Genomic DNA, 128,557 nt, shown 5'->3' on the forward strand with positions numbered 1-128,557 from the left:
CAAATCTTTTATTGTCTCAGTGACTCATTTGAGTTCTTTTTTAAATCTTTTGATAGCATTTTATTTTTCCAAATACATGTAAAGATAGTTTTCAACATTCATCTTTACAAAACCTTGTGTTCCAAAATGTTCTCCTTTTTTCCCTTCTTCTTCATTCCCCAAAGACAGGTTAAACACTCAGTTTTTTTAAAACAGATTTCCATATTCACCATGCTGTGCAAAATTTTTCTTGCAAAAGGGAAAAAAATATGAGGACAAAAAAACAAGCAAACAATCCCCCAAAAGGTGAAAATACTATGCTTTGATCTACAGTCAGTCTCCATAGTTCTCCCTGAATGTGCATAGCACATCACAAATCTATTGGAATTGCCTTAAATCATCTCATTGTTGAAAATAGCCACGTCCATCACAAATGACCATCAAATAGTCTTGCTATTATTGTGTACCATGTTTTCTTGGTCTGCTTAGTTCACTTAGCATCAGTTCAAGTAAGTCTCTCTAGACATTCTGAAATCATCCTCTGATCATTTTTTATAGAACAATAATATTCCATCACATTCATATACCATAACTTATCCAGCCTTTCCCCAATTGATGGGCATCCACTCAGTTTCCAGTTCCTTGCCACTACAAAAAGGGCTGCTACAAACATTTTTGTACATGTGAGTCCTTTCCCCTTTTTTATGGGGATACAGACTCAGTAGAGACACTGCTGGATCAAAAAGTATGCACAATTTGATAGCCCTTTGGGCATATTTCCATTTAGGATTTTTTTGGTAGTTTACCATTTTCTTCTCCAGCTCATTTTATAAATGAGGAAATTAAAGTAAGGGTTACATGACTTGCCCAGGGTCACATAGCTAGTAAATATCTGAGGCCAGATTTCTATTCAGGAAAATGAGTCTTCCTGAGTCCTGGCCTGGCACTCTATGCACTATGGTACCACCTTGCTGCCCCTCCTAACAAATAGAAGACCTAAATTCCAATCTGATCTCAGTCACTTTTAGCTTTGCCCACTCTGGGCAAGTCATTTAACCTCTGTCTTCCTCAATTTCTTTATTTGTAAAATGGGAATAAAAATAGCACCTTCCTCTCAGAGTTATTAGGATCAAATAAGATAATATTTGTAAAGTTCTTAGCACAGTGCCTGTCAAATAGTAAGCATTATAGAACACATGTTCTTCATCCATATGTGTAGGGAGGGGGAATTAGAAAGGATATAAAAAAGGAAACTCTATCTAAAAGGAACTACAGAAAGAAGAAATTGAAAAAATAATTATGAGAGATCTTTGGTTACTACTCCTCCCTGCCCCACCATGTACTATTTTGAATTCTTTGCTATCTACAGTGAGTATTCAACTTTACAACAAATAGAACAGAATCATTGATGCTCAGAGTTGGAAGAACCATAGAAGTATGAGATCATAGGTCCAGAGCTAGAAGGGAACTCAGAAGTGAACTAGCAAATCCCCTAACTTTTTAGATGAAGGAAGTGAGAATCAGGAAGTTTTTAATGACTTGCCCAAAGATATATAGTTAAAAAGTGACTGAGGACAAATTTGAACCTAGAGATATACTGAAAAAGTATAGGAAAAATATTTGGGTAAAATATTTGCTAAAATATTTTAAAATATTCCCTCTCACTTTCCCCAGAGTCCAAACTTCTGGGAATAGTTTTTCACTGGGCCATAAAATTCAAGAGTCCCAGAATCTCACTTCTTTCTGACAAGACGGATCTACTTCCTGAACTAATCACTGTCTTTCCATACCAGGACTTCCTTTGCTATTGCTCTGGTGGCTACTATTACCATCCCCAGTTACTGGTAAAATCATAGATATAACCTCTGCATTTCCCAGTTTCACAAAATTGATGCTTGGATTTGTCCACCCTGGAATTACTCATCCACCTAAGAATATATGCAAAAGAAACAGTCACCAAGTGCTCACACATACATGGCTATCAAATAGGGGAATGTAGTCAACTGACCCTGTTCCCCCTAGCAATTCATTAAGAAGTCTTTCCCAATACCTCTTAATACTAATGCCTTCACTCTGTTCATTATTTCCAAATTAGCTTGTGTCTATCTTGTTTGTATGTTGTCCCCTCCAATAAACTGTGAACTCTTTGAGAGCAGGGTTTATTCTTTGCTTTTCTTTGTATTCCCAGTACTTAGCACAGTATTTGGTACAGAGTAGGTACTTAATATATGTAGAGAGCCACAGATAGTGGGGGAACTCTGGGTAAGGTATAAGACCCTTCAGCCCAGAGGGAACCTGATAGCAATGTCTGGTTAGGCTTCCCATCTACCCTAAGGGCTCTTGGCCTTCCTGAGAAGTCAGGGGTGGTGACAACCTGTGTTGAGATTGAAGCGAAATGATAACAGATGGCAATTTACATACAATAGCAAGTTGTTTATGTTCACATGTGCTGTATATACATAGTGCATGCATATTGGGGTATAAAAAAGAGGAAGACTTTGGAATAAATGCACTCCATATTTTAACCATCCTTGGGAATCTTGCCTCATCACTCCTCCACTAAGACAGTATGTTTTTTCACCCTAGCATTTGGTCTGACTAAGGCAGAGTACAATGGAATGGTTTATCATCATCCTGGACAGGGAAACTATCCCTTTGTTAACTGCAGCCTAAGATTGCATTAATATTTTTGGCTTCCATATCAGATTTTTCATTTCGATTTAGTTTACAATCCATAAAAACCCTCAGATTCTTTTCAAATCAATATTTAGCCTCAATTGCTCTATTTTGAACTTGTGGAATTGATTTAAATTTTTTTTAATTTTATATTTAGTTTAAAGAATAAAATAAGCATTTCCATAATATACTATAATAAAAAATGATTGCACATAAAACTGAAAACTTAATATCTACTCCTTTTAAATATGTAAGTTACTATGTAAATTTCTTTGTAACAAATTTTTATTTTCCCCCAGTTACATGTAAAAACAATATTTTTTTGGTTATACATATGCATTCATTTAAAAATATATTTCATTATAAATCATGTTAGGAGAGAAAAATCACAATAAAAAGGGAAAACCGTGAGAGAAAAAAACAGAAGAAAGAAAAAATGAACATACCATGTGTTGATTTATATTCATTCTGTATAGTTCTCTCTTTTGATGCTGATGACATTTTCAGTTTTATTGGGATTGCCTTGGATCACTGAACTGCTAAGAACTTAGTCTATCATAATTGATCATTACACAAACTTGCTGTTACAGTGTATGTTTCCTAAGTAGAGACTTGTTACACTCAGTGGTCAGTTCATGTAAATCTTTCCAGATCTTTTTAAAATCAGCCTATTCATCATTTTTTATAGAACAATAATATTCCATAATTTTACATGCCATAACTCATTCAGCCATTTCCCAATTGATGGGTGCCTAATGATTTTCCAATTCTTTGCCATCACAAAAAGAACTGCTACAAACATATAGTGGCACTGCTGGATCAAAAGGCATGCATAGTTTGATAGCCTGTTAGACATAGTTCCAAATTGCTCTCTAGAATGATTGGTGTTCCAGTTCTCCCACATTTCCTCCAACATTTATCATTATTTTTTCTTGTCAGCCATTCCAAAAGGTGTGAGATAGTACCACAGAGTTGTTTTAATTTGCATTTCTCTAATCAGTAGTGATTTAGAGCATTTTTTAATATGAGTATACATAGCTTTAATCTCTTTATCTGAAAATTGTCTGTTCATATTCTTTGATCATTTGTCAATTGAGGAATGATTTTTGTTTTTATAAATTTGACTTAGTTCTTCATATATTTTAGAAATGAGGTCTTTATCAAAAACACTGAATATAAAATCTCCCCCTCCCCACTTTCAGCTTCTCTTCTATGATCTTGGCTGCATTAGTTTTGTTTGTGCAAAATCTTTTAAATTTAATGTAATCAAGGTGTTCATTTTGAATTTCATAATGTTCCCCAGTTCTTCTTTGGCCATAAATTCCTCCCTTCTCCAAAGATCTGATAGGTAAACTATCCTTTGCATTCCTAATATACTTAGAGTATCACCTAATTTTTTTTTCCTTCCTCCACCTCACCTTAGAGATGGCTAGCATTAGACACAAAGATGTATGTAAATGTAAAATCATCCTATACATATTTCTACTTATCAATTTTTTCTCTGGTTACAGAGAGCATCTTTCTTCATATGTCCTTTATAATAAATGTGAAGTTGATTTTTAAATACTCAAGTTTAAAACTTTATATTTCAGTCTATTGAATTTTATTTTATTAAATTCAGCCCCAAAATTCTAGCCAATATTGGATTCCAATTATGAAATCCAGTGTGTAATTATCTCCTCTAAGTTTTATTATTTATATATTTGATAAATATATTATCTTAAAGAAGGCAGTACAATCCAGTGAAAAGAGCACTGGCTCTGGAGGCAGAACAACTGAGTTCAGATCTAATCTTTGACATGTTTTTTGGGTTACCTTGGCTAAATCACTTAACTTGTCTGGGTCTTAGTATTTTCATCTGTCATGAGGAGGTTGGACTAGCTGGCCTCTTAAGTCCCAAACAGCTGAGATCTATGATCCTATGATCTATGCCTTTATTCAAGTAATCAATAAAAATACTATAACAACACATATCCGTAGAGTTCTCTAGTGAAGATTTTCAAATGAAGTAAAGTGGATTTCAAAGTGGAGGAGACTTTGAAAGCAATCTAATTCAATCATTAATTTTACAGAAAAAGCCCATACCACCTTTCCTAGCATTTCTCTCTTCATAAGCCTTTTACATACTCTCCCATTCCTAAATTCTTATAGGATAAAATCCAAACTGTACAGTTTAGCACTTCTATAGGCCTTCTATAATATAGATCCAAATTCATGTTGAACTATTTATCTAGAAAAACACTACTCATCAGTTGATGCTCCTTGATCTAACTTGCCCCTTCTGATCTTTATAATTTGGTCATGGAAGTCCTTCCATCATCCATAATTTATGTCCACCTATGAAAATCCTATTATTCCTTTTAAGTCTCAGTTCAAATGTCATTTCCTCCTTGACTATGTCTGGTAGAAGTAATCTCTCTCTAACTTCTAAATACATCTTGCTTATATCACTTATATAATGCTTTTACATCCTACCTTCCATTATTATTTGTGCACATATCTCTTCTACCAGATTATAAGCTCTTTGTGGGCCAAGGCACTTGTCTTACATATTTTGGACAACTGCCACATATAGAGCTAGCAAGTCAACTAAGCTGAACCAGCAAGGCACCCTGACAGACATGCAGGAAGCAATGTATGCCACGCAAATCAAACCACAACCATTATTTTGTCTCAGACCTTGAAAAAGATAAACCTAAGCCTAAAAGTCTTGGGAATGGTGATGCTCCTTCCCAGACCACCAGCCCAGTCTCCACACCTAGAAATCAATGGTAAAGAGGGGATTACTTTTCTTATCACCTCCAGTGACAACTGCTAACTGCTACCAATAGCCAGATAATCGTAGGAGTTTTGGGAGACACAACTCCCCCTGGGCCACACTATCTACTTCTAAGGCAGCCCTCACAACTATCAACAAGGGAATCAACTTGTATAGATAAAGTCCTAACTAAACCCATCAAATGCCAACCAACTGCCACCCACAGGACAGGCTGAAATAGCGAAGCACCCTCAGGAAAAAACAAGAGGTAGCCTGTACCAGGCAAATCAGACCACCACCACCACTACTTTTACCACCATCTCCTTTCAAATCCTGATGGAGATAGTCCACATCCTGACCCCAAGAACCTTGAAAATACCAATGTTTCCTGCTCGGTGCCCTCAGCCATCATCCAGGGAGGTAACTTCTGTGGAAGCCTGGAAAGTGCTCCTCAAGGTGCTATAATCACACTTACTGAAACTTTTCTGCAGACCCAAAAAAGAAAATTCTTGGTCCCAAAGTCCTTGTCACTATAAAGTGGTTCTTCATCAGAGAGTTTAACTTATATCAGATTGCTTGCTATCTTGGGGAAGGGGAAGAAGGGTAGAGAGGGAGAAAAATTTGAAACAAAATTTTGCAAAGGTGAATGTTGAAAACTATCTTTGCATGTATTTGGGAAAATAAAATATAATTAAAAGAAAAAACAAACAAAAAGAAATTAATATGATATTGACAGTGGAAATAATATTAAAGAAAAGGCATAAATAATTACTTGGCCACTATACCCTAAGGACCAATGGATTTTTCCATATGATTAGTAGTTGAAATTTTCCATATATGTTGTCTTCCTTATTAGAATATGAATTTCTTGAGAGTAAGAATACAGTCTTATTCTTCTATAGTTATTCTTAACCCTTAGCTTAGTGCTTTGAATGTAGTAACCACTTAATAAATGCTTTATTCATTCATTCAAACACTAATTTATCTTCATATCTCCCACTTCATCTAGTACATTGTCGATTCACAATCTAAGAATTAGAAGGGACTGTGGAGATCATTTAATACAATTTTCTCATTTTACAAATGAGAACATTGAGCAGATATTCAGAATCTGTTAATTGAATGAATCAATCCAATGATCCTATGATCCTGAATTCTTTAGGTTTAGATTTGAAACTTGGGAATTGAAGGCACATGGTATAATTGGAGAAGAAAATAGCAAACTACTATAGCATCTTTGCTAAGAAAGCCCCAAAGGGTCAAAGAAATTGGACATGACTGAAAAACGAATGAACAAACAATGGCAGCCATTCCAGTATTTTAATTACACCAATGGATTTTTAATCTCATTTTTTTGGGATGTTCCCTTCAATAATACAGATTATAAGCCATCCATGCCTATCAATCGCTTTGATTCCTTTTGTCTATGTCTTTCCACACAAGTTTATCCAACATGCTAGAGTTTGTTTTCTCTTAGCAAGAATACAAATAGAAGACAATTTTTTGTCTGTCATCCTTTATTCCTATCACATGTCCAATTCATCTTCATATATATGGTTCCCTAATTTTTTTCCTTTTATTTTTCAAAGTTCTTTATTTGTTATATGTTTCAGTCTCAACACACATTACACTTCTTTATTGCTTTTTTTTGTTTGTTTGTTTTGTTGTATCTAACTATTTTTGACCCTGTGGACTGTACTGTCTATGGGCTTTCTTGTCAAAGATATTAGAGGGCTTTACCATTTCCTTCTCTAATGGGTTATGGTAAAAACAGAGATTAAATGACTTATCCAGGATCACACAGATAGTAAATGTCTGAGACCAAATTTGAACTCAGATCTTCCTAATTCCAAGCTAAGTGTTTTATTTAATGAGATACCTAGCTGCCTTGTTGCTTCTCTATATGATATTAATTTTCAATTTTCAGAGCATGGCCATATGTTATGGTCTTATAATAGCACCATTAGAATATTAAAAATATGGATCTTTGCTTCTGGGAATAGTTTAGAGTTTTTGTAAGAACTTTGCAATATTCCTGAAGGCAATATAGTCTATTCTTCTCCAGTTTAATTTTGAGCCAAACGTCTACTTGTACTGTCTGTATGTCAGATATACATGCTGATTGGACATATTTTATAAGTTTTCCCTCCAAAAATCTGTATGTCATAATCTGAGCAAAAGCTATTCTTTATCTACTTTGTCTTCCTTGTGTGGATAATAAGACCAGATTCTTCTGCAATGTTTCAGAGCTGAATGAAACTAGCACAATATCATCTGCAAAGAGAAATATCTGAATGATTGTAATCCCCTCTGGCAAGCATGTATCTTCCCATTTTTTACCTTACCTGATGTATATGGATGACTGAATAAACTGATTTTCTATTGTTATGTCTTTCAAGGAGTCTTGAATGATTTTAAAATATGAATAGTAGACACCTTGTTGGAAGAGAGCTACACTTAATTCTATTAAATCAAATGCTTTTTCATAATCAACAAACCAGAAATATGACAGGATTTTATATTCTCACATTTATATTCATCTTTATATTCACACATTTATATATGTAATTCACTATGGAATACTACTTGCCAGAGCCTGCCTATTTCCCACTTATATTCTCATTCTGAAGAGATAATTCTCATAAAATTTTAATATAGATGGGTAAGTATGCATAATGGTCAGTAATTATGTTCTCTTGCCTTTTTTAATATTAATAAACTCTAATATTTGTTCATATATCTTTTCTATTTCCCCTCCTTGGAATGCCTAAACAACCTCACAATTGTGCTATCTCCAGCATAGATCTCTCTTATGTATAATTGGCTCAAGTGGGCTGCCTTCCCCTTTATTCTTTTTTTTATAGGAGGGAGGTGCTAGTCAAGGTGATGGTGGTTTGATTTTCCACCTACTCTTCAGGTATATCTGGGACTGTGATATTAGAGTCCAATTATGGAGCATCTAGTACTCCATGATGATGAATTCAATTTCTTATAAAAACCCTTGAAGCTTTTCCATTTTTATTCTATTTACTGTTCCTCAATCTCCTTCCCATTTTCATCCTTAAATATCTTTGGGATGATTTTAGTTAGTTGGGTCTCTTGGCAAGATCTTTTAAACCTGATTTTACCCTCTGCTACTTCTTTTATTTAATGAGACAACACTGTTCATGATCTTCCACAATTTTTTTTCTTTCTTTTTTTTTTTTTTGTTTGTTCTAGTTCAGTCATTTTCATGACCCCATTTGGGATTTTCTTTCTTTCTTTCTTTTATTATAGCTTTTTATTTACAAGTTATATGCATGGGTAATTTTACAGCATTAACAATTGCCAAACCTTTTGTTCCAATTTTTCCCTTCCTTCCCCCCATCCCCACCCCCAGATGCAGATTGACCAATACATGTTAAATATGTTAAAGTATAAATTGAATACAATAGAAGTATACATGTCCTAACAGTTATTTTGCTGTACAAAAAGAACCGGACTTTGAAATAGTGTACTATTAGCCTGTAAAGGAAATCAAAAATGCAGGCGGACAAAAATATAGGGATTGGGAATTCTATGTAGTGGTTCATAGTCGTCTCCCAGAGTTCTTTCGCTGGGTGTAGCTGGTTCAATTCATTACTGCTCTATTGGAATCCACCATTCTTTTTCATAAGATTTTGTGTCATTGCTATTGTTCAATTGTTTCATATTCTTTCTGAGCCCATTTGGAGTTTTCTTGGCAAAGATACTAGGGTGATTGGCATTTCCTTCTCTAGCTCATTTTATAGAAGAGGAACTGGGGCAAACAGAGTGAAATGACTTACTCAGAGTCAAAAGCTAATAAGTATTTGAGCCTGCATTTGAACTCATGAAGATGCCTCTTCCTGATTCCAAGGCTAGGGTTTGATCATAATTTTTTGTAGTCACACAAAATAATGGCCAGATGATAAGGTATAATCTTACTGTAAAGGGACAGCCATATCAGGTTATCCTCTTTAAAGTGTAAATATGTTTCGGTGTGATTAAAATGGAAGAGAATTCTGCCTAACTATGGGAGGGTATATTTGTCACAGCCCTTAAAAAGAAAAGTTTGTATTCTGCAGTCATTCTAAGGTAGAAGGACTACAGGGCAGGTAGGAAAAGTTTTGTGAAATGTGACCCTATACCTTCTGATGGACCTGGCCATCCTCAGCAACGAGATCAACCAAATCATTTCCAATGGAGCAGTAATGAACTGAACCAGCTACGCCCAGAGAAAGAACTCTGGGTGATGACTATTGTGAAATGTGACCCTATACCTTCTGATGGACCTGGCCATCCTCAGCAACGAGATCAACCAAATCATTTCCAATGGAGCAGTAATGAACTGAACCAGCTACGCCCAGAGAAAGAACTCTGGGTGATGACTAAAAACCATTACATTGAAATTTATATTTTAATATATTTAACATCTACTGGTCATCCTGCCATCTGGGGGAGAGGGTGGGGGGTAAGAGGTGAAAAATTGGAACAAGAGGTTTGGCAATTGTTAATGCTGTAAAGCTACCCATGCATATAACCTGTAAATAAAAGGCTATTAAATAAATAAAAAATAAATAAATAAAAAAGAAATGTGACCCTATACCTATATTGTTGTGATTTCTGCTGTTTGTCTCTCATTCTCAGAGAGAACCAATAATATGAAAGTGATGTATTAGTTTTTTCATGAATTGGATTTAAGTGAGATGGAGCTGAGAAAAGTCATCAGCCTCCGGTGATGAGATCAAAGTCAAGCCAACTGTCAAAGGCCCAGGATAAAGTGGATGATGGCCTTTTTAAATTAAAGTCTTTCCCAGGTCTTAGTTTGTTTGAGGCAAGGCCATTCAATGACTAAGGGTTAGTTGAGAACTGAGACAATAGGTGACACATACTAACGTGTATTGGTGAGCAGGGGCAGTATTTTTTTTCTCTTCTATTCCTTACCCATATTCCACAGGTGTTGGAATCCTTACGAAGTGGTAAGTCAGTTGCCTAATTTAGCATGATATTTAGTTCACTTGAACTCCAATGAGTACTTAAATACTTTAATGAGCTAGAAGATTTGCTAAGTACCATGTTAAATTAGACAACTGACTTACCACTTTGTAAGGATTCCAAAATACAGGCAGAAGGTGTTACTTCATGGATAACATTTTGTACCAAGAGAAGAGATATGTAGACACTTAAGTCTATTTGGCACTCAAAAAAGAGTCATGGAACCAGAGATAAGATGGCACAGACAATAAGCAGAGAAATAATCATAAGAATGGCAGAAGATAGAATTCAACTACACAATTTGGTGTAATTTTCAACACAAAGCCTAGCTTCTAACCAACATTACTTCCTTCACAAACTGAGATATCTGAGGACAAAAAGAGAAAGACAGAGAGATAGAGACAATGGGGCAAGATCTATGAAAGAATATATAAATTGGTTATAAGAGGAAGCTCAAACCCAGTACTTCAGCTTTAACTCCATGAGGAACACAGAGATATTAAAGGAAACAGGCCATGAATCAAAGGATAAAATTTCAGAATAAAGTTGCAAAGAAAGAAAACTAATGAAGAAAACAAAACAAAGAAAAACTACTTAAAAAAAACCACAAAAAAGTGGAAGACAGCTTGATTGATGGTACTTATACCATTGTTATACTGGATTTTAGGTACCAAAGGGATAATAAAGAAGAGATGTTCTGAAAATAGTTGGAGTTAAAATTTTTGAAAAGTTTTTTCCTCCAGGGTTCAGAAGCAAGCTGGGAGCAAGGACAAGGTGGTCAAAAATGAAGATGCTAATTTGTGAATCAGCTGAATCTCTACCACTGTCAATGATGTTGATATCATCATTCATACTGCTTTTGAGACCTCACTTATATTTGACTCTTTTTCACTTTTCATAACTAATTTTTAGTTTTTTAATGTTTTAAATTTTATTTGCTTATTTCTAACTTTTTGTTTGTTTATTTTTGAAGCTAATCAGGGTTAGTTGACCTGCCCAGGGTCATGCAGCCAGTAAGTGTCTGAGGCTGGGTTTGAACTTGGGTTCTTTTGATTCCAGGGTTGGTGCTCCATTCATTAAGCTACCTCCCTGTTCCTCTAACATTCATTTTTTAAAAAAAATTGAGTTCCAATTTATCTTCCTCTCTCCAGGCCCTTCTTACTCATTGAGAAGCCAAACAAGCACTGAAGCATACCCAATTTAGCCATCTTTTTTTGTGACATTCCTTTAGCCATCCTATATAATGGTATGTGAACTTTAGGTTTTAGTTTTCTCATCTGCAAAATGGAAAGAACGCCCTCAGCCAAATGCACTTTTTTGGAAGCAATCAGAGTTAACTGACTTGTCCAAATACACTATTTAAAAAAATTAGCTTTGTTAGGTATGTATTCTATCTCTAATATATAGTCCATCATCCTTATATTTTAAACCCCAAAGCAGCTGTTCACTCTCCAAATCTTTTTCCTCTTTTAAATCTTTTATCTTTGTCTATCAGCAATAATAACAACTCTGCCACAAAGGTAGCATCTTCCAGCACAAAAAAGATTTGGAATTAGAGGACCTGGGTTCAAAATCTGTTTCTACAATTGATTACCTATATACCATAGGAAAGTTATTCAATCTCCCTGAGTGTGTTTCCTTATTTCTAAGATAAGTTGTAATTGATGATCTCTAGGTCCATTTCAGTTCTAAATCGATGATCTTGTGAATGTTCACAGTACTTTGCACATACTGTGCACTTAATAAATGCATGTCAAGTAAATGAATGAAAATATTTATTAATCACTTACCATATGGCATTATGTTACACAGTGGGTACACAAATTTTAAAAATTAGATATTTTCTGTTTTCAGTGAGGTTTCTTTGTATTGGGGGAGACAATTTATACAGGAAAATAGTGAATGGGGAAGTCTAGGAAGTCACAAAGATGATCTACAGTACAATAAATTTCCAGTACCAATGGCAGTATTGATTTGGTTACTGTGCCCAGAGCAAGAAGAATCATAGGGACTCATCATGGCAAATGGCAAAGGGCCAGATGAGTTGTGAAACTTGGTCTAATAGAGCAGGATATAGTAGGCTAGTTAAAATTGCTGCTCAGGCAAGTGTTAAGACATTACAGTCCAGAGCAGGAGTTCCAAAGCTGGGTTGCTTATCATCTTGGGAGAGAAAGAAATGGTTGTTGTTTGTTTCTTTTCTTTAAGAAAACCAATGATATCATGAGGGTGATGTCTTGAATCCATTTAAGTAAGTTAGAGCTGTACAAAGTCATAAAGCTAATTTTCCTCCAGTGTGGCAAGACAAGAGTTAAGAGGACTAGAAATGGCTCTAGGAAGAAGTGGCAATATTGAGAGATAAGAGAAAAGGGAAAGGGGAAATAGGAGAGCAGGTAAGAATAAAAGATAGACCCTTTGGGCAACACTTACTGACTAGGTTTATTTCTTAAGGACCCAAACCATTCTGATTCTCATAGATTGGCCACCAATAGGTCCCAGGTCAAGCCTCATTTGGTCATTGTTTAGGTCCTGATTGATGCACATTGAATAGCAATCATTTCTGCTTTGGCCAGAAATCCTGAGGGTCTTTCCCTCACAGATTTAGACTTTATTTAAATGCTTTGTCTCAATTGCTACCTAGCTTTAATCATTTAATGGGTGCAGCTTCTGTCAAACTGAGCCCTGTTGAAGATCTCAACTTTAAAAGGCCAAGGTTTCCCTTTGCAGCAAGGGCCAGCTGATGGATCTATATCTGGCCACTGGACCCAGATGGCTCTTGTGAGAAATACTGAAAAGTTGGGTTTCCACAGAGTGTTACAAGCTGCGGTACTGTAGGATAGTGGGTATCACCAAGAGGTTTTCAGAATATGAGAAGTTAAGAGGAAGGTTAAGATTCTACAAAACAATTAATTTTCAATCTCTCAGAAGCCTTGAGCAAACAAGGAACTGGGGAATTAGGAAGACACAGGTGGATTCAGCCAATCAGAAAGAATCTTGAGATTCTGAGAAAACCAAAAATTAATAGCCAATCCAGCCCAAACTAGTTGGGATCAGTGTGACCTGACTTGACCAAATCAGTTTTGGACCTGCTTAATGGGCTAATTGAATATTAAACAACACACCTGTAGAAGGAGTTTTCTACCATTTTTGAAGATGGGATATATGATGAGGGAGGGCGGACATGCTTATACATATTTAGAGGGGAACATATTGTGGATGTATCCAAAAGATTGTAACCCAGAAGGGAACGGATCAATCCATTCTTTGAAGGGAGGGGCTGCACCGAGCTAACAAATATATTCTCCCACTTCTGCACTCAGGGTTCCCTCTTTCTGAAGAGGAACAGACCCCGCTTCTGGCCAGAAATGTTAAGATGATTCCTTAAGATTCTTCTTTAATAAAATTTCCTCAATATCCGATTTTCAGTGTCAGAAGTGTGTTTCTAACATTCTGGAGGGAAAAGTAAGGTAAGTGACTGTGGTGTTCTCTTCTTTTTTATAACATGACCGTTCTCTCTGGGAGCAGGTTTCTTGGGGAGGTTTCTGGAGTCAGCCTTAGTTTCAGTTCAAAGTAATAGTTGCTTCAAACTCAGCCAGGAGTTAAAATCCAGTCCTTTATTGTGTCCTTCAAAGTCTTGAGCTTCAGCCCCTAGCTCCCTCCAAATGTCTCCAAGGTGGAATATGGAATGAATCTGTTTCCGCCTCCGAGAGTGGGCTTCTGTCGCTGGCCCTGAGAGCTTCTTGCTTAAATGCTGTACACTGAGTACACACCAATTGTTATATCACTGGGAAATGATTATTTGTTGTAGGATTAAATCAATTCTAAACTAGATTTAAACATTGTCTCCTCAATTCCACTTAGTACCTTGTTTCTTCTGGCCCATAACATCTCCTTGTAGGATCAGATCAATCATACTGAACAATGCTAAATTAGATAATTATTGTCTCTATCAATTCCAAAGACTTAACACTTTGTAAGGATTCCAACAAGTGACCTTGCACAGCTTCTCTTACTTAAATCCAATTCACTTGCATGTCTTAGTATCACTTCCCTGATGTCATGGTCTTCTTTGAGAATGAAAGACAAACAATAACAACCTTCAGGAGTATGGAAGGCTGCAAGGAGATCCATCAAAGGAGGTAAAGCAAGAAAAGTGTAAAGAGGTAGAAAATTGGGGATGTAAGTGGAATTCTGAGGTCCAGAGTTAGAACACCATATCACCAATATACCCACCTATGATAAGCTTCATCTCTACCCGTCTTCCTGTCCTCCTCAGGCTTGCCTCTTGTAAGGAAAAGGGGCTGGACCTGCAGAATCATAATCAGGATTGTCTGGAGGAACTAGGTCAAGTTCTTGGGTGACCTTCACTTGTCCCTCCCCTCCTTTTTTTGGTGTTTTAAATTTCATCACATGAAAAATGCTTTCCCTCTCCGGAGAGAATATTGGTGAACTCTGAGGACAAATTGAAACTTTTTTTTTTCACTTTCTTTATTTTTGGCTGAACTTCTAGCATGGCTAACATGGAAATTTTTTTTTTTTGTGTGTGTGTGATTTTCAAATGTATAATGGATATCATATTGTTTGACTTCTCAGAGGGCATCTGGAGTGAGAAACTTTGAACTCAAAATTAATAAATGAATTTTAAAAATAAATCTCATCACACATATCTTGCCCTGGGTTTTTGTTTTAGGTTTTATCTCTCACACACACAGCCTTTGTCCTTGCTTTTGATGTTATAAATTTCATCACATGAAACTGTTCCCCACTTTCAGAAAGAGAACTGATTAAAAACTCTGAACTCTGCAGTTTGGAGCATATTTTCCCACCTTTTTTCCCTTTAGCATGGGGATATTTTGCTTCACTTGTGTCATGGGTATCCTATTGTTCACTTTCTCAATAAGTAGGGAAAGTCTGGAGGGAAGGAAAGACTTTTCAAAAATTTTAAATGAAATTAAATAAATAAATCTCTCTCTGTTTTTCTCCCTCTCTTGGTGATGAGCTACCAGAAGACATTCTAGCCGCCACAGCGGCATCCCGACGTTCCTGGTACTTTCCTCTCTAGCCCGCAGCGGCATCTCTATGGTGACGCCCCGGGCCCCGCCTCCCATGGGGCCCCCGCCCCATTTCCCACCTCAGCTCCGCCTCCTTCCCCCGAACCTTCCCTGGTCTCGGTCTCTTCCCCCCTCACTCTTCCCTCCGGGACCGAGAGTGACAGACCCGCGCGCTCCGGGAGGAGGCTGGGACTCTGCCGGGAGGAGCCAGTCCGCGGTTCGCTGCTACCTGGGCTTCATGACGCCCCCGAGGGCATCCCGGGGGGATCCCGACCCAGCCGCGAGGTGAGCCGCGACCTCCCCCGCCCCCGCTGCGAGCTCCGGGGGAACGCGGGGCACGGACGAGGGGCGGCTTAGGGCGGCGGGGTCTGGGCGGCTCGGGACGCGGGGGGCTCGGAGTGGGAAAGGGTCTGCTGAAACGGAGGGGACAGAAGCCCCAGAGAAAACAACCCCGGGAGCTGAGGCGGTCGCACAGTGTCCAGGACCTTCGTTTTGCCGGGAAGGAAACTGAGGCTTAGGGAGTTGGGGAACTTGACAGTAGCTGCCCCATTGAACTTTCAGCGCTAATTAAATCATTTCTTTTCATCTTCGAAACAACTCTGGGAGGGAGATGCTATTATTGCCCCCATTTTATGGATGGTGAAACTGACGCAAAGAGAGAGATTAAGTCCACACTGTTAGGAAGGGTTCAAGGCTGAGTTCGAATTCAGTATCCTTTGACTCCCAAGTCCAACGCTCTGCACCCCCTGCAATCACCCAATTACTCATATTTAGGAGTGGGAAAGGGTTTGCTAAAATGGAGGGGCGTAGAAGCCCCAGAGAAAACAAGTGCAGAGCTGACACTTGAACCCCAAGTCCAAGCAGTTTCTAACCTGCCGTTAACTTTCAGCAAAATGTGCTAGGCATAGTGTTTGGGATTAACTATTGCTCAGAAATCTTCTCTATCCTTGCTAGAAAACCTCTTTTTTTTTTTTTTTAATAGCCTTTTATTTACAGGATATATACATGGGTAACTTTACAGCATTAATAATTGCCAAACCTCTTGTTCCAATTTTTCACCTCTTACCCCCCCCACCCCCTCCCCTAAATGGCAGGATGACCAGTAGATGTTAAATATATTAAAATATAACTTAGATACACAATAAGTATACATGACCAAAACATTATTTTGCTGTACAAAAAGAATCAGACTCTGAATTATTGTACAATTAGCTTGTGAAGGAAATCAAAAATGCAGGTGTGCATAAATATAGGGATTGGGAATTCAATGTAATGGTTTTTAGTCATCTCCCAGAGTTCTTTTTCTGGGCATAGCTAGTTCAGTTCATTACTGCTCCATTAGAAATGATTTGGTTGATCTCGTTGCTGAGGATGGCCTGATCCATCAGAACTGGTCATCATCTAGTATTGTTGTTGAAGTATATAATGATCTCCTGGTCCTGCTCATTTCACTCAGCATCAGTTCGTGTAAGTCTCTCCAGGCCTTTCTGAAATCATCCTGTTGGTCATTTCTTACAGAACAGTAATATTCCATAATTTTCATATACCACAATTTATTCAGCCATTCTCCAACTGATGGACATCCATTCAGTTTCCAGTTTCTAGCCACTACAAAAAGGGCTGCCACAAACATTCGTGCACATACAGGTCCCTTTCCCTTCTTTATAATCTCTTTGGGATATAATCCCAGTAGTAACACTGCTGGATCAAAGGGTATGCACAGTTTGATAACTTTTTGAGCATAGTTCCAAACTACTCTCCAAAATGGTTGGATTCGTTCACAACTCCACCAACAATTAATCAATGTCCCAGTTTTCCCACATCCCCTCCAACAATCATCATTATTTTTTCCTGTCATCTTAGCCAATCTGACAGGTGTGTAGTGGTATCTTAGAGTTGTCTTAATTTGCATTTCTCTGATTAATAATGACTTGGAGCATCTTTGCTAGAAAACCTCTTAATTGCTTTAATGAGTTTATTAAAAGTTTTTAAATCCTTAAGTGCCCCAAAGTACCCTGAAGAATTTTGATCATTATAAGATCGTATAGATACGTAAAAAGGAGATTGGGCAGAGTCCCGACTTTGGGATATTCCTAAAATTATCATCACCATTCAAAAATAAATTCCGTGATATGTGATTGCTTTTTTGTGACTGGCATAAATAGCAGGATGCAGAGAAAAAAACTGGGTTAATTGAAGGGAAATCCTAGATATATTTATTAAACACCATTTGGGATATGCAAAAATATATAGTGCGAGTTTATTTGCTAATCATTCTTAGGGCACAAGAGATGCAAGTCAGCTCTTGCCTTCCAGGGGCTAACTTTTTAGTAAAAGAATAGGGCACATTTAGGGGAAGAGTGGAATTGTGATCTAGGTTGGTGATTCTAGACAGTTTTTGTGTCTTAGCACCCCTTGGGCAAGCTGGTGAAATATATTAGAGCTCTTTCTCAGAATAATTTTTTGGAGGAGGATGTTTGTTTTTGATTTTGGAGATACTGGGGTTAAATGACTTGCCCAGGATCACACAGGCTGAATTTGAACTCAGGACTTCCTGACTTCAGGTCTAGTTCTTTATCCACCTAGCTGCCCCAGAATGGTTTTTTTGTTTTTTTAATAGTAGCTCTTTATTTTCAAAATTTTTGCAAAGATAGTTTTCAGCATTCACTCTTGCAAAACTTTGTGTTCCAAATTTTTCTCCCTCCCTTTCCCTCGTCCTTCCCCTAGACAGCAAGTAATCCAACATATGTCAAACATGTGCAACAGAATAATGTTTTTAAATGCATAAATTCAAATGAAAAAATTATGTAGGAAATTTATTATATTGAAATACATTTATTAAAATATATATTTTTAAGTTCTCAGATCTGAGATCAAGAATTTCTGATACAGGCAGTCACTAGTCAGATCCTAGATCAGATGCTAGTCTGATCTAGGAACTGTGAATAAAGGTTTAGGGCAGCAGATTGTCTGACTCTTTTCAGTTATTATTATTCCTTATGCTAAAGCAAGAAGTGGAAAGGAAGGTACCCTAAAGAAGGCTAGGGCTGATATTGAAATGCCCCTACAATCCAGGGAGGGAGGATGAGATGTGTCAAGTCCTGCCATCAAATAGCTTACAATGTAGTTTCTTGGGAATGCAGGACATGCAAAAAAGATTTTAGGATAAGAAAGGTCACAGTCTGATACACATGAAAAGAACTCTAGACTTGGAGCTTTAAATGCATTACTTATTTGATCTGTGATACCATATAGTCACATAAATTATTATTATTATCATATGTACCACCAGTATAAAATATAAGCCATGACTTCATAGGAATAATCAGTATTTTATTATATCAAATATATATATATATATATATATATATCCATCCTACAGCAGATTTTTAAACCCTAAAATTCAATTGAGCCTACATATATTTTGGACCTACTGTGTACCTTCATGCACTGGATATTCAAAGCATAAACTGAGACAATTCCTGCCCTCAAGGAAGTTATATGATACTAGTGATGGGGAGGAAGGGAATAGGCCTTTACTTTTTTTAATAAAAAAAATTTTTAGGTTATACATATACATCCATTTTTTACATATTTCCATATGAGGCAAGTTGGGAGAGAAAAATCAGAACAAAGGGAAAAACCATGAAAAAGGGGGAAAAAAGGTGAAAATAGTGTGCATTGATCCATATTCATTCTCCATAGATCTCTTTTTTGGATGCAGATGGCATGGGATTGTCTTGCTGAGAAGAAACAAGTCTATTATATTTAATCACCACACAGTCTTGCAGTTGCTGTGTACTATGTTTTCCTGATTCTGCTTACTTCACTTAGCATTAATTCATGTAAGTCTTTCCAGGCCTTTCTAAAATTAGCCTGTTCATTATTTTTTATAGAACAATAATATTCCATTACTTTCATATAGCATAACTTTTTATTCAGCCACTCCCCAATTTATGCCATTTACTCATTTTCCAGGAATAAGTCTTTATTATATAATGACTATTATGTGATAGGCACTATAACAGTATGATCTCAATTGATCCCCACAACAATCCTGCAAAGTGCTATTATTATCGCCATTTTACAGTTAAGGAAACCATGGTAGAAAGCAGTGACTTTGCCCAGAGTTACAAAGCTACTAAGAGACTAGTAAGGCTGGATTTTAGTTCAGGTCTTTTTGAGTTGCTTTCTATAGGCCCAGTACTTATCCTCTGTACCACTAAGCTGCTCCTATATACAGAAATTCCTTTCATAGACCCCCAAAATAATATCCCTTTAGTGGATTTATGATAACATCTATCTATCTATCTATCTACTCCCTCCACTGATATAAATTACCTCCCATTTGTGCCTCTCGTGGACTTGGAATCAGGAAGATCTGTTTTCAAATCCTGCCTCCGACAGCAGCAATTGACTATGGGCAAAACAGGGAACTTTTTTGAATTTGTTTTTTCTTTTGTAAAATGGAGCTGATAATGCCTTTATCAGCTACCTCACAGGTGCACCATGAGGATCAAATAAGCAGAATGCTTTGCAAATTTTAAAAGTATATACAAATTTATACTTTAACATATTTAACATGTATTGGTCAACCTGCCACCTGGGGGGAGGGGATGGGGGGGAAGAAAGGGAAAAATTGGAACAAAAGGTTTGGCAAGTGTCAATGCTGTAAAATTATCCATGCATATAACTTGTAAATAAAAAGCTATAATAAAAAAAAGTATATACAAATACCAGCTGTTATTAACATAAGTATTCTGCTAATTCAGATTGATAATTTGTAGCAATTTATAATTTTTAATTTATAGTTTTAACTTCCTAGGATTCTGAATGATTAAATAAATTGCCTTGAGTTCCAGAACTAACAAGCATCAGAGATAGGACCATAAATCTAGAACGGAAAGGAGCCTCTGAGCATATCTAATCTGACCTGGATGTTCTTTATTCTGAGGTTGCTCTTTATCCACTTTATCTGCCTTTCCTTATTAATATTGTTCTTGTTATGATTCTTGTCCATATTTTCCCATTATTTTCTTATAAAGGATCAATCCATTTCATTGGATGCTCCTGGATACCACTGCAATTTATTGATCATGCCACAAATATTGCACATCCTTCATCACCCCGTAGAGCATAAAAAAATCTTACAAACATCACAGTGCTTTGCGGGAAGTAAGCATTTGACTGTTCATACTCTCTCTTCTCTCTTATCTCTCTCCCTCTTCCCCTTTCTCTCCCCCTTCCTTCTTTCCTTCTCCCTTTATTTCTTCCCTCCCTCCCTCTCTCTTCACTTCCTCCCTACCTCCTTTCCTTTCTCCCTCCTTCCCTCACTCCCTCTGTTCCTTCTTTCCCATCTTCCCTCAAAATACAGTAGACTACTTTGATGTAGATTTAGGCTGAGGTTGGTGACATTTAATTCCCAATTTGTGTGTTACCCAGTTACCTCAATACTTCTGCTTTTCTCTTAAGTCTTCTGGGCAATTTCAAAAAAAATGTTCAATAACTGATTCCTGGGAGCCTGAAGGAAAGCCAAAGTTAGAGAAATAACACTTTAATGAGGAAGAATTTTCCTCAAAGATAATCTTAGTCCAGTTCCTTCATTTTATGAGTGAAGAAATTGAGGCTGAGAGAGGAGTCATAATTTTGCCTATGGTCATGGAATTTTAAGGATTCCAGCCCTGGTTCTCTGCCACCAAATTTAACACTAACAATTTGCTGTGCACCAAGCTGGAGTCTTCAAACAAAGTTGGCAACTAATGTCTCTTAAAAAACAAGAGCAGCCCCTTCTTGCCTCCTGGGACTGACAAATGCAGTTTGGGACTTTGTCACATAACCTGTGCTGTCACCAGTATGTTTGAGAATGATGATTTTTCAGCCTACTTTCTGGAGGAAGTACTGATGCAAGGACTTGGCAGGTTGAAAGTGCTGATTAAAATGAATTATTTGGGGTTGTCTTTGTTAATCTTTACTCTGTCTTCCCCAAATCTAAACTAGAGAAATAAGTGTAAATATAGTATACAATATAGCATAATATAAACTAGAACAAATAAGGGAAAAATAGGAATGAACCAAGGCCAATTAGATAGTTAACAAAACAGAGGCCATTTGTTTGTTCACCACTACTTCCTAAGTCCTCAAATACTTCCACAGTGAAGGAGATTTTTGGAGCCATAGAATGGCAGTATACCCAATAATAATAGCTAACATTTCTATGTACCTACTATGTGCCAGGTGCAGTGCTAAATGCTCTGCAAATTTTTTTTCATTTGATATTCACATCAAATTTGGGAGGTGGGTACTATTATTATCCCCATTTTACAGAAGAAGAAATGAAGGCAAACATATTAAATGTCTTGTGCAGGGATACTCAGATGGTAAATTGTCTGAGGATAGATTTGAACTTCTTGTTTTCAAGCCTAGCTCTATGTCTACTTTGTCAGCAGTTGCATTGGGTTCTGATATTTCTAAGTGACTTCTACTTTTGAGATTTGGAGGAAGAAGGATAGTACCTACTCTGGTGGAAGGAAGAAATGTTTCAAAGAAAAAGGGAATAGATGGTAAAGATTCAGAGTTTCATATATATCCCTCTTTTTTTTTAAAAAAAATTGTTCTTTGTGTATCAAAATATTTACATTTATGTTTTTAAAAAAATTAAAAAAAAAAAAGACCAAGGGCAGGGGTCAACTGCAAACTTTGGTACTGACAGTCACGGATGCTGAATCAGCGGCGAATTGTTAACAGCAGCTGATGCTGAATCGGCAGAGAATTCAATCTAGCACTAGACTTGCTTCATACAATGATTTCATTAGTTTAGCAGACTCCCAGTTAGGAAGACTTCTTTTTCCAATGTTGATTGGCACCTCTTCTCTAAGAGGCATAGAGAGGATCATTGAGAAATTTAAGTAATTTGTACCTGCTCACCCAGCTAGTAAATGGAAAAAAAAAAAAGGGTTGGAGTGGAGTGAATGAGGAACATTTGGGAGTTAAGGAGGTTAGAAGACAATGATTGGCTTTGGAACATTGTAAGGGCATGTTTTGCTATTCGTCTCGAATTTGGGACTTCTTCAGATCTCCCTTCCTAGATTCTTTAGCTCTTTTCCTCTAAAAGCAGCTGTCCTGGCTTTTTTTTTTTTCTATGTGACCCAGGATGAAAAAAAAAAAAAAATTAGACGCATGGAAGATAGCCAGAGGCCAGATGATCAATTTCCACTGCTTTTATCAAGGTTTAAGATCAAAGGCTATCCTATCCTAGAGATCACTATGCAACATGGAGCTATTCTGTTTTCTGGATTTTAAAGAAACTGGGGGAGAAATATGTGAAATGAATGACAAAGAAAGGAATACAATTTCAGTATCAAGTTGAGTATAGGAAGGGCTTACAGTTCCTGTTCTTGTTCTCCTTTCTGATAAACACTGAAATTCATGGGATTCTAGGGCACAATCATTGATTTTAGAACTTGAAAGGGTTTCAGAGGACATCATTGTAAGAAGGTGAAAAGGAACTACGATTGTGGCACATAAATGTAATCTTTTTGTGCTGTAAAAAATGTGTCTGATGAACACAGAGAAAATTATGAACTGATCAGAGCAAAGTAAGCAGAGTCAAGAAAACAATATACACTGCAATTGTCTCAATGTAATTGGAAAGAACAACTTCACACCACAAAACCAAAAATAAATGTAACAAAATTACAAGGATCAGGCCTTGGAGTCAGGAGGACCTGAGTTAAAATGTAGCCTCAGACATTTGATACAAGTCATTTAACCCTGATTGCCATGCCAAAAAGAAAGAAAGAGAAAATGAGAGTGGGGGGAGAGGAAAAGAAGAAGAAAAAGAGAAAGAGAGAGAGAGAAGAAGAGAGAAAGGAGGAGAGGGAGGGAGGGAGGAAAAAAAGGAGGGAGAAAGTAAAAGGCAGAAAGAGAGAGAGAGATCAAGTGGGACTCTTGCAAGAGATAGGAGAGAACATTCATACTCACCCTTTTGTGGAGGTGGAAGATCCTCATGTTTTGCACATTGTTCATTTTTTGGATTTTTTCCTATATTTTTATTAGTTATACTGTTTTTTTTTCCTCTAAAAATTTTCTTTTTCAGTCATTTATAACTTTTTGTGACCCCACTGGGGTCTTTTCTTCAAAAAGATACTGGTTTGTTATTTCCTTCTCCAGCTCATTTTACAGTTGAGGAATCTGAAGCAAACAGGGTCACATAGTAAGTGTCTGAAGCCAAATTTGAGCTAAGGAAGATGAGTCTTGATTCCAACAGGCACTCCCTCCTCTGCATCATCTAGGGATTGCTCTTTGAGAGGAGGGAAGGGGTTACTAGGATAACTATGGTGATGTAAGAAACTGGTGATATCAAGAAAATATTATTTAAGAAAAAAAGAAAAGGAAATAAGAACAGGAAAATATAGTTTTTGTGACTTTAAACGCATTTAGGAGAAACAGCATTACAAAGTGGTTAAAGAACCAGACTCAATCAGGAAAACCTGGGCTCTGACATCTGCTGGCTGTGTGATTATGTGACCCTCTCTCAGCAATCCAGGTACCTCGCAGTCTCTTAAATTGTAGAATAGGTACCAGTTTGTCTTGAGAGAGGGCACAGATTTTGTAATATAAAATAAAAATATCATTTTTAGCTTGAAAAATGATAGAAGAGAATCTATAGATATAAATTTTTGTGTGGTTCTTACTTTGTAGTGTTTTATATATATATAACGCAGATCCTTGGGAGAAGCCTAGAGAGACACTGCTGACCTGAGCTTTCACAAGAAGAAAGATAGCTAGAAAACTCAGTGGAAAGAGTCAGAATAGATTAAGTTGTAATCCAGCCTCAAACATTTTCTGGCTGTGTAAATCAGGGCAAATCACCTAATCACTGCCTGCTTCAGTTTACTCATCTATAAAATAGGAATAATAACAGCACCTACCTTGAAGAGTCATTGTAAAGATCAAATGATAGAATAATTGTAAAGCACTTAGTAAAGTGTCTGGCACATAATAAGTACTATATAAATACTTATTCTGTCTTCTCCCTCTCTCTTTCATTCTAACCTGATCCACATTAGGTTGCATTGGGTCCTGAACATTACAATTTAGACATATTTGTCTGATTTCTCCCCTAGGATTTCCAACCTAAACTCATAAGACAATTTCCTTTGAGTGAGATCTCTAGCTTGCTAACATTTGTTCTGCATCTTCCTTCTTTTCAGACCCCGGGTAGATTTACATTTTCTCCGACGCTTCCTAAAGATACAGTCCATCTTATTTCCCAGTTTTTCCTCACAGAATGCTTTGATGTTCCTGACCCTTCTCTGTGTCACTCTGCTGGGTAAGTGAGTGTATATAGAGAACAGAGTATGTTTCTCTGAACTCTTTTGTCTTTATGAACTTCTTTCTTCCCCTGTTCAAATAATAATAATAATAATAATAATAATAATAATAATGTGATAATAACAACAATTAATATTTATAATGCTTTAAGGTTTGCATGACTCTACAAATTTTGTCATTTGATTCTTACAAAAACGCCAAGAGATAGGGGCTGCTATTATATTCATTTTACAAATGAAGAAACTGAAGCAAGGAGATAGACTTATCCAGGGTAACATGGTTAGGAAGTGTCTGAGTCCAGATTTGAACTCAGAAAGATGATCCTGATTCCAAGTATGACACTCTTATATACTCTTATTTACTGCAACACCTCTATAGAGGGTATCCAAAAAATATCTTTTGGGACTAAGACTTTTGGGACACACTTTGGCATTAAAGCTGACCATTTCTAATTTTCTACTCTTTTAACCTATTACTCTTCTTCGTGAACTCTATATCTATATTAGCCTATGTGTTCTTCACATAAAACTCCATTTCCCATCACATTGTTTTTGCTCTTTCATCTCCCCTTGCCCTTCTTCTTCCCTCCCTACTCCCCATAACCTGGAATGTTTTCTCTCTTCACATCAGAATCTTAAAACTTCCTGGCTTCCCATAAAGACTCAAGTAAAGGAGAAGGTCCTTAAAGTAGATTGTGCCTTCCCTCAAAGGCAAAACTGCTTGGTCATGTTCTTTTGACTATTTTGTGGAATGGCTTTTATTTTTATTAATTTGTCTCATTTCTCTATATATTTGAGAAATGAGGCCTTTATCAGAGAAACTTGCTGTAAAATTTCTTCCAGTTTCCTATTTTCTTTCTAATTTTGGCTGTGTTAGCTTTGTTTGTAAAAGCTTTTTAATTTCATGTAACCAAAATTATCTATTTTATTTCCTGCAATCCCTACAATCTCTTATTTAGTAATAAACTCTTCCCTGTACTATACTATATGCTATTCTATATACATAGATCTGACAGGTATATTTTTCAAAGCTCCCATAATCTTCTTGCCATGACATCATCATCATATCTAAGTAATTTATCTTGGCAAATGGTATGAGATGTTAGGTTTTTTTTGGTTGATTTATTAATTTTATTAATTTTTTTGGTTGATTCCTTTGATATTGTTAACTTTTTGTTCTTCTAGATGGATTTTATTATTTTTTTCTAGCTCTATAAAATAATTCTCTGGGAGTTTGATTAGTATGGCACTGAAAAAGTAAATTAATTTAGGTAGAATTATCATTTTTATTACAGTGGCTCAGCTTATTTATGAGGAAATAATATTTCTATAATTGTTTGGGATGGTTTTTATCTGCCTGAAAAGTGTTTTGTATCTGCAGTGTCTGCAGTTATTTTAAGTGGAATTTCTCTTTTGATCTCTTTCTGCTGAGTTTTGTTGGTAATATGTAGAAACAGTGATGATTTCTGTGGATTTATTTTGTATATTGCAATTTTGCTGAAGTTTTTAATTGTTTCATTTAGTTTTTTGTTGATTCTCTAAGGTTTTCTGATTATACTATTATATCATCTGCAACATCCTCATTGCCAATTTTTAGTCATCAATTTTTGTCCTTAACTTATTGCTATAGCTAGCATTTCTAGTACAATATTGAATAATAATGGTGAAGTGGATGGACATCATTGTTTCACTCCTGATCTTATTGGAAAAGCTTCATGCTTGCTCTTGGTTTTAGATAGTTGCTGTTTATTTTAAGAATGACCCAATTGATTCCTATTCTTTCTAGTGTTTTTAATAGGAATGAGTCCTGTATTTTGTCAAAGGCTTTCTTTGCCTCTATTAATATAATCATATGATTTTTGTTGTTCTTGTTGTTACTGATATAGCCAGTTATGCAACTAGTTTTCCTCCTTTTGAATCAGACCTGCATAATCTTAGTGTAATCTTTCTGTTATTACTACAATTTCCTTGCTAGTATTTGTGTCATAAAAAGAATTTGGTAGGCCTCTTTTACCTGTTTTTTCAATAATTTGTATAGTATTGGCATTGAGTATTCCTTAAATGTTTGGTAGAATTCACTTGAGAATCCATCTGGTTCTGAGGATTTATTCTGATTGGGGCCAGCTAATCAGTAGATAGAGCACTGGCCCTGAAGTCAGGGGAACCTGAGTTTAAATTCAGTTTCAGACATTTACTAGTTGTATGACCCTGGACAAGTTCTTAACTTCAATTTCCTCAAAAAAATAAACAAAAGATCTTTTAAAAATTATTCTGAGATGGGACTTCATAGACTTCTTCACTGGATTACCTAAGGGTCCATGATACACAAAAAATCATAAGAATCTTTGCTGTAAAAATATCTTCCATCTACTTTGTATTTATCTTTTGTGTATTAATTTATATATGTTGACTTTTCTACTAAAATGTATACTCTTTGAGGGCAGGGTTTGAGTTTGTTCTTTCTTTTTGTTTCCAGCACTTAGCTCAGTGTCTGGCATACTATTAGCACTTAATAAATAGTTTTTGCTTGATTGCTTGGTTAATGGGGGCGAAGAGGTCAAAGACTGGAAAGGGATCCTTACCAGTATTGTCTGTTATTTGCATTCCCCATGTGTTTCTCCTACAGAGCAGCTGGTCATCTACCAGGTGGGGCTAATACCCAGTCAGTACTATGGTGTCTTAGGAAACAAGGATCTGGATGGATTCAAGACCCTGACATGTTTAGCTCTTGTTCTCATCGTGGTCAACTCCACAGTAAGAGCTCCCTTGGCCCTGTTCCTCCCTTCTCTCTCTCCCATTTCTGCCCTTAGGGGGCTAAATTGCCTAAAGTGGGGGAAGGAGATAGGCTGTCCTTGCTCTTCCTTCTTTTGGGGAGAATGTAGGATACTGCTGTGCCCCAGGTCTGCTTCTGCCTGAAGAACTGGATATTAATTTCTCCTTTATTTAATTCACTTAACCAAAGCATAGAGTGGCCAGGTGGCCGTCAAGGTGCTTATGATCGTATGGGAACTTGTGGCTAAGCACACCTGGGTATGGGGTTGGAGCGATGGTCTGCAATCAAGAAGACCTCTGATTCAAATCTGACCTCAGACATTTTCTAACTCGGGCTAGTCTCTTCTCTTTGCCTCAATTCCCTTTTCTTTATGATGGGGATCTTAATAGCACTTACCTTCCAGGGTTTTTGTGAGGATCCAATGATATAATAAATGTAAGGGTGCTATATAAATATTAGTGATAGTGATGATAACAGCTTATTTCAATAACAGTTAAGAGTAAAGGCAGCTATAACATTTATCTCTCATTTTGGATTGCTCAGAGTACTTCAAGGTCACAGGCTTCCGTCCTTCCTCCTCACAATATCCCAGAATGCAGGGAAGGGCCAGGGCTGCTTCTCCCCATGCTATCAAAACTAAGGCAAAGTCATATATCCCATATTCTGCTCCTTCAACATTATGACTCATTGGCAAATAAACATTTTATTATGGACAACTTCTATTATACTAAACTAAGGGAAAGGGAGAGGTTAAAGGTGGGAAGAAGGGAGAACTCAAAAAGGAATTAGTTAGATAATGATCCCTGTCTTAAATGTATTTATGGACGCACATATAGTAAATTATTTTTGAATATTTCCAAAGCAAATTCTACCCCTCCCCCAATAATTAATATTGCATTTTTTAAAAAAATGCAATTTTCATATTCCATTGGTTTAAGAAAACACCTTTTCGCAACACAGCCCCAGTTGTGCAATTTATTGTCTTAGAGTGTTGTTTGGGGATGAGTGGTTAAGGGATTTGTTTTGGGTCAGATCTTCCTTACTCTGAGGCTAGCTCTTCAGGTCTATATTTTACATTCATATATCTGTATGTACTTGATTTTCTTTCCTATTAGAATGTAATTTCTTCAGGAAAAGAATTTTTTTCCTTTGTTATCTTGGTAGTCCCAGCCTATAGCATAACTTGATGATACTGGGGAAAATTCCCAGTAGACATAAAATAAAAAGTGATCCAAGTGGGCTGACATTAAAACAAGGGGGACTTCTTGCTGGAGCTGAGGTTTGCATTGCATCTTTCTTGGAAATACTTGCATTGCATATTTCAAGGAAATAATCTTTCTTGTAATACTAATTCAAAAAAGTATTTGTAGAAGTGCTTAGTATATATATATATATATATATATATATATATATATATATACATACTATATATATGTGTGTATATATAGAAATGAGAAATATATATAGAAAAAATAATATATATATAGCATAGTATCCAACAAATAATAGGCACTTAATTCATGCTTATTTCCCTTCTTATCTTCCCTTCATCTGCCCACAGCTGAAGAGCTTTGACCAGTTTATCTGTAACCTGTTGTATGTGAACTGGAGGAAGAATCTTACTGAGCACCTTCATTGTCTTTACTTCCGGGGCCGAATCTACTACACCCTCAACGTGATTCGTGATGACATTGATAATCCGTAGGCATCTCCTACTGTCTCCTACATGGGCTGGTCTCCCCTTTATCCATTGCCTTTCTGGGTATTTGGGTTTTTCTTAGTGGAGATAGGAGGAAGCCATGTGACTGTGAAGAGACTAGTTATGTTCAAGAAGATTTGCTATTTTCTAGTCAAGCATTTGGAGTTCAGATAGAAATTGCTACCCACTGCCAGATGGAACTCTGAGAGAGAGACTTTTAGGGTAAATGTCCAATCTCTCAATTTCTCTTTCTCAGTGTTCTTCCCTTTCCTCCTCTATTCCATGAATTAACCCAAATTATAAGTCCTGTAGTTATATGTGTACTTGTGAGGGACTGAGACATATGAGACATTTCTTCGTTGATTCAAAAAATCCAACAGCTTCTTGGTTGGTAGATATTGTTGCTTCCATGTCTTGTTTCTTAAATGTTATCAGGACAGACTGAGGCCCCTAAGGTGCAGCTGTCTAGAAATAGGACCTTATTTTAAACTCAATGAAAACTTCTCTGAGAATCCTGGGCATTGATGGCATGCCACTTTCAGAAACCAGCCTAAACTATAACTGGTTTCCAAAATCTGATCTTTAGTTCATTTGTACTAAAAGTCCAGGATGAATAGCTTTGGGTCAGGATGAGGGATGAGGATCTTTTGGTCCCTGTGATATCTTCTCACAACATTCCCAGGTTCACACTGCTCTGTCTTTTTTCATTGGATGCAGGGATCAGCGTATTAGTCAAGATGTAGAGAGGTTCTGTCGACAGCTCAGCACCATGGCCAGCAAGCTGATCATCTCCCCTTTCACCATCTCCTACTACACATATCAGTGCTTTCAAAGGTAGGGCCTCTGAAGAAGGCTGGCTCTAACTTGTCTCCCTAGATAATTCCCCATTTCCAGTGCTTTCCAGGATATCCTGTTCCTGAATGTTAAGGGTTCCAACTTTTGGTGTTTTTCAGTGCCAAGATCAAGGAATGCTTTTTTCTTGTGTTCTTTAAGACTACCCATCCTAGAGTGTTTTCTGACTTTCCTTATTTGGAATTCTAATTCTCCTTTTTGCCAGAAAATTTAAAATTTCTGAATTTTAGGATTCTAGTTCCCATAATCCAAGACTTCCACAGCCCTTGAAATTTAACTATGATTCTCCTTTTTGGTGCTGGGAAATGGGCAAAATTTCCTACTTGGGATCTGAGGAGCAAATCTGATTTATTTCTGGGCCTGGGATATAGAAACAGGGAACTGATGTGCCTGAAAGGGAGGGAATGACCTATGCTAATATTTTTTTCTTTTAATAGTTTACTTTAAAAAAATTTTTAATTGATATCTCTTGGTTTTTAAATCACCTTTCCCCCTCAAATATATCCTTCCATTTCTTATCCCCATGAAGCCCTTCCTTGTAAAAAATTTTTTTTAAGAGATTAAAAATAAAGTTAAGCAAAACCAATGAATGTTCACATCAACAAGTTTCACAGTTTTATGCAGCATTCCCAGCCAAAATCATTCAACTCTTTGACGAAGGAAGAGGGTCATTTTCTCAACTTTTTTCTAGAGCCAAGCTTCTTGACTAATACTATTAATTTTTTTTTTTCTCTTTCAGTACAAGCTGGCTTGGACCAGTGAGTATCTTTGGTTACTTTGTCCTGGGAACCATAGTGAACAAAGTCCTCATGAGCCCTATTGTTTCAAAGCTGGTTCAACAGGAAAAACTGGAAGGAGATTTCAGGTGGATGCTTTTTGGTATCTTTCCTCTCCTTTACCCTCAAAAAATATCTAACGTCTCACCCAACTCAGCCTAATGAAATCATTTTACCCACCCATTCCTATTTGCCCTAGTTTACATATTTTATTACCTATATCTCCTTTCTAGTATACCTTGTGGGAATTCATCACTGCTGGAATAAACAGTTCAGCAAAACTAACCAAAAAATTTTAAAAGTTTGAAATTATATGAAGCAGATAAATGATGGTTGTTGTTTGTTCTTCATTCTCCAAGAAGATCATGACATCAGGGAGATGATGTTGTGACATGCAAATAAATTGGATTAAATGAGGGAGGGCTCTGCAAGGGTCACCTGCCTCACTTTTCCCTTCAAAGCCATCTGGGTCCAGTGGCCAGATATACATCAGGACTAGTGGAGATGGCCCTCAGAGAGATGACATAGAAAATAGAGCACTGAAATGAAAATCAGGAAGACCTGAGTTCTTATGCAACTCTAGACATTTAGTAACTAGGCAAGTCACTTAATCTCTGCTTCTGTTTCCTCATCTGCTAAATAGGGATAATAATAGTACCTACTCTCAGTATTGTTTTGGGGATAAAATGAGATAATATTTGTAAAAGTGCTTTGCAAACCTAAAAGTGTTATGTGAATACTAGCTGTTAACCCTTATCCATATTCACACCCCAGTAAAGAAGGTGAGGGAGGTCACATAGACTCTTGTCTTGTCTTCCTCTGTGGCTCAGAAAGGAGAGAAAACAATTGGCCCAAAGAATAATGGCCCACGTGTTATCATGAGTCTTGTTCATTGACCTTTGTTGCCTTTGGTTCATCCAGGTTTAAGCATGTGCAGCTTCGGGTGAATGCTGAGCCAGCAGCTTTCTATAGGTAAGATAATGGATAAGTTTGTATTTGTTCCATATCTGTATTCTTTAGATGCTCAGGGAAATCATATATGACCATGACTTGTTAGCTGATCTGGGTACATTTTCTCATTGATTCCATCCTGCCAGAGTCTCCCTTTTCAGGGAACTAAAACAGCCTCATGAATTGTTATTCTATTTTACATGTGTGTTAATCCATAAAGATATGTGCCATTTGGTGCCACCGTTTTATATTGAGTGTGACTCTCTGCTAGTTTAGCTTCCAGTGCCTGGTGTCTGATGTTGGTATTTCCAGTAGCACTTTGGAAAAATAGTGTCATGAGGTATTCTTAATGTGATGGGAGCCACCTGGTGGCTTATATTGGGAGCATATAGCAGCTGCTGCAAAAAACTCATTTTCCTAAGCTACTTTTGTAGCACTCTGAGGAAAAAAGAGCAGAATCAACTATTAAATAATAACTTTCCACCTTACTATAGATGAAGCTTCATACGCCTTTAAAATTGTTATTTCTAAAAATATTTTTCTTATTATATTATATATTTAGAGCTAGAAGGGATCACAGAGATTATCTGGTCTAACCCTTTTATTTTACAAAAAGGAATTGTGGGAACCCGAAATATTAAGTAAGTAGCAGAGTTCAGATTTGAACCCAGATTTTCTAATTCCAAATTCAGAGGTCTTTCCACCGCCTTCTCTTTCATCTGACTGTACAAATCTCTACTCGTTGTGGCTCACAAAGTACTTAACTCTAGCTGTGAGTGGGGAAGAGCTCTGTCTTGTTAGAAGTGTTTTTGATGAAGAACTTAGAGGTGGTCAATGCAGTTTAGCGATTGGATTAAGCATTCTGGGGACTTTGACCCTAACTCCACCATTTTGTTGTTGCCCCAAAGTGTTACCTTATTGCTTCTGTTTTTTTCACCTCTTAAGTTGGAAAGAATAAATATTGATGTTATAATAACTAGCCAGTTGACTCCAAGTCTACAGCCAGCTACTTTTGCTATTTTAGAGTGTTATAAGCTGGGAACCCATTGTATTAGAGAACTGACTCCAACAAAAACTTCACAAGTTGAACAGCAAAGAGGGTGTGTGTGTGTGTGTGTGTTTGTAGCCCATACTTTCTGGGCACAACATCAAGAGGCAGTATGGTATGATGGATAGAATATCTAGAAGACTTGAGTTCTAATCCCATATTAGCTGAAGGACCCTCTCTGTCTCAATTTCTTCATCTGTAAATGAAGTTAATAATACCTTCAGTACTGACTTCACAGAGTTGTTGGGAGGATCATATGACTCAATGTAGACAAAGTTCTTTTCAAACCTTAAATCTTACATAAATGCTTGTTCCTCTTCTTAGGAAATTATATCCTTTAAGGTTCCTAAAGTTCCATCCTGCCTGTTTAAACTCCATATGGGTTTTGGGGTCTAGTCTTCAGATAGGGTTACATAAATAACAGAGGCTTATTTCCAAAGAAAAAGGGAGCTATTTTTCCTTATTCTTTGCCTTGTTTGGGCTATTATCTTTAAACTGTTTTCTGTCCCTTTAATATTCCTTGGGGCTAAAAAGCTTAGAAATCTGTTTGAACCATCCCCAGCCATACATGGTAGAATTGGCTTTAGTCCAGGCTTACATCCTTGTTGGTAGTTGGTGGAGAAATAACATTTCCAAATTCTTAGGAAAGATCATTTGATTTTTTCAGGCTCTCCTGGATCCCCCAGCTGCAGGAAGAGAGAAACTTCCTGTTATTTTCCTTGGATCACTTTTGATATGGCCTTTTGTTTCCACAGAATAACAGTAAAGCTCCACAGGGGAAGGGCCAAGCAATTAATAAATGTTAAGCACCTACTATGTGTTAAGTTCTGTACTGAGTCCCAAAGCCCTAGATGCTGAGTTCCCTCTGCTGAGCCTGGGCCCTGAAGGATGAGAAAAGATAGGGTAAAGGAGGGAGAAGGCACCCAGTTCGACTATAAGAGCTTCCTGGAGTCTTTGATAACTTGGGCAAGGCCTAACTGGGCCCTTGATGCATCATACCTTTGTTTTTCCAGAGCTGGGCATGTAGAACATGTGAGGACGAATTACAGGCTGCAGAAACTCTTGCAGACTCAGAAGGAACTCATGTCCAAGGAACTTTGGCTTTATAGTAAGTGAAGAAGGCCCCACTTTCTGGGCTATCATGGGTCCCAGAGTCCAGTCAGACTTGGTGGTAAAAGAGACACGATTTATCCTTGCACAGTTTTTCTGAATTGATGGAAGGAGATGGCCGTTTCCCAGGTGGACCGCCGGCTTCTTGCTTGGGCTTCAGGAGATTAGGAATCTGCTTCTTCCTCTGGGGGGCATGGAGTCATTCTCCCGCAGAACGGAGAGTGGTTGTAGTCTTTTTAACCCAGTCTATATTGTGCAGTTGGCATCAATACATTCGACTACTTGGGCAGCATCCTGAGCTATGTGGTTATTGCGATTCCTATCTTCAGCGGTGTCTACGGCGACTTGACCCCAGCAGAGCTAAGTGCCCTGGTTAGCAAGGTGAGCTCTTAGGCATGCGGTGCCAATGGTCCCATCCAGAACCTCTCTTTTCTTTTTTTCCTGTTTGGCTTTAGGTTATTGCAGGGCCTGTTGAAGGTTGTCTGTCTAGTGCTAGGAAGAAGAACCCCAAACGCAGGAAATATATGTGTGGAAGGGAGCTAAAATGAGGGTTAGGAACTGTGTAGAAGGAAGCAGTGGAGGAAGGAGTGGGCTTGGTGAAATCCCAAGTCACACCTGTGCAGGACTACCTGGCACATCACAAGACCTTCATGGGAGGAGTCCCTTAGTCACGGGACCACTCTGCTGATTCAGCACTCAGTTAACAAGCATTCATTAAGCACCTATTGTTTTCCAAGTATTGTGTTAAATTTGTCCCAGGACTGACCAGATTTTTCTCCATGTCCTCCCCCAGAACGCCTTTGTGTCCATTTATCTCATCAGTTGCTTCAGTCAACTCATTGACCTCTCAACAACCTTCTCTGATGTGGCTGGCTATACACATAGGTAAGGCTCCCTTTGACTTGTATCTTAAAGTAAATCGGAGAGCTTCAAGCCAGGGAAAATGTGTGTCTGGAAGGAAGCTGAAAGACTTGCTCTTTCTCGATGTAGATAACTCCCAGTGTTCTAGTCCCTCATCACCATGCAGTGGAGCATTTTATGTTGGATTTTCCATAGGCGTCTCAAGCTCAACATGTTCAAAATCTACTTCGGTCCAGTCACCTTGGTTCATAACTGCTATTGTCCTTACATACACTCCTCACTCTCACTCACCCCACATATCTAATATGTATTAAATCATCAAGCTTATGCCTCCATAACAATGCTCTTCTTCCCTCCATTCACACATCTACTACTCTAATTGTGGCCCTTTTCATTGGGCTTCTGGCTGCAAGTCTCTCTCTTCTCTAATCCACAGAGTTACCAAAATGATTGCCCAGAAGGAAAAGGTCTGACCATGCACTCTTGTTGTCCAGTCATTTTTTAGCCATGTCTGATTCTCTGTGACATTTGGGGTTTTCTTGGCAGAGATACTGGAGGAGTTTGCCATTTCCTTTACAATTTACAGATGAGAAAATTGAGGGAAACTATCCCCAGTCACACAGCTATGTGTATGTGTCTGTGTGTATGTCATACACACACACACACACACACACACACACATACACACACAAGTATATATACATATGCATATATATATTTCATGTTTGTTTCTATGTTTGAGTCAATGTAAATGTCTTCCCTGAGCACATGTATATATACATACATACACATATAAAGGTATATACACACATGCTTCATGTATATTTCTGTGTTTGAATCAATGTACGTGTCTTTCTTGAGAGAATATAAACTTCTTCAGGACAGCTGAGAGAACCTTTGTCTTTGTATGTCCGAGTGAAACAGGTCATTTATTATTAAGCACCTACTATAACCAGGTAGTGTTATGAGTATTGGCGATAAAAAGAAAGGCAGAAAACAGACCTGCTCTCAAGAAGCTCACAGTCTAATGTGGGGGAGCACTGTGCAAACAACTATCTACAAACAAGCGATGTACAGGATAAATTGGAAATAATCAATAGACAAGAGGTAGAATCAGTTTCTTAACAAAAGGAAGGTATGTTAAGTTAGACTTGAGAGAAGGTAGGAAATAGAGATGAACTAGGAGAGAATTCTAGGCATGGGGAACAAATAATGCAAATGCCCCCATTGAACAACATCAGGGAAGCCAGTATCACTGGACTGCAGAGAATGTGCAGAAGACTAAGGTCTAAGAAGCCTGGAAAGGTAAAAAAGGGCCAGGTAATAATCTGGATTTTAAAGGCCAAAAAAAGGGTTTTGTATTTGATCTTGGAAATAGTTACTGGAATTTATTGAATGAGGTAGAAGTGCCATGGTCAGACCTGAACTTTAGGAAGATGCTTTTGATAGCTATGTGGAGACTGTATTGGAAAGAGACTTGAGGAAGGAAGACCAACCAGCAGGCTATTTTAATAGTCTAGGTGTGAGGTGATGGGAAAATCAGGATAGTGGCAGTAGGGAGAGAAGGGGACATATAAAAGAAATGGAATCAACAGACTTTAGCAGCAGGGTAGATATGAGGGCAAGGGAATTGAGGAATCATGGATGGCATCCATATTGAGAGCCTGAGTGACTGGGGGGATAGATGTTCCCTATAATAATAGGGGAGTTAGGAAGAGGAAAGGATTTGGGGGAAAAGATAAAGAGTTCAATTTTGAGCATGTTGAGTTTGAAATGTCTTTGGAACATTCAAAGCCTTGATAAATAGATCTGAAAATTATCTACTTAGAAATGATAATTGCATCAAAGGAAGTGTATGAAATTGCCTAATGAAATAAAATAAAGGAGGAAGAAGAAGGCAGGATCCAAGCCAGCCTTGTCACACAAGAGAAAAGGGGCAAGGGGGAGGGTTGTAGTTAATTCGTGGCCTCTCTAAGCAAGAAGAACCCTAGGATTTTCTCTCTTTTCTAGAATTGGGGAATTGCAAGAGACCCTGTTGGATATGTCTTTAAAGCCTCGAGACTGTGATTCAGAAGATTTGGATGAATGGGATTTTGATGAGTAAGTAATGGCCTTGAGCTCTTGTCTTATATTCATAGGGATTTACTCACAAACATTTACAAATGGTGTATATGGCACTTTAGATTAGAGTGGCATCCAGGCCACAGATTCAGCTGTTATCTCGGGTTTGTTCTTGGTGAAGTTCTAGACCTCAGGGAGAATTGTCTTCCTCTCATTGAAGGTTCACTGCTATCATCAAGATTCTTCCAATGCTCAAAGAATTCTTGGGGGTTAATATGGTCCATTTCACTAGTTTCTGAGGGAACCTAACAATACCTTTCCAGTTCCAAAAGTGAGACTGGGAAACTCTGAAAAGAGTGACAATCTTCAAAACAATGTAAATTAAATATTAGTAAACTAGGGGCAGTCCCCACAAACCTGTGACTGCTCCATGAGAGGATGGTATCATTGATCAAATCATCTATTTGTACTTAACTCCAGGGCCTCAAGATCAAAGGTGACTGACACAGCCTTTCTCCTGGATCGGGTCTCCATTTCAGTCCCATCTTCTGACAAGCCTCTGATTAAGGATCTGAGCCTGACAGTTTCTGAGGGGCAGAGCCTGCTTATCACAGGGAACACGGGCACTGGCAAGAGCTCCTTGCTCAGGGTCCTGGCCGGCTTGTGGGAGAGCATGCATGGTAAGGGCTGAGCCTTTTTGTCACTTATAATTTCTGAGTTAAAGTTGGGAAGTCCCTAGATAACCCATCAGGTAATCCTGAGACTAGGGTCCCCAAACCCTTTAAATTAAGAGACTAGGGGGTAGGAGGACTGAAGAGTTGGGGGCAAAGGATTTTTGTCCCACTTAGAGCAAAGATCTCAGAAACTGTGATGCATCCTTCTACTAAATCAATGCACAGATTGAGGCCGATAACCCAGTCCTTCCTTTGGGTCTGAAAGTAGTACTCTTGCAGGTACTGTACAGATGCTGACAAGTTTTGGACCTCATGGAGTGTTGTTTCTGCCACAGAGACCTTTCTTCACAGATGGGACTTTGCGTGAGCAGGTCAGTCTTTTTTTTTTTTTTTAAATAACTTTTTATTGACAGAGAGTAGGTCAGTCTTGTTAACATTCTCCTATTCCCTATTCCTTCTCATACCTCATTGATTGGGGAAGTTGGTGGCCATATCAGTGGGGAGATGCCAATAATAGAAAGTTAGTTGATGGAGTGTTCCCATGGCTCTGCCTTTCAGGTCTCATGAGCTGAAGAAGTCCTGATTTCTTGGGAAATTTCATTCAGTTTTTATTTGACCCTCATTTATTAGGTATCTACTAAGCAGTATATCACTATGTTGGGTGCTGAATGGAATATAAAGTATGATGCATGGTGCCTGTCCTGAAAGGGCTTTCCATCTGTTCCCTTCTCCACTAGAGATAAGGAAAATAACAACAACAGTAATAATAATAACCAATAGTTAACATGAATATACTGTTTTAAAGTTTGAAAAGTGCTTCACCTATGTTATCTCATTTATGCCTCATAATAGCTCAAAGATGTCATTATCTCCATTTTTTATAAATGAGGATACAGATTCAGAGAAATTAAGTGATATGGTTGCAGGTAGCCAGGTACTGTTGGGTCTGTCTGACATAAAGGCCAGGACATTTTCCACAATGCATACACCTCTGTATTGATTTGCTCCTGCCCTAGTACATCTGACTATCTCAGTTTTTAAACTATTCATACAATGAAATAGTAAGTCTTGCTGTAAAATTTACCAACTCTTGGTGCTATCCAACAATAGAATGGGCTGCATTGGAAATACTGGGTCCCCCTTCACCTAGAGGTCTTTAATCAAAGGTTGGTGTCACCAATTATCTAATCCAACTGACTTATTTTATATATGAAGAAACTGTGGCCTAGAATGATTAAGGAACTTGCCCAATGTCATAGAGGTATTCTAACTTCAAATCCCAGTAGTTTTTTCCCCACTAACCTATGCTATTACAATAAAGATTTCTCTACATGAGCAGTCAGGTGGCACAGTGGATAGAATTCCAGACTTTGGAGTCAGGAAGACTTATCTTACTGAGGTCAAACCCAGCCTGAGATACTTATCAGCTGTGTGATCCTGGGCAAGTCATTTAACTCTGTTTATCTCAGTTTCCTCATTTGTAAAATGAGCTGGAGAAGGAGATGGCAAACTACTCCAGTGTCTTTGTGAAGAAAACCTTAAATGATGTCATGAAAAGCTGGACATGACTGAAAAATGACTAAACAAAAACAGAATAGTTTGGACTACATGATTTTAAAGGTCCCTTCCAACTTTTTGCAATTCTGTCCATTTCCCCTGGGAACCAAAACTCTCCTGTGTTTATAAAATATAGTTTTGCTTTTTCAGGTAATTTATCCTTTGAAAGAAATCTACCCAGTATCAGGTAAGTTAAAGGTGACCCATTACATCAGATCTCCATCTTTCTTCTCTCTCTATTCCTCTGTCTTTCCCATTCTGTCTTCTCCTGGTGTCCTATATTTGTCTTTTGCAATGGAGTCATCAGCCAGGGGTTTTAACTAAAACTCAGATTCCTGCCTGCTATTCCTTGCTTGGTGTGATAGGTTTCTTGGTCTCCCCCAGATCTGCTCTTCCCTTCTGGGTCAGAGGTTCCCTCTCACAAGACATGGAACAGTTCTCCTTCTCATGACTCTCTTGCCAATGATGATAACGATGATGATTAATAACAATACCTTGCATTTATATAGTGCTATAAGGTTTGCAAAGTGCTTTACATAGTTGCTATGTTCAATTTCTGCTTAACTCCGTCTTAAGTCCTAAAGTAGATCTTTCCTCCTCCAAATCCTGCTTTCTAATTCTGCCCAGCTATTCTAATAGCTAATAACAACAGCTAGCATTTATAAAATACTTTATAAGGTTCACAAGGTAATTTATGTATATTATTTCATTTGATCCTTATGACCTTGGGATATAGTTGCTCTCATTATCCCCATTCTGCAGATGAGGAAGGGCAGCCAGGTAGCACCTTAGTGCACAGAGCACCAGACCTGGAGTCAGGAAGATCTGAGTTCAAATGTAACCTCAGATTCTTAATAGCTGTATGACCCTGGGCAAGTCACCTAATTCTGTTTGCCTTGATTTCCTCACTTATAGAGAAGGAAATGCCAAACAACATATTAGCTGTGTGATTCTGGGCAAGTCATTTAATTCTGTTTGCCTCAGTTTCCTCATCTGTAAAAAGAACAGAAGAAAGAAATGGCAAAACACTGCAGTATCTTTGCCAAGAAAACTCCAAATAGGGTCATGGTGAACATGATGCAGCGGAATGACAACAACATGAAACTGAGGACTAATGAGTTTGAGCAATTTGTCCTGTATAACTCATGAGTGTCTACAGCTGGATTCAAACTTAGGACTTCTTGACTACAAATCTAGAACTCTATTCACTGTCACTTTTATTCAAGTCATTTTTCAGTCATGACTGACTCTTTGTAACCCTATTTGGGATTTTTTTGGCAATTTACCATCTCCTTTTCCAGCTTATTTTACAGATGAGGAAACTGAGGCAAACATGGTGAAGCTAGTAAGTTTCTGAAGCCAGATTTGAACTTGGGAAAATGAGCTTTCTGACTCCCTACCTGCCCTGCGCTCTGTGCACTGTGGAGCATCATTTAAACTCAGATCTTGAATCCAGATCCAGATCTGTCCACTAACACCTAATTGTTTCCCATTGAATAGTGTCTGCCTTGCCTGACCCTATACTTATAATCTGGGGGGTGGGGAATCTATTTTCTAGGTTCTGCTGATGATGAGAGGATCATGAGGTTCTTGGAATTAGCTGGCCTGGTGAGTCACTCCAGTAATTCTTATGAGAGTCAACTCCAGGTCATTTTGTCTTCCCTGAAAAGACCCAGAACAATAGTAATGATAATAATTGCTAGCGTTTACATAGGTTTTAAAAGTTTTGCAAGGTGCTTTACGCATGTTATTTTGTTTGATCTTCTGTGATGATTTTTCCCATTATGATGATAAGGAAAATGAGTCAGAGGGAAATTAAGTGACATGCTGCCCAAGGGCCACACAGCTAGCAAGTATCTTTCTGAGGCCGCATTTAAACTCGGATCTTTTTGAATCTAGGTCCAGATCTGTCCACTACCACCTGATTGTCTCCTATTGAATAGTGTCTGCCTTTCCTGATCCTATTTACTGCCTTTACAACCTGACAGGGAGCATACTGTGTGTCAGCTGTGAAAGACAGGGATCCAGGCAGCTGAGATTTCTAGGTACGCATCTATTTTTGGAGGGGAAATTAGAGTTGAGAATCCCAGTAGGATGGGTGATAGTAAATGGCAGGCTCATTTAGTCAGTCATCAGGAACTTATTAAGCATTTATTGCAGGCTAGGTGCTAAGCACTGTTATTATTGATGTCTTCCCATTTCTGTGTTTCAGTCAAGTCTGGTGGCAAGGACAGGGGGACTGGACCAACAGGTAGACTGGAACTGGTAAGGATAGATTTTTTTTTAAAAACCTACTTCCTTTACAGACATGAACCATTATCACAGATGCCAGCTCTTAGGAGTTTCTAGAGTCCAGGATAGATGGATTCTGCTAAATTAAGATGGGCAGTTACCTTCAGGCTGTTAACTCCTATATAGATCTACACAGCATATTTCCCCAATGTAATTTTGCAATAAAATTGTATGTATCTTCTAGTTACATATCACCTTAATATCATGAAATACCCCTCTTTCATCATTTGGCGAATTGACCATTTATAACATCATTCCCAAGAAAATAAGTACCCAGGTGTATCCCTAACTCATCCAACTTCAAGTTTTTGTAGAGCTAGTTTTTAATATTAGAACAAATGTGCCTAGAATTGCTGGGTCTATTTAACCTTCAGGTTTCATTCAGGGTGGGAAAATAGGCCCTTTTCCAAAAGTGAAATCATAGGGCAGTTTTTGAAGTCATTTCCAGATGACTATAATAAAGAGAACAAAGTATTTGATTTTTCCCCTTTAGCTCATCTTTCATCTTTCTGATCCCCAGGTATGATGTTTTGTCCCCAGGAGAGATGCAAAGACTTTCTTTTGCCCGGCTCTTCTATTTGCAACCTAAATATGCAGGTAAGAAGTAACCCACAGCAAAAGTTGAGTCATTGTGTGGCTGTGAGTATTTTTTGTGTGTCTTTTGAATATAAAATACTAGGAGATAGCATTTCGCCTCATTTTTTTCACCTCCAGAGGATCTTAACTAACACTTAATGCTTTTCATAGGCTTCAGCTCACATGGTAATATTTAGTTTTCTTTCTTTCTTTTTTCTTTTTTCTTTTTTTTGCTGAAGCAATTGGGGCTAAGTGACTTGCCCAGGGTCACACAGCCAGGAAATGTTAAGTATCTGAGGTCAAATTTGAACTCAGGTCCTCCTGACTTCAGGGCTGGTGCTCTGTCTCCTGCACCATCTGGCTGCCCCAATACTTATTTTCTTAGAGGAGCTCAGAATATTTTATAAACTCAGTCTTGTTATCTTTGTATTGTTTGTGACAGTGGAGCCAGGGGAGGTGGGAGGAGAGGAGAATGGGATGTCACAAAGTGGGCAAAGATTTTCATTCTATACTGCTACATCCAGAGAGGGCAGCTGGGCATTCCCCGTGGGACGATACAAAGGGTATAGGACAAATGGGGTATTGTAGCATCATAGAATTTTAAAACTGGGAGAGAAACCTCAGAAAAATCATGTGGTCAAACTCTTACATTTTACGGATGAGGAAGCTGTCAAGAGAGAGAAAAGGGCTTCTCCAAGGTCTAAGTGCCAGATGGTAACTTAATCAGAATCCTTTGGCATGGGGCAACTTCCCTGGAGGTAGAACCTATGACTGGATTGTGATCTTTCAGTGCTTGGACCTTGAGGCTTCCAAATTATAATATAGTCTTGTAACTGGCTAAAGAAGGCCTAGAAACAGCCTTGATTCCCAATCTTTTGTCACTGACTTCAGTCTGTAATAACATTTCTGTTTCTTTTTATCATCAAACACAATGTCCAGTATGTTTTTTTTTTTTGTTTACAGGTTGTTTTTATTTTAAAGCTATTTATTTATTGTTGTATTTGTAATTTCATTTTATTATTTAATGTTTATATTATAAAAGTACATGTAAACATATATTTATGACATTATTTAACTCTATAATATAATATATTATTGTTTATTAACTCTATAATATAATTTATTAACTCAAAATATTAATATTCATATTTATCTTTACCCTTTTCACAACGCCCTGCATCCTGGGATAGGTGATGCAGCAAGTGTGTTGATCTAGGAGTTGAGAGATTTTGAACTAAAGGTTTCATTAGCACTCTCTCTAGTGAAACAGGCTTATCAGCTTCCCTTATTCTAAATCTTTTCCTCCTGAAATTATTATCCTCCATTCTTACCAGAAATAGGAACTGGCTAAATAGTACTTAAGATCAGATGACATCAGTCAGTGATAAGAGAACAGGAAAGTAGGGGAGAAATTTTTAAAAAGAGTTGTATTCTTTATTAAAACATAGTGCAGATAATCTTAGTCTCTTCATGTACGAATCATTCTTATTTACCTCAGAGTTGTTTTGAGGAAAGTGAATTTTTTTAAAAGTGTATTGCTATCTTGCTTTTATATGTTATATATTAAATACATGGAATATATTTATATGTCCCATAGAAATATCTTGTGCCAATACATAATATATTGTTTATCTAATGTTTATTATATAGACATTTATAGATTTTGATTCTATATAGATAATTAGATAAATATGTCATATATGAAATATGCCTATGTTTCATATTAACATAAATATATTCCATTTAAGTATTTTATATGTATATAATACATGTTTATCTAGAAATGTTTATAAACATTTATAGATTTTTTAATCTGTGTAGATACTTTGATAAATATGTCATATATGAAATATGCCTATGTTCCAAATTAACATAAATATATTTTCCCACATATTTTATATCGACATATAATATATTTATCTAGAAATGTTTATACATATTTATAGATTTTGATGCTTTATAATTATTTAGATAATGTATATATATATTATATGCATATATTAAATATACTTAAATATTCCATATAAACATAATTGTGCTTATTCCATATAAATATATTTTATAAGTCATTCATTTACTATATTTGCTTTAAAATTTAAATATTTAAATATAAAAATATATTTCTCTTCCCCTTCCCTACCCAGTGAGCCAGCTCTTATACCATTAATAACAAAGAAAAGAAGACAGCAATTCAGCAGATCCAACCTTCAGCTGATTTGATGTTATATACAATGTTTGCATACCCATAATCCCCCACCTTAGCAAAGAAAGGAAAGAAAAACATTTATCTTTTCTTCTACTGAGCTAAGCTTGGTCATTATAATCAAACAGCATTCAGTTGCAAATTTGTTGTTGTTGTTCTTTCCATTTTTATTTTGTGGTCCAGGTTCTGCTTACAGTAACTATATAGTTCAGTGGAAAGAATGTTAGGTTTGAGTCAAGATAGACAGAGTTCAAATTCTGTTCAAACAGTGACTGTTAAGTTTCCCCACAGACAAAATGAAAATAACAAAAACACCTACTTTACAGAGGATCAAATGAGAAAACATATACAAAGAAATCACTTTGAAAATCTCAAAGCAGTCTATAAATGCTGGCTGTTACTGCTATTTCTTCAGGTTACATAAAAACTTTCTCATGCTTTTCTGAATGTTTGAGGAGAGTGCCATAAAAACTTCTAAGTACCATATATATATATATATTTTTTTAAATGCTTTTTTATTGCCATCTTTTGTTTTTATATCACCTTATATCCTTCTCCTTTCTTCTTTTGGAAAGTCATCTCTTATAACAAAAAAATTTAAAAAAAAAAAAGGAAGTAAGAGAAAAAGAATTCAGCCTTAGCAATCCAAAAATAAATCTGGTTTTATGTTGCAATGTGCCACATTCATGAAATCTCCCCAGCCCTTCATTTCTGCAGAAGAGCCAGGGGATAGATCTTCTGTATTTCTTCTTCAGAGCTGAGCTTATGCTTTTTAACTTCAGAATATTCAATCTTTTGTTTTGCAGTGGTTGGTTCTTTGTGTTTTCATTGTTGTAGTCATTTCATATATTGTTTTCCTGACTCTGTTTACTTTCTCTCCATTCATGTAAGAGTTCCTTTTAAAAAATATATGGTTTTTAATTTGATTATTTCCCAGTTACATTTTTTAAAATGAACATTCATTTTTTAATTCTAGATTCTCTTCCTCCTTCTTCCACCCCTTCAAAAGGGAAACAATATGATATTGATTATATATGTGAAGTCATATAAAGCATATTTCCACATTAGCCATATAGCAAAAGAAAACACACTTGGATAAATCTCTTAAGTCTCAGAGGGATGAAGTATTGTTACTTTAAGAAAATTGATCTGCCAGCAATGCAGTGATCCAAGACAATTCCAGAAAACTCATGATGGAAAATGCTTTCCACATGCAGAGAAAGAACCATGGGGTCTGAATACAGACCAAAACATACTGGTTTTAATTTTTTTATTTTTAATTTTTTCTTTCTCATGGTTTTTCCCTTTGGTTCTCATTCTTCTTTCACAACAAGACTAACATGGAAATATGTTTAATATGATTGTACATATGTAGCCTATATTGGATTGCTTGCTATCTTGGAGAGGGAGGGAGAATCTTACAGAAATGATTGTTGAATAGTATCTTTACATAGATTGACTAGGAGGAAAAATGCTATTAAGATTTCATTTGATCTTCACAACCCTCAGAGGTTGATGCTATTATTGTCCTTTCTGCAGACAGAGACTTGTCCAGGTTCACAAAGCTAATAAATGACTGAGTCTAGACTTGAACTCAGATCTTTTGACTCTAGGACCATGGCTGGATCCACTGTACCACTTAACTTTTGGTGTAAGAGAAGGGTTATAGTCTTGAATTCTTGGTTTCTTCCCATTAGTGTTGGATGAAGCCACAAGCGCTCTCACCGAAGAGGTGGAGAGTGAGCTGTACCGCATCTGCCAACAGTTGGGTATGACGCTCATCAGCGTGGGCCATCGACAAAGTCTAGAGAAGGTGAGGGGACTGGCTCCTCTGTCCCTGGGGCTTGTGCTGACCAGCTTCTGTGTCCACTGCTTGCCTATGGGAGGGAAGGGTGAAGGGCAGGCCCAAGAGCCATGGACTGGGAGGAAGGGCTGGCTGGACAGGACAGTGGACAGGACAGTGGACAGGATGGAGGCACTCCAAGATCTGGTCTCACTGTAGTGTCTGTTTTCTTGTAGTTCCATTCTTCAGTTCTGAAACTTTGTGGAGGAGGAAAATGGGAACTTATCATCAACAAAGAAGAATGAAACAGCTGAGGAACTAGGCAGCTTCTGAAAGGAGCCAAGCCCCATTTGGGCTGTTTATCCAGAAGAGACCAGAAAAGCTGATTAAGTAAGCTAGGACTAACTCCTTAAGTAGACTTCCTGTGGATTGAAAGTATCTGCTGCTGCTGCCTTAATTTGGGCAGAATGTTTAGTTGGTGCTCAGTCCCTACCTCCAGTGCCTTTTTGGGGGACATCCCCCCACCTCAGCCAGGACCCAGAATCCTTAAAATGCTTAGTAATTTAAGTACCTGAGTTATTTAAAGTTAATTAACTTGAGTTATTTAAGTACTTGAAAGGTATTTTTATGTACCTTTCTTGTGAAAAAAAGAATAAGAGCAAAAGGGAAAAACCATGAGAAAGAAAAAACAAAAAATAAAAAAAGTAACAAAGTACACATTTGCTAAAGAAACCATTATCAAGTTCTCAAACACAGGTGTTCTCAAAAAGCACTGAGTTGGGCATTTTCTTCTGTTTTGAATTTTGCCACCAAATAGGCCCTAGTTTGACTATGGGCCTCGGATTTTTCATCTATAAAATGAAAGAGCTGGATTAGATAGGGGGAAGGGAAGAGAAGGAAGGGAATAAACATTTAGATAGCACCTACTATATGCTAGGCACCCTGCTAGGTGCTTTTTACAAATATTTTTACATTTGATCCTTCTTGTGAGATAGAAGTGATCTTTTTTTTTTTTTTTTTTTTTTTTTTACAGTTAAGAAAACTGTGAAAAATGGAGGTTTAGGGACTTGCCCAGCATTATATAGCTGTTAAATATCAGAGGCTGTATCTGATTTCTAAGCCCTACAATATGTCTAAACTTCCTAGATTACTAAGGTCCCAAAATGGGAACTACCTAAATTAAGTGGTGACTTAATTAAAGGTTTAATTTTCGTCTTATGACCACTTAAATTTTTTTTTTAAGTTACACATATAATTGTTTTAAATTATAAAATTTTAAGCCTAAAAACTTTTCTAAGCTGTGGTACCTTTAGATTTTTAATGGCCTTTAATGAACAATAAGTGGGATTTTTTTTTTTTTGTGGGAGGAGAGTTGTGTCCTTTTATTGTTGGAAATAACAATCCTAAAATCCCTTAAGCTCTGGGTTAGAAATCACCCTCATTTTGTGGGGTCTGTGAGTGATAGTGCTCTGAGGAAGACACCTGCCTTCTAATAATTCATTTTTTCTGGTAGTCAACTAAGACCAAAACAAAGAAACTGAGTAGCACTGCAGTATTTGGTCATAAACCAGGTAATTTTCCATTTTAACTTAGACAATGTGTTTTGCACATGGTTTGAAGGATTAGAAATTTCATCTTTGCTCAACCAGACTCTTAACTTCTTCAGATTTTAATTGTCTTTTGCTGGGACAGTATTTTGTTTTGTTTTGTTTTTTATCATGGACCTATCAAATGCTATCATTAAAATGACATTGTATGTATGAAACTGTAAATCACCATTACATACATATGACTATTTCTTTTTAAAATATATATTAAATTTTACATGAATGTACCTTGCTTTTCTGTGTCCTTCTCCTGAATTTCCTGGTCTCTTCTGTGTATTTTTAAGTATTTCACTAACAATCTTTTCTTTTTGCATCTCTGTCCCTCTCTTCCCATACAACATACTCCCTTCCCCAAAATAAAAGCCTTATGTTATAACAATTAAGGATAAACAAACAAATTAAATCCATATTTGGTTGTGTTTGAAAATGTCTTATTCTAAAATCATAGTCCATTATCTCTCTGCCAAAAGGTAGGAGGTCATTGCATTGATCCAGATTCAATAGTCTTCCAAACATGGTTTTGCTTCCTTTACACTGCTCGAATTATTTTAATAGCCTCTTTTTTTTTTTTCCCAATTGTATATAAAGACAGTTTTCAACATTCTTTTTTTTTTTTTTTTTTTAGTATACAGGATTTTTTTCCTCAATAGTATCTTATTTTTTTAAATACACATAAAGATAAGTTTCCAACATTTATTTTTGTAAGATTTTCTATTCCAAATTTTTCTCTTTCTCTCTCTTCCCATCCTCTTCCCCAAGAAAGCAAGCAATCTGATATAGATTATACATGTGCAATCATGTTAAACATATTTCCACATTAGTCGTGTCACAAAAGAAGAAACAGAACAAAAGGAGGAAAAACAAAAAACAAAAGTGAAAATAGTATGCTTCAATGTGCATACTCCAATAGTTCTTTCTCTGGATGGGGATAGCATTTTCCGTCATTGCTCTTTTGGAATTGTCTTAGATCCTTGTAGTCCTGAGAAGAGCTAAATTGATCATGGTTGACCATTACACGGTGTTACTGTTACTATGTACAATGTTTTTCTGGTTCGGCTCAGTTCACATCTTTCTAGGTTTTTCTGAAATCTGCTTGCTTACCATTTCTTAAAGCATAATAGTATTCCCTTATATTCATATACCACAACTTGTTCAGTTATTCTCCAGTTAATGGGCATCCTCTCAATTTCCACCAAGAAAGAGCTAAATAGCCTCTTTTTTAAAATTAAAGTTCACACCACCTGTCAGATTGACTAAAATGACAGGGAAAGATAATGTGGAATGTTGGAGGGGATGTGGGAAAACAGGGACACTGATGCATTGTTGGTGGAGTTGTGAATACATCCAGCCATTCTGGAGAGTAGTTTGGAACTATGCTCAAAAAGTTATCAAACTGTGCATATCCTTTGATCCAGCAGTGTTTCTACTGGGCTTATATCTCAAAGAGATTATAAAGAAGGGAAAGGGACCTGTATGTGCACGAATGTTTGTGGCAGCCCTTTTTGTGGTGGCTTTTAACTGGAAAAAGAATGGGTGCCCATCAATTGGAGAATGACTGAATAAATTGTGGTATATGAATGTTATGGAATATTCTTGTTCTATAAGAAATGACCAGCAGGAGGATTTCAGAAAGGCCTGGAGAATCTTACGTGAACTGATGCTGAGTGAAATGAGCAGGATCAGGAGATCGTTGTATACTTCAACAATACTATTTGATGATCAATTCTGATGGACGTGGCCATCTCCAGCAATGAGATGAACCAAATCAGTTCCAATGGAGCAGTAATGAATTGAACCAGCTACATCCAGCGAAAGAACTCTGGGAGATGACTATGAACCACTACATAGAATTCCCAAATCCTATATTTTTGTCTGCCTGTATTTTTTATTTCCTTCACAGGTTAATTGTACACTATTTCAAAGTCTGATTCTTCTGGTGCAGCAAATTAACTGTATACAATGTATACATATATTATATTTAACATATACTTTAACATATTTAACATGTATTGGTCAACCTGCCATCTGGGGGAAGGGTTGGGGTGGAGGGGAAATTGGAACAAAAGGTTTGCAATTGTCAATGCTGAAAAATTACCCATGATATGTCTTGTCAATAAAAAGCTACAATAATAATAATTTTAAAAATTAAAATTAAAATTTTAGTGATATTTTTACATTTTTGTCACTTTTCAGTAATTCTGCTCTGTAAGAACCTTCTCTCATAATAAAACAATAAAATTAAGCCAGACAAACCAGCAGAATGCCCTTTTTCTGAGTGGAGCCATTCAGTTTCCTATATTAGTCTTCTAAAGGGTACATTATTCACCACATTGGCCACAGTTCTGGTGGCTTTCACTTGGACAGAGGTCTCTCCTGACTTTCTGTCCAGTATTCTTATCATCCATTCTGTCATCATGACACAAATAAAATGTTGATTCTTTGCTCAAAAATCTTTAGCAACTCCCCAGATAAAATTCAGAATCCCAAAGAGATGCTCAAAAATGTGTTAAGTGAATAGAATGCAAATATCTGACCAGTGGGCTTTGTACAAGGAAGTACATGCTAAACAAATATTTACAAGAGGCATTAATGAGTTTTAAAACTCATGTGTGTGTATATGTATATATATATATATGTATATATGTATATATATGTGTATATGTGTATGTGTATATAGGTGGTTGTATATATATATGTCTATATAGATATATATATATAAAACTATAACATAAGTATGTGATTTTTCAGTACTATATTTTCAATGTGACATGCAAATATATGGCATATATATGGAGAGAGAAATAAGCAGATATTTATTATAAAAGATAATTCATGATTTTGAAAATGTTAAATCATAAAATATTCCACAGAAGTCAATAACACTCAGAATTGTACATGTTCTTGATGTATTGAATAATTCTACTTTTGGAAACAGTTTAACACACCCTAAGCATCTACTTTCTTTTTTCCAACTTTATTCTGCATCTGTCCCACTTATGACTTATTATTGTAATCAGCTACTTATGTAGCCAAAGAAAACTATGATTTTTTCATAGTATATCAAAATATTAAAGACACTGACATTTTCTTTTACTATTAGAGTTGCTTTTATCTTTACTATCTTCTTACTAGGTCTTCCTGCTTTTGCTCTTAACTTCTCTATCCAACTTTCATACAGTTGCCTAGTTGATAATTTCTAATACATACATCTAATCTATAATATCAGATCTAATATACCAAGGAGTTCACCCCTGTATTCTGAAATCTTCATTGGCTCCCTATTGCCTCTGGAATAAAAGACAAAATCCTCAATCTGAGGATTAAAGTACACCTACCTTTCTGTTCTTATTTCATATTACCCTACTTCTCAATTATTTCTATTTTAGTTAGCTGTTTGCTAGATACAATGTTCTATATCCTGCCCCTTCTTGTGCTCCACGGCAGGATTGTATTTAATCTCTCAATCTGTTTTTTAGAATCCTTAGTTTCAAAGCACAGCTCAGCTGCTGCCTTCTACTTGAAACCCTTTTTGATAACCCAATTATCATTGCTCTTTTCCTCTAAATTACTTTATTACTTTAAATGTGCTCTATATCCCCTTATCTCTATATGTGTTGAAACGGTTCCTCATAGAGAGGGATTGTTTCAGTTTTGTCTTTGGATCTCCAGATATGTGCCTTGCACATAGTAGGTGCTTAATTAATGAATGGAGTTGAATTGACTGGAAGTTTCCAATTGAAACTTTCTCCCAAATTTTTCGTTGAAGTATTGAATTCATATATTCCATGAAATATGTAATTAAGTCAAGAATGTCTCAATATAGGCTTAATTACAATCAGTTAAATAAAAGATTTAGCTCTGATCTAAGGACAAAAGGCTTCTTAGAAAAGCCTCCATATTATTTCTCCAAATATGGAGAAACCACTGCCAAAAAACCATCTGTTCTTTACTGCTCTCCTTTCAAAATGAATAAGAGTAAAAGAAACATTTTATCCTCCAATTGTGGTCACAGGGCTCCCTGATTTTTCACTTTGTCTTTCTTCCATTGTATATTAAAACAGAATGCCATTCAGAAAGAACCACAAACTAGGCTCAATTCTGTCTCCCAATTGGTGTTACTTTCTCCTCCCCTTTGGAACCCACGCCTTCTCACTGAACTCTTGACCAAAAAGATCAAAGAACAAGCAAAGCTTCTCAGACACTCTAGCCAGTGTCTTTCTGGAGCTTCACCCTCCCCCTTTCATCTTTCTTTTAGGAAGCTAATGATTTAATCTGTCTTTGAGTTCTACAGTAAAATTAGGCAAAGATATAACTAAATAAAGTTCCTTGAAACTAGTCATATATACCATGTCTCTATTCTTTCCACCACCGAATGCCAACTCTCCCACTTTTTAATGAGTCATGACTAAGTACAGAGACTTAGATTTCAGTCTCACTCTACCTCTGTGACCCTATTTAGGTCCCTTACTCTCCTTTTGCCTGAAATCTCAGAATCATAGAATTTTAACATTTGAAACAAACCTTAATGTTTATAAATCTAAGCCATATTTGAAAAAGAATCCCTACTTATAATATACCCACAAGGTTATCATTCAAATTCTTGAAGACTTTCAACAAGAAGGGACTCCACCACCTTCCAAGGTAAGTCCATTCCACTTATGAATTGATCTAATTGATAATTTTCCCTTGTGTGTTAAACCTAATTCCTAGTTCTGTCTCTTGGGACTAAACAGAATAAATCTAATCATTTTTTTTTAGTGACAGCCCTTCAGTTCTTGGAGACAGCCCTCATAACATGTCCCCTTTATGACTTCTTCAAGGCTGAACATCTCTTTTTCCTAAGGCACATCTACCAAGTTAGGGAGCCAGCAAACTGTGTCCCAAATGACAAATGTGGCCTGCCAACTTTATTTTGAAATGTAAAACCATTAACTCACTTGCCATACAAAAGCAGATTTGACCCACAGATCATTGTTTGTCTCTGCCTATATTAAGTCACAGATATATTGGGATTTAATTGGTAGAAATTTTTCATTTTGATTTAATCATCTAAGCTTACTTCTTTGTGTAATAAATACCATTAGGGGAGGCAGTTAGTTGGTGCAGTGGATAGAGCACCAGCCCTGAATTCAGGGAAACGTGTTCAAATCTGATCTCAGAAACTTAACTCTTCCTAGCTGTGGGACCCTGGAAAAGTCACTTAATCCCAATTGCTACAGCAAAAAATAAATAAACAAACAGATAAATAAATATCATTAAGACTTACCTCATGTCAGTGCTAATTGATGTTAACAACAATGCTTGCTTTCTTATTGAGTGAACTTGTGAAAATATTTTACTATAGCATTCTTTTAATTTGTTTTCCTTCCTTATGATTGTTAAACTCAATCCCTCCCACTCCCCACATGGGGCAAAGAAATATCGACTTTTGGATTGCTTTCTAGGCCTTTCATGTAGGTTTGTTCTGGTGCATAGGTCATATTATCTGGTGTCATGTGGAAACACACCCATATTTGCTGTATATACTGACAAAGTCTCTGACTTTGCAGTAGTCAATAAGGCAGGCAGATATTTCTAAGAATACATCTGTGCAAGTAGTGTCATCATCATTGCTAAAATTTCTAGATCCCTGAAAAGAGGTAGGGAAATAGCCAGGTTTTTTCCCCCAACCTTGTCAGAGATTTCTTTATTCTTTTAAATTCAATTAGAGACAAAGAGAATGTCATTAGTAGATGTTCTCTTTTGAGAATGTCTTTAAACTTTGGTTTCTGAATAAACCATCTTTAGATCTGAAGTTTTATCTATAAATAGACAGCTTTCTATATGTTAACTCTAACAATACATTATTTTCAAGGGATCATACATTTAGAACTGCATGGAACCTTAGGATGAAGTCAGTGAGCACATTCTAAGCACCTACTATGTTCCAATCAGTGTGCCAAGTTTTGGAGGTCATTAAATCTACTTCTCTCAATTGTGTACTTTAAATCATTTTGCACCCAGAATTATCAGACATTCTGAGAATGGCCTCATTTTTAAACATACTCTTACCTAGTCCAGTATCTCCCCTTTTCACATAATTGCCAAAGTGATAAATCTAAAAACAGGTTTGATCATGTAACCACTTCCCTAATCAGTAACCTCTAGTGGTTCCCTTTTGCCCCTATGATCAAATATAAACTTCTTAGTCATTTAAAACCCTTCCCAACCTGACTTCATTCTATCTTTCTGATTTATTTTACATTTCTCCCCTTCCCTCATTTTGTGGTCCAGACAAACTGACCTATTTGCTATTATTCATGCATGACATTCTGTCTCTCATTTCTGAGTCTTGTACATCCTGGGCAAGTCACCTATACTCTCTAGGCTTCTGAACTGAAAATGAAAAGATTGGACTCAACAGGAAGGACTTTCCTAAATCTGTCATCCTATGAGGTAGTTCTGGTGAAGTCACATCTCTGGATAGCTTTCCACAGAATCTGCCTATATGTGTGGTGCTACTGGTGTGCTAAGGGGGACTCTAAAGGATCCCATGAACTGAGTACTTTTAATTGGAGAAAACTGATATTCTCATTATCATGCACATTGACCTGTCTCTGGATATTCAATATCTCTTTAGCATCCGTAGTCTTGCTCCCCTCTGATTGAAGGGCTGGAGACCAGAGTACTAAATGCCTCCCAAAGCCTCCTTTTATAGAGGGCTCAAAATTTTGCACAAAACTCTTCATTCTCCATCAGCAGTTCTGTTTCAATTGAATACTGGTGGCCACCTCTTTTTAGTTTCCTTTTGTGTATTGTCTTCCCTTATTATACTGTAAGCTCCATGAAGGCAGGGATGGGATCTTTCTTTTTCTAATCGGTATCCCTAGTGCTTAAGTATTTAATAATGTTTAATGACTGTTGATAAAATAATTGCTAAGGGGAACCTTAGAAGTCATTTAGTCCAGCCTATTGCAACATCTCCCCAAAGTAATCCTTCAGCTTCTTGATGGAATGCTTCCAAGAATGGGGAAGTCACAGCATGGCAAAATATCTGTCTCTGACAGAAAAGTTTTCACTTGGTTAGAACTCCCTAACCCGTATCTGCTTCCCAGTAACTATAGATTTTATGTATATAGATATATATAAAATGTAAAGGCCCATTCCCAGTGGGAGATCAATACCAGAGGACAAATGCATATTTTTCTGTTCTCTATATAAACAGGGCAAGCCAAACTACGCAAATATAAATTTACTTTCTACATTACACATAAAGACCTAAGTAGACACTGAAAAAAACAAACCCAAAACCAAAAAAAAAAATCCTTTGCTCTGTCATTGTTTTCTTGAACAGATCTTTTGCCAAGAAAATAACTGCCACCATCACTCCTGGAGATTTCTGAAGATTCAAGTCAGGACAAGAAAACAATCTTTAACCAAGCTAAAGCGATACCCAAAGATGATAAGAAATAATCCACCAAAAAAAAAAAAAAAAAAAAAAAAAAAGCAAAATAGGTCAAAGTTCCCTTCTACCCAATCAGATCCATAAGGCTGGACTGCCGCTCCTTTCTTGGTCTCTGAATTATGTGGATTGACCCAGTAGTAGAAAGATTTCAAGATAGAATTGTAAAACTTTATAGCAGGAAACAACCTCAGAGATCATCCAGGGGTTCTTAACCTTTTTCTGGTCATGGATCCCTTTGCCAATTGATAAAGTTTATTGAAATTTCTCAGATTAATGTTCTTAAATGCATAAAAATACATATAATGAAAAATCATCAAGCATTTATTAATGCCTACTAGAAAGGCAAAAAATAGTCCCTTTTCTCAAGAAGTCTAATAGGGGAGACAACATACAAACAGTAAAAACAAGATACATACAGGATAAACTGGGGTCTCAGGCAGTAAGATAAAGGAGGCCTAGGAAGGATTTAAAGTGAGACTTTAGTTGAGACTTGAAAGAAGCCAGGAGGCAGATATGAGGAAGGAGAGCATTCCAGATATAGGGGACAGTCAATGATAATGCTCAACTTGGGAGGTCATGTCTCGTTTGAGCAAGTGCAAGGATGGAAGGGTATGTAAGGTGAGAGAAGACTGGAATCTGGAGAGGCGGAGATAGATTAGAAAAGAGCTTTCAAAGCCAGAGGATTTTCTATTTCGTCCTGGAGATTATAAAGAGCCAAATTTCTTGATTTCTCAAAGAAATCAAGGGGAGGAAAAGAAGGAAACAAATTTGGAACTCAGAATTTTAAAAAAAAGTTTAAAATTTTGTTTACATGTAATTGAGAAATAATAACATGTAAATATATTAAATAAATGAAAGTAAAAGAAAAAATAGATCTAGAATAACTTCCTCATTTTACTGATCCTAGGAAAGAAACTCAGAGGAATTAAATTCATGGTTAGTTGCAAAGATTTGACTCTTGGTTCAGTGTTTAATCAGATTTTTTTTATTTGTTTGTTTTGTTTTATGTCTTATTGATATTCTTTTTATACTATTGTCACTATTAAAGGACTCTCCCCTCCTGCCCATTGAATTCCCCCTTGTAACAGTTATAGATCAGCAAAATAGAAGAAAACATTGACTATCTGATTACACATATCTTATTCTTGTACCTATAGGCAGGAATTATCTATACTGTATAAGACAGCAGATCTCAGACCTACTACTCACAGCATGACAGCCTCAAAAAGAAAAATAGATGACAAATGGGGACACAGATCTCCTAAGGAATGGTAGGGTAATAGGGCTCTACAGGATTATTCTAAGGAATATTTCCTTTGGTATTGTGAGCTTAAGTTACTATTAGTGTGAGGAAAAGAAACAGGATTATTAAGATTAAAGTACTAGAATCATAACAGAATCAGAAGGAATTTCATACTTCATTGGGTCAACCCCCTCTTTTTACAAATGACTGAACTGAACTCCATAGAGGCTTTAACATAGGAAGTGTCAGAGATAAGATTTAAATCTAAGTGGGTACTGGAGTCTTTTGAGTATTTCATAGTTTTAAGAAAGTAACCAACCCACACCCTTTAGGCAAGTTGGAAGTTTGTGCCCCTGAGGCTTTCAGAGGACAGGATTTCCAACAGATCTTAGTGAAACATTCTTCCAAATAAAATAAAGGACACACAATCCAGTCTTAGAAAAGTGCCAGCAAGGATTATTTAGGGCGTTTCAAGAAATCCATAAGGAAACACACACACACACACCACACACACACACACACACACACACACACACACGTTGGGTTCTAAATCAAACACTGCAGAGAGAGCTAGCAGCAAATCTCTTGATCCAGACTGAAGCTATTGGGGGCGATACTAAGATTTGGTTCAGTGAGATTCTCATTAATTGCAGCTGCTTTTCCTGAAGTAAGGTAGACCTAATAGACCTGTTTTTATCAGAATCTTTGCCCACAGTTCTTTCTTCACATGACATTCTATAGATAGCTTCACCTATATCAATTATATCCTTTACCTTACCTTTAAAGTCCTACCTCTTAGCACCTGAAATGAAGATAATTTCCCCAGCTCATCAATAAATCAATTAACAAGAATTCATTAATTGCCTTTTATGGATCAGATACAGAATGAAATAATCCTTCCTCTATAGATGATTCATACAGATATAAGTACACAGACTAACTAAATAAGAGGTAGTTTAGGGAGGATAGTAGCAGTTGAGGGAATCGGGAAGGACTTCATATAGAGATAGTGCTTGAATTGAGTCTTGAAGGAAGTAAGAAATTCAGTGTGGTGAAGATGTGAATGGACAGTATTTCAAGTAGGGGGTATGACCAACATAAAGATGGGACTGGAATGCTATCTATGAAAAACATGACAGTTAGTTTAGCTAAATGGTATTAGATTCTAAGAAGGGTGGTAATGTATAAAAAGGTAGGTTAACCCAGGCTTTAGAAATTAATCATTAAAATTTCTATATTTTATCCCAGAGGCCATACCAAATTCCAGTAGGAATTTATTAAGTTAAGGAGTGACATGCTTTAGACCTGTGCTTAAGGAATATTACATTGACAGGATTATGGATTAGAGTGGGGAGAGACTTGAACCAGGGAGAACAATTTGGAGGCCACTGAAGTAGTCCAGGCTAGAAGTAATGATTAAAAATAGTTTTATACTTGTATTGCAATATAATTTATTTTCTTCATATTTATTTTATGGTATTTAAAAATATTATTCTAATAGCCTCCACCAGACTGAAAAGGTGTCTATGATACCCCCCCAAAAAAAAAAATCAGAATCCCTGATCTAGATAAAGGGACCTCTCTGAGTGGAGGAAAGAGGCAAGGAAATGCTTCTTTTTCCATTACAAGGGACTTAATGAGCTTAGAAAACATAATCTACTAGTTAGTGTCCTTCCTGTCCTTATAGAGCCCTCTGGTGGTCCAAAGATAGGACTGTAGGTTCTGACTCTCACTAGAACTCTCAATTATGTTCTTAATCTCAATTGTGCTCAGCTAGTAGTTTCTCACATTAGTCCCATCTCAAACCTCCCAGGCTGCTGGTAATCACCCTCCTGGGAATGATGGGCAACACTTCCAGTGAAATAGAAATTCCCAATTCAAAGAAGCAGCAGAGCCAGAAAAATCTGCAGATCCCATCTACTTTCCCCCCTCCTCATAGCTGATAAACCATTATCTGACTTTATAATTTCTATTTAATTCCTTCATTAAGAAAGCAATTTCATAGCAAAAACTGTTTAGCTTTAAAGATTAAAAAAAGACAAGAAAGTCCTTCCATTAAGGAAATTACATTCTATTAGGAGAAATATTATGTACACAGATATAGCCTACAGTCCAGCTACAAACCCCTATTACAGCAATAAGTGAATACCAAGTATCTTCAGAGTAATTTTGGTCGGTCAGATTAGTGCCTGGGTACCAGGCCTCTTATTCTCTCTTTTTTAAAAAAACTATTAAACATATTTTTGTTATATTTTGAATTTTAAACTGTCTCCCTCCTTTCCCAATGCCTCATTAGAGAAGGCCAGCACTGGATCTAAATATATCTGTAGAACCATACAATATATACTTCCATATTCTTTCTCTGGAGGTGAATAGCATCCTCCTTCATAAGTCCTTCATAGCTGATTTGAATATTCATATAACTCAGAATAGCTTAGTCATTGAGAGTTATTCTTTAAACAATATTGTTTTTACTGAATCCAATGTTCTTTGATTCTGCTCATTTAATCTGCATTATTTCATGCAAGTCTTTCCATGTTTTTAAAATCAACCTGCTCATCATTTTTAAAATTTGATATTTTATTTTTTTCCAAATTACACAGAAAACAATTTTAACATTCTTTTCAAATATTAAGTTCCAAATTTTCTTCTCTTTCCTTTTGCCCTTCATTGAGAAGGCCAGAAAATTGACATAGGTTATAACTGTGTACTCATGCAAAACATTTCCATATAAGTCATACAGTGAAAGAAAACAATCAAAAGAAAAAGAAAGAAGGTAAAAAAAAGTATTCAGGTTCTTTCTCTGGAGATACACTTATGAAAGCATCATAAGTCCTTCAGAATTGTCTTGGATCATTATATTGCTGAAAATCCTCATCATCATTTCTTACAGAACAGTATTATTTCATCATCTTACATTTTTAGTATGGGTTGCCATCTCTTATCCCTGTTTCACTTTTCCTATGGTACCTATGGATCTATTATTACACATCTATCTCATAGCTCCATAACTCTCTGCCCTTTCATCCCTCAACCTTCTAAACCAATCTTTTATTTTTTTTTTTTTGGATGAAGGTCTCCATAAAGGAATTATGGTCATTTTAAATAGTCTGATCCCTCTCAAGTCAGATGCAGGAAAGTCACAGAGTTCTGAGTCTCATTATAAGCTAGGAGGTCATCCTGGACAATATTTACTTCTGTTTCCTCCTTAAGCTCAGGTTCTCCCAAGACCTGTGAATTTTACCATTGCTCAGATTTATCATAGGGACAACATTAGAGTATATGCCATTTCTTAATATCTATCAGAGGGGACTTAATGCTAATGAGGAAATTAACCAGAAGGTAGTTTACCTCAGGATATGATGGTCATGGAGCAAAACTGATACCAGCCATCTCTAGGACAATTGAGTAAGCATAGTCAATAAAGCTGCAGCACTCACAGAGATACAGATCTTCATGAAATCGTCCTCTTAGTTCATAAACATCAGCTTCCTCACCCTTATCACTAGAATTGAACTCTTAGAGAACAATTATTCATGGACTTGGTAACTTTGTATTTTAAAAATTTCACCAATACTAGTTGATAATCAATAAATATTTATTTAGTTTAATACCTCCTTGTGCCAGGCATTATGCTAATTGCATAATAAAAAAGGCAAAAGACTTCCTCAAGGAGTTTACAATCTAACTCAGAAACAACATGCAAACAAAAATAGACAAAACAAGTTATGTAGAAGATAAATAGGAAATAACTAGCAGAGCAAAGGCTCTGAAATTAAGAGGGGTTGGGGAAGGCCAGTTGTTAAATCTTCTCTTATTTTTGTTATTTTCTTATACATGGACCAAAGAGCCAAAGGTCATTCATTGGCTTCCTGCATGAAGGCTATTTCAATAGTCTGGGAGTAACTTCAGATGGAGTCAGGGGTTGTTCTTTGGACCATGCTTTGGTCAGAGTCCCTTTACCCCTAATCCAACTTTATCCTAATCCTATCTTTACTCACTAAAGCCTAGCCATTCAATTCTGGATTTCCTATGTGGGGATGTCCCTATTCTAAAGATGTCACCAATCCTTCACATATTGGCGAATTAGGAAGTAGAAAGGTGACTGAGACACATTTTAACATAATCTTGAGGTAGCAGCAAGATATACAGAGAAACAGTGTAGTTTACTGAGAGAAATTAGAACATCTTGGATGAAAGCCAAGTTCTAACACTTTACTTTATTACTTGCTGTTGCTTAAACTATGCTGAACTTCAGTTTCCTCATTTTTAAAATTGGAAATTAATATTTGGTGCTACCTAACTCATTGTGGGCTGATTTTGAGGAAAATCCTTTGTCAAACTTAAAGCATGTGGAAAGATACAAATTTGTATTATTTACATTTTGGGTCACCCCCAAAATTGTTAGAAGGTGATTCTTTGTCTTTTAAAAACTATATTAAGAAATTAAGAAAAGCATGATGTCAGAGAAAGCTGTTGAAGTCATAGAAACTGATGGAGAGTAAAGTGAACAGAACCAGGAGAATGATTTATATGGTATTAGCAGTACTGTAAAGACGAACAATTTTGAAAGACCTTGGAACTCTAATTAATGCAATGATCAAATATGATTTCAGAGTACCCATGGTGAAACATGTTGGGAGGTAATAGATTCAGAGCACAGATCTAGACCTATTTTGCGAGGAAAGAGGGATGTGGCCAGTTAAGGAATTTGTTTTGTGTGGCTATACATGCTTAGAACAATGGTTTTATTTTTCTTTCGTTCCCAGTGGGTAAGGGAGGGAGAAAATGGATTTTGTTAATTGAAAAAATTAATTTAAAAAATACAAATGTACAATAAACATGTCTCCAGAATAGAGGGACCTTCTCTTTTCATAGACACCCTGCAATTCAGGGTCTGCTTGAGAGCAGCTAAGTGACTCAGTAGGTTCAGCATTGTGTCTGGAGACCAGAAAATGTGAGTTCAAATTTGACTTCAGATACTTATTAGCTGTGTTGTCTGGACAAGTCACTTAACTTTTGTTTGTCTTGATTTCCTCATCTGTAAAATGGGGATAATAAAAGCATTTTATCTTCTAGAGTTGTTGAGAGGATCAAATGAGATAATTGTAAAGAACTTGGCATAGTATCTGACACATAAAAAGTATGATGTAACTGTTACCTATTATTATTAGCTATGTGATCCTGGTCAAGTCACTTAACTGAAGTTTGCTTCAGTTTCCTTATTTGTAAAATGGGGATAATAATAGCATTATCTCCCAAGGTTGTTGTGAGGATCAAAAATCAGAGGAGAAAATAATTATAAACTCCTAGCACAGTGCCTGGCACATAGTTAGGGTTATATAAATATTAGTTACTATTAGCTATACTTCTCCCCTCCAGGAAGGTCATGTTCTTTCCTCTCTATCTTCCCTGTTCCTTGATCCTCTTCTTACTGACGCTTCTCTGAGAAAGATGAGGACAAAGATCCAGGAAGCCCTGTTATTAAAGGGAATGTTCCGCTTTCTGTCACATGAGCTCGGGCAAGTCACTTAACCCTGTCGACCTCAGTTTCCTTGTCAATAAAATGATCTGGAGAAGGAAATGGCAAAGCACATCAGTGTCTTTCACAAAAACAAACACCAAAGGGGGGTGTGTGCCACAAAGAGTAGGACATGACTGAACAATGACAAAAGAAATGTGAAAATTCCTAATTTCTTAATTCTTAACTCAGAGAACATGATAACTGAGTATTTTAAGGGCTGTCATCTTAGAAGAAGGATTAGATTTATTTTGTTTGGTCCCACAGCCAGAAACAATGGGTGGAATCTTCCAAGAGGACAATTTAGTCTGGATGTCGAAACCAATTGTGGAAAGTATCCCAAAGTGGAAAGAACCCCCTCCAGAAGGGGTGGATTCATCCCCCTTGTGTGGAAATATTCAGGCAAAAGCTGAATGATCACCCATCAGACCTTGTGAAGGATTTCCTTTAGAAGATGAATTGGACTAGGTAGCTACTGAGATGCCTTCTGACTCAAATTTTGTTGTTCTATGGCTAATACATTTATTGTTAAACTCTGTTGAGGTGCTGGTTCCTTTGCCATCTCTTTTCTCTCAAATACACATTGTGCATAGTTTGGCACTTAAAACTTTTTATATTATGGCCTCTGCCCGTCTTACAGCCTTCATACACACACACACACGCTCTCTATGGTTCAGCCAGACTGACTTTGCTCTTCTTCATTCATTTATTGTGGCTTTGCATAAACTACAGTCTAATTTTAGAAAGCATTCACTGATTCCTTAGAACTTAATTGTCCTTGAGTTCAGCAAAAGGGTCATATGACTTTTTTTTTTTTTTTTTTTTTTGCTTCCCAGCTCTCAGATAAAACAATTACCTTATATTTACTTTGCAAATATCCAAAATATGTTTATATTGTGTCTGGAGACAAGAAAATGTGAGTTCAAATCTGACTTCAGATACTTATTATCTGTGTTATTTGGGCGAGTCACTTAACTTTTTTTTGTCTTGATTTCCTCATCTGTAAAATGGGGATAATAAAAACATTTTATCTTCTAAGGTTGTTGAGAGGATCAAATGAGGTAATAATTGTAAAGAACTTAGCATAGTGCCTGACATAAAAAGTGTGGTGTAACTGTTAGCTATTATTATTAGCTATGTGACCCTGATTGAATGGAAGTTCCTTGAAGGCAGGGATTTTTGAATTTTTCGCAGTTTTGATAGCTTCTAACACTAGGGTCTCTACCTAGAAGGTGCTTAATAAATGCTTATTGAAAGATTAGGTAAGAAAAGGATGGAGGGGAAGATGAATTTAGAAATGAAAGTGATAGAAACCCCAAAAATGTCCAGAAAGTTTCAAACTGAAGGTTTAGGAAAATGTCCAGGTTAGGGAAGGACAGGGAACTTGGTATTGAGGTAGGGGCATGGAGCCATCTGGTAATAACAATTGTTGTTTAGTCATTTTCAGCTGTGTCCAATTCTTCATGATTTCATTTGGAGTTTTCTTGGCAAGGATACTGGAATGGTTTGCCATTTCCTTCTCATTTCATTTGATAGATAAGGAAACTGAGGCAAAAATAATTAAGTGACTTGCCCAGGGTCATACAGTTAGGAAGTGTCTGAAGCCAAATTTAAACTCAGATCTTCCTAATTCCAGACCCAGTGTTCTACCCTTTGAGCCAGGTACCCGATGTCTAGGAGAGCAGATCCCTAGTACACAAAAGGAAAAATGACTGGGTCACTTTACGATGAGTGAGCTTGACTCTTTCCCTTTCTCTGTGTCCTTAACATGCCCACAAGAAAACATGAATTATTTATGAGTAACAAGATAGCAAATCTCAGAGCAGAGTTGATGAATCAGAGCTCCACCTGACTTGTACAGTAACAGGCAAGTGAGGAGCAAGACACCCCTGCATATTTCTCAAGTGATTCCTGGACTTTCTGTTATTAGGAACAGAAGCCACATCATGTCAAAATGTGCTTTGTAAGAGAAGAGGCCAGGTTTCTTAGGCAAGATTGCTAAGTAGGCAAGTTTATCTTTGGATTTGCTGTCTTCAGCTTGTTCCCTTCCTCCCTCCACCCTGACTGGGATTGCATCACAGTACAGACATTTGCCATCCCATGACTTGTCCAGAGTTATAGAACAGAACAAGGTTAGAGTATTTAGCCTAGAGTCTGCCAGGAAAGAATTAAATTCAAATCTGATCTCAGAAACTTACCTGTGTGACTGTGAGCAAGACATTAAAAGAAAAAAAAAAGAAAAAAAAAAAACAGCTTGCCTCAGTTTCCCCAACAGTAAAATGATGGTAATAATAATGCACCTACCTCCCAGGGTTGTTGTGAGGATCAAATGAGATAATATTTGTTAAAGCACTTAGCATGGTGCCTGGCACATAATAAGTGCTTACTAAGTATGTTTCCTTTTTTCACCCTTCCTCCCTTCCTTCCTCCCTCCCTCCCTTCCTTTCTCCCTTCCTCCTTCCCTCCCTCCCTCCTTCCTTCCTTCCTTCCTTCCTTCCTTCCTTCCTTCCTTCCTTCCTTCCTTCCTTCCTTCCTTCCTTCCTTTTTTCTTTTTCTTCCTTCCTTTCTTTTCTTCTCACAACAATCCCATGAGGTGGGTATTGTTATTATCCCCATTTTGTGATGAAAAAACAAGTTTGGCTCTGGTTGCTCTATCCTCTATCATCACTGGTGTTGGGCTTCTGTTTTCACAAATGGAAACAAAGGCAGGTGCCCATCAGTTGTGGAATGACTAAACAAATGTTCCGGAATGTTACTATACAGAAAAAAATAAAAATTAATTCAGAGAGGCATGGTCTTATCAAATTAGGCCTGATGGTCTTGAGACCACCATGACAGTCCCTTCTAAAGGGAAGCTAATAAATTTATAGAACAAACTCATGGAAAAATCCTGAAAATACCATTTTTTAAAAGTGAGTCCTGTAGTGTTCCTCAAATAATATTTTGTCTCCCACCAACTTGTTTTTCTCCCTGTTAACAAGCACTCCAAATAATATTTTGCCTACTACTAGCTTGTTTTTTTCTCCTATAGGGGAAAAGGGGAAGAAGGTAAATACCAGTTGTGAAATGGTGATAAAAGTCCACATAGTCACAAGCAGAGCTGAGAGAAGAATGGAGCATGTTTAGTTTGAATCCTTTCCCAAAATGTTTGCCGGAAAGAAACTTACCAATGGGAGAAACTTACCACAGGGCTGAGAAATGTCTCAAAATGAGAAGGTCTCAGGCCCCAAAGGAAGATTCAAGGTTTGAGGGAGATTCCAATCTTATTTGATGGCTTCAGATTTTGTAACCTCTGAAAAAGAAGGAGGAAATCCTTAAAATGCTGTATCCTTTTCAACAAGTACTCCAGAGTTTCTCTTCCCAGAATTACAATGCCGAAGGCCCACTGGTTCTTTCCTTCTTCACAGACAACTTACCCCTGTCCTATAGTCTCCCCTGACACTGCTATTTCATCCAATGTTTTATTTTCTTTGAAAAAAAAAATCTCTCTCATTCATTCCCTACTCCTCCTTCCTTCCCACATCTCCTTTGTAGCAATTAAATAAAATAAAAAACAAACAAGTCCCAAAACTCCAACAACCTAGTTATTTTTGAAACTATTGGTCTTGTTTTTCATCCCTAATTTATCACTTCTCTAAAAAACCTGAGACCTGCTTCCTTATCAGTCTTCCAAAGTCACTCCTCAAGCCATCTATACCCAGAGAGAGAACTGTGAGAATTGAATGTGAAACACAACATAGCATTTTCACTCATTTTGTTGTTGTTTGCTTGCATTTTGTTTTCTTTCTCATTTTTTCATTTTTGATCTGATTTTTCTTGTGCAGCAAGATTATTGTATAAATATGTATACATATATTGGATTTAACATATATTTTAACATATTTAACACATATATTGGATTATTTGCCATCCTGGGAAGGGGATGGGGGAAAAGAGGGCAAAATTTGGAACACAAAGTTTTATAAGGGTCAGTGTTGAAAAATTGTCGTGGCCTACGTTTTAAAAATAAAAAATTTTAATTAAAAAAAAAACAAAACAAAGTCACTCCTCGTTGCTTCCAATTTCTGACTATCCTTTGTCTGAGCTAGCTTGGCTTCTATATTTGTCATGGCAATCATTTCCTAGAATGACTTCCTCTAGCCTATCATACCCTTCTGCCTCAATTTCTCATATTCACTTGCTTCTGTGAGCACTTTCATGTTCATTAAATCTTCACCAATTTTTTTTTATTAAAAATACCAGTTCTAAATCAGTTAAAAGACACTTATTAAGCAAATCCATGGTAGGTAGTAGAATAAATAACCAAAAATGATCCAGCCTGTGGCCTTAGAAAGATTACAACAATCTACTTACTGTGTGCCAGACAGACAGCAGCTAGGTGGTTCAGTGGATAGAGCACAGGGCTTTGAGTCAGGAAGTCAAACTTAGCCTCGGACACTCAGTAGCTGCGTGATCCTGGTCACACACTTAAACTCTATTTGCCTCTGGAGAATGAAATGACAAACCACTCCAATATCCTTGCTAAGAAAACCAGTTTTGGATAGTATTAGTCTAATATGGTCCACAATACATGACTGAGCAACAACAAATGTTCCAAACATTGTGTTAAGCAAACATATTTGCTTTCATTTGATCCTCACAACAACATTGGGAGGTAAGTGCTATTATTATCTTCATTTTATTGTTGAGGAAACCGAGGCAGGAAGAGGTCATACAGCTAGTTAAGTGTCTCATGCTGAATTTGTACTCAGGTCCTCCCAATTCCCCAGATCCAGCTTTATCTCCTGCTGTCATCTAGCTGCCTCAGGGCAAGAGCCATCGGGATAATTCAACTTATTTCTACCTCTTCCCCTGAGTCCTTCTCCTGCCTAGAAGTCTCTTCCCAAGCCAAGAAAACTTGCTTCATTTTGCTACTGAATTCAGTACATATTCTTGACTGGAATATTTGAAGGAATGCTGGGTTTAGAGTCAGAATCCTCATTCTTCCCCTGTCACTTTGCTCTGTGCCATTAGGCAAATTACTGAACATCTCTAAGTCTTTGCTTTCCAGTCTGTAAATTTGGGACTAAGTGACTTTTAAGGTTGATTCTGACTTCTAATCTACGATTCCACTGGCCAATGTGCTAAAGACTATGGGTGATACAAAATAAATATAAAGCATTGTCTCCTGGAAACACTTTACAATGATCAAGTGTGAATGATTAGTTATTTCCAGCAATATAATGATCCAAGGCAACTACAAAGGACTCATGATGAAAAATGCAATTCACACCAAGAGAAAGAACTAATGTTAACTGAATGAAAATTAAAGCATACTGTTTTTTTTTAATCATTGTCCCTATCCTCTAAGAGCTTAGAAATTCTTCTTTCCTACTTCAGCAATCCTTTCTCCACTTGAAATTGTTTTCTTTGTATGCTGTCCATCCTCACAGTTAGCATACATTATCCTTGGATATAATGACATAAATATTGGGATTAGAATATCTCTGGGGAACCCATGAGAAGGTCAGGTCCAAGGGCTGAACAGAGTCAGGTTCTCTCCTGGATTTGTCATGCTCTTGGGCTTGTGGGAAAACTGTAAATATTGTGAATTTGCTACATTTATTTTTCATACTTTAGTATAATGTACCTCACTACTTGCCTCAGTTTCCTCAACAATAAAGTGAGGCTAATAATAGTTTATTTCTGAGATATAATGCTTGTGCTAAAAATTAACAATCTGATCCACAGCCAATAGGAGCTTGCTCTAGCATCAGCAAGTCCAGCCACTTCAATCCAACTCAAGAAGCAGTGAATATTATTTGCAAGGCCATGGTCTGAAGCAGTTCACAAGAGTTTCCCAGGTGTCTCTGGACTTTGTTTTATCATTTCTTGTGAAATGATAATATTTCTTTATTTTCCTTATTCAACCATTCCCCAATTTGGGGCACCCACTTTGTTTCCATTTCCATTACCTCTCAAAATTATAGTGAGTTTCAAATAAGAGCATTTGTTTGCTTAACAGTGCTCGGCACATTTGTTGTTGTTCAGTCATGTAGGATTCTCATGATCCTGTGGATTGTATTAAGCCAATACTTTCCATAGGGTTTTCTTAACAAGGACATTGCAATGGCTTGTTATTTTATTCTCCAAAGGCACACAGAGTTAGGGTCACACAGAGACCAGATTTAAATTCAGGTCTTCCTGATTTCAGTGTTCTATCCACCATGTCACCTCACTGGAACAAAATAGGTACTTAGGGCTTGTTTCCTTCTTTCTTTTACTCCATACCAAGACAAATGTCAGAAAATGTCTCATGAGTTTGGGCATATAGGTGAAGGGAGCCAGCACTGACTCAGATAGGGCCCAGCTGGTATAGAACTGGCACCATGACGGTCCTGGAGGCGCTTAGTTTTAGTATAGAAGACAAAGTCAATTAATAAACTGCCAGCCCAAATATTGATAGCTCCTCAGTCTGTCACAATAGCTTATATTTATGTACTACTTCAAGGTTTGCCAAGTACTTTACATATATTACAATCTCATCCTCAATATGGTTATGGGAGGATGCTTATTAATACTAACATTAGTTTTGACATTTAATATCTTATGGCTTTAGGTAGGCTTCTTTCTTGTTATAAGCAGAGGAATCCCTGCAAATTAATTCATTTCATATTAATTTTCTGACGATGTTTTGTTAACTATTCATCTGTCCATCTGACTAAAAATTCCTTCTGTGGATTCACACACTTGAACATAGAATCATAGAATTTTAGAGCAGAAGCAAGGGTGTGCTGGTAAATGTTTAACAATTAGCTCCCCAGAAAAAATGTACACAGAACATACTTTTAAGTTTAATCTGCATCATTAACATTTTCTCCATCACTTTCATAAGTCTAGACAATCAACAGAACAATAAATCAAGACCTCACTTGTAGCATTTGCTTATTTCCAAAATATAAATGCTAATGCTGAAAATTAACAATCTGATCCAAACCCAGAAGTAGCTTGCTCTAGCATCAAGTCCAGCCACCTCAATCCAATTCAATAAGCATTTATTAAGCGAATATTATTTGCGAGGCAACAGTCTAAATTAATTCATGGGACTTTCCCAGTTTCTCTGAATCCTCCATGGGCAAAAATATTCCTTTATTTTCCTTGACATAATTTATTCAGCCATTCCCCAATTTGGAGGGTACCCCTTTATTTCTATTTCCTTACTCAACAAAAAGTGCTACTATGAATATTTTTGTACAAATTACCCTTTCCTATTTTCTTTATTTCTTTGGAGTATATACCTGATAGTAGTATTGCAGGGCCAAAGTATATAGAAAGTTTAATAACTTTTTTGTATGATTCCTAATTGCTTTCTGGATGGTTAGACAATTTGATATAGATTATCTATGTACAATCATGTAAAACATATTCCTATATTAATCATGTTGTAAAAGAAGAAATGGTTTGCAAAAAAATTATAGTTTACAAAAGAAAAAAACCTTTGAAAAAATCAAATGAAAATAATATTCTTTGATCTACATTTAGACTCCACCAGTTCTTTCTCTGGAGATGGATAGCATTTTCTATCACAAGTCTTTTGATCATTGTAGAGTTAAGAAGAGCTAAGTCTTTTATAGTTGATCATCACATAATCTTGCTGTTACTGTGTACAACGTTCTTCTGGTTCTGTTCACTTCACTCAGCATCAGTTCATGTAAGTCTTTCCAGGCTTTTCTGAAATCAACCTGTTCATCATTCTTATAGCACAATAGTGTTCCTATTACATTCATACACTACAATTTATTCAGTCTTTCCCCAATTGAGGGACATTCCCTCAATTTTCAATTCTTTGTCACCACAAAAAAGAGCTGCTAGAAATATTTTTTTCCCTATTAGTTGTTTTCCCTATTTTAACCCCTTTGGGTAGCAAGTGGAATTACTCAGAATAATTTAGCCACTGAACATTTGGGGAAACTGGGGGGAAACTGATTGATAGAATCCATAACTTCTGAGCCACTTTGATTAAAATATAGAGTGTGTGTCAGATTGGCTAAGATGACAGGAAAAAATAATGATGATTGTTGGAGGGGATGCGGGAAAACTGGGACATTGATGCATTGTTGGTGGAGTTGTGAACGAATCCAACCATTTTGAAGAGTAGTTTGGAACTATGCTCAAAAAGTTATCAAACTGTGCATACCCTTTGATCCAGCAGTGTTACTACTGGGATTATATCCCAAAGAGATTATAAAGAAGGGAAAGGGACCTGTATGTGCACGAATGTTTGTGGCAGCCCTTTTTGTAGTGGCTAGAAACTGGAAACTGAATGGATGTCCATCAGTTGGAGAATGGCTGAATAAATTGTGGTATATGAAAATTATGGAATATTACTGTTCTGTAAGAAATGACCAACAGGATAATTTCAGAAAGGCCTGGAGAGACTTACACGAACTGATGCTGAGTGAAATGAGCAGGACCAGGAGATCATTATATACTTCAACAACAATACTATATGATGACCAGTTCTGATGGACCTGGCCATCCTCAGCAACGAGATCAACCAAATCATTTCTAATGGAGCAGTAATGAACTGAACTAGCTATACCCAGAAAAAGAACTCTGGGAGATGACTAAAAACCATTACATTGAATTCCCAATCCCTATATTTATGCACACCTGCATTTTTGATTTCCTTCACAAGCTAATTGTACAATATTTCAGAGTCTGATTCTTTTTGTACAGCAAAATAACGTTTTGGTCATGTATACTTATTGTGTATCTAATTTATATTTTAATATATTTAACATCTACTGGTCATCCTGCCATCTAGGGGAGTGGGTGGGGGGGGGTAAGAGGTGAAAAATTGGAACAAGAGGTTTGGCAATTGTTAATGCTGTAAAGTTACCCATGTATATATCCTGTAAATAAAAGGCTATTAAATAAAAAAAAAAATATAGAGTGTGTGAAAGAGTATGTCTGGAGATATAGAATATTTAGGTGAAATCTTGGATAGAGCCTTGGGCCTGGGGTGACAAAAAGTAGGGCACAACTGAAACAATTTAACAGGACAGAAGAAACAAACTATCCTTTATATAGCCTACAATTTTTTGTAATTCACTTAGTTTTTAGGACCACAAATATGAACTAGAAGGGACTTCAGAGATTTTACAGATGAGGAAACAGGATCAGATAAAGTGACCTGTCCAAGATCACAGAGGTAATCTCTGGGAAAGTCAGGATTTGAACCCTAATCTTCTCATGCCAGAGACAGTATTTTTTCCACTCAAACTGGCTTATCCACAGATTACTTAATATAAGACTTAAACCTCCTGATTATTTTATAAGGTCCTGGTTGGCAGAGACAGTGTTTTCTTAATCTTTTATATCTCCCAGCATTGGGCTGGATTCCTAGTACTCAATAATTCCTTGATCACTATGAAGATGATACATGATGTTATTGACTCCCATTACAGCATGAGTTTTGAATATCTTTCCAATAGTGGTCAAGGGCTGTCCTGAGTCATCTTCGATCCATCTACTCTTTCTCACTCAGTTCACTTGCAACCATAGACATATTTAGTGGCAAAAAAAAAATCCCCAAGGCTTACAGATGGGAAGGCAATGGGACCCTATGCAAGGCTGTTTTTATTCAAAGAAGCCCCTATCCCCATTCTCTCCCCACTGTTCTCCCCTCTGCCATGACAGCCTTCCAGGAATCTTGGGATATGTTTGAAGTACCTTGGGAGCCATGAGATGTAGATAAATTGAAGGGTGGGAGGGAATGTGGGAAGAGCAATGAGAATAATTAGGGAGGGGAGGGATTGATCTGTGATGAAAAATTAAGGAAGCAAAACACTCTGGGGCTGGCTCAGCTGTGACTAAACAGACATGATCACTTTCTGAAAAGGGAGAGGACCTAGCAGGGAGGGAGGAAGCAGGGTAATGATTGGAGAAATAGGAAGCAAATAAAGACAAAGAAATTGAGGTGTAATATCAAAAAAGACAATGAGTATTATTCCTCCACAAACCAGTTTCGATGAAGGGAGAAGAGAAGAATGCCAGCAGTTTCTTGGGACAATAGACTGGTCTGAACTAGGGAATCAAATGAGTGCTAGGAATGATTGTGTCCTAGTTCCTGGCATGTCAATCAAGTGATGTGGTGGAGCGGAGAGTCAGGAAGATCCGAATTCAAAACTTGCCTCAGCCATTTATCAACTTTGTAATCTCAACCATTCTTAGCTTCAGTTTCTTCATCTATAAAATGGGAATAATAATAGTCTCTACTTCACAGGGTTGTTTATAAAGCTTAAATGAAATAATATGCAGGCCATAAAATGCTATAAGAAATGTTAGTGATGATTATATGAATTAGAGAGGAGTTAAGTGGTCTTGTCCCTTACTCTAACCCAAAAGGGAAGATGTGAAGCTTCTTTATATCATAAAATCATTTGATTGTGGGATTTTGAACTGGAAGGAATCCTAGTCTAGTCCAACTTTCTCATGTTACAGATAGATCCACAGAAGGGACAAAACTGTCCCTTAAAAACTATCTTCTGAATCTAATTTTAGTCTTTTCTTCTCTATCAGAGACACTATTGCTCATTAATATATTAACCAATATTTATTTAATAGCTAGCCACCATTTGGAGCACATGCCCTTGAGAAAGGGAGGCTCAGGCCAGATAGCATCCATTGGGAAGGCTATAATTGGAGAATATTCTTTTCCACCCTGCAGTGGATAGTCCTAGACAGCTGGAATTAAGCATGAGGAAATATGGGTAGAGGAGAGAAGATGTACTCTGATAGTAAACTTTGCCTACTTATGTCTGAAGAGTAGAGACAAGAGGTGGAAAAGTAGGAAGGGGAGAAGAAAGAAACAAGGATCATATTACTCTGGCAGATGGAGCCAGTGGGAAAAAAAGGGAACCCATCTTCCCTATAAACATGGAGATCTTATAGATGACAGGTCTGTTATGGAGAGAGGAAGCAAACAGGAAAATGAACAGAAAGGGAGTAGAAGAGGGAGTGTGTGGTCCCTATAAATGATAGAATAGGAGCCAAAGATGAAGGGGGTATATAAAAGGGAAGGGGAATTAGTGGGTGACAGAAGAAATAGAAGATGGAGTATGTTAGGGAACTCACTGGGCTTAAACATTATATCAAGTAATATTCCCCCCTCCCCATTTACAGGTCCTTGGGATAGGTCTTTATAGTTTTTCTAGGTCAATGAATAAATGAACAGTCGCTAATTAGTCATCCAGATTCCACTGGAAGACTTCCACTTAATGAGAACTCAGTACTTTTTGAAGCAGCCTGTTCCACCTTGGAACAGCCCTAGTTGTTAATAATATTTTCCTAATACCAAACTGAGATCTGCCTCTCTGCAGTTCTACCCATTACTTACAGTCCTGTCATGTATATTGAGGCTGAGCAGAATGAATCAAATCTGCTTTCCATTCAATCAGTCAATAAATAAACATTTATTAGGCAGCTGACTCACGTCAGATACTCTGCTATGGTTAGGGAAGCAGTGAGATCCACTGGAAAGGGTGTTGGAATCAGAGGACCTGAGCTTAGATCCTCATTCAGTGATCCCTCTGTGACTCTCTGTGGACTTGGGAAAGTCATTTGTAAGATGGAGTTAGCCCAGTTGGCTTCTAGGTTCTCTTTCAGTTCTAAATCTCCAGGGTCCAGCATGATTATCAGCTTTTATCCTATTGCTGTGTCTAAGGCAGGTATTGTTTGTCCTTCTCACAATTATAAGGAGATTCCATTGGGTTAGTAATGGAATACATGAGTGCTGAGGGGACAAAGAACAGGAATGATCCAGGTGGGATGGCATTAATCAGATAGGACTTCTTGAAAGAAGTGAGCAATTTTGAAAGAAGAAAAAATGGAGACAGGATGTTAGTTACCCCATCCATGTTTTTTTGTTTTGTTTTTTGTTTTTTTACTGAGGCAATTGGGGTTAAGTGACTTGCCCAGGGTCACACAACCAGGAAGTGTTAAGTGTCTAAGACTAGATTTGAACTCAGGTCCTCCTGACTTCAGGGCTGGTGCTCTATCCACTGCACTAACTAGCTGTCCCTTTTACAGGTTGTTGTTGTTTTTTGGGTTTTTTTTTTAACCCCATCCATGGTTAATTTTATTCCCTGAAATTCAAGGGACCGTGGAAAACCATGGACAAAGCCTCCCTTGATGAGGGACCTTTAGGGTCTCCCTAGAGCCTGGCCTCGTGTCTGCCTAAGTATCTTCCTGGCTATAATTGTACTTTTGGCTTTGGTCCCTTACTCAAATCCAATTCACTTGCATGTCATGGCATCACCTCCATAAGGTCATGGTCCTCTTCTGACAATGAAGGACAAATAGCAATAGCTTTTCTGGGCCGCATGCCTTGGGATGGTGCAATGGAAACTCCTCTGTCTCTGTTTATATATACTTAACCTGATGTGAAAACCAAACAGGCTAAAGATTTAAGCCTGGGTTGGCTGAAAGAAGAAAGACTTTGCTGCAGGAGAATGAGGGCAAGAAATGAGAAAGGATAGTAGGGAGACAGGACCCAGCAGTGACCATGGCAGAGGTCTGGCACTATACACCCAAAATGGGTTCTCTGAACATGAAATTCCCCTTTATTCAGCCTCTTCAGTTCCCTACACAAGGAAGTCTATAGTGTCGTCTCACTCATCTGACCTGGCTTCTTTCAGGCTTGGGACCCTATCCATTCTCTCTATATACCTTTCCTTCATTCATCTCCCCTAGGCATATTCAGCAACTTTAAGCAGTCCTCATAAATCAGGCCTCCAGTTATTGTATCATTCTTCTCATTCTTCTTTCAGGAGCGAACAATCTGCTGCCTCTGGAGCTTACGCCCGACATAAAACCAGCCTTCTTGCTACCACATTGCCCCAATCGGCAAGGAGCGAGCTTCTACTATGGGATACTTCTGGGGGCACGGTCACCCTCCCTCACTGCCTGCTTCTTTGTCTGACTCAAGCCTCTTGCCAGATAACAACTGCCCTACTTTCTCCTGCTGCAGGTTTCCTTTGGTTCCTGTGACCTCCCAGAGCTCTCTTCTCATTGATTATCTGTGAACCTAATTATATATTTCTCTGCAGAGGGTGGCTTGTCTTTTCCTGGGTTGAAATCTTACTGGATTATTTTTCTCATCTCATTTCTAGTGGAGCCGGCTGGTAGATGGTTGAAACAGAGTCTTTCTTAGGTCCCTGAATATCTTTTTTTTTTCTCTGTCAACCTTTCCCGAGCTAGGGAAAAATCTCCAAAGTAAATGAGAATGTGGGAGCCCTTGCCCTAAATCTGAACTGTTTCCCTCACATAGATACACGCAAAATTCCATTTCTACCTTCACAATCTCTTGTAAGCTTCCATCTCTCCATTCACACATCTGGCTCCTAGGGCAGGCCTGATAACTTCTCACCAACTACACTGATAGCTTTCTAAAGAGACTCCTTACATCTAATCTGTCCCCACTCCAACTCACCTTTCATTCATCTGTCAAAGTAATGTTCCTAAAATGTACACCTAAACATCTGTTTTTCTGCATGTGTGTCTCGCTGTGTCTTTTTCTCTCTGTATCTCTCTCTGTGTGTCTTTGTCTCTGTATATCTCTTCTCTGTCTCTCTCTATCTCCATCTGTCTGTCTTTATCTATGTTGGTTGGTGTCTGTCTGTCTGTCTCTGCATCTTTCTGTTTCTCTGTCTCTCTCTTTGTGTCTCTGTGTCTCTTTGTCTCTGTTTGTCTGTCTGTCTCATGTATATATGTGTGTGTGTATCTATCTCTGTCTCTTACCTTTGTATGTGTGTTTGTCTCTGTGTGTGTCTCTCTCTTTTCTCTCTCTGCATTTGGAGTTTTCTTGGGAAATAGTGAGCACTTAGCAATGCTCATTATTTTCCATATCTTCCATTATCACATTTTATCCTTCTATCAAACTCATAAGAAAGTCGAAGCCATTACTGTTATCCCATTTTAGAGATGAGGAAAGAAAAGACCAGAGAAATTAAATAGCTTACACAGTCACATAAATTGTGAGTCGATATTCACATCTGTGTCTTCTGATCCCAGTCTCATGCTCTTTCCATCATGGCACATTGTCTTCTTTTTTAAAAAAAACAATTTTCAGTAGTTTTTTATTTCTCCAAATACATGTAAAGATAGTTTTCAAATTCATTTTGTAAGACTTTGTGTTCCAATTTTTTCCCCTCTCTTCCTTACTTCTTCCCTCCCCAAAACATCAAGTAATTTGATATAGGTTAAGTATGTACAATTCTTTTAAACATATTTCCAGATTTATCAGTACATTGTCTTCTTGAAGTATATTCAGTTTAAGGACAGCTGGCACTCAATAGATAGAGTCCTGGGTCCTAAGTCAGGAAAAACTAAGCTCAAATAACCTGGCCTCAGATACTCATTAATTGGTGACCTTGGCCAAGTCACTTAACCCAATTTGCCTCAGTTTCCTCATCTATATAATGGGGATAATGATAGCCTCTATCTCTCAGGACTGTTGTAAGGATCAAATCAGATATTTGTATAAAGTGCTTAGCAAGTGCCTGGCATATAGAAGGGACTTAATCCCTTCCCTTTAGAAAGTGCTTTCGTTAGAGATCAGAAAGGTTGGGAGTATACCCATAATTATCCCCATTTTACAGGTGAGAAAATGCGCGCTGAGAAATTGTGACTTGCTTACAGTCACACATAGAAGCAGCATAGCTTAGTGGATAGAGAGCTGATCTCAAAACCAAGAAGACCTGGATCCAAGTCTTAATACATACTAACTATAGCATCCTGGTCAAGTCACTTGAACTCTGCGTGCTCCAGACAGCTAAACTACAAGTTTCAGAAGTTTCAATCTGTATATAGGTAGAGTGTCCTCACTTAGATAAATTTCACTGAAGTCACAGGTCTCCTCTCTATCCCTAATCTTGTATTCTTTGTAAACAGTTAGTCCTAGGTAGTTCCAGGACTTGAATGCAGTCTTCGGGCTCCAAGCCATGCTTTCCACTACCCCATGTTCTCTTGGGCCCTAGACCTAACAGATAATTAACAAACATTTATTAAGAGCCCACTATGTGCCAGCTAAGTGATGCCATAGTGCACAGACTGCTGGGCTTGGAGTCAAATCTGGCCTCAGACACTTACCAGTTATGCGACCCTGTCCAAGTCACTTAACTATTTGCCTCAGTTTCCTCATCTGTATAATGAACTGGAGAAGAAAATGGCAAACCTCTCCAGTATCTCTGCCAAGAAAACCCAAAATGGGGTCACAAAGAGTCAAACATGACTGAAAATGATTGAACGGAGGAGGCACTGTGTTAAATGACACTTTAGGTTCCATGGAACAACAGAGTGCCCTGTGGGGGTTCTAGTTAGCAAGGACTCAGACTTGGTCCCTATTGGGGCAGGACAGAAGTTTTATGCTGCTCAAACAAAAATAAGGACACTATTCTCCAAAGCAGGAGAATTATCTATTCCCTAGAATATATCCAAAACTGAAATCTTGTTCCAAATTATTCCTCTTTTATTATGGGCTGCCAGCCCCTCACCTTTCTGTCAGATGCTTGCATCTCCAAGCCAATCTGAAAAAGTCTTAAGAGATTCCCCGAGCCTAAAGGTCCAATGCAATCTATCTATCTACTTTGCTCACTTCACTCTCTTATTTTATAATTCTGTGCCACAGACCATCAAGTTGGTAGGTCACTATTATACTTTAAACAATTCGGTGGATGATAGCTTTTCCAGTTTTATATTGGCCCTTCCTTAGTCTTGATCTCTTGGAAATGTACTTCATTTCTCTTTGGCTGGGATTTTGCATAGATTTATCTGACAATCATTTCTGGGATGCTTTTGCCTTTTTAAAAAAAAGCAATTCTATATATCTTTGTTTCATGGGTTGTAAAAAAATATGGATAGTTGGAATAGGAGCTAGGCCAGCTGGACAACGAGGGCAAAAGGATGTACAATCTGTGTATTGTGCTGGTACCTAGGGAATGTTAAAAGGCTAGAGGAAAACTTTCAACATAGAGGATAATAACTATGATGATAATAATTTGCTCCAATGCCTTACTACTGCATATTTGACTCATCTTGCCAAGTTAAAATCTGGCCTCACTTACTAATTGTGTGACCCTGTCCAAGTAATTTAACCCTGTTTGCCTCACTTTCTTTGTCTGTAAAATGAACTGAAAAAGAAAATGCCAAAAAGTAGTATCTCTGTCAAGAAAACCTAAGAGGGTCACAGAGATTTGGACACAACTGAAAAATGATTTCAACAATAATAATAATAGCTAGCATTTATGTAGTATTTTTTATGTGTTAATTCATTTTAACTTTAACTCTATAAAGGTAAATACTCTTTCACAGATGGGGAAACTGAGTCACAGAAGTAGAATTTTGTCAGATTTTTTTTTTGACAAAGCAATTGGGGTTGAATGACTAGTCAAAGTCACACAGCTAGGAAGTGTTATATATCTGGGACCACATTTGAACTCAGGTCCTCTTTACTCCAGGGATGGCACTCTCCCAGGGCTGGTAGCTCTATCAAGCTACCTGTAGTTCAGCATACAATCAGAGGCATCATCAACTGCCATGCCCAGTGGGATATAAGACATACTTAGCTTAAAGCTATCTCTTTGGAAGGAGGGAACATAAGCCCTTTGACCATAAAGTGATTTGCTATCATGTAGTACAAATACGACTCCATCTGGTCCTGGACCACACACTCTATCAAAAATAGATACTGATTCCTCCTCCATCTCCCTGTTGTCTTTACTTCAATTTTATTTTTGTTTGCATCTTTACAGAAAATGACACAGAAATCACAGATTCAGAATTACTAGCAGTTGGTACAGTTCCATATCTCAAACACTTCAATATCAAGTTGTTTTCTCACTGTATGTACAATATTTACACATGGGGTGAGAATGGGCTATAATCTAACACAAACAGAGACAAGGACGAGGGGGATGACAAGCGGAAAGGTGGGAGAGAAGAACAGATCAGCTTTTTGATACAAAGTAAAAACAATACTCCATAAAAGACTCTGCAAAGACTCCTTCTCTTAGGACCTTTTCTTTTCAGGGAGTATTGTCGAAAGAGAGGGATGGGGGGAAACAAGAGTTTCTTTTGTAGGAAACTGGGTCCTTCTCATTACATTTTATCTATGGTCTAGGGAGAGTTCAGCTAGAATAGAAGGTGTATGTGTGTATGGATGGATACTAAAGAAGGAAGACAGATTGAGTGAGGTGGTCACAGTGTTGAGGGTACTGGAGTTGGGGTTTGTGTCTTTTGTCTCTGTTAAAGCAGTAAAATCTTAGAAAATTTCCTGGGGGGTACCAAGAAGTTAGGCAGGCTTGAGCCTGTGGATCACATAACTGGTATTTGTCAGAGGCAAAATTTGAACCTGGTTCTTCTTAATTCCAAAGCCAGATTTCTTTTGGGCTCCCCAGTGCCTTATTACTGCATAATTCAAAAGTATATGCGATTGTGGGATAGTTACTACATACATATGGGAGTCAACTTCCAGAAGACACAGCTGAGTTTTCCTGCATACTCTCTTCAGGGATTGCTTCCATTGTCTGGTTGAGATTGACCCCTGGTGTATATTTTGTGGAGATCAACTCCAATAGTCTTGTCTGACTGTGTCTGGCCTTTGGGGGATAATACATACTATCTATCCATAAGGTCTACAGCTTGCCTCTCTCCCATTGGAATGGTATATATAAATGAATAAAAAAAAATACACAAATGTTGCATGAATTGATTGGAAAGCAGACAGAGTCCCCCAAACAGGTGTTCGGCATCTGAGAAGATCAGGGTCTAGATGTGCCCCATCAGAACAGGGAGCTGCAGGCACCTGGGAGAGGTGAGACTAGGAACAATAACTCTCTTCTCAAGCCAGGTGGCAGGGTCTATAGTTGGAGGCTCCAATGAACCAAATCAAAGGTGAATGCTAGTACCTGTGATAAACAGAATCAGGGGAAATGAAGGGGATGTGAAAGGGATGAGTCATATCCTCCCAGCAAACAGCAATGGGCTGTTTGAATGAATGAAGCATTACTAGGAGGTCACAGAAAAGACTGAGTGTCCAGCATGGACGCTGCATGCCTGGAAAGGGATTCTGAGTGGTTAAGAGGGTACAGTGGTTGGGAAACAGGACCACACGTCCATACCAGTGAGAGGTAGGTTTTGAGTAGGAATCAGTATATCAATAATGGGAAAAGTGTAAGGATGAGCTTCACGCCCCTAAATGACTAAGAAATAAATGGACCTCAGATGCTCAATAGCAGATCCTCTTATAGGGTAGGGATGGATACAAAGGAAGGGCAGTCTGAGTGAGGTGCCTACGTGCTAGTGTGTGGAGGGTACTGGAGTAGGAGTTTGGATCTTCCGTCTCTTTTAGACTGTAAACCACAACAGGTCTTCAGAAACAAGTAGGATGGATCTGAAAAGGGGCCGGAAAGCTGCATGGGAATGGGCAATGCTGGAGGAGGCTTTAGAATCAAGTCTACAAAAGAGACAGTGAAGGGATGATTTAGGACAGCAAAGTGTTACTAGAAATAGGGAGGCAAAGAGGTTGAGCAGGGATGGTTTAAGGGTAATGAGAGAGTCTTTTGAGGATAGGAGATAATAGGAGAGAGATAGGTCAATATGGTCCAAAGCCTCTTTCCAAGACTAAGATAGTAGCTGTTCAGTGCCATGTAACAGGGGATACTGAGGGGGTCTATGGAGTGCAGGGTGAGGTTGGGAAGAGTCTCTGGTGGAGCCACATGAGCAGGCCCCTTTGCACTGCCCAGGCTTTGAGACCCCATATCCAGGATACCCCTACCAAGAAAACATCAAGGGCTACGGCTCCCTGGGGAGAAGAGTCCTGCAGAAGCCCCATTAGGGGCTGCCCTCGACTTAACCCATCTTCTCCTCTGGCTGCAGTGGTGGGGGTCTCTCTGTTTGCCTTTCCTCTTCGGGGGTGCTCTCCTCCTCCTCCGCTTCCTCTTGTTTCTCTGATTTCCGAGCCAGGGCTTCCCCCCCAGATATGGTCCCCAGCACTTTGGTGCTGTGTTCCTGAGCTTTGGCTCTGAGGGCAGCAATGCTGTTTTCCCTCAGTTCCTCTTGAGAGATGGTGGCTGCCTGAGGGTCAGGGCCCCGTTCTTCCTTCTCGCTCTTGTCAAGCTTGGGCAAGGCCTGACGTTCCACCTCGGGCTTCCTCCCGGTCTCCGCTGCTGCCTCCAGAGACTTTTTGTGCATCCCTAAAAAGAATTGTTGGTATTCGGGTTTAGAAAAGCGCCTGGGCATGGGAAAGCCATCTTGAACTGAAAACAGCAAAGATAAAAGAGAGGCCAGAATTAAAGGATGAGCAGAAAGCCTTGCTTCTTCACACCGAAGTCACTTAAGGGCTGAGGGCACTGGGGAAAGGGGTGAAGAAATAAAGCTATGGAAGTGGAACCTAGTGCCAGGGAGTGGGAGAGATCAAGGAGGAAGCTTCAGGGCACTTGGGGGAGAAGATAGGCGGGGGCTATTGGCCTATTTATTCAGACTATCAGTCAGTCAGTCAGTCAGTCGATGAGCAATTTATTAAACTCTTTCTGTATACTAGGAATGGAGATTTTTTAAAAAAAGCTGAGTGTACAAAAATATAGTCTTTGTCATCAAGATACTTTTGTTAGAAATTCACCCAGAAAGTAGGGAAAAAAATGATTTGTGGAGGGGAGAGAGGAAAGGAAGGCCAAATAATCTTTAGAGCAGCATTTCTCAAAGTAGGTTCTGTAAGCTTTAAAAAGTATATAAACTTTTTCTTTTAGAAATTGATAACTGCATTTAATTTTCCTTTGTAATTAAATCTATATAATTTATTTATGCATTTGAAAATATAATTCTGAAAAGGGGTCCCCAAATTTTTTTTTTCTAGGTTTTCATTAAATTTCCTTGACAGTCTATGGTCACATAGACAAAGGGGTCCCTGACACACAAGGAGTGTGGTTAAACTCCTGATTTAGAGGGTGTCTGGAGAGTCAGCAGGCAGATCAAAGGGACTTATGATTCACTTAAGGCCTGGAAATCTAGACTGTCTCATTCATGAACACTAAAGCTTGGGGTAGAGAGAAGAGATGAAAAAATTCTAGAGCAGTGTTAAAAACTACCCCCATACTCATTGAAGAGGGAGAAGAACTCCTTGTAGGAGCCATTGAGACATATAAGTTATTAGATATGAAGACATAGCTCCTTAGTAGAAAAGGATGAATTTAGATAATATTAACTGTAACAGACTCTTAAAGATACTTGTTATCTAAATTCCAACATCTAGGCAGCAATATACATTTTCTGAGCTCTGAGCAAAGATGCTTTTTCTAACGGCATGGGGAGGATGGGACAGCAAGTCCCTAATAGGGTCTCCAGGAGAAGATTCTGATTAGGTATAGAAATACTTCATTTTCAGAATTTCAGGTCTCTTTCAGTCATTCCTTTTTCCTCCTCATTACTTCGTCCTATCTGGTTGAAAGTCAGCTATCTTCCCAATGCTTTTCTCTTTTCAGAATTAGTGCAGGACCTACAAGGAAGGTCCAGAGCTCTGTCTCTCTAGCCCAAGGACAACTGCTTCCATAAAGGACTCTAAGGATGATAGTATCTTACCGAGTAGCCATGGGGCACAGGACTCCATGATGCCATCCTTGGCAGATTTGAGGATGGACTCTGGCAATGGAATAGAGTGGCGAACCATAGCTCCATACAAGCCATATTCTGCCATAACACTGCTTCGGCCCCAACACTTCTCCCGCTTCCTCCATTTGGCTCTGCGGTTTTGGAACCAGACCTATAGAGGAATAAAGCAGAGTAGTGTAGTACAGTAAACAGAATGCTGGATAGTCACAGTGCTACTTAGATACTTATTAGTTATGTAGCCATGAGCAACTCATTTAACTCTTTTACTTCACTTTCCTTGAGAGAGACAGAGACAGAGACAAAGACAGAGACAGAGAGACAGAGACAGAGATTTGGACCAGATGACCTCTGAGACTGCTTTTAGTTATAAATTTACAATCTAAATCATATATTAAAAGGTAAGGTTCAAAGTCTCCTGTAAACACTACTCATGCGTTAAAACAACCAAAAAAACCATGCTTAGGTTCCAATATCATGGAATTCAGTGTTTCTCCAGATGGTGGTGATATGATGATCCAGACAGGACACTCATTAAACTCCTATGTTGTCCACAACTTGTTTCTCAATAGGATCTAAATACAGACCTCTACAATAAAGAAATAATTTAAAAAAGTATTTGGAATAAAAAAACATGGTTTTGAATTCTTTCTTACCAACTTACTAATGCTGTGAAATTGGACTTTATTTTCTTTGTGCCTCAGTCATCCATCTGCAAAATAGGGAATCATAATAACTACTACCCACCTCACTGGGCAGTGAGGATGTTGATGTGGGACACAATGCACTCAAAGCTGCATGTAAATGTCAGCTATGATGATCACTGCAGGCTATCCCTTCCTCCCCCCAATCTCTGAATCATAGATACAGTTGATCTTGCTGAGTAGGGAAATCATAGGATTACAGAAAGGTTAAGTGATCCAGATCATAAGCATGAGAGAGAATTGGATCTCTCCTCCTCTATTTCTGGATCGGTACACTTTCCACTGAAGTCTAAAAAGGAAGAGAGGGAAAGTAGAGAACTAGGAGGAGAAGAACACAGTGCATGTTAGGAGGGGAATTTAGATCGTGGGGCCACCTAAGAAAGTAACCATCATCATCAAGAGAGAAAAGGGACCCTGGCTTTTCCTAAATCTGTAGGGCAGCTAGGTGTTCAAGTAAGTAGACCCATAGACCTGGAATCAAGATCATAATCCTTCAGATACTTACTAGCTGTGTGACCTTCTGTCTGCCTACGTTCCCTTTTTTGTAAAATGGAAATAACAATCGCACCTACTTCCCAGAATTGTGAAGATAAAATGTGATCATATTTGTAAGATGCTTTGCAAGCCTTACTTTAGCTCAATATAAATACTAGTTATTATTATCATTATCCTTGATAACTGAGAGAGAGATCCCTTCATCCTAGTTTTACCTAGCCTCTCAGTCTCATCTCCCCAAAGTGATCTCACTCTAGACTTTACATAAGAGTAAGGGATAGATATGGTTTTAGAGTCGGCATTTTTTCAGGAGCCCCCAGGAAATCCCAGCGTAAGGAGAGATGAGTGATTGTTGGGTCCTACGGGAACTGTAAAGCAGCATTTGGGAGAAAAGAAAGAATCCTGTCTCTGCAGTCATGCTGAGAAGATTGAGGCTTGGGGAAGGGGCTCGCCGCAGAGAAGGGGGAAGGCACCCGTTTCATCTTCTGAACGCAGGCAAAAAAAGACCTTCGTCTCTTCAAGAAACTGGAGGCTGCATCTCTCCGCCCGGCTGGTACCGGTGCCCCGGGGGCAACGAGTACTAGAGAAAAAGGGAAAGGAGGGAGATTGGGATGGGGATGGAGATGGGGATGGGGCTTGGGAGTAGGGACAGGAGGGGGGGTAGAGATCGGCTGGGGAAAATCTATTAGTTTTCTCTCTCTGATTTCCATTCTTCTCCTGTCGCCTCTCTCTTTCTCTCCCGCCCTCCATCCATCCTCCCCTCCCTCCTCTCCCCCTCCCGTTCCACCGCCCCCGCCCCCTCCCCCCACCAGCCTTTTCCTTGCCCGTGGAGGTATCAGCTTTTGATGAAAAATTGCTCGAGCTCTATTCAGGAGGCGGCAAAAGAAGAGTCACCCCCAGGGGCAGCCCTGGGCTGATTGAAAAATAAGTTAATTTCAGTTTGAATCGATGGGCCTCAGGCACTGAAATATCACGGGAAATTAAAGCGGTGGCTCTCCCGGGAGCCTCACCATTGACCCGCACTAATTAATGCCGGGGAGTTAGCGCACGCTTCTTCGGGAGCCGAGCTTCCCCCTTCCCGGGGGACCCCCAAACACTTCTCATTTAACTAATTAGACAGCGAAAATTGGGTGTTAATTTGTTTAGGACTTTTTTTTTCTCTCCCCCCCCCCCACACCGGTAGCGCCCCCCGCCCCCTCGTCCCTTCCCGGGAAGGTGCGGGCAGGGCTAGAGATGAATGCATGGGGTTCGCTGGCAGATGGATGCCCGGGTCACTCTGCAATCTTCTCCTAGTTGATTGCTTGATTAGGTCGTTAGCACATTAAAAAAAAATTGCTTGCCGTCTGGTGCTGGCGTGATGAGTGGGACGCGGCGGCAGCGCCTGGGTAATTTATCTTTTTATACGGCAAAGAATTTGATTTCCATCTGCAGATATATGGAGGCGCCTTTGACACCTGTTTAACACCGCGGGAGCTGACAGTTTAACTCTTTACTGTCTCCCTGGCGGGGGTGGAGGCTGGGGGGAAGGGGGTGAGGTAGAAGGAGGAAGAAAAGCAGCTGTCGCACCCACCCACCAGACCCAAGCACTGGGGCACGTGTGCGTGCAGAAGCTGGCTTTCCTCCCCCCTTCCCCTCCACGAACCCCTCTTGGGGACACGGAGCCTACATAGAGTTAGCCGGCAGAGGGCTCGGCCCCACTGAGCACCAGGGGGAGATGAGTGGGTCGTGGATGCTTGTGGTGCAATCATCACGGACACTCCATTTCCTGCCAACGCCAGCAGGTGGAGGAGTAAGACCACTGACGACTCCCAGAATCGGGCTCCCCAGCCGGAGGGATGAATGGAAGGATGCTTTTGGCTTTCCCCAGGCAGTCTGATGGTGCTGGGAGTGGCGGAGGAAAGACCCTCTCTCCCGGTCCCTGACTCTTCATCCCCCACACAGACTCCGGCACAATGCAAAGAGAATGAACGCGTACTGAGGTGCCTCTGGCGAGACTTGACAAGAATCAGTCTTGTTTCTTTGAACGACCAGCTAAGATTTGCCTGAGACTGTCTCCAGATAGACCGTAGGTTAAAAAAAAAAAAAAAAAAAAGGAATGGAAAGAACTTTGGCCACGACCTGTATTTGCACTCCAGCAGGTGACTGCACCCCCACTGGGTGCAGTCTCCTCTCCTCTCCTCTCAAGAGAGGGGATCCCTTATTCAGTCGGCCATTTCTGGATACGGTCCTCCTCCAGGTCCAGTTATTTAACTGGAAAGAAGTTAAGAGACCATCCAATCCAAATTCATCATTTTACAGTTGAAGAAACTGAGGCCCAATGAAGTAAAGTGATTTGATCACCCAGGTAGCAAATATCAGAGGTGGGATATGAACTCCTGCTCCTTGCACTTTAAATCCAGGACTTATTCCAGTACACCTAGCTGTTACATAAATTTACTTCTGAGTAAATTAAACTTCTAAGTGGCTCTCCCAGTTCTGCTCTTATTTAGCTCTTTCTTGCTCTGTGGGGCAGGCTAGGAAAGGGCTAAGTACAAAGATATTAAATTGTTGCCAAAGGTATCTGCCTCATTTCCTCCTCTTCAGCTTCTTGGTAGACCTGACATCTCTATTTCCCAGCCTCCTCACTTTCTGCCCTATATTTCCACATGAAGGTTCCACAACAGAATATTCAGTATTACGAAAGAGGAAGTTATCATTTGAAACCCAGCACAGCTTCCCACCCATCATCTCTGACAGTCTCTTGAAAAGCACCAGGATGGGAAAGAATTAGATGTACATTATAAAAATCCAAATATTCTATCCATCTAGACCTGAGAACTCTCAGGCCTGCCTCTTTCTGGCTTCAATAAGCCATTGTTTTGTGATCTCCTTGGGAGCCCATAAATAGATTTCAGGGTGTCTGGGAATTCGGAGGCAAATATATATCTTTATCTTCATTGGCTTCAAACTGAATAGCATTTCCTTCTATTATTTTAAAACATTATTCTGAGAAGGGATATACAGACCAAAGGGATCTTAATAAAGTATGATATTAGAAGAAGGCCAGGTCATTTTTGCGTGTCTAAATAGAAATACTTTTCATGCTCCCTCTTATCATCTTTCTTTGACTCTCTCTTTCCATTTTTATGTATCCTGTCCATAGCTTAAAACATCCAATACCCTTACCTTATCCATTCTGCCCTCTGTCCCCATAAAAATTAATGTATGTTAAGATGGGGGCAGTGGATGGAAAGAGCATTGAACTGGGAGACAGAAGGTCTGAATTATGTATAATTCTTTTCTTTTTTTTAGATTTCTGAAGCCAAATTTATTTTTTTTATTATAATAACTTTTTATTGACAGATTATATATAATTCTGACACCCTCTGTGTGATTGTGGGCAAATCATTCCATTTTTCTGAGTCTCAATATTCTTACATGTAAAGCAGTAATAATAGTTGCACTTGGAAGTAGCTTAGTTTGGAGTGAGGAAAATCTGGGTTCAAATCTTATTTTGGTCTCACACATCCTAGCTGTGTGAACAAGGGTAAATTACTTAACATCTCTGAGCCTCAAGCAATTCTCTAAGACTATAAGTGATAGACTAGTTGTGATCTGCTTCGGTGGAAGGAGTTCCTGCATCAGAAAATCACAGGTCTCTGACATATTGACCTAACACTTAAACTGCTTACCTCATTTGGGCTAGAGGGAAGAAAGCACTTGTAAAAAATAAAATGTTATATAAATGAACACTATTAAAGAATGACTTAGTATATGAAAACTCTATAGGGAGCCCCCACTACTGGGTTCCTTAAATTATAGCACATAAGCAGCAACACAGGAGACATTATGGTAGAGAGGAAAGAGTGCTTGGTCTAGACTCAGCTAGACTTGAGTTCATAGATCAGCTCTGAACTGTCTTTGGATAAGCCTTTTCAGACTTTAGCTTCTGTAAAAATAAGGAGGCTGGGCTAGATGACTTTGGATGCTCTTTCTAGCTCAAAATCAATATGTATTGTGGGCCCTATGATGAATATTTCTTATTCACTACATCAGCAAGTTAAAAAAAATGGATTCCTTTTTATGAACCTAGTGTTAGCTAAAAGCACATTTCCATCATAGTAGTTAGGGAATATGGGTTATCTCTATTTCACAAACTGCACAGTGAAGCTGGACACGCATCTCTCTGAAGCCTCTTTTTATGTTGACTAATTACTCTCAGCTCTCAGGACAGACTCATCACCTGACAAGATGGGAGTTCAGAATAACATGTATATAGCCATATATGTATGCACATGTATTATATATAGAAAGTAACATACAGAGTATATGACATCACATATAATAATGCATGTGATATTTGACATATGATTATGTTATATATGGCATTGTATTTGTATTGTATATAATGTCATATTATATTGGATATAATGATATTACATACAAAGATATATAATATATACATATAGACATATGTTCTATATAATAATGCATAATATATATCTATATATTAGATACAATTATACATAATATATTTATATATAATAATATATAATAACAATATATGACTATATACATACATGTTATTTTCTTCCCCTCCTAAACTCCATAATCCTCTCCCAGCTTGTTGATATATAATAATATATTGGCATTAATTAATTAATAATTTTATATATTAAAAAGTTTGCAAAACTCTGAGAGGTAGATGCAATTATCATTCCCATTTTGTTATTGTAGTTAAATTTCAGTTATGCCTGACTTTCTGTGACTCCACCTGAAATTTTCTTGGCAGAAAATTTAGCTTATTTTTACATATGAAGAAATGTTACAAATGCACATATGAATAAAATGAGATAAATAGAGGTGATATGACCTGTCTAGGCTCTAGTATTCTATCCATAGTGCCATTCGGGATAGAATAATGAGAGAACACTTTTCTTAGGGGCCCACCCATCTACTTGTTCTATTCCCCAGACTATTTGGTGAAGTGATTCGGTTACAACTGACTGAGGTAGATTTGTGGACAGTTCTTCCTCCAGTCCCTTTCCTTCTCCCATCATCTCTCCTCAATTTTCCAGTCTAGTTTGTATATTTTACAGGTAGGCAGCAGATGTCCCATCCATGAATATCAGTGGCATTCCAGCTTGCTCTGGGGACAAAGATGGCAAGAGAAAACAACTATCCAAATGGATGTTCAATAGCTGCTCTGAAACTCAGAGGAGTTGCTATCTGTCCTAGGTAAAATTGGGTCTTCTGTCTGGATCAATGATATTTATATAATAGGGGTAAAGACTCCGGATTTCCTCAGGGCCTAAAAATTCTGGCTTTAAAACATTTCCCGTACACATTACCCAGGCTTTTTCTAGAGTCAAGTTATCCTCTTGGGCCTCATAACTTTAGATAGAACAAGACCAGGCCTTCAGGGCAAGATTCTCTTTTGCCCAGAGGTGATTTCCAGAGTTGCTCAGTGCCAGCTGAAACTCCCAATCTGGGAGCCATCCAGAGCCCTGCAAACCCCTGGAGAAGACAATCTGTGCCATATCTATCTTGTATCCCCAGTGCCCAGCATAGTGCCCTGCAAAGAATAAGTAAGTACTTAATCAATGCTTGCTCAACTGAATGGATTTGGCTGCCGGATGCCAAGCTAAGCAGATGTTTAGATCCAGGGAAGAAACCTAGGTGGCCCAAATGATGTCCTTTTGGCCAACCAGAGAGGGTCTGAAAGCAGAGACCTTGGGGGGAGTTGCCAAGGGAGCAGAGTTTATTCTGAATACTTTGTAAGTTTTTTTTTTCCATCAGATTCGTTTTTGTTTTTTTTTAAAGTAAGGTGACTCCTATAAATGTTATTTGAGTGTGTGTATACACTCTTATACAAAGAGGTGAGAATTAATGAAGACATTTTCCTACCTCTTCTTCCTTTTTCAACCTCTGCTCTATTCCTCTGGACTAGGATAAGGGCAACACAGTACATACACGTTGGAGCAATTGTCAATTATAATAAGGAGGATCACTTAATGTACTGACCAAAGGCACTGTCAGGTGATTGCACCTTTCTCATCCAAGATGCTTCCTGTGGCTTATCTCCTCAAGGGACCCTGGATGAGTACATCTTATTCTGGTATAGGATTTGAAAAATTCTAATATCTAACAGCATTTTTATTAATTAGGAGTCTAAGTATAAATATATCCATGTGTCACATGCCTAACACATACCTGCAAGACCTTGTGCACACCTAGTATTGAGAATTTTTCTTCCACGCTCCCAGAAGCAGAGAATATATACAATTTAAATTTAGTTTTTAAAAGTTTTTAAGGCAATTGGGGTTAAATGACTTGCCCAAGGTCACACAGTAGGTAAGTATCTGAGGCAGGTGACTCTACAGCCAGTGCTCAATCCAGTTTGCCACCTAACTGTACCTACTAAATTTAATTTAAAACAAAAAACCAAAATAATCTACTTTTCTAAACTCTCTTCCTTGAACCTTCTTATCTTTCTTAACTTTCCAGCTGATTTCATGGTACTTCCATTTCTTGCACTCTAAAATATAACCAAATTCAACTTTCTCTTCTCTAATTTTATTTCATTCTTTTTCACTTTTACACAAACTATGCCCTCTGCCTGAAATGGGTTGATTCTCTCTCATTTCTTCCTGGTAATGTCTTTCTCCTATTGTTCAGTTGCTTAGTTTCCATTTCTCTCATGAAGTCTCCCTTCCTTCCTGGGATTCACTATCATTACTAGGTTATAGAACTCAGAGAGTCACAGACACAGAGAGAGAGACAGAGACAGGTGTCTCAGGTGTCTGTATTCCTCATTCCATAGTGGAGAGGACCCTGCTCACTAGACACATTTTTTTAAGTGTAAAGGCACTAATCACATCCATGACCTCAGTCTACATTCTATAACTCTTGAAGAATATGTTGGATGAGTTCATACCCAGGCCACATTTAGGTCAAGAGCCAAGGATAACTAAGGTTAATCCTGCCTAGTAAGGGAGAGGCATGAGACTCCAAAAGAAAAATTCATGTGCCATCTAAGGTTTAGACCAAAGGACAAAACAGAATGGATTGAAAGCCCAGCTAACAGAGGGTTAAGAAGACTTTCTAGTTGAAAGAAGCAAGGAAAAGAGGAAGGAAGGAAAGAAAGGAGGAAGGGAGAGAAGAAGGAAGGAAAGCAGCAAGGGAGAGAAGGAAGGAAGGAAAGGAGGGAGGGAGGCAGGAAGGCAGGCAGGGAAGAAGGCAGGAAGGCAGGAAGGCAGGAAGGAAGGAAAGAAGGAAAGAAGGAAGGAAGGAAGGAAAGAAGGAAGGGAGAGAAGAAGGAAGGAAGGAAGTTTTACAACTGTTTCATTTGAATCTCCCAATAACCCTGGGAGGCAAATGCTGTTATTATCCTCATTTTACAGTTGAGGAAACTAAGGCAGAAAAGTTCAATGATTTGATAAGAGACAAGCAAATAATAAATGTCTGAGTCTGGATTTGAATTCAGGACTGCCTGCCTCCAGAGTCAGTACTCTATCCACTGAATCACCTTGCTGTCAGGCAACTGGACCATTTCTACTTAGCATGATATAATGTCAAGTATCCTCTATACTTGAAATCAGGATTCTCCAAATCCCAGCTGTGACACTGTCTAGATCTGGAATTTTAAGCAAGACATTCAGCCTCTAAACCTTAATTTTCCCATCTATGAACTGGGGATCATCTTCCTTGTGCCAACTACTTCACAGGATTGTCATAAAAAATTCTCGCAAGTATTAAGGAGTAATGCCAGTGTAAGATATTGTTGTTCAAATGGGGTTTATATTCCATGATTTCAGGTAAGAAGTCTCATTTCTGTCTTCAAATACCAATTCCTGTCACAGAAGTATATTCTCAGACACAGAAGAAGACACATGTCTTTTAATATACATATTAGAAATATATATATATATATATATATATATATATATATTTCCAACAGAAGACATGATAGGAAGATTCAACAGTAGGTTTCACTTTTCTTCAATCTCTCTTTTTCTGCCTCTGCCTCTGTCTGTCAGTCTCTGGCTCTCTGTCTCTCTGCCTCTGTGTCTATGTCTACCTCTCTCTCTCTCTCTCTCTTCCTGAATCTCACTTTTCTCCATCTCTCTCGTCTGTTTCTCTCTCTCTCTCTCTCTCTCTCTCTCTCTCTCTGTCTCTCTATCTGCCTCTGTTTCTCACTTTTTTGTCTTTGTCTGTCTCTGTCTCTCTCTCGTTTCCTCTTTCTCACTTGGTTTCTCTTTCTTTTTGCCTCTCCCTCCCTCCTTCTTTTTCTCTCTCCTTCCCCCTCTCTCTCCTCCTTCTCTCTTTCTGTCTTGTTTCTCTCTCTCTCTCTGTATCTGTCTCTCTCTTTCTTTCTCTCTCTCTCTCTCTCTCTCTCTCTCTCTCTCTCTCTCTCTCTCTTCTGTTTCTCTCTTCATTATCCTTGTTTCCCCCCCCCCTCTTCTTTCATTCCTCTTGGTCTATATCTATATTTCTTTCTCTCTCCCCCTCTATCTATTTTATTTTTCTTTCCTTCATTGGAAAACCAAGCACCTCCTACTGTGGATACCTGACACGACCACTACTGGCATACATTTATGGCCTGGCCCAGGCTTGGAAATGCCAGGCAGTAACAGCCTGATATCAGTCACCATGGGCTATGCTTTGTTTCTTTTAAGGTCCCATCTTGGGGACGACTACCCACTGGTAATGGGTCTCATTGATTTTGTCAAAAGCCACTAATCACAGATGCCTTTACCTGAAACTGGCTTCCCTTTAGAGACACTGACCACCTCCTGCTTTTTTCCAGCCTCTCCCCCACAGCCAGACTGTCCTCAGGAAGACAAGGCATTGGCAGCCATTTTGCCTCTGCATTAGTGAGACTCCCTCCTCCACTTTCCTCTCCTCGAGCTGGAAGCTGATTAATTTTAGCCTCATTGTTGGTATGATTTAGTGCCCTGACACACCAAGCCCCACTCAGCACTTCCAATACCATATTTCAGCCAAGCCGTTTTCAGACCTGGACCCTTTAGAAATGTGGACTCCAGTGGCCACCAGGTGGTAGTTGAGCACGTGAAGTTTCTCATCATTACACTCATGTCCAGGTGAGTCAGGGATGGATGGACAGGGCCTCTGAGTTCATTTAGTCCGTCTTGAACTCAGCTTAAGCCTCTTTTTTTCATGTAATTCTTTCCAACAGACACACATGTTGTATCCCCTCCAGAAAACAAAAGTCCTCAAGGACTATTATCGATGTTGTCTTTGGATCTTCAAATAGCACAGAGGCTGGCTCAGTAGTCTCTCAGTATATGGTTGCCATATTTGGTGGATAGAGGGCTGGCCTTAACCCCAGGAAGACAAAGAATAAATGTTCAAGTTTGGTCTGTGACAGATGATGACTGTATAACTTAATATCCAGTATCAAAGGCAACTCTGACTATAAACTACAGATGAGCGTCTCTCTGTCTGTCTGTCTGTCAGTCTCTTTGTCTCTGTGTCTCTGTCTGTGTCTCTGTCTGTCTGTCTGTCTCTCTCTGTGTTTGTCTGTCTGTCTCTCTCTCTGTCTGTCTGTCTCTCTGTCTCTCTCTCTCTCTCTGTGTCTGTCTGTCTCTGTGTCTCTGTCTCTCTCTCTCTGTGTCTGTCTGTCTCTGTCTTTCTCTGTGTCTCTGTCTCTCTCTGTGTCTCTGTCTCTCTCTCTGTCTGTCTCTCTGTCTGTCTCTCTCTGTGTGTCTGTCTGTCTCTTTCTCTGTCTGTCTCTCTATCTTTGTCTCTCTGTCTGTCTCTCTCTCTGTGTGTTTTTTTTAAATCTTATTTTTTTCCCATAAAGTCTAGGAACATTTAAAAGGCAAATCTATTCGTACAATCAAAGGAACTAAATTCAAAAGTACTAGGAAAATCAAGAACCCAAAGAAGACAACTATATAAACTATATAAAATGTAATATAGTATTATTATCACCTCTTCACTCTTCAATACATTAAAGATTATTATGACTGTCACAATGGAAATTCAGTTCCCATCCCCTCAACCTTATATTAGGCAGGATCTCTCAACAACACAGATCCTGGGCTTTTTTTAGGAGATAAAAGAAGTTGGAAATATGACTGTGATTGACATGGGGCCCCAGGATTTCTGATATCTTGAATAAGATTTTGTTTTCAGCCTTCCTACCCCATCCCCAAACCTAGAGATATGGAGAACTGTGATGGGCGTCTTTCCTCTGGCAAAGACAAAATAACTTAATATGAAGGCACAAATGAGTCAGTCTTACAGGAATACAGTTGGTCCCCACATTATGTTTAACACTTGTAGCCACATCCCAGGGAGAGAGAGACCTGTAGCAAAGGCTTTCTAGCCACCAAGAGGCTCAGATCCAAGCTGGCCAGCTATGGTTTCAGCCAGTCCACTCCTCTCTCCTTCTGAGGCTGATTCTGAAAGCGGGCTCTACCACCATCACAATCAGGGAGTGCTCTGATTACCCTCTATTCAGGGTTATTATTAGTCTTAACAGTGACAGCTCTTTCTACGAGGTATATAAAAAGGAGATGAGGCAAGATGACAACCATAAAAGGTGGGACATGGGCTGCATAGTTAATCACAACATTTTCTTCTGTTAAAGGTCAGAGACTTTTAGAACTGGCTGGCATCTTACAGATAATATAATCCAACCCCTCATTTTATGAATGAGAACCCTATGTTAAATGACTTGTCCAGTTCTTACAGCTAAATAGTGGCAGGGCTAGGATTCAAGGCTAAGTCTCCCAATACATAATCCAGTGATATCACAGGGCTTCCTTTCCCTGAAGGTGGGAATCTCCAATAGTGGCTCCCCTCTCACCCCTAAAATTCCCCCCCATTTTACATACACAGACACACACACATTTCTAAATATGGGTAAGTTCAGAAACACTTCCCTTTCATTCTGGGCAATTCTACCATCCCCCTGCCCTCATTCAAATAGATAGATATTCATTATTAATCAGAGAAATGCAAATTAAGACAACTCTAAGATACCACTACACACCTGTCAGATTGGCTAAGATGACAGGAAAAAATAATGATGATTGTTGGAGGGGATGCGGGAAAACTGGGACATTGATGCATTGTTGGTGGAGTTGTGAACGAATCCAACCATTTTGGAGAGTAGTTTGGAACTATGCTCAAAAAGTTATCAAACTGTGCATACCCTTTGATCCAGCAGTGTTACTACTGGGATTATATCCCAAAGAGATTATAAAGAAGGGAAAGGGACCTGTATGTGCAAGAATGTTTGTGGCAGCCCTTTTTGTAGTGGCTAAAAACTAGAAACTGAATGGATGTCCATCAGTTGGAGAATGGCTGAATAAATTGTGGTATATGAATATTATGGAATATTACTGTTCTGTAAGAAATGACCAACAGGATGATTTCAGAAAGGCCTGGAGAGACTTACACGAACTGATGCTGAGTGAAATGAGCAGGACCAGGACATCATTATATACTTCAACAACAATACTATATGATGACCAGTTCTGATGGATCAGGCCATCCTCAGCAACGAGATCAACCAAATCATTTCCAATGAAGCAGTAATGAACTGAACTAGCTATGCCCAGAAAAAGAACTCTGGGAGATGACTAAAAACCATTACATTGAATTCCCAATCCCTATATTTATGCACACCTGCATTTTTGATTTCCTTCACAAGCTAATTGTACAATATTTCAGAGTCTGATTCTTTTTGTACAGCAAAATAACGTTTTGGTCATGTATACTTATTGTGTATCTAATTTATATTTTAATATATTTAAAATCTACTGGTCATCCTGCCATCTAGGGGAGGGGGTGGGGGGTAAGAGGTGAAAAATTGGAACAAGAGGTTTGGCAATTGTTAATGCTGTAAAGTTACCCATGCATATATCCTGTAAATAAAAGGCTATTAAATAAATAAATAAAAAAACAAATAGATAGACATTAACTAAGAAAAGATTTGGTTTTTCTTTAAACAACCCCTTTCTAGTTAAAACTAGGCTTCCTGGATAAGGTCTGACATAAAAATATCCTTATCTTTCAATCATAGTAGAACTTTTGTGCAACACTTTTGTAGAAATAGGACTTAGCTAAGGTTCAGATAACTTAATGGTTAGTATTTACATAACACTTTACATATGCCATCTCATTTGACCCTCACAATACCCCTGCGAAGGAGGTACTATTATTATAATACCCATTTTACAGGTGAGGAAACTGAAGCTGGAAGAAGTTAAATGTCTTGTCCAAGAACATTTAGATAGTAAATGTTTGAGACAGGATTTAACTCCTATCCCTCAATCCACCATGACACTTATAAGGGAACAAGTAGTAAGACCTTGTCTTTCATGTAAGAGACATGGAATAATAGTGGGAAACACAGGAGTCAGGGGATGTAAATTCAAATCTCAGTTCTGCCACTTAATACCTGTGAGAGTGGGTCACCTCCTTTGGACTTCCATTTCTCCAATTTTAAGATGAGGGGAACTTGAAACTTCCCTTCCAAATCTGTGTGGATAAATCCTGTTCTGTCCTTTAGATTAGGGGTGGGTAACATCCAGCTTGCCCACAATACCTCTAAAGTCATTTGCTATAAGCTAAAGCTGGGTACAATAACCATCTATTGCTTGAATTCTATAAGTTGATAATTTTATATGATGCACAATTGATTTTATAAATATCCAAATGACCACTGGTAGTAAAAAGGTTCCTCATCCCTACTTCGGACTGATACAACATTAGCCCTTTACCCCAGCTTCTCCCCATCTATTTCCTCTTCACCCAGACTGAACCATTAGATGGTGAAGACACAGTGATCACACCTCCCAGGCTCCCAAGAGCCTCTGCTAGGAGGTTCTAGAATCCTTTGCGGGAGTATTGCTCCTTCAAGATCTCCCTGCTCTGATCTAGTTAGTGGCAAAGGGCCCTTCCCATGCTATACAATTTAGTTCTCTGGCGTGGTACAATTTCACTGCTCTTTAGAGTATTATCATTCACTCATGTCCAATTTTTATGCCCCCATTTGGGAGTATCTTGGTAAAGATATTGGAGTGATTTGACATTTCTCTCTCCTGTTAATTTTACAGATTAGGAAACTGAGGCCAATCCAATTAAGTGATATGCCCAGGGTCACACAGCCAATAAGTGTCTGAGGATAGATTTGAACTCAGGACTTCTGGAGCTGGTGTTCTACCCACTGTATCACCTAGCATTCCACCCTTTAGAGCATCAATAAGTAACTGGAGTAGTCTAGTCTCAGCTTCTCCATGCAAGTGGTGCACAATGGCTGATGCTAGGCTTGATAATTATTTATTAGGCTAGCACAGCCTTAACCCATTTTATCCAGGGCTACTGCTAACATTGCTTCCCTACTCATCCCTCCACTCTAATTATGGGTTACCATTGATCTCTGATTAGAGAAGTTGTTCAAGGACTCTGGAATTTCATGGAGATTACTCTGCCAGGGTCCTTAAATCTTGAGGACCTTCCCATTGCAGTGAGTGTGACTCTTAAAACACGATAATCATCTGTGATTCCCTTTAACAAATGGTTTCCCCTCACTCTGCTAATGGACTGAATTAAATGCTAGGAAATATACTCTGTCATAGAAAGCAGGACAGCAAATTCCATTCCCTCCTTTTCTTCATCTCAATCCCTCTGGCATCTCTCACATTCTAACTGATCTTTGGTCTCAGCTCCTATCTAACCCTCATTTCAAATCCCACTCTTCCCGTTAAGGAAAAAAATCCCTTTCTCATATTCCCCTCCTATGCTCATAACTGTCTGCAAAAACCTTCAAAGCTCTTTGAAACTTTGTATTAATCTTAATAATGTTGGGTTGGGTGCCATATGATCCTTCCTCTTTTAAAAGTTAAAAAAAAGCAAATAAGTTCCTGAAGCCCATTATCCTGACTCCTGGTCCCAGAAGTCACTCAACTCAAGAGCTAGATCTTCCAATGGTTAGCTATCTCAGAGAAGTGTGGTGTGGGACTGAGACTCCTTTTCTCCCCTGTGTAAAAATAACTGCCAGACTTGCCTTAACTTCTCCAGAGTATCCCAGAAAAATAGAGGATGAAATATGAACTGAAGCACCTCACAGTGAGCTAAAGTTACTGTGTTATATAATCACTTCTATTGTAAGAGTTAAGGAAAAATCTTGGCTCCAGCTCAAAAAAAACCCCCCAAAACTAAATGGGTCTGAAGATTTGGCTGTGACAGATATGACTAAACAGCAATGAAGGCCCTAAACTCGTTCCCTACCATCCTTGAAATCCTCCTACTCAAGGGCTGGCAAGCCCTTATCTAATTGTATGTAATAATTATAGCATTCAGAAAATACTAAGGTTTGTAGAATACATTACAAGTGCAATGTGGTTTGATCCTTACAACTCAATTCTTACAGGAAACTGAGGCAGAGAAGTTAGGACACCTGATCAGGGTCACACAGCTAATAAGTATCTGAGGGTGAATTTGAATTTAAGTCTCTCTGAATCCCATCTAGTACTTTATCCACTGTACCATGTGGTTGCATTTTTAGTATGGCTTTTAATCCTAGCTAAGGAGAGGCCCATTTTTACTTTCAGGAGAATTCATCCAACTCAAGCATGATCCCAACAATCCCAAACATAATTAATTTCAGGCACTGTCCCTGATACCAGTGCAACCGCCCATCACTCTCAAGTGCTGTACAAGGAGGGAGTCTATGTGTGTTTGGTGAGAGGTGGAAATGCTGAGGGAAGCAGTCCTCAAGCCCTTATGAGTGTGGATCTATGCCTTAATGCCATTAATGCCTTGATCACAAAATAGGGTAACCAAGCTTCATAGTGTAGAATCCCTGCCACCCATCAATCCCCCTCCCCATCATTGTGATCATGGTGCCCATAGGGCAACAGGACATTCTGCTTCCATACTCAATGAATTCAGTATCTGGCTCACAGTCTTTTTCTCTTCCCCAACTTCCCTGATTCTTCTCTCCCCAAGCCAATAAATCCTCTCCTTAACTGTGAAATTGATTGTCCTAAAAGCAGGTCTGATCATATCATTCCCCCTCCCCACTCAATAAACATCAGTGGCACGAGGATAAAATATAAATTTCATATTAGGGGTTTTTAACATACATACTGATACTTTCTCAAACACCCCAACCTCCCAATTCTTCAATTTACTCATTTCCCTCATCCTATTTCTCTGTCTTACCATAGCCACACATAAAAATGGTTGCGCTTTGATCTTACCATAACCCATAAGTGTTCTACATTCATGTTCATGGCCTCTCAAATTCCTTTATCTGTTGATCATCTCTTACCATTCCCCATCCCTCTCTCAGCCCTGCAAATCCAAACCCTGTTCTTCATCATCACCTTGGTTCTTTCACAGACCATTATCCCTGCATTGGTCACGTTCTCTTGCCTTCCCCATCTTGACTCCTTGGTGAACCAGTTCAATTCTACATTTCTCCTCTCATTCCCTTCCCTTTTATCCCATTGAAGATCTTGCCCTTTCAAACTCTAGCAACCTTGTATTACTCCCATTACCTCCAGCCATTGCTTCTCTCATGTTGCTGAAAATGATAAAACCAAGCTGATGGTCTGCTGCAAGTTTATGTTATTTGATACCAACTGGGCCCTCACTTCATCAAGGCAATTCTTTTGCATTCCCCTACAAAGTTACCATTCCGCTCACCACAGCTGCTTTTCCACTTTTTCATCCCTCCTCCAATCTCCCACATCTCCTCTCACCTTTACCCTTTCAGTTAAGAACCTTGCCTCATTTCACTGAAAACATTGACGCCATTTGCAGAAATTCCCCTCTTCTCCCTATCCCTCCCCCCGTACATCACTCAGATATCTTCTGCCAATATCTTTTCTATCACTCATTTCACATGGCAAGATGGCCTCAGAATTAGGGTCAGTCCTGGCCATTAATATAGTGTCATTTCCAGTGAGTAGGTAATGAATGTTAGCTCAATTGAATTGACTACAAAGATTATTTTTCAGACTACCTCATTTTCCTAAGAAGTGTTGGTGGTAAATGCTGGGAGTAAGCCACTGTCCCAGGAGTCTCCTCGAACAAGATGCTCTATCTTGGAGTAATTTCATTGGTTATTCTCTATCCCAACAATTCTCTCTCCTTAGCTTTATCTCCTGGCTTCCTTGGCATCCTTCAAGTTGCAGATTAAGTCTCACTTTCTACAAGAAGCTTTTCTTGATCCCCTTCTCAAGTTTTCCTTGACCCTTTTCTGCCCTACTCTCATGAAGAGCAAGGTGTTCATCTCCATCAATGAGGAGACAGTCCTATTCCAATGGGCTTTGGAACAGGAGTTACAGTTTGTAACAGATGGTGAGCTATCTAAAGGGAGAGAGTGGAGTTTGTTTGTTTGTTTGCCTTTGTCTTTTTAAATATCCCTAGCACTTAATACAGTGACTGATACATAGTAGATACTTAAATTCTAATTCACTGATTGACTGACAACAACCAGGATTATATGATCTAATATAGGTATTCATGAAGCTAATGCTAGACAACTGTTATCAGGCAAAAAATTAAAAATAAGTATAAAGAAAGAAAAGGACCAGTTTACCAGGCTAAAGAATCACCTCTTCCATGAAAATTTTTCCTAATTCTTCTTCCCAGCTGAAAATAAACTTTCCCTCTTGAAATTTCTTTATTTTGAAAATTCCTTTATGGAAACTTCTCATTTGCCCTTTATTACATTTTCCCCCTCTACAAAGTGTATTTGTCTTATCCTGTATGAGGCAGGGGATTAAATCATTATTTTTTAAAAACATAATTGGGAGAATAATAATAATAATATCATTTATAGGCTTTACGATTGGAAAAGTGCTTTGAAAATATTATTTTATTCTCACAATCACCTTGGGAAGTTGGTGCTATTATTATCCCCATTTTGCAGATGAAGAAACTGAGACAGATGGCATTTGAGTGATTTACTCAGGCATCTCCCGACTCCAAATCTTGCTCTCCATTTGCCATGTCACTTACATGAAAATTTGATTGACAAGGAATGAATCCTAGAGAAGTCATTTTCAAGTGGAGACCCAGCCATACTGAGCAATGTGTGCAGGGACAAAACATCACAATGATAGTCCCTTGTGAACAGCTGCTGAGTTACTATGGAGACAGTTAGTTGGATAAGGATCTTTACACACACATACACACACACACATCTATCCCTTTCACTGATATTTTACCTGGATAGCAGGATTGTTTCCCTGCCTGGTGTGAAGGATAGGGGGTAGAGTGGATAAGAACGGGGCATTATTTGATTCTTTACCCAGGGAATTATCAAGTATAACATTTGCACCCTCTCCCCAACTAGAATGAATTTCACACCATGGGTAACCCTGAAGAGACCCCTATTCTATCAGTGCTAAAAGGGTCACTGTTCCAGCTGGATCAGAATGGTTCAGAACATTTGGGTCCATATAGCCACCTAAAAAATACCAGACACCAAGGCAGATGAATGCCCGCAAGTTCTCTGAGTGGGAACAGGAGACCAGGAGAGCCAGGAGCCTGGATTGATTTGGGAGAAACAAGAGGACCTGTTTGGTTAGAAGAAGCAGGAAAGAAACTTTCCTTTTTTTCTCAAGAGAATGGGGGCAATAAGAAAGGATAAAATCTCAGCTTTGTTCTCAGCAGGAGATTCAATAGCCATGAAATAAAGTCCATTAGCTTGGGTATCTCAGGAGGTAACTTCCAGTTCCTTTTCACATTTGATGTAGGGCACATCCACTTGGTACTTTCTGTGACCGTCATAGTCTATCAGGTAGGAAGAGGGAAGGTCCCTGTCACTGCAGATCATAAAATGGACCCAAGAACTCACATGAATTTTTCCTTTTTTATCCCTTTTTAGCCTTTATCATTTCTTTCATAAAATGTATTTCTTGATGTCGAAAAATATTAGTCTCGCCTCTTCAACTATACTCAAGCTCACAGAAGACAGAGGTCATATCTTTTATATCTCTTATATTCCCCACTGCATTTGCCACAGAATCACAGTATTTGACAAATGCTTGTGAGGGTAGCTAGTTGAATAGAAATAGTCTCTGCAATCAGGAAGACCTGAGTTCAAATCCAGCCTCAAACACTTAAAGCTGTGTGATCCTGGAAAAGTCATTTAATCCCGATTGCCTCAAAAAAAAATCCAACCAAAACCCAAAACAAAACAAATGTTTGCTTATGTAATAAATTGTTCTTTAATGATTATGATTTACATGAAGGCATCACTCCCAGGACCACACATTCTCATTTCACCTTTCCCTGATCCAGGCTTTGAACATCACTTCCCAGACATATCCATCCTGTGTCATTGCTCTTGAAGACCCTCTCCCCCTAAGTCTAAGCACATGTTATCTTCCCCTATTAGAATATAAGCTCCTTAAGGAAAAGGGCTGCTTCCTTTTTTCATTGAATTCATTCATTCACTTATATAACCACATAAAGTATGCAAACTATGGCATCTTATTTGATCCTCACAACAACCCTGTGAGGAAGATGCTATTATTATTTCCATTTTACAAATAATGAAACAGACTTAGAAAGTGTCTTGCTAAGCAAGGGCTACATAGTTATTATCTATTATAGTTCATTGGAAAGAAGATTGGCTCCAGAATCAGGGTCTGATTTAAATTCCACTTCTGCCACTTACTAACTTGGACAAGTCACAAACTCCTTGGGCTTCAGTTTTCCCACTCTTAAAGTGAGGGAGATAGACTAGATAGCCTCTAGGTCCCTTCCAACGACTGGTCTGAGTTTCTCTGAGGTGGGATTTTAACTCAGCTCTTCTCCATTGTAAGCCACCTGACTTCTCAAGATACTCATCAACCAATGGACTACCTTGTTTATAGATTCAGAAAGCAAAGAGGGATTTTCCTGAAGAAGCAGTATACAGGGCAATGAAAATCAACCCTGCATTCTGACCCTGAGGAATACACAAATTGTAGGGAAGGGAAACACAAGGTCTTGGAGATAGGTTACCTGTATCCTGTCTTCAGGAAGTTCTGTTTTCATGGCCAACATCTCTCTGGCATAGACATCTGGATAATGGGCTTCATTGAATGCCTTTTCTAGTTCTTCCAATTGGTAGGATGTAAAGATCGTCCTGAGGGAGACAAAACTTATTGAAGATAATGGAAGCAGAAGAAACAATATCGGTTATCAGCTGTCAATTAGACTGATGATCCTCCCCTGCTTTCCCCTTTCTGTTACTTCTCCCCCCCATTAAAGGAACACAAAAACATTTTCAGCAATAATAATAATGATGATGATGATTATAATTAGAATTTATATAGCATTTTAAATTAGACTGATAATTCTTGTCAGGCTTTCCCTTCCCCCTTAGAAAAGAACACATTATTATTGCTTTAGTAATAATAATACCTAGCATTTTTATAGTACTTTATACTTTAAGTCAGAGTGCTGACTCTCCCCAGCCCTTCCCTTCTCTTCACACAAAGGAACATGAAAGTACTGTCAGCAGTAATAATAATAATGATAATTCTAATAACTAGAATTTTTATAGCACTTTAAGTTTTGCAAAGTGCTTCACACATTATTTCAATTGATGTCATAACAGCCCTGTGAGGAAGATACTATTATTATTCCCATTTTATGGATAGGGAAACTGGGGTAGACAGAAGTTAAATTACTTATCCAGAGTCATAATTAATGTCAGAGGGAAAATATGAATTCAGGTTTTCCTGATTCCAGTTGTAGCACTCTTTGCACTGTACCGCTTCTCCAACCATTCAGCATACATCTAATTCCAATAGAGAAGTCAAGGCAGTATAGCTTATAGTTCTGGATGGATCCAATATAGCCTGGACCTTATATTGATGCACCACTCTGAGGAATAAGAACTGAGACTGTTCTACCCAGAAAAAATAATACCTGGAATTATGCACACACAGAAAAATATGCAAACAATTTAACTTCTTCGATTGGAATCTTATATGTCACTTTAGTTAGTTTAGTAGTGTGTTGTTTTATCTGAGCCTGTCAATGACATTTATTTAGAAGTCGTTCTGTGTTTGATCAAAGATGTATAGCAGAGAGAAATCTTAGGTCCTACTGAAAGGTTTTTCAAGAAGTCCTTTAAAAAGTCAGATATTGAGAAAGGGGAATGGATCCATTAATCTCTATCCCCTTATAGATACCATTCATTCATTTACTCAACAAGCAGTCCATGAATTCTTCCAAAGTTCAGAGACTTCTTATATTTCCACTGTAACTACAACTAAAGAAATATATCCTGCAGAGTTTCTCACCTATTATCTTCCCTGTACTCTTTTGTGAGACTATTTTGCATTACAACTTTCATCCTATACCATTATTTTCTTAACTTTCTCCTCTGCTTTTCTTTCAAAACTCTGCTATCAATTTCCCTGATACGTTCTGGAATTTCCATCCAGACTTTTCCACCACTTCAGTCTCCAATGCTCTGCAGTCCAGCTTCTTAAACTGGGGGTCATGACCCCATATGAGATAACCAAATGTGAGGGTCATGAGATCATGATTAATTATCAGTACATATTTGATTTGTATACCTTTTTTATATACCTATATACCCAAGATCATGTAAAAAAAATTTTGAGTGAAAATGGCATACAAATGGAAAAAGTTTAAGAAGTCCTGAACTACAGTATTCTCAAGCACCCAAGATGCAGATGGGGTATATTGTAATCTCCCAGGGAAGCACTTCAATCTGTTTTTGACATCTAATGATGGGCATAACCTCTTCCTTCTCCAAGTATTGATATCAAAATTGTTTTCAGGTGACATTTACCTGGACACTGTTTAACAATGAAAATTGAAATACAAGCTAGGTTTCAAATCCTGAAACTGTTTTAATGATATTTTATAGTTGATCCCAATAGAAATCTATTAAATCAACATAGATATACTACAGGACTTTAAGAATGTTTAGAATTCCCTGTTTTCTTCCCAAACAAGTAAATAGCATTAATTAAAGTGGAATCACAAATGTAGTATCTACTCTCAATTCAATAAATACTTATTAATGTATACTACATGTAAGACAGTGAACATTGGGCCAGAGATTGACTTAATTTTGTTGGGGACTGGGATTGAGAAGGAAAGAAAAAATCAATTTCTTATAGAAAGTTCCAAGTTGACTCTCTAAATTCCACTCCTCCTTCATCCCCTCACTGTTTTCCTGGTTTTGTATACAAAACCTGGTTTTCCTGGTTTAAGTGTACCAAAAAAATTCTTTGGCATTTTGAAAGTCTCTCACTTTTTACTCTGATTCTCTTTTATTCATAACTGGAGGATCTCACCAATATAAACCACCCCAATCACAATTCCTTTTCATAATTATTGAAATGGATGAGCACCAGCATACTATCTGGTCAAGGTCAAAGAGAGGATCAGAGGTAGATATGACTATACAAGAATCCCGTCTCCCAATCCATTTGGTTTCAGATGCTGTTTGTTACATTCAAATTTAGTCTCTAGAAACACCAATCTTGATTCTTCCTTTAGTTGGGACCCAAGTTCTACACCTGCCCAGTCTATGGCTGTTTTGACCCCATAAGTGACTCAAATCCTATGTTTGTAAAATGGATCATCTCATTCAAAATCTGATGCCAAACTAATCTGTAAAAGAATTCACTTTGCATTTTTAAAAGTATCTTCTGGAATCTGAAGGGACAAGCACTGGGAGAATTTGGTCCCCATATCTGACTTTGATTTTTTCCTATCTTCCTCCTCAACCCCCAGCTAACTGAGGTGTCTCTTTAAACCTGGATTATTTCCTAGAGATAAAAATCTGATTGCCGCTCATTTTCTTTTGTTGAACATTCACAAATCAGAGGAGTATGGGAAAATCTACTTCAATTAATAAAAAACAAGTGTCAGCAATTAGTCTGTTCTCTAATCTCCACTACTCCCAGGTCCCTATGCTTCTGAAATAACTTGAATGAAGGGGGAGGGGGAGTTGAGGGGATAAACCGTAATAGAAATCACAAAATTGAAGACCTCCAATGAGAGGGAACCTACTGCCTTCTAAGGGAGACCATTTCTTGCACAGTTCTAATTGCTTAGTTTAATTTTCATGTTCATGAGTCTTTCAAAATATCTACAATGATGACCCATCTCAGAGCTCATAATTTTAAAGCAGATTTGTTGGAATTTTTAGACTAAGGAAAAAGGGCATGGAAAAATTCCTTAATGATCTCTCATTTTGATCTAGCAGGATCAAATATATGGAAAGGCAGGAAAGGAAGAGAGAGAGAAAGAGACGGAGAGACAGAGAGAGAGAAAAGAAAAGAAAGAAAGAAACTGAAATATAAGGAACATAATGGGGGCACCAAGATTTTAAGTAATAAACTTTTTTTTTTTAATAATAAGATACTGGGTTAGAGAGCTTGCAAAACTCTAATGGCACTTATTCAGCAATAGTTAGCTTTGACTTTGATCCAGGACCTCCTTTATCCCTCTCATCCTAAAGAGATGGGGAGGATGGGAGTGGAAAGGGAGTGTTAAGTGTGTAGGATTTTGGGGAAATGTATAATTCTGATGGAAAATAGTAAGGGACTGGATTAGAAGAGATTCAGAAAATGGTTTGGGACCAAAGAAGAAACCACTTGAAAGGAAGTGATATTGTCAATTTAGGAGAAAACTCCAGGCTTATACTCATTCAAGAGTATATTAGAAAAAGATTCAGTTAAAGAACAACTTTTAAAGAATAATCTGCTGTTTACCCAGCAGAGCGGTAGGAGACTGTTAGGACAAAATATTGTATACATCAGTGTGGTTTTGTTTTGTTTTATTTTTGCTTAATTTGTCCAAGGTGGGGGTTAGTTTAGAGGAGAAGGTAGTGGAAAATGTGATATTAAGACAGAAGGCATCTATCAAATGAATTTTTCAAAAAAGAGAGATGGGAATAGAAAGTAGAATTTCCAAAGTGCAAAAAGATCAGGGGACAGTAGGTAAGAGGTCTAGATACTTAGTATGAAAATGTAATTGAGTAGAAATGAGAGAAAGGGATTGCTAGGATAGGGTGGAGAGGAAGGGAAAAAAATGGAATCAGGAATAATCTAGAGATGATAAAGCCGGGGAGGGGGCAGAACAGAAATGGTACTAAGGGTAATAAAGAGAAATAGAAAGGAAGGAGAGAGAAAGAATTAAGGTTAAAAGGAAATTCGAAATATGGAAGAGAAATATCTAGTGACAAGGAATGGTTGAAGGAAGAGATGGTATTCCTGTTGGAAGACTAACAAGCTGGGAATCTAATCGCTTTACTAGTCCCCGGTAGTACCCCTTCTGTGTCGTGGCAGCCGGGAGACGAAGGAATCAGGTTTAGTTGAAAGCGGGAGTGGATTTGGAGGGAGGCTAGGAATTGGTGCAGATATAAGGAATATGCTGATACACTGAAATCTAGGTGGTCGCTTTCCCCGTTTCCACTTTGTCTAGGACCCGGATTTCTACCAATTTCGTTTTGGATTAAAAAGAAAAGGCAAACATGGAAGGAGAATAATTCGCAGCTGGGCCGGCAGCTCCTCGTACCCCTAAATCGGACCCATAATTCTGAAGATCAGAACACCGCATTTTCTCAACAAACTCAGACTGCCTCCCTCCACTCACAAAGCCTTTGCCTAGGGAGCAGGGGTACAGACATTGGGGTGGGTTAAGGCCAGAATATGGACAGAACGGAAAGAGAGCTAGAAGGTGGTTCCCGTGGGGGCTGGAGTGAGACATAATAGTGACTAGTGAGTGAATGGCCCTTACCTGTGTCGTCTCTTCTTCCGTTTCTTGGTCTGGTTTAAAGAAGATTTGGTCATTTTTCTGTCGCTGGAAGAAACATCTTCAGAATCTGAAAAGGGTAATGAGGAACATGTAGCACTATGTGGAATCACACCTCCTTTCTCTGATTGAGTAGGGTTTTTGGGTGGGGGTCAAACTTTGGGGCCCGAGGGCAACTGTTCCACTTGGAATCACCCCTCTCCCTACCGCTATTCTCAGCACTGTTTGGAGAGTGCGCCACATCCTTCCGTTCCCAACGCAAATTATGAGAAAGATTTTTGTAGACTTGTTTGATAGAAAAGAGACGGAAAGGAAGAAGCCCTTGCTGTCTTGAAAAGATCAGCGGAGGGAGTGACATATAGAGTAAATGGAGAAGCAGAGGTGGGTGGGTAGGGAAAGAGGGTTTGTGCCCCGAGTCCCGGGGGAGATCCAGGGAACAGAGGGAGCACCTTGACTCTGTGTCCTCCCCCTTCTCTCTTCCATACACACACGCAGTAAAGTTGGACCCAAAAAGCCAGGAACCGCTGGTAGGAAAACATGGCTTGGACGGATGAAAGAGAAGGGGAGAACAAGAATGGGGGGAAATAAGGGCAAGATCCCCGGGTCACCTCTACGAGGAGGTGTGTTGAAGGCCCGACATTTAGTGGTAGGAAAAAAGGAAAGAAAACTAAAAATAAGAGAAAGAAAAAGGAGCCTGAGGGAGAGACTAGAAATGAAAATTGTAGGGTCTTCACCCCTCTGGTTGAAGGGGAGAGGAAGGAGAAGAATGGAAGGGGTGGGGAAGAGTAGCTGCAGCTGAGATCCGAGCACAGCTGAGAGGCATCACAGTCCAGGAGCCAGAAATGGCTCATTGAAAATAAATATTAAATAAATTAATTCATTAAAATATGGGTTGGTTATCGAGGTATTAGATGTTATGCCCCCCCAAGGATTGTTGTTGTTGTTGTTTTTAACTGATGAAGGATGGAAGGAGGTGACATTCCTGGTCATTTTTCGTTGGCTTTTATTTTTTTTTTTTTCAAAAGAGAAATCTTTGGTCTTATGAACTAAAAAAAAAAAGAAGCCCCCTAAAAACAAAAAAACCCCAAGAACAATCGAAAAAGGAAGGGAGCGATAGAGGGGAATAAGAACTTCGGACGCAAGCAGCCGCGGCGGGCAACAACACCGGGAGCCGCGGATTCTAGCGAAGCCTGCAGCGGCTTGGGCTCCGCAGTCCCCGGAGTGTTCGCCGCCGGGCCCGCTCCCCTCTAGGAAAACGAATAGGGCTCCCACCCAACTCATCTCTCGCCCTCGGCCTGCCTGGCCCTTATTGCCCAGGCTGCAGGCGACGTGAACCGGGAATGAACGGGGATTTCTGGAAGCTGCCTCAAGAGATCCGCGCTTCTCGCGCGTCCATCTATGTCCCCTCCGAAATACACAACGGACTCTGGCACCCAGCGCCCTCTCTCTTTCCCTGGCCTTGCAGCCTAAGCCGAACCCCAGGTTCTTAACGAAAGGCGGCGTCCCGGGTTGAGGGGGCCTATCCGGAAACCCCGAGAAATCGTGAAGCCGTTCTTGTCAGCGGGCGGTTGGAGGGGGGTCAGGCTGAGCAGGGGCGGACGGCCAGGTGCGGGGGTCGGGTAGGTTAAGGATGGGAGATGCTGGGAACCGGGATCCTTGGGCTGCCCTGATGGAAGCGGAGGGTCTCTGTTCTCCCAGCTCCGGTCACTTTGTGGGCCACTAACTTTTTTTTTCTGCTGTCTGTCCTGGGGAAGGATTCCAAGGGCGGCGAATGGACAGCTCTCCAGGCTCTCCTCCTAATCTCCCCCTTTCTCCCATCCACCATCCATCCCTTCTTGCTCGATTCCTACCTGAACTGGCCGTCTGGCTGGTATCGAGCTGCCCCGAAGCTCTGCCCAAGGGCTGCAGGTGGACATTCTGGGGGTCGGACAGGACTTCCAGGAAGGTGGGTTGCGTGTAGAAGCCCGGGAGCCCCCCTGTCCCCAGAAGCCCCATTCCCCCCACACTGGCCGGGCTGAGTACCGAGCGGGCAGTCAGCAGGTGCCCCGTAGGCAAGCTGTCCAGGGCGGCCCGTGGATGTGAGCTGGGTGGCTCCTTGTTTAAGCCCAGAATCTCCTGGATGCCGAAACCGGTGCACCTGGGCGGGTTCCCCCCCGAGTTACTCTTGGCCACAGTCTCGGCTTTGGGTTTGCTCAGCGCTTCCCCAGCTTTTCCTGTCATCTCCGGTGCTTTGGAGGGGCAGAGCCCGAACCGATTTTTCCTCCCCCCCACCCCCCCTCGTCTCTCCCCTCCTCTTGAAGTTGGTCCCAGGTGCCCCCTCTGGTGTCTAATGCTCTGGAGCCCCAAGGAGATTCCCCTTTTATCCAACCAGGCAGCAGCCCAAGTGGGGTCAGAGCTGAGCAGCCAATCATCAGGGCCAGGAGCGATTAGGAATTCCAAAAAATTCCTACAGGCTACAGGCGGCAGGCGGCACAGAGGGCCCCAGGGGCACCAGGACAGGGACCAAACGGCCAAAGAGGGCTCTGATCAGTGTGAGAAGGACTTTGGTCACAGAGTCTACACAGTTTCTAGGGAGAAGACCTGGAAGACAGGCCCCTGTTTCTAGGGCACAGAATGGCAAAGAGATTTGGGGCCCAAAGAAGAGAAGGAAAGATTGGGGAAAGTGGACAGAGGTTCAGCTGGAGCAGATGAGGAGTGGGAAAGGGTGTCAGACAAGTGGAATACTTGAAGGAATTTGAGGAGTAGGAGAAGATGATTCAGACAACTTAGAAAAAAATTTCCTGGCCAAAAAACCAAAACAAAACCCAAATGTCTAAAACAGAGCCAAGGAGTTTCAGACCCAAAGAGTTGGTCCATGCAGCAGTGCTGAAGAGGATGGGACCATTTTAAAAAGGCTGGAAAAACAGTCTCAACAGAGGAGAAGAAAATATCTGTGCATTCAGTACCTAGAAAGGAGACTAGATCACAGCTAGAAAAACCAAACCTCTGGTTTCACAGATGAGAGAACTGAGACAGTGAGAGGTTAAATGATGCTGCCGAGGAAAGTAGAAAATAAGGACCAGAGGGGAGATCTGGAAGAGAAAGGAAATCTAGTGTGTGCTGGGGGGCGGGGGAGGGTGGGAAAGGAGAAGAGGATATTCCAGAGGAAAGCTGAAAGGACTTGTAAATAGAATCTCTGTTAGAATAAAGAGCAGTCAGAGAATTGGCTAAAAGAACTCATCCTAGTGGAAAGAGGAGGGTTATCTCTCTTGGAGAGGATGGCATTTTCTCAGAATTTATCTGAGGAAACGTTAGGGATGTTTCTGTGCATACATGTGTGGGGTGGAGGGGAGGAAGATGTTGCAGTGAACATACCATTCAGCAAGACACTAGGATGCTAGCTATCTAACCAATGGTACTTTGGGGTAGGAGTTTGAGGTTAAAAGGGAAACAAATTGTTGGAACTGTAATTTTAATGAAGATCTAGAATTACTGGAAAGGTCAAAAATAGAAGATTGTACCAAATAGGAAAAGGAAATAATTCAAACATTGCCTAGCCCTACCAGAGAGAGGCTAAAATTGAAAAAGCATTCTAATACAATGGGGGGGATGGTGCCATTAGCATGAAAAAAACTGGGGCTCTGAGAAAAAACATCACAGGGCTCTTGACTGAGACATCTCAGGAGTGTGGCAAGAGGATCTGTTCTCCACCTCCCCCCCCCCAAACTCCCAACCCCCAGTCTATTAATCAAGAAAGACAGTCTCCAGCTCCCAGGGAATGGGTGGGTCCTTGTGTCCTTGACAGATATTAGCTATTTCCCTGTTAAGAGACCAGCCACCTCTGGTACCAGTGAGATGGATGCAGAGACAATCAAAGCTATTGGAAGAACAGGGGTTAAACTAGAGAAATGACTTACTTAAAGTCATCCTAGTGGTCAGCAGCAAAGGCTCAAATAATACCTTTGTATTACACATGAATTTTCACATGGATCATCTTGTTTAATCTACAAAACCACTCTTTGAGATAGGTAAGGTAAATCTCATTGTCCACATTTTAAAGAAGAGAAAATGAAATTCAGAAAATTAACTGATTTGTTAATGGCTTCAGAGCTAATTAGTAATGAACCATACTAAGGTCTAGCAATCCTGACTTTTAAGTTCTGGGTTTTTCCTATTACCTCTTAAGTGCAGATTAATTTGAATCTATTATTCTGGAGTCCTTGATGCTAAATAAATTTTGTTTTATCTTTTTGCTGCTATTATTTGTGTTCATTTGTATCCATCTGAATCCATTTGGGAGTTGGGATTTCTTTTGTTTTGTTTTGGTTTGGCATACTACTAAGATACTGTTATTTTCTTCTCCATTTCATTTTTACTGATGTGGAAACTGAGGCAATTAGGGTTAAATGACTTGCCCAGGGTCACACAGCTAGTCGGTGTCTAAGGTCAGATCTGAGCTCAGGAAGATGAATCTTTCTGACTCCAAGCTTGCTACTTCATCGACTTTGACTCCTAGCTGCCCCCTATACTTTTCATGTATGTTCCTTAATCTCTATTCACACAGCCACCATCTTGGTGAAGAGCCTCATCACCTCACATCTGGACTATTGCAGTAGACAATTACAATTGGTCTCCCTATCTTAAATTTGTTCCCACTCTAATCATACTCCACTTGACTGTCAAAGTGATTTTCCTAAAGTGCAGATCTGAACCATGGAACTCACTCAGTAAATTCCATTGGTTCCCCATAAGGATCAAATATAAATTCTGTTTAGTACTTAATGTACTTCCCTACCTGGCTTCCTTATCTGTTCAGTTTTCTTATTTTTGTCTCCTTTGCACATATTTTACAATTCAGACATCCTGATCTATTTACTTCATTCCATGTCTTTTCACTGACTGCCCTCCATGAGTAGAATGCTCTTCCTTCTCATCTCCTCTTCTTGGTTGGTTTCCTGAGCTTCCTTTAAGACTCAGCTCAAATTTCACTTTCTGTAAGAAGTCTTTCCTGGTCTCCCTCTTCTCTTCATTCCCAATTGCTCATGCCTTTCTACTGAAATAATATATATATGTATATATATATACACATACATATATTATATATAATAGTGAGATTATATGTATATGTTTTATCCCTCTGAGATGTATATATCTTGTATGTACATAGTTTGGGGGGGGTTTTGCATACTATTTCTCATTAGAATGTAAATTATTTGAAGGCAAAGACTGCATTTTTGTTTTTATTTTTTTTATTTTTATCCCCAGTGCTTAACATAGTGCCCAGCATGTAGCAAGTGTTTAAAAAATGCTTATTGACTGTCTTTTTTGGAACCAAGATGGATAGGGGAGAGGACCACACTATAAAATTTCATAAGTCTCTATCCCAACTAGTTTAATTCATGCAAACAAATGGATTAATTGATCAAACGGAAAAAAAGTTTTAAATAAATTAACTGAAAGATACTTCAGTCCATTTGAGGAAAGCCAAGAAGAGATCCGAATAGAAGAGATATAGTTCCTTTTGACAAGAGCCACAAAAAGAAGAATGACGTTTTGGGGACCAGCCCGTCATTCTCCATAGTGATATTAATAGGAGATTTGGAGTTCTATGAAGGATTAGAATCCTCTGATAGATATAACCTCTATCAGATTATATAGCCATTGAGAATTTTTATCATGCAATATAATGCAAGTAGAGATGAATCCAGTGCAAAAATTTATATATAAAAGAGGAGCAATGGCAAATTCAAGACAAGAGAAAATTGACCCTTGAATTGACTATTCAACTTGGTTCAACTCCTTCCTCTGACACATTCTGGCTGATTGCCTCTGAGAAGGTCACTTATCCTACCCCCCTTAGAATTTAGACATCTCTTGAAGACTATAAATTGTATAAAAGGTACTAACTTGAATTGATAGAGGGAGTTTCCTCATCCCAGAATTCCTTATACTAATGAAATCCTAGGTCCTACCTCTATCTCAATGTTTGTTGTTGTTCTTCAGTCATTTTCAGTCATGTCCAATTCTTTCTGATCTCATTTTGTGGTTTTCTTGTCAAAAATAGTGGAGCGGTTTGCCATTTTCTTCTCCAGTACATTTTACAGATGAGGAAACTGAGGCAAATAGGGTTAAGTGACTTGTTCAGGGTGACCATCTATTAAGGATTTGAATTAATGATTAATGAGTTTGAAAGGTCTCTGAGAATTTGAACTCATGAGAATGAGTCTTCCTAATTCCAAGTCTAGGGCTCTATCTACTATATGTATGTGTGTATATGTATATATGTAAATGAATATAAATTCCTTGAGGGCAGAGATTTCTCATTACATTTTTATCTTTGTATCCCAAAGTGACAGCCACAAAATTGGTGCTTAATAAATGCTTGTTGATTAAGTGAGACAACATATAAAAAAATTTTTTGTAATCTATAAATTACCTTGGAAATGGTAGCGCTTGTTATCATTATCAGCCCATCTCCTTGTAATTGCAAAGCATCTGGAAGAAAAAGACAAACATTTCAAATGTTTTTAAAAAGTAGCTAGAACAAGGGTGGTCTTTAAGGGGAATGAAACCTGTCTGTTTCAAAGGTTTCCATTTTTATGGCTAGGGATGAATGTGTATGTTATGTTAATGGCATTTGTCATGTCACCGACATCACATGACAACCAAGATGAGCTGGATGAAACAGTACGAGGAGGGATATGAGTGATGGAAAACGCAGGATTTGAATGATGGAAAACAGATCTTGTCAGGAAATGAGGATGAAAAACTCCTTGACCAACTCCTGGTGAAGGTGCCAGATCCTCAATTCTGGTGAAATAGTCCTGAGATGGGGTTCACAAGCTCTCTGTAGGGTTATTATTCCAAAGAGAATAAATGTGGGAGGGAACTGAGGGAATAGAAACAGATCAGCAGAGACTTCCTGGTGTCCATTCACAATCCATGAATTTTGCAGATGGGATTTTTGCAATTAATCTCAGGGGGCCACATTGCAGATTGTCAGTGAAGCAAATGGTGTGTGTGTTGCAGATTAAGTATATGTTGCTTGCTACTGCTCTGTAATTCTCATCTCAATATGCGAATTGCCATTCTGCATCAGACTTAAGGTCAGAGTTATTCCTGGAAAGGGGAAGAATACTATATCTAGGGTCATCCCTGGAGAAAGAGACCCTGAAGTAATCACACTATATGGTCCTCTATTGGAACTGAATTGAAGAACAAAAGGCAGCCTTTTAAAAATCATTTTTATTGATATCTTTTGTTTTTAAAATATCTTTATTTTTGAACCACCACATTTGATTATTGGAAGACCTCAGTGTTCATCTAGTGAACTCATACACAAAGTAATATCCCTTCTCCTTCTCCAGCTGAGCAAACTTTACCAAAGGTAGTCCTGAAGGAGAAGGGAAGTCACAAATGTGTACTGAAAAATCGTAACTCAGAGGCATTTCAATCTATATCACCCTTATCAGGTGGCAGAGCCAAAACAATGGCAGAACGACAGTGGCTTTGCCTCAGCATGCTGAAATTTAAAAGATGCTTGGTACAGGTTTGTTTTGTACTGCTTGTCCTGGGCACAAGGACTGTTAGTTATGGCTCTGAATTTCAGAGCTAGAATCCTCTCTTTATACCATCCTCTACAAGGTTCTTATCTAGCTTCTTAAGTGATGGGTAATTTACCATCTCTGGGCACTTTTGGACAGGTGAGGAAATATTGTTATTAAGATTTTCCTTACATGTAGCTGAAACTTTCATCTCTGCAACCTCCAACTATTGTTCATGGTTCTGTCCTCTGGAGCCAAAGAGAACAAGTCCCAATCCCTCTTCAGATCCTTGAAAATAGCTATCACCTTCCTCTTATATCTTTTTTCTTTTTTTCCCAGAGAATAGTTTTTTTTGTATTTTTCTCTTTTCCTTTTAAAAATTCTGAAATTAACAAACAACAAATAAAATAAGCATTTCCATATTCATTGTAGAATAAAAGGAGAGAATCATATGAAGTTGTAAATCTCTATTATGTAGAACTTGCTTTTTAAAAATAATATAAAAAATTAATGGAACTTTTACAGCTATTCTACTTGTTTGTAATTCCTTCTAGTTTCTCTTCTATTTTTTTTTGGGGGGGGGAGCAGCAAGGAAATTGTGGTTAAATATGTTGTCTCTCATAGCTAATAATTATAAAATGTATGAAATCACATTTGAATTCAGATCCTCCTAATTCCAGTCCCTATCCAAACATTGTGCCATCTAACTGCCCTTTCATATATATTTAAAATTTGAGAACTCTTTCTCAGCCTTCATCTCCTACTCTCACCCCAGCTAAGACTTTTTTCTATATTAAAACTCTCCATTCTTTTCAGATTTTATGGTTTTTAGTTCCCTCGAATCCTGGCTGCTCTCTTTTAGATTTACCCCTGGTGTCAATATCCTTCAAATGGCTTTCTTTCTTCTTTCCTCCTTCCCTTTCTTTTTTCTTTTTCTTTCTTCCCTCCTTCCCTTTTCCCCTTCCTCCCTCCTTCCCTCATTCCCTTTCCCCCTCCCTCCCTTCTTCCCTCCTTCTCTTTTTTTCTTTCTTCCTTCCTTCCTTCCTTTCTTTTTCTTGTTTTCTTTCTTCCTTTTTCTTTCTTTCTTTCTTTTTCTTCCTTCCTTCCTTCCTTTTTCTTTCTTTTCTTTCTTTCTTTCTTTCTTTCTTTCTTTCTTTCTTTCTTTCTTTCTTTCTTTCTTTCTTTCTTTCTTCCTTCCTTCCTTCCTTCCTTCCTTCCTTTCTTTCTTTCTCTCTCTCTCTCTCTTTCTTTCTTTCTTCCTTCCTTCCTTCCTTTTCTTTCTTTCTTTCTTTCTTTCTTTCTTTCTTTCTTTCTTTCTTTCTTTCTTTCTTTCTTTCTTTCTTTCTTTCTTTCTTCCTTCCTTCCTTCCTTCCTTCCTTCCTTCCTTCCTTCCTTCCTTCCTTCCTTCTCCTTTTCTTCCTCCTCCTCCACTTTGTTTTCACTTCTTTGCTGCAACAAAAGTGCTTTTATACAATTTTTTTATGCATATGGATCTTTTCCATCTTTCTTTGATCTCTTTGGGAATATAAGATGTTTGGGTAAAGTTGTATTGTCTGGTCCAAGAGCATGCATAGTTGAAACACATTTTTGCTATGATACCAAATTGCTTTTCAGAATGGTTGACCTACCTCACAGTTCCACTAACGTTAGTGCACCTGTCCTCCCACAATCTAGCTAAAGATTGTCATTTTCCTTTTTTGTCACCTTTGTCAATTTGACAGAATCTAATTCTCTATTTTCAGCAGAAGGGTTGAGGACTAAAGAAAGAGGCTAAGAAGGAGGAGACTATGATTAAGAGGTATGATAGGAAAGAGATGGACATGAATGATGAAAGGGCTTTAGACTTTTCATCTAACAGCAGGAAGGTGAGGGATGCCTACATGTCATTTGTCCTATATAGCACAGGAGAGAGAAGACCTATAAAGAAAGAGAAGGACTAAAAAACAAATAAAACAACAAATAATAACAACAAAACCCAAGATGGCAGTTGTTTACCTGTCAAATAATCTTAACTACTGCTTTTGCTCAAGCTGTTACTTATCCTTGGAATGTCTTTCCTCTTTTTCCATAATCTCTGCCTTTTGAAATCCTTTCTGTCCTTCAGGACCCAGATCAAGTGTTATTTCCTCCATTGAAATGATTTCCAGTAATCAGAAATTATCCACCTCAATTAGATAATAAGCTTCTTGAGGGAGAAGGATTGCTTTGTAATTCACCTGATTTCCCTAGTACCTAGCACAGTGTCTTGTACAAAGCATGCACTTAATAGATATTTATTGAATTAATGTTGAATTCCCTTTCTTAGACATTGAACTGTAATTTGTTCATATCTTCCTTCTGCATTTATCATGTTCTATTCTATTTGCTTTTTTAAAAGTGTATAAATTTTATTTTGACTTCCATTGATAAGTACAGACATTCAAATATATGAACAAGGGCATAAGTAAAGAAGCCATGAAAAATGAGTGTATAACCCGAAACTAGATAATAAGAGATTGTAACTGATTGAACATTCCCTTAGCTTCCATGATTTATTGACTAATAACCCCACCCTCAAAAGATGTGTATATTGACTTTAACATGGCGATTCCCTCATCATCCTTGTTTCCCAATTTTTTTTTTTACTTTCTTGACTGTGAATAATATAAATTTGTCATGTTATTGCTATCTTTACATGTGAACTTAAAGGTTTCCTTTTTTTCATTTAAGATCAGAGAGTCAAATAATTACTCTTGACAGAGACCTTGGGGACCATCTAATACAAGGCCCTCATTTTCCAGAGGAGGAAACTGAGGTTCAGAGAGATAAAGGGACTCATCCAAAATAGCAGAACTCAGATTGACACCCAGGTCTTCTGATTCCAAGGCCAGCATCTCTTACTCTGCCTCACACTGTCTCTTGAATTTGAGAGTAGAAGCTATTTTCTATTTTGTCTACGTATCTCTAGCAACCAACACAGTGCTTTACACAGAGTAGGTACTTAATTAAATGACTGTTTGGTTGAATTGAAATTTTTAAAAAAATGCCATCACTTCTTATAGCACAATATTATTCCTTTATATTTACATATATGCCAGTCACTTCTCAATTCCTGGACATTTAATTTATTCCCAGTTTTCTATTGTTCTTGTCTTTTTTAATGTTACAGATATAAAAGGAAGGGGTGCCATACCTCTACTTCAGTAAATGTAATATGAAGAGGGTAAGTTTCTTAAGAGCAATGGCTATCTTTTCCTTTCTTTGTATCTCCAAGCTTAGCACAGGGCCTGAGATTTGTCAGGTGCTCAATAAATGCTTATTGACTGAGTTACTGAATTTTTGAAATGTATAAACATCATTTCCACTTGCTATCTCTTTGCAAGGTGTGAATTCCTCTTTAATTGGATCAAGAAGGGAACAGCTAATTAGTTAAGAATTGAGCTAACCAAGACCCTGGAGGCTTTAAATAAATGAAGAAATTTGAGTCATTCTTTCAGTATAGCAGGGAACCAGTCTATGATAGAGGATTCCAAGATCTCAACGTTTTGAGGTGGACCTTTGTTCCTGTACCAGAAAAAGCAAAGGGAGAAGGAAAAGATCCCAAAGGGAGGGTTTCATTCCCTCCTGCCCACTGACTAAGTTCTTTGAGAGGATGGGCCAGCAGCACACAAAACCTCCAGAGGATACATCAAGGCAAAGCAAGTGTGAACTCAGATGGATATAGAAAGAGGTTTCAAAGGAGGAATCAACTTCAATGAATATGAACCCCAAGTTACAAAGAAGGAAGCCAGATATGGACTCAAGGAAAGACTCTCAGTCATTAGAAATTGTTGAGTTATCCCTTTACTCTAAGTACAAGTATACTTCACCACCATAATACTTTAATTTAAGTCCATTCTTCACAGAGAACTTGGACAGGGGAGAGAGGAAGGGATCAGGGATAGAGTGCTTGAGTTCTCATTTAATACCAATTATAATACTTCCCAAGTAAATATTCCTTTTTTCAAAAAATAATCAACTAATTAAACATTTTCCCCAGTTATATTTAAAACAATATTTTTTACATTTGCTTTTTAAAACTTTTGAGTTTCAAATTCTCTTCCTTATCCCTACATCTATCCCTCATTAAGAAATCATGTATTAAGTTGTGCAAAACATTTCCATAAAAGTCATGTTATGAAAGAAAACATAGCTCTCCCACCCAGAAAGAAAAACCATCAAGAAAAATAAAGTTGAGAGAGAGAAAATGAGAGGGAACTCTTCAAGTCATATTCAGACACAATCAGTTCCTTCTCTGGATATGAATAAGATCATTCAGAATAATCGTGGATCACTGTACTGCCTAGTAAATATTCCTAAAAAGTTAAGTGAAGATATGAGCTGATAATCAGTGGAAAGAAAACCAATATGATTTGATATATAAATGATGATACTAGAGACCTAGGCCCTGGAGATATTCCTTAAATCCCCCCCCCCATACACACACAAAAAGAGCAAAAAGTAAGTAAAACAAGGAGCAATTTGTCAGTATTTATGGAGTTGGAGAATTATTCTAGGAAGTGCATGAGGCAGTTATGCAGATAATGCTGCTAGGAATATTTTTGAGCAGATAAGTCTTTTTTTTTCTTCTATACTTTCTCCCTCTAAAATCACATCATCAATTGCCATGGGTCCATTTATCATCTTTTTACAGATGACTCCCATTCAAATGATTACCCCCCCCCAAAAAAAAACAGTATCTATTTTAATTAATTTCTCTTGACATAGGATGGAGTCATAGTTAAGGGGTAGGAGTAAGACAGAGGGGCCTTGGCAGGAAGGAACAGAAGAGTAGCATAAATCCAAACTTAGGGATTTCATCCTCTCCCTTTGCTGACTCCCATTGGAAAACTGGCTGGAGAGGGAATTCATATTTATTCAGAACTCTTCATCTTAGAAATAAAAAAATAATAATAAAGAATGGTCCTTATCGTAGGCTTCTAATTGATTTAACTGGATGCACAAAAATCTTCTGAGAGCTTCCCAAGCCAATGGAATTCCTCACCTGGGAGAACTCTTCTTAGGAACCATTGAAACATACCCTAATTAACTACTACTCTAATGACTCATTCAGTTACTTTTGTAGCCTCCCAAGTATCTTAGAAGTAAAAGCTTACCTACTTTCCAACTCCACCCACTCCTGTCTCCCAGAAAGAAATCACCTGGGTAGCAGTAAGAATAAACTGAAAGTCCTTCTACCATTAGTCCTGGTTCCTAGTTTTCATTCTCACTTCCACTCCCATTCTCTTCTCTTATGAGGGCAGAGATTATATTAATGTAAGATATCAATCTTTTTAAAGAGAAGATTAAGGTTATACCCTCATCTTAATGTAATTCGACATATTCTTCAGTAAGACCTGAGTCAGAGACCACCATGTTTCCCATCTTTATCTTAATGATTCCTGCCTTTTTTACCTATGCTTTCATTAAGTTCATATGATAGCTTCTGACTTGGAGGTATGTTCATATCTGTCCCTAATCACTGAATGTAAAAAGACCATTTATTTTCATTTTCCTTATTCTGGCAGTCCAGCTTTTCTAAAACCATGAATAAGAGCCAGGGAATACTAGCTTTTTCCATACTTTTGCTCTTCCCCTCAAGTGCTTCAGGCACCCACGGGTCCAAAGGGATTCCCTTCTTATTTCATTGAGAGGGTTCCCCATGGGTGCCTAGAAGGGCAACAGCCTCAGGGTGACAAGGTACTATATCTGACAATAAAATATAAAGGTTCTTTCTCTGTCACAAGATTCTTCCCCAACTTCATCTGCAAAATTGGCAATGAAGTCACTCTGATACAGTCTTGCAGAAAGATGCCAAATGTCCTAAATCAGTCCTAGAAGTCAAGATAGTTCAGAAATTCAGGCTCAGGAACAATAAAACACTCACAAACTATAAAATTCAATAATAATAAAAAAGGACACAACTTATAAGGAACTGATGTTGCTTCCTTTGTTTCCACATCCACCAGAGTAGCAACAAAATATCAGAAAGAATTCCTATCAGGCAGGGGAAATTCCATCCAAATCTCAGAAACCAACTCTGCAGAGGCTGGGCTCCTTATGTCTTAGCCAACAAAGAACGCTCACCAGTGCTTTCTTCCTAGCCCTCTGGACTGGCTAAATTCATAGGATGACCTCCTTACCTCCTTCAAGAGAAACTGGCCTGGTCTATGTAAGTCAAGTGTCATTCCTATCACCTTGTGTGGGAATATGCACATTGATGAGACCATAAATTCATCTGAGTGCATTATTTTTAGTTCAGCTGGGTAAGATATTCAGGAGCAAAGTCTGATTCCTCTTGACTATCTTAAATCACTTTCCATCTTTTTCTTCTTTTTACCCTGACAAGTAAGTAATCCTATGTGATTTAAACTCAGGTACCTTGATGAATTGTATTTTTCTTTTTAGCTGCTTGTAACCACCCCTTTTTATCAATGTAGCTTAGGAGTTTGATGGTATTCTGTCTGGGTCAGTCAAATATCATGTTTCTCTCTAAGGATATTCAGAGAAATCTATCAACCTATAGTCAGTCTCTTGGTTTTAAGAATTCTGGGAAATTTTCTTTAGCACTATCCTGAAAATAAGGTATTTAAACTATTTGTTTCCCAGCATTTTTCAGATGATGGGTGGCTTGCATTATGTATCTCTGAGCTCCATCTAGTTCTACCACTTTTGTAAAATTCTTTTTTCCCAGTAGAGTTAACTCTACTGTCATTCAATTGTTTTGGGACTCAGTTTCTTTATCTGTAAAATGAAGTTAATCTAGACCTCCAAAGTCCCTTTCAGTTTTAAATTTATGATTTAGGATTTTGTTTGCTACATTTTTTCCCCATATCTCCCACCTAACTTTGCTTGAGGAAAAAGGAGAGATGAGGATTTGGTTATCCCCTTAAATTTTGCTAATGGTCTGATATCATAGAAGTTTGGATTCTTGCCTTGCAATTGTCTACCCTGCCTCAGATGGCACAGTCTGTGGATGGCTCTCAGGCACATCCATATAGAGTCATGGAGAAGCCATGAGATATGGTGGAAAGAGACTGGACATGGTGTCAGGAAAATCCTTGTTTAATCTCAGCTGACTTTTACAAGCCCATGTGATTTGAAGCAGTGTGGTATGTAGTGAAGAGAGTGACAACTAGAAACAGGAAGACCTGGTTCAAATGTCTATCACTTGGAAAAAGTCACCTAACTTTTCCATTTATAAAATGAAGGAGATTGGACAAGATGGTCTCTGAGGTCCCTTCCAGCTCTAAATTTATGATCTCCTGCAATGGAATATTATTGTTCCATAAAAAATCACGTACAAGTTGATTTTAGAAAGGCCTAGAAAGATTTACATGAACTGATGCTTAGGGAAACAAGCAGAACCAAGAATACATTGTATACAATAATGGCATGACTGTGCAATGATCACCTATGAAAGGCTTGGTTTTTCTCAGAGGTTCAGTGATCTAAAGCAATCGCAATAGACTTTGGACAGAAAATGCCATCTGCACACAGAAAAAGAATTATGTAAATTATGTAAAAATAAATCAACTTATTCTATGTTCACTTCCTTTTTTCTGTTTTTTTTTCCCTCTCCCATAGTTTTCCCCTTTTGTTCTGATTTTTCTCTCCCAACATGATTTACAAAGTAATGTATATTAAAATAAATTAATAAAAATTTATGATCCTCTGACTTAATTTCTGAGCTTTCTTTTCTTTTTTTTGAAAGGCAATTGGGGTTAAGTGACTTGTTCAGGGTCACACAGGTAGGAAGTGTTAAGACTGAATCAGGTCCTCCTGGTTGTAGAGCCAGTGCTCTGTCCACTGTGCCATCTAGCTGCCCCTCTGAGCTTTTTTCATCTGTAAGAGGGAGAGAGTAATAATTATATGATCTACCTCAAAGGATTATCACAAGGGAAATCCTTTCTAATCTCAATAATAAACATGAGTGGCTACTATCATTCTCCTTTAGTTATTATTTAGCTGTTTTAGTCTTTTCCATTTTTCTGTAACCTCATTTGGGCATTTCTTAGCCATTTTCTTCAGCTCATTTGACAGATGAGGAAACTGAGGCAAACAGGGTGAGGTGACTTGTCTAGAGTCACATAGCTAGGAAGTGTCAGAGACCAGATTTGAACTCTTAAAGATGAGTCTGATTCGAAGCCCAGAGCTTTATTCATTGTACCACTTAGTTGTCTTTCCACCCACATAGACAACATAGAATGATGAAAATACTACCAGATTATATAGTTCCTGATCCATACTGCCCTGCTGTGTGACAGTGAGCAAGTGTATTCATTTCTCTGTCTCAATTTTCTTGTCTGCAAATGATGATAATATGTCTCATCACAGGGTTATGAAGATTCAAAATGATGTGGGTGACACTTTGAATGCAATCTATCAGATTAAATGTCTATTATGTATAAGGCACTGGAAATAAAGACAAAACAAAAATTCCTGTCTTCAAACTTGCATCGGAAGGATAGGGTTAGAGTTGGATATATCCCTAGGGCAAGGTGGAGATGCATATAAATAAATCATACATTTAGGGCTTTCCTTTTGGATTCTTTCCTAGGAATTATTTCCTCAATTACCAGTACTATTGAGGTTCAAAGTGCTCCCTGAAACAGCCACTTTCATTGAGTGGCAGTTTTTCTGCTTCTAATCCTGGCATTTTTATTATCATAAACCACTAACATCTCCAGTAGCTATTGCCACTAGGCTTCAATCACTGATGATACAGGTTGCTGCCTGGACATATCCAATTGGAGCTACCTTCTTAGAGAAATGAATTGAACATCTCCACTGCCTCAGTGGAACAACTAGGTGGTGCACTGGACTTGGAATCAGAGTCACAGTTTTGAGTTCAAATCTGGTCTCAGATACTTGCTAACTGTATGATCCTGGGCAAGTCACTTCACTCTACCTCATTTCCTCATTGTAAAATTATATGAAGAGGGAAATGAACAATCATTCAAGTATCTTTGCCAATAAAACATGAAATGGGGTCACAGAGTTGGGCATGACTAGACAACTAGCTCAATGGTTGGCATGCTGAGGAACAGGATATCTATATCCTCATAGATATGAGGAACATACATATCTATGTAAAGGAACTTGACTCTTGAATGGTTGAGAAAGTTAATCTAAAAAGCTATATACCTGCATAAATAGGGAAGGAACTCCGGAGATTAATAAAGGATACACTCAGGAAAAGTAGGTTGAAAGAGGCTTAGAGACAAGAACAGATTTTGGCTGTTAGAAGTCACACATAAGGAGTATCTCTCCCTTATCCACCCCAATATAACATATGTCATGACTCCCACAGTTTGCAATCCTCAGGATTATTGAGGAGAAGAAAATCTTCACTCAGTGAGATGATCGTTCTCTCTTCTGATTTGAACTGAGATATCATTCCCAGCTGAAAAGCTCATTTATTCTTGTGTATTGTTTGATCTATTCTAATCTGCATAATTTTTCCAATTTCTATTGATTGCTTACTTTGATAAAGAGCTTCACTAGCTATAATGGTCTTTTGGATAACCAGCCTTTGATGGGAGGGAGTTAAGCTGGCATTAGTAAATTAAGTATTGCCCTCCCTCTGACATCAAACAAAGAAAGCACCCTTTTATTTGGAACTCATTGTTGTATCCCTATATTATAAATATTGGAGGTATTGTAGATATAATTCTAACTCAATAGCTTTTTTGGAGAGAGAAGACTGGAGAAGAGATTACTCAGCCAACACTGTCCTGGAAATAGCCTTCCCATCCCTTCCTCACAAGGCTATTGGTAGCATCCAATCATGGCTCTCCCACTTTCTATAAAGGTGGAAATCACAGTCTTTTTGGAAAGAGACAGGTCAAATACTATTTCAGATACCTATCCATGTTATCCCTGCCATCTCTATATTTAATATATCCACATTTATCCTATCTAAATGCAAAAAAACCCCAGGAATGTCTAATAGAAATGGCTTCCATTGGCTAGTGAGAGACAGGGCTGTCACTGGGATTGTCATCCCTATGCAGCTATAGAGAAGCAGTTCTAAATAATTCTGATTCAGCATTCATTGAGTCATTATCCAGTTTTATTAGCTTCAACAGCCAATTTGAGATCTCTTTACCAGTCCATCCCAGCCCCAGAGTCATTATGACTAGCACTAGAGTCAATCCAAGGTTCCACATGGTCACTTGGACTAAAATGAGGTGGAAAATATCTGCATAGCCTTCAAGGAAGCTTCTCATAGACCAGATCCAAGGTTCAGATCCAAGCCTATTTTAATTAGCTCTATGAAGAGATAGCACATTTTATTTTATTTTTAAAGCTTTTTATTTTCATATGAATATATGCATCCCACCTCTATTACATATATGATGACTTGAGATGAAGGAAAAAAAGCACTAACAACTGTAGAACTACAGAAAGGTCTCCTTTAGGAAGGAGATGGTACATAAATTGACTAGTCTCAATTTATGCATTAATTTGAATCAATATTAATAAAGAAAGCATAAATCTCTTCTAAGTTTAAAATTCTTAGAGGTTGTCTTGTCCAGCCCCTTCATTTTACACAGGAGAAAAATGAAACCCACAGAGGTAATGTGCTCTGTCCAAAGGTATAGAGCTTTGTAGAAAAGATGGGACTTAGAACTCCTATCTCCTGATTCTCAGTCCAATGCTTTTTCTACTACTGGAGGCTGACCTCCCTGGGAGAGAAGAAATCTTAAGTTTCTTAGGGGCAGCTAGAAGGAGCAGTGTATAGAACACCAGTCCTGAAGTCAGGAGGACCTGAGTTCAAATCCAACCTCAGACACTTACACTTATAAGCTGTGTGACCCTGGTCAAGTTAACTAATCCCAATTGTTTCACCGCCCCCCCCCCCAAGTCTCTATGTTCATATGTTCATCTTCCTTCCAAAAGTTTATACTTCTCTGTTTTCATATCTTCCCTAGAGTATCTGCATGAAACCAGTCAGTCAATAAGCATCTATGTAGCCATTGCTATGTTCTAGGCACTGTGCTAAGTGCTGGGGATGCAAAGAGAAGCAGAAGGAGCCCTCAAGGAGCTCACAATCTAATATGACAAGGCAACATGCAAACAAATATATACAAACAAACTCTATATTAAACAGGAAATGATGAATAGACAGAAAGTACTGTTCCAAGAAGTATTGTCTGTATGTGTAGACTATTCTCTCTCCTTAGTTCTAGGTTATGTATTTAGTCAGAGCATGGTTCAAATCCAAGCCTATTTTATTTTATTTTTAAAGCTTTTTATTTTCATATGAATATATGCATATATGCATAGATATTTTTCAACATTCACTCTTGCAAAACCTTGTGTTTCAATTTTTTTCCTCCCTTCCTTTCCCCCACTCCCTTCTTTAAATGGCAAGTAATCCAATATATGTTAAACATGTGCAGTTCTTCTATTTATATTTCCACAATTATCATGCTGCACAAGAAAAATCAGATAAAAAAGGAAAAAATGAGAAAGAAAATAAAATGCAAGCAAATAGCAACAAAAAAGTGAAAATGCTATGTTGTGATCCACATCAGTCCTCACCATCCTTTTTCTGGGTGTAGCTGGTTCTCTTCATCCACAATTCCAATGGAATTAATTTGAATCACTTCACTGATGAAAAGAGTCACAGCCCATCAGAACTGATCATCATACAATATTGTTGTTTAAGTATATAATGATCTCCTGGTTCTGCTCATTTCACTCAGCATCAGTTCGTGTAAGTCTCTCCAGGCCTTTCTGAAATCATCCTGCTGGTCATTTCTTACAGAACAATAATATTCCATAACATTCATATACCACAATTTATTCAGCCATTCTCCAATTGATGGGCATCCACTCAGTTTCCAGTTTCTTGCCACTACAAAGAGGGCTGCCACAAACATTCTTGCACATACAGATCCCTTTCCCTTCTTTAAAATCTCTTTGGAATATAAACCCAGTAGTAACACTGCTGGATCAAAGGGTATGCACATTTTGATTGCCCTTTGGGCATAGTTCCAAATTGCTCTCCAGAATGGTTGGATCAGTTCACAACTCCACCAACAATGTATCAGTGTCCCAGTTTTTCCCAGTTCCCTCTAACATTCATCATTATCTTTTCCTGTCATCTTAGTCTTCCTAGTCATTTTAGTCAATCTGAGAGATGGTCAGGTACCACATTTTAGGAAGGACATTGATGAGTCAGAGTTTGTCTAAAAAAAAGGCAACTAGGATAAGAAAGGATAAATTAAAAGGACTGTGGATATTCATCCTGGAAAGGAATTGACTTAAGGATTTGGAAGCATGTTAACCTCTGCTCACCCATTCTAAGACAATTCTTCTGGTTTTGTTTTGTTTTGTTTTTTTAGAAATATTAAGAAATCAGACTTTCTCTGTCTTTTCGTCTAAAGTCCTTGATCTCATCTGAAGAGAAAATGTTGTCAACACTTTATCAATGTCTTAGTGTGATAATCTCAATATTCTTTACAAGGGCTAACCCATTTTTTCTTCATATATGTTGCTATTCATTTGTTTCAATCATATCTGACTCTGATTTCATTTTGAGTTTTCTTGGTAAAAATATTGTAGTATTTTACCATTCCTTTTACAGATCATTTTACAGATAAGGAAACTGAGGCAAATAGGATGAAGTGACTTGCCCAGAGTCATATAGCTAAGTGAGGCTAAATTTGAACTCAGAAAAATGGATTTTTCTGACTTAAGGTTTAGTACTCTAGTCCCACTGTGTGCAGAGGATAGTACTCTATCCACTGTGCTACCTAATTGCCCTTCTTTATGTGTGCATGTATGTGGGTGTGTGTGTTTGTGTGTTGTGTGTGTGTGGTTTTTAAATTAACAAGCAGTTATTTTCTCTCCTTCAACTCATTCCCATCCCTGCCACTGAGGAGAGAGAAGAAACACTTGTAAAAATATGCAAAGTTAATTAAGCAAAACAAATTTCCACTTTGGCCATATCTGAAAAAAAATTATTAATCAATTTCTAAAAGGAAACTAAGTCAAAATTGAGGGAGAAACTCTGAGAAAGATATAGAATAGAAATATATTTATCTCTATTTAGTGCATAAAATCTCTAATTAGTGCATAAAATCCAGAGGTTCTTTAGGTGGCTGCTGAATGATCACTTGTTGGAGAATATTGAGAGGAGATTTTCATTCAGGAGAGTTGGGCTATCTGATATCAGAGTTCTATCCTCATTTAGGGATTTGATGATTCTTTGAAAAGAACTGAAAGGATGATTATGCAGAAACCTAGAGAAGTATGTAGTTATTTAGAAATTGGTACATAGTAGACAGTGACCTCCTTAATGCAAACAGAACAACATCTTTATGTGGCTATTCCACTATATCAAACTAATAAATGTAATAAATCCCACTCTCCACTATAGCACTGATTTATACCATGGTAAAAATGTCCTTGGTGGACAATGAGATAGATTATGATCTCTTTGATACATTTTTTGCCAAACTGAACAAAAATATCTTTTATGGGAGGCAAGACAAGACAATGGGACAAACACTAGATTCAGGGTCAGAAGATCTGGTTTGAATCTTAGCTATTAAGTGCCTTGAATCCTCAGT

At 38.3% G+C, this 128,557-nt stretch overlaps 2 protein-coding genes across 4 annotated transcripts; one reads left to right on the top strand and one right to left on the bottom strand.

The window, feature by feature from the left end:
- The first annotated feature begins 15,524 nt into the window (after positions 1-15,524).
- ABCD4 (ATP binding cassette subfamily D member 4) lies at positions 15,525-46,571 on the top strand. Of its 3 annotated transcripts, XM_031952529.1 has the most exons (19): positions 15,528-15,741; positions 24,669-24,787; positions 27,415-27,542; positions 29,123-29,262; positions 29,978-30,094; positions 30,852-30,977; positions 31,810-31,860; positions 33,901-33,995; positions 34,257-34,378; positions 34,791-34,882; positions 36,869-36,958; positions 37,400-37,599; positions 37,873-37,964; positions 39,301-39,337; positions 40,709-40,758; positions 41,363-41,415; positions 41,963-42,039; positions 45,919-46,034; positions 46,241-46,571. In XM_031952529.1, the coding sequence occupies exons 1-19, from the start codon at positions 15,695-15,697 to the stop codon at positions 46,307-46,309; spliced, it is 1,821 nt and encodes a 606-aa protein (XP_031808389.1). In that variant the 5' UTR covers positions 15,528-15,694; the 3' UTR covers positions 46,310-46,571. The 3 variants fall into 3 exon arrangements, 2 of the variants coding, with proteins under 2 accessions (XP_031808389.1, XP_031808390.1); XR_004232003.1 differs by lacking the exons at positions 45,919-46,034; positions 46,241-46,571 and adding an exon at positions 41,050-41,195 and having other exon boundaries at positions 15,525-15,741; positions 41,963-42,001; XM_031952530.1 differs by lacking the exon at positions 27,415-27,542 and having other exon boundaries at positions 15,531-15,741.
- Positions 46,572-78,565: 31,994 nt separating this feature from the next.
- On the bottom strand, positions 78,566-109,650 carry VSX2 (visual system homeobox 2). The gene is made up of 5 exons (XM_031952531.1): positions 109,281-109,650; positions 107,416-107,500; positions 102,646-102,769; positions 82,436-82,616; positions 78,566-81,054 (listed from the first exon to the last, which is right to left on the bottom strand). Exons 1-5 carry the CDS (start codon positions 109,648-109,650, stop codon positions 80,711-80,713), a joined length of 1,104 nt encoding a protein of 367 aa, XP_031808391.1. The 3' UTR covers positions 78,566-80,710.
- Positions 109,651-128,557: the final 18,907 nt, after the last annotated feature.

The sequence above is a fragment of the Sarcophilus harrisii genome, chromosome 2 (genome assembly GCF_902635505.1).
Source record: "Sarcophilus harrisii chromosome 2, mSarHar1.11, whole genome shotgun sequence".
NCBI classification, from domain to species: Eukaryota; Metazoa; Chordata; class Mammalia; order Dasyuromorphia; family Dasyuridae; genus Sarcophilus; species Sarcophilus harrisii.

Bases quoted from the DNA above. Each gene is read 5' to 3' on its own strand.
- ABCD4 (XM_031952529.1), top strand. From the start codon at position 15,695: ATGACGCCCCCGAGGGCATCCCGGGGGGATCCCGACCCAGCCGCGAG. The intron at 30,978-31,809 runs GTGGATGCTTTT...TGGTTCATCCAG, and splicing joins AAACTGGAAGGAGATTTCAG to GTTTAAGCATGTGCAGCTTC. The intron at 33,996-34,256 runs GTAAGTGAAGAA...TATATTGTGCAG, and splicing joins CAAGGAACTTTGGCTTTATA to TTGGCATCAATACATTCGAC.
- VSX2 (XM_031952531.1), bottom strand. From the start codon at position 109,650: ATGACAGGAAAAGCTGGGGAAGCGCTGAGCAAACCCAAAGCCGAGACT. The intron at 102,770-107,415 runs GTAAGGGCCATT...TGTCTCCCTCAG, and splicing joins CGGAAGAAGAGACGACACAG to GACGATCTTTACATCCTACC. The intron at 82,617-102,645 runs GTAACCTATCTC...ATTCCTCTATAG, and splicing joins TTCCTGAAGACAGGATACAG to GTCTGGTTCCAAAACCGCAG.